Source organism: Salmo salar, chromosome 16, assembly GCF_965601325.2.
Source record: "Salmo salar chromosome 16, fSalSal1, whole genome shotgun sequence".
NCBI lineage: Eukaryota > Metazoa > Chordata > Actinopteri > Salmoniformes > Salmonidae > Salmo > Salmo salar.
Genome location: NC_138306.1, coordinates 7382865 through 7527043, shown reverse-complemented (window position 1 = coordinate 7527043; position 144179 = coordinate 7382865). Strand labels below are relative to the sequence as shown.

General features: G+C 42.9%; 2 protein-coding genes across 2 annotated transcripts; one reads left to right on the top strand and one right to left on the bottom strand.

Annotated features, from left to right (window-relative positions):
- Window positions 1–57268: 57268 nt before the first annotated feature.
- LOC106573154 (carbohydrate sulfotransferase 1) lies at window positions 57269–59977 on the top strand. The gene is made up of 2 exons (XM_014147866.3): window positions 57269–57417; window positions 58558–59977. Exon 2 carries the CDS (start codon window positions 58591–58593, stop codon window positions 59881–59883), a length of 1293 nt encoding a protein of 430 aa, XP_014003341.1. The 5' UTR covers window positions 57269–57417; window positions 58558–58590; the 3' UTR covers window positions 59884–59977.
- A 14723-nt stretch (window positions 59978–74700) lies between these two features.
- zgc:101566 (Transmembrane protein 263-B-like) lies at window positions 74701–125734 on the bottom strand. The gene is made up of 3 exons (XM_014147801.3): window positions 125528–125734; window positions 124680–124791; window positions 74701–78405 (listed from the first exon to the last, which is right to left on the bottom strand). The coding sequence occupies exons 1-3, from the start codon at window positions 125531–125533 to the stop codon at window positions 78125–78127; spliced, it is 399 nt and encodes a 132-aa protein (XP_014003276.1). The 5' UTR covers window positions 125534–125734; the 3' UTR covers window positions 74701–78124.
- Between the last annotated feature and the right edge of the window lie 18445 nt (window positions 125735–144179).

Here is a 144179-nt window from a genome sequence, read left to right as displayed (position 1 = left end):
TGGAGTCATTATAATATCTGCCATATCGACAATCATTGAGGATAGGTAGATAGAGAATAGTATCTACCAATGTGTTGAGTTTCAGATAAAAGGTTCAGATATTTGGTTCTGTGAAGATTTCATCTCCCTCCTCCTCTCTCTCCTCATCGAGTGTAACAGATATCTTTGCTGGGAAGGAAATAAACCTCTATTGCAGATATGAGACTTTGCAGTGCAGATGACCTAGATAGAGAGAGAGAATGTGAAAAGGGGATTGAGAGAGACTAAATAACTACTTTAATGATTGGGGGAATCTGTTTGGTAAAGAGGTAAAAGCTCTGACTATTTTTATTTATTTTATTTCACCTTTATTTAACCAGGTAGGCAAGTTGAGAACAAGTTCTCATTTACAATTGCGACCTGGCCAAGATAAAGCAAGCAGTTTGACAAATACAACAACACAGAGTTACACATGGAGTAAAACAAACCTACAGTCAATAATATAGTAAAAAAATAAGTCTATATACAAAGTGAGCAAATGAGGTGAGATAAGGGAGGTAAAGGCAAAAAAGGCCATGGTGGCGAAGTAAATACAATATAGCAAGTAAAACACTGGAATGGTAGATTTTCAGTGGAAGAAAGTGCAAAGTAGAAATAGAAATAATGGGGTGCAAAGGAGCAAAATAAATAAATACAGTACGGGAAGAGGTAGTTGTTTGGGCTAAATTATAGATGGGCTATGTACAGGTGCAGTAATCTGTGAGCTGCTCTGACAGCTGGTGCTTAAAGCTAGTGAGGGAGATAAGTGTTACCAGTTTTAGAGATTTTTGTAGGTCGTTCCAATCATTGGCAGCAGAGAACTGGAAGGAGAGGCAGCCGAAGAAGGAATTGGCTTTGGGTGTCACTAGAGAGATATACCTGCTGGAGCGCGTGCTGCAGGTGGGTGCTGCTATGGTGACCAGCGAGCTGAGATAAGGGGGAACTTTGCCTAGCAGGGTCTTGTAGATGACCTGGAGCCAGTGGGTTTGGCGACGAGTATGAAGCGAGGGCCAGCCAACGAGAGCGTACAGGTCACAGTGGTGGGTAGTTTAAGGGGCTTTGGTGACAAAACGGATGGCACTGTGATAGACTGCATCCAATTTGCTGAGTAGGGTATTGGAGGCTATTTTGTAAATGATGTTGCCGAAGTCGAGGATCGGTAGGATGGTCAGTTTTACGAGGGTATGTTTGACAGCATGAGTGAAAGATGCTTTGTTGCGAAATAGGAAGCCAATTCTAGATTTAACTTTGGATTGGAGATGTTTGACGTGAGTCTGGAAGGAGAGTTTACAGTCTAACCAGACACCTAGGTATTTGTAGTTGTCCACTTATTCTAAGTCAGAACCGTCCAGAGTAGTGATGCAGGCAGCGATCGGTTAAAGAGCATGCATTTAGTTTTACTTGTATTTAAGAGCGGTTGGAGGCCACGGAAGGAGAGTTGTAAGGCATTGAAGCTCGTCTATCATCATCATCATATTATATTTTAGTTCTATACAGTGGGGGAAAAAAGTATTTAGTCAGCCACCAATTGTGCAAGTTCTCCCACTTAAAAAGATGAGAGAGGCCTGTAATTTTCATCATAGGTTACACTTCAACTATGACAGACAAAATGAGAAAAGAAAATCCAGAAAATCACATTGTAGGATTTTTAATGAATTTATTTGCAAATTATGGTGGAAAATAAGTATTTGGTCAATAACAAAAGTTTATCTCAATACTTTGTTATATACCCTTTGTTGGCAATGACACAGGTCAAACGTTTTCTGTAAGTCTTCACAAGGTTTTCACACACTGTTGCTGGTATTTTGGCCCATTCCTCCATGCAGATCTCCTCTAGAGCAATGATGTTTTGGGGCTGTTGCTGGGCAACACGGACTTTCAACTCCCTCCAAAGATTTTCTATGGGGTTGAGATCTGGAGACTGGCTAGGCCACTCCAGGACCTTGAAATGCTTCTTACGAAGCCACTCCTTCGTTGCCTGGGCGGTGTGTTTGGGATCATTGTCATGCTGAAAGACCCAGCCACGTTTCATCTTCAATGCCCTTGCTGATGGAAGGAGATTTTCACTCAAAATCTCACGATACATGGCCCCATTCATTCTTTCCTTTACACGGATCAGTCGTCCTGGTCCCTTTGCAGAAAAACAGCCCCAAAGCATGATGTTTCCACCCCCATGCTTCACAGTAGGTATGGTGTTTTTTGGATGCAACTCAGCATTCTTTGTCCTCCAAACACGACGAGTTGAGTTTTTACCAAAAAGTTATATTTAGGTTTCATCTGACCATATGACATTCTCCCAATCCTCTTCTGGATCATCCAAATGCTCTCTAGCAAACTTCAGACGGGCCTGGACATGTACTGGCTTAAGCAGGGGGACACGTCTGGCACTGCAGGATTTGAGTCCCTGGCGGCGTAGTGTGTTACTGATGGTAGGCTTTGTTACTTTGGTCCCAGCTCTCTGCAGGTCATTCACTAGGTCCCCCCCGTGTGCTTCTGGGATTTTTGCTCACCGTTCTTGTGATCATTTTGACCCCACGGGGTGAGATCTTGCGTGGAGCCCCAGATCGAGGGAGATTATCAGGGGTCTTGTATGTCTTCCATTTCCTAATAATTGCTCCCACAGTTGATTTCTTCAAACCAAGCTGCTTACCTATTGCAGATTCAGTCTTCCCAGCCTGGTGCAGGTCTACAATTTTGTTTCTGGTGTACTTTGACAGCTCTTTGGTCTTGGCCATAGTGGAGTTTGGAGTGTGACTGTTTGAGGTTGTGGACAGGTGTCTTTTATACTGATAACAAGTTCAAACAGGTGCCATTAATACAGGTAACGAGTGGAGGACAGAGGAGCCTCTTAAAGAAGAAGTTACAGGTCTGTGAGAGCCAGAAATCTTGCTTGTTTGTAGATGACCAAATACTTATTTTCCACCATAATTTGCAAATAAATTCATTAAAAATCCTACAATGTGATTTTCTGGATTATTTTTTCTCATTTTGTCTGTCATAGTTGACGTGTACCTATGATGAAAATTACAGGCCTCTCTCATCTTTTTAAGTGGGAGAACTTGCACAATTGGTGGCTGACTAAATACTTTTTTGCCCCACTGTTGTTGCCATGGCACTCTATTAGCAGCGTAAGCAGAGAGCTCCTATACATATGTAAATATTTTGTTATTTAAAAAAAAAAAAAAATTATCAGCTGTTTATTTTTATTTTTTTATTGAGTTTTAAGGCATATTTGCAGATAGACAGGCAGGTGAACTCTTTTTGGTTTGGCTAGCTAGCTAGCTGGCTGGCCAATTGTTTTTGTTCGAATGATGCATCTGGATAGTGTACCTGTCACGTCCTGACCAGTAAAATAGGTCGTTTGTTATTGTAGTTTGGTCAGGGCGTGGCAGGGGGTGTTTGTTTAGAGTGTTTCGGGGTTTGTTGGGCTATGTTCTTGTTAGTCTATTTCTATGTTGGTTCTAGTATGTCTATTTCTATGTGGTGTTTATTGGGTTGACCTTCAATTGGAAGCAGCTGCTCCTCGTTGCTTCTAATTGAAGGTCCTATTTAAGAGGGGTGTTTTTTCTATGGGATTTGTGGGTAGTTATTTCCTGTTTTGTGTTCGTGCACCTGATGGGACTGTTTAGTGGCGTTTGTTGTTTTTGTATATGCGTTTCTTTTGTTTTCCTTCTTTAATAAAATAAGAAGATGAGTTTACACATTCCTGCTGCGTTTTGGTCCAATCCCTACGACACCCATGACAGTACCAGATTTTTTATTTAACCTAACTGCTGGTTCCAGATCTTTTGAAAACATCAATTGAGGTGTCACTTGAAGCTTGAGAGGAATGGGAGATGCAGTAGAGGAATACAGTGCTGAAGCAGAGGGCTCCTAGTGAGGACGACTGGCTACTACTCTGAACTATGTGTGGTGAGCTTTCTAGAGCCCAGAGCTGTCGAGGCATCACTCAAGTGGGTGACATACATTATGAAGGAGGAGAAGTCCAGTAGCTACATGAATCAGGCTGGTTCCCAGAGCAACCCTCTATAAGATTGTCACTAGACCCTTCTTCATCAACCATCTCCCTGACCACATTCCTCTTCTCAAGCCATGATGAACTGTTCCTCTCTATCTTTGGAGGATGCATGAACTCAAAAGACTTGGCCTATATTGGTTGACCTAACTATAGTTAGGCTACTCATGATGATATATTGCTTGTTTGTTTTTTGCTTTTGAAGCTCTTTGAGATGATGAAAAGCATTATAGAAACGTAATTTATTATTATTATTATATTGATCTGGAAACGCGTCACAGTTGACTTTTCATTATTTATGAGTGATATGAATTTCCTCTGCTCAGATTCCTATAATGGCTATTCATAAATGCTTAGAGATTTTGTTTAGACTCAGCTTTTGAGTGAAGTTCGTTACACACTATTGCATTGGTCTCAAAGACGGAATGTTCAATTGATTGATACAATCAAATGAATACAAATACATGTATATAAGGTATATATCAAAGTTCAGGGATTATGCCAGCCAGGTAAAAGTAAATACATAACACATCAAAGCTTGGTCAAGCTGCCATGTACTGTAGCAGATACAGCACAAGTGGTTAGCTAAACTCATAAACACACAGCAAAATACTCTTCCAACCACGGATATATCAGTCAACTAGTGGAGTGCGAAATGAACGGCATCTGACATGTTTCGTGGGTCGGTTCACTGACAGAGTATTCCTGAACCCTCCACACTCTTTTCATCCCTATCCACACAACACTAGCAGCCTTTCATTCCCAGCTGGGAGGCCATGCTTATTCCTAGAGCATTGATCCCGTTGCTTTGTAGTAAGTGAGTGTGATTTTTGCCCCCCTGCTGTGGCAAGGCAGAGAATTGCTGTGGTGAGGGATGGAGACTGACAGGTCTCGCCTCGTCGTTCTGTGGTGTGGTGTCTCTCTTTCTCTGAGCCGTGTGCGCACGTGTGTGTGAGTGTGTGTGTGTGTGTGCGCGCACGTGTGTGTGCATGTGTGTGTGTTGGCAGCAGAGGCTGAATTAATGCAGCATCAGGTCACACCTGGGACCTCAGACTCATCCAGCCGTGACCGACGGTGACAGGAAATCTTTTTCCATCCCATTGCCACTCTCTCAGCTCTCTCTGCCAGACCTGGGTTCTCCTGGTCTAATGTGGTTTGGGGTCTGTCCTACTCTCGTTACCTCAGTAAACAAAAGCAACAGAGTCCAGGGTCATCTCATCACACAGTGATGTATTATTAAATAGAAGGCTCATCATTTATTCCTAACACTGAGCGATGACCCTTTTCATTCATTAACAAATACAAGAGATGACAGAGACCAGAGAAAAAGGGTAATATCCCTACTGAACATGGGCTTTAAATGAGAAATTCTCTTGTTATAGGGATATTTTCCAACCAAAGGCACCATCACTTATCCTTATGAGAAAAGTAATACATTTCCAGATCAGGAGGTTATAGGAGCAACTAGCAGCTCCAGGTGCAACAAATTAATTCTACCTTCTGTATTTTCTCGACCATAACAAAACATAATACAATGTGTCACATTTAACATTTACATTTAAGTCATTTAGCAGACGCTCTTATCCAGAGCGACTTACAAATTGGTGCATTCACCTTATAATATCCAGTGGAACAACCACTTTACAATAGTGCATCTAAATCTTTTAAGGGGGGGGTTAGAAGGATTACTTTATCCTATCCCAGGTATTCCTTGAAGAGGTGGGGTTTCAGGTGTCTCCGGAAGGTGGTGATTGACTCCGCTGTCCTGGCGTCGTGAGGGAGCTTGTTCCACCATTGGGGTGCCAGAGCAGCGAACAGTTTTGACTGGGCTGAGCGGGAACTGTGCTTCCTCAGAGGTAGGGAGGCGAGCAGGCCAGAGGTGGATGAACGGAGTGCCCTTGTTTGGGTGTAGGGCCTGATCAGAGCCTGAAGGTACGGAGGTGCTGTTCCCCTCACAGCTCGGTAGGCAAGCACCATGGTCTTGTAGCGGATGCGAGCTTCGACTGGAAGCCAGTGGAGAGAGCGGAGGAGCGGGGTGACGTGAGAGAACTTGGGAAGGTTGAACACCAGACGGGCTGCGGCGTTCTGGATGAGTTGTAGGGGTTTAATGGCACAGGCAGGGAGCCCAGCCAACAGCGAGTTGCAATAATCCAGACGGGAGATAACAAGTGCCTGGATTAGGACCTGCGCCGCTTCCTGTGTGAGGCAGGGTCGTACTCTGTGAATGTTGTAGAGCATGAACCTACAGGATCGGGTCACCGCCTTGATGTTGGTGGAGAACGACAGGGTGTTGTCCAGGGTCACGCCAAGGCTCTTAGCACTCTGGGAGGAGGACACAAGGGAGTTGTCAACCGTGATGGCGAGATCATGGAACGGGCAGTCCTTCCCCGGGAGGAAGAGCAGCTCCGTCTTGCCGAGGTTCAGCTTGAGGTGGTGATCCGTCATCCACACTGATATGTCTGCCAGACATGCAGAGATGCGATTCGCCACCTGGTTGTCAGAAGGGGGAAAGGAGAAGATTAATTGTGTGTCATCTGCATAGCAATGATATGAGAGACCATGTGAGGATATGACAGAGCCCAGTGACTTGGTGTATAGCGAGAATAGGAGTGGGCCAAGAACAGAGCCCTGGGGGACGCCAGTGGTGAGAGCACGTGGTGCGGAGACAGATTCTCGCCACGCCACCTGGTAGGAGCGACCTGTCAGGTAGGACGCAATCCAAGCGTGGGCCGCGCCGGAGATGCCCAGCTCGGAGAGGGTGGAGAGGAGGATCTGATGGTTCACGGTATCAAAGGCAGCAGATAGGTCTAGAAGGATGAGAGCAGAGGAGAGAGAGTTAGCTTTAGCAGTGCGGAGAGCCTCCGTGACACAGAGAAGAGCAGTCTCAGTTGAATGCCCAGTCTTGAAACCTGACTGATTAGGATCAAGAAGGTCATTCTGAGAGAGATAGCAAGAGAGCTGGCCAAGGACGGCACGTTCAAGAGTTTTGGAGAGAAAGGAAAGAAGGGATACTGGTCTGTAGTTGTTGACATCGGAGGGATCGAGTGTAGGTTTTTTCAGAAGGGGTGCAACTCTCGCTCTCTTGAAGACGGAAGGGACGTAGCCAGCGGTCAAGGATGAGTTGATGAGCGAGGTGAGGTAGGGGAGAAGGTCTCCGGAAATGGTCTGGAGAAGAGAGGAGGGGATAGGGTCAAGTGGGCAGGTTGTTTGGCGGCCGGCCGTCACAAGACGCGAGATTTCATCTGGAGAGAGAGGGGAGAAAGAGGTCAAAGCACAGGGTAGGGCAGTGTGAGCAGGACCAGCAGTGTCGTTTGACTTAGCAAACGAGGATCGGATGTCGTCAACCTTCTTTTCAAAATGGTTGACGAAGTCATCCGCAGAGAGGGAGGAGGGGGGGGAGGGGGAGGAGGATTCAGGAGGGAGGAGAAGGTAGCAAAGAGCTTCCTAGGGTTAGAGGCAGATGCTTGGAGTTTAGAGTGGTAGAAAGTGGCTTTAGCAGCAGAGACAGAAGAGGAAAATGTAGAGAGGAGGGAGTGAAAGGATGCCAGGTCCGCAGGGAGGCGAGTTTTCCTCCATTTCCGCTCGGCTGCCCGGAGCCCTGTTCTGTGAGCTCGCAGTGAGTCGTCGAGCCACGGAGCAGGAGGGGAGGACCGAGCCGGCCTGGAGGATAGGGGACAGAGGAAATCAAAGGATGCAGAGAGGGAGGAGAGGAGGGTTGAGGAGGCAGAATCAGGAGATAGGTTGGAGAAGGTTTGAGCAGAGGGAAGAGATGATAGGATGGAAGAGGAGAGAGTAGCGGGAGAGAGAGAGCGAAGGTTGGGACGGCGCAATACCATCCGAGTAGGGGCAGAGTGAGAAGTGTTGGATGAGAGCGAGAGGGAAAAGGATACAAGGTAGTGGTCGGAGACTTGGAGGGGAGTTGCAATGAGATTAGTGGAAGAACAGCATCTAGTAAAGATGAGGTCAAGCGTATTGCCTGCCTTGTGAGTAGGGGGGGAAGGTGAGAGGGTGAGGTCGAAAGAGGAGAGGAGTGGAAAGAAGGAGGCAGAGAGGAATGAGTCGAAGGTAGACGTGGGGAGGTTAAAGTCACCCAGAACTGTGAGAGGTGAGCCATCCTCAGGAAAGGAACTTATCAAGGCGTCAAGCTCATTGATGAACTCTCCAAGGGAACCTGGAGGGTGATAAATGATAAGGATGTTAAGCTTGAAAGGGCTGGTAACTGTGACAGCATGGAATTCAAATGAGGAGATAGACAGATGGGTCAGGGGAGAAAGAGAGAATGTCCACTTGGGAGAGATGAGGATTCCAGTGCCACCACCCCGCTGGCTCGATGCTCTAGGGGTATGCGAGAACACGTAGTCAGACGAAGAGAGAGCAGTAGGAGTAGCAGTGTTATCTGTGGTAATCCATGTTTCCGTCAGCGCCAGGAAGTCTAAGGACTGGAGGGTAGCATAGGCTGAGATGAACTCAGCCTTGTTGGCCGCAGTTCCAGAGGCTGCCGGAGACCTGGAACTCCACGTGGGTCGTGCGCGCTGGGACCACCAGGTTAGAGTGGCAGCGGCCACGCGGTGTGGAGCGTTTGTATGGCCTGTGCAGAGGAGAGAGAACAGGGATAGACAGACACAAGTTAAGCTTACGTTGCAAAAATCTTATTGACTAAAATGATACAGTACTGCTGGCTGGTGGAGTAGGCTAGCTAGCAGTTGCTGCGTTGTTGACTTTGAACGTGTAGCTGGCTAGGTAACCTCGATAGTTTCAGTACTACACCTTGTCATGATACAAAGCAACTTTGTAGCTAGCTAGCTAACATAACACTAATCAAGACGTTCCTTGTAATGTATTTAGTTTCTACAATGCTGCTCGTCGGTAATAGTTGGCTGGGTTAGGAAAAATGGCGTCGCGGGGGACGGAAATAGCTGGCTAGCTAACCTCGATGGCTGGCTAGCTAACAATTATCAAGCTATGACAAAGACAACTAAGTAGCTAGCTAGGTAACACTGCACTAGTCAAATCGTTCCGTTGTAAAGTATTAGTATCTACAGCGCTGCTAGTCGGTAACGGTTGGCTAGCTGGCAGTGGGTTAATGATGACTAGGTGTGTTGAGTAAGTCTGGCGCCGCGTCGCGGCTGGCTAGCTCACCTCGATAATACTCAAACTCAAACTACACAATTATCTTAGATACAGAGACAGCAAAGACAACTATGTAGCTGGCTAACTAACACTAACACCACACTAATCAAGTCGTTACGTTGTAATGTAATAGTTTCTGCAGTGCTGCTAGTCGGTAGAAGTTGGCTAGCTAGCAGTGATGACTAGCTAGCTAGCAGCTAGCAGTGTTGACTACGTTAGGAGGACGAAGATAGCTAGCCTCGATAATTACTCAATTACTCTAAACTACACAATTATCTTTAATACAAAGACGGCTATGTAGCTAGCTAAGAAGAATTGCTCAGATCAAACAAATCAAGCCGTTGTAATGTAGTGAAGTGTAATATTACCTGTGGAGCGAAGCGTGGTGCGACTGCTCGCTCCAAACCGGAAGTTAAAAAAAAGCAGCTGATCTATAGAGGTCAGTCTGATCTGGAGTCTGACTCTCTGCTGTTGGTTTACCTGCCATCATACAGACTGTTTGTCTGTCTGGTGGATGATGCTAACCTCTGGCCTTGCAGATACCACAGAGACCTGCATCTTCTATTTGTATCCACTGCTCTAATGTGATGAGTACTGACAGGTCAGCAGTGGGCTCAGCTCTGCTCTAGTTTCTCCGCCACAGAGAGACACACACACACACAGCAGAAGGCAGACAGCTGTGGATGATACGCAGGCATGGGCACTTCCACGACTCACCTGCGCAGGAGGAAGACTCTGGGCTCCCAGCCTGATCCCTCTTCTTAGCGGGATAAGGGGAAGAGGTCGGGGAGGTTTCCACCCTCAGTAGCACTGTTATTGTCTTCAGCATTGTCCGACCATTTAGAGTAGGGGACAGGAGAAAGGCCAGTGGGTGTCTAGTCTGTATTCTAATAATCTGAAGCTGCAAATGCAGGGAGCCTAGCAGTTAAGTAACCCGGAGGTTGCTGGTTCAAATCCCGAGCTGACTTGGTGAAAAGTCTGCTGATATGCCCTTGAGCAAGGCGCTTAACCCTAATTGCTCCTGTGAGTTGCTCTGGATAATGACACAAATATAAATATTTCTACATCACTCCGTCGAATTGAAAGACTATAATGAATGAACTAAGACAACCCCCTTACTCTATACCGCTTTTGGAAATAGATATACACTGCTTTATATTTCACTCACCACCTACATCATGTGTATTGTTTTATTACCGTAGGCTTGTTTTTATAGAGCCCCATTAAAACTCGGCGTGCCAATTAAGACTGAGGTCCACACTACAGCTCAGTTCTGGCTCTCCCAAATCATGATTACAAGGCATTTTCTCCCTGATCAGAGACACTCAGCGATCACTGAAAATCAATGGTGCTCCATTCTCCCACCCGCATCCAACTCTTTTACACACAATTAACTCTCACAGGCTGAAGAAATCCACTGCAGAGGAGAGGTACTTAGCAGTCCATGCAAGCATTGACTTCTTCCCCATAAGAGTCTGTGTTTGCGTCCCAAACGGCACCATATTCCACAGTGCACTACATTTAACTGGGGCCCATGGGGCTCCGGTCAAAAGTAGTGCACTTTAAATGGAATAGGGTGCATTTTGGGATGCAGAATCCTGTATTATGTAACCTGTCTGGTGTTCTTTGGCAAACCACAGGGGGTGAAAGTAGTCCAGTTGAACATCTGCTTGAATTAGAGAAAGCAAGTGTCAAAACTGAAATGCCATTGATCCAGAAAATATTCAGCACATACCCTTCAGACAGGTAGTTGACTTAATAGCAGGGCTCATATAATTGTCTCTAAATAGTCAGAGAGAAATCTATGTGACTCCAGACATAATTGATGGATGGATTTCATAGATCTGCCAACAAGCCTGACACACAGCTAGACAGTGTCCTTTTTTCCTGTGAGGACAATTTGACAAATACTGGTGTGAAACAGGATAAAAAATAAAATGTTGGTGTGTATTTGAATCCCATCCCATCCAGCCTGCCAGTATCCCACACTGTGGAAAACTGCAGTGGAAGCTGAAGGCCCTCTCTGACTGAGCCAGAGCACACATACACACCAGCTAGGTCGCAAGCCTCTGCACAGGCACATGCAAACACACGCAAACACAAACAAACTGCACACATACACATGCACACACACACACACACACACACACTATCCTATATGATTACAATGATCTCATTTAAGCCCCAGTGTTGGGCCACAGACTGCGATTGAATTAGCGCTCTATGAGTCAGTTGATATCAGGCCTGGAGCACAGCTCAAATAAATCCACCCGCTGAAAGGCTGAAAGTCCACAACAAAAAGTAGACTTTCAAAAGTTACAGAGAAACTGAAGATGTTGATAGCTATGGGTACTGTACGTACCGTATGTGACGAGTTTGAATAGAAAATAGTTTGAAAAGAGGATTTGGCGAAGAGAGTAATGTTGTGAAGGAAATGAAAGTGTGTGAGGTCAAGGTGTCAGACGAACAATGTTCTTTGTGAAAGCAAGACATCTCCCAAATGAATGTTTGTCCTTGTACTGTTCACAGAGCAACAGATGGAAAATGGACATGTAGAATCCAGTACATAGTTCTTGTATGGCTGAAAGGTCATAAAGAGTATAGGACACAGACAGACGGATGGATGGAGAGATGAGTTGGCGGGAGGGCGGGCGTGCGGATGTGCAGACAAACAGACTCACGACATCCTCTGCCAAAAGTCTCTCAGACTCAGACAAAGTAATTTGTCCAGGGATGGATCTTCAGACCAAAATGACAAATTAATGTAAAGCTTTTAAATAACAAACTTAATTTAACTAGATATAAACAAGCACAAATCACAGCACTTTCTCTCAGTAATGTGTTTTCTATAGTCTGGCACATCTAGCTACACCTAGATAGGACAGCATTACTGTTTCTCTAGCTTTGCTGATTGAGTTGCTTTTTCTCACTCTCCTGTGTGTGTGTGTGTGTGTGTGTGTGTGTGTGTGTGTGTGTGTGTGTGTGTGTGTGTGTGTGTGTGTGTGTGTGTGTGTGTGTGTGTGTGTGTGTGTGTGTGTGTGTGTGTGTGTGTGTGTGTGTGTGTGTGTGTGCGTGCATGCGGCGTGGGCTTGTGTGTGCGTGTGTGTGTGATAAGTTGCTTTTTCTCAGACTTACACTTCCTCTGTATTTAATTATCCCTGGCAGATGCAAGTGTATCCTATTCCCTTTCTTTGGCACTTAAATGCTTAATGATTTACATTTGTAATCATTTATCCGGTCATTTGGGTAAGTAAATTCTAGCAGCAATTTGCTTTATGCTCCATTGTTCTTGTGTTTATTGCAGCTGTTGTCAGGCGGCCCAGACAATGTGGTCTTGGAAGGATACAACAAGAACTTGCAGTGTGTCTATGATTAATGTACCCTGTTAAAATGTTGAGTAAGGGGAAATTAGACTGTGCTGCATATGGTCACACTACTTCCTCCAGCTGCACCCAAATCTGTCTTCCACCTTTTCATATATTCATCTCAGTATACACTTAACCCCCTAAGGACTAACGGCCCGGGGCTGGGTTTCTACTAAGCTATGTGGAATTGTTTTAAGATGGTCATACCAAGGATCATTTAGCTATTTGATTTAGAATTTTAGGACCCCTGTAAGTATAAAAAATGTATATAGAAACATTATTTGATGAAACATTGAATTTGGCCTTACTGATTTTTGCCCATAGAAATGCATTGAATAACATATTTATACATGGCAAAACAGATCATCTAAAAAGAAATCAAAAGGAAGTATGTTTTGAAGTGTCTGCCCAATATTTACTGCCATAAGTGTTTTAACTGGTACCGGGCTACCTTCAGACAAGTGTTGTGAGGCATGTACACTACCGGTCAGAAGTTTTAGAACACCTACTCATTCAAGGGTTTTTCTTTATTTTTACAATGTTCTGCATTGTAGATTAATAGTGAAGACATCAAAACTATGAAATAAGACATATGGAATCATGTAGTCACAAAAAAAGTGTTAAACAAATCAAAATCTATGTAATATTTGAGATTCTTCAAATAGCCACACTTTGCCTTGATGACAACTTTGCACACTCTTGGCATTCTCTCAAACAGCTTCACATGGAATGCTTTTCCAACAGTCTTGAAGAACTTCCCACATATGCTGAGCAATTGTTGGTTGCTTTTCCTTCACGCTGTGGTCTGACTCATCCCAAACCATCTCAATTTGGTTGAGGTCGGGGGATTGTGGAGGCCAGGTCATCTGATGCAGCACTCCATCACTCTCCTTGGTAAAATAGCCCTTACACAGCCTGGAGGTGTGTTGGGTCATTGTCCTGTTGAAAAACAAATGATAGTCCTACGAAGCCCAAACCAGATGGGATGGCGTATCGCTGCAGAATGCTGAGGTAGCCATGCTGGTTAAGTGTGCCTTGAATTCTAAATAAATCACAGACAGTGTCACCAGCAAAGCACCCCCACACCATAACACTTCCTCCTTCATGCTTTACGGTGGGAAATACACATGCAAATATTATCCGTTCACCCACACCGCGTCTCACAAAGACACGGTGGCTGGAACCAAAAATCTTAAATTTGGACTCCAGACCAAAGGACACATTTCCACCGGGCTAATGTCCATTGCTCGTGTTTCTTGGCCCAAGCAAGTCTCTTCTTCTTATTGATGTCCTTTAGTAGTGGTTTCTTTGCAGCAATTCGACCTTGAAGGCCTGATTCACACAGTCTCTGTTTCAGTATGATATATTGGATAAAGTAATAAAGACAGACACCAATGTCTAGTTCAATAGCCTTGTTCATGCATTGTACAAATCCCTACACGCGGAGTCCGGGGAACAGTCCGGCTAGTCGATTACCTATCAACTAGACTCCGTAACATCATCCTTTTCAATAGAAAGTGCAAACATAACAGCATAACATTAAATTCTTAACAATCAAGTCATAACAATTAAGAACGCATGACATTTTCTTTTTACTTCAGTTGTCATCTTCCTTTCTTTTTATATTTTCTTTTTCTTTTTTTATTTATTAAAAAAATATATATTTTTATAAACAGGAGGACAAGTTAACACAGTCTCTTGCTTACAGAGTAAGCCTGTCCGGTGGCTTGCACAGCCGACCCACCCGTGAGTAAGTATGGGCTCTGACAGGGGTAGGATTAGGGCCACGAGCTGAAGAGCTTGGTGGGGTAGAAGCCTCACCTTCAGTTGGCTCATGTCTCAATTCTGCGCCTCTTACCCTTAGGCCTGGACTGTGATCCAGCTCATCTAGGTGAGTGTATGGCGTGTTCTGGTTTGTCTGCTCTGCTACGCGCAGATCCACCCGATTGCGACGATAGAGGGAGCCACCAACATCCACCAGGTAAGAGCGTGGTGCAACTCTCTGTAGGCACGTGCCCAGCCTCCAAAGTCCTGTGTGGTCTCCCGGCAGCGTTTTCATCCTTATCGTTTCACCCACCTCCAGCTCTGGTAGGTCTCGAGCAGTCCTGTCGTAGAAGCACTTAGCGAGCTGCTTTCTGCGACGCAGTTTGTCCGTGACGCCAACCATGACGCAGGGCTCAAGTAGCTTGTTAGCTACGGGGATGGTAGTCTTCAGACGTCTGGACAGAAGGCGTTGTGCTGGGCTGCTGTCCATGTTTTCGGTGGGTGTGTTCCTCCACTGTAAGATCGCTTTCCATGGGTCGTTGCTGTCGCGCACGGCCCTGCTTAACAGGTTTTTTGCAATCTTGACAGCTGACTCTGCCTTGCCATTTGCTTTTGGGTGTCTTGGAGAGGAGGTCACGTGGTCAAACTCCCATTCTGAGGCGAAACGCTTGAACTGTGCAGTGAATTGTGGGCCATTGTCCGTGATTACCTTGTCAGGCTGACCTTGCCTGGCAAACTGCGCCTTGCAGCGCTTTATGACCGTCTCTGCAGACAAGTCAGGGAGCAGTTCAATTTCCCAAAAGTCAGAGTAGTGATCAACAATGAGAAGATAGTCCTTTTGTCTGTGGCTGAATAAGTCCATGCTGACAATTTGCCAGGCCCTTGTGGGCAGTTCGTGTGACATCATGGTTTCCTTTTGCTGTTCATGAGCGTACTTGTTGCACGTGGTACAGTTGCTGACAAAGTCTTTAATTTCTGCTTGCATGTTTGGCCAGTATAATGTTTCACGAGCCTGGTGGTAGCATGCGTCACCTCCAACGTGACTGGAGTGTATGCGGGTAAGCATCTCTGGACGTAGTGATTTGGGAATAATGACCTCTGACCTCTGAACAAGATGCCATTTTGCACGCTGATCTCATCTCGAAAGGTCCAGTATTCTCTCACTGTGAAAGGTGTCTCCTCATTCAGGTATGGCCAACCTGCGAGAGCCATGGACTTCAGTGATTGTAGGTGTTCGTCCTTGTCAGTGTGTTGCCTGATCTGGGCTAGGCGGTGATCTGTGACGTTTAAGTAGTCTGCCTGATTGATCTGTTGAACATCTTGTTGTTCCTGCTGTAGCAAACAGATGGCCTGCCGCTGATAGGCAGTGCCTCTGCCTGTACATTGTGCCGTTGCCCTGCTCAGTGTGTCGCTGATGTACATCTCTGGTCCTGGCTTGTAAATGACCTTCAGGCTGTAGTTTTGCAGAGTCAGGAGCATGCTTTGAAGCCTCTTGGGTGCATTGAGGAGAGGTTTACTGAATATGGCAATGAGTGGTTTGTGGTCAGTTTCAGCGGTGACCAGCTCTCGACCATATAAGTAGTGATGGAATCGCTGGCAGGAGAAGACAATGCTGAGGCACTCTTTCTCAATTTGTGCATAGTTCTGTTCGGTGGGGGTGAGCGCTCTCGAGGCAAACGCAACAGGTTAGCCTTCCTGCATAAGGCAGCATCCAAGTCCCCTTTGGCTGGAGTCACTCTGGATTGTGACAGGCTTCGTGACGTCGTAGTAGCGCAACACTGGCATGGATGAAGCCAGAGATTTCATCTCCTGCACCGCGGCCTCGTCCTTGGGTAGCCAGTGCCATGGTGTGTCTTTGTCCAGCAACCGGCGCAGAGGTTCACAGACTGCTGATAGGTGTGGCATGAACTTTGCAAGATAGTTTGCAAAACCGATGAGAAGCTGTACTCCTTTTGCATCAGATGGGTTTGGCATGTCGAGGATCGCTCGGACCTTGTCTGGGTCCGGCTTCAGGCCTTTTGCCGAAAGAATGTGGCCATGGAAGTGGATGTCTTTCACCTTGAACTGTAGCTTCTTCAGGCCAAGACGAAGCTTAACTGATCGACAGCGCTCCATCAGTGCCAGGAGCTTCACATCGTGGTCGCGTTCTGCTTCATCGTCTGTGTCACCACAGCCTACGATCAGGACATCATCGGCGATGGGTTCAATGCCCTTGAGCCCAGCCAGTAACTCGTGCTGCTTGCGTTGGTATACCTCAGGTGCCACTGAGACACCAAACGGGAGCTTGAGCCAGCGTTTCCGACCCCAGGGGGTCCAGAAGGTAGTCATGAAGCTGCTTTCTTCGTCCAGCTTGCATTGAAGGAATGCATCTCGGGCATCCACCAAGGTGAAAATCCTGGCCTTGGGAAGCTTGTAGAGGACATCCTCTAGTGTCGGCATGATGTAGTGGGATCGTTTCAGTGCTTGGTTCAGATGCTTTGGGTCGATGCAGACCCTCAGCTTCTCTGTTTTTTTCACTATGACCATATTGCTGATCCAGTCAGTTGGTTCGATCACAGATGTCATGTGGCCATCGGCCTCATACTTGTCCAGCTGGGCCTTCACAGCCACTTTCATTGCAATGGGCACATTGCGAGGAGCACACTGGACTGGAGTGATGCTCTCATCCACTTCAAAGTGTACCTCCCCAGGCACTGATTCAACGGGCATGTTGAATACATCGTCATATCTGCTGAGTAGTTGTTCTTTGGACAGGGGTCCATGCTGGACATGATCCACAACGTGCATGTCATTTGGTACAGTGAACTGCATCAGTCCCAGGCGTTCGCATGTAGAGCCTGAGAGGAGAGGATGTTGACTGGTTTTCACAATCTCAAACTCCAGCTTGTGTTTGCGTCCCCGAATAACACATTCGGTCTCAAAGGTGCCCATAGAGCTCATTAGCTCTCCTGAGTACAGCTTTAGTCTAGTGTCGCTGGGCAAGAGATGTGTGTCAGGTGCCAGATTGATTTTGTCTTTGTAGCTCATTACATTGCATGTAGCATCGGAATCCAGTTGACATTGTTGTTGCTTGTTGTGTAATCGTAGTGTCACAAACCATTTCTTCCCTCTTGAGTGTACAGCCCCAATGGATTCATGCATGTAAATGTCACTTTCACTGTTCAGCTCTGAACATTGAGTGACATCATCAACACAGTGAATCTTGCCCTCACTCACCCTTCTTTTGCTTTTGAGACACACTTTTGCAAAGTGATTATTAGTTCCACAAGCTCTGCATGGTTTTCCATAGGCAGGGCAGTGCTCTTTGCCACGTGTGTGCGTATTCCCACAGTATTTACATGCTACTGGGCTCTCTGTGTTCACCGTTCGTGGTGAATTACTCTGCCTCGATTGATTTTGCCTGAATGTCTGCCTAGCAACAGCGTGAACAGTATCAACGTCGGAGCGTGGGGTTTCGATTTCCATTGCTCTCATTCTCATGTCAGTGACTTCGGCAGTGCGGCACATTTCGATGGCAGTTACTAATGTTAAGCCTCTCTCTCTCAGTAGACGCCGGCGTGTATCCTCATTTGCAATTCCCAGTACTATTTTGTCACGAATCAATTCATCTTTCAATCCCCCGTATTCACAAGTGGCGGATTTTTCTCTCAAACGGGTTACAAAGTTGTGTACTGACTCACCCTCTTCCTGTTTGCAGCTTCCGAAAACGAACCGCTCGTAAATTACGTTTCTGGCGGGTTTGAAGTAATTCTCCAATGCATCCAATATAGCCTTTGCATCACACTGTTGTCGCGCTGTGAGGGTGAGATTGTGCCGGTAGATATGCTGTCATAAAATAAGTTGTACTCATCCTTGAAAATGTCGTACTGGAGAGAAGAGGACCAAGGCGCAGCGAGACTGTGAATACTCATACTTTAATAGACTCCAGTAAGGCATCCACAGGAAAACAATAACACGACAATAACAGTCTGACTAGGCACACAGCTAAGCACAGAACAATTCCCCACAACCCCAAAGACAAACACACACACCTATATAGGACTTCCAATCAAAGGCAACTATACACACCTGCCTTCAATTGGAAGTCCCAATCATCCACCCAACATTTAACCAACACAAACATGCCACGTCCTGACCCCAAAACTAAAACACTAGCTCCATCTGCTGGTCAGGACGTGACAGTACCCCCCCCTCAAGGTGCAGACCCCGGAATGCACCTACCAACAAAAAACCCCAACACAAAACCCATAAACAATAACCCTAAAACAATAAGGGAGGGAAGGGAGGGTGGCTGCCGTCACCGACGGCACTGTGCTACACCCTCCCTCCCCAACCCACCTATCCTGGAGGTGGCTCAGGTGCAGGGCGTGGACCTTGCTCCACCGTCGGCGTAGCCCACTTCGGTGGCGCTGCTAGCTGCGCCGGGCAGATGGGCCACTCGGGCTGACCCTGGCAGACGGACCACTCGTGCTGGGCCGGGGGACAGGAGGGCCCCTCGGGCTGGGCCGGGGGACAGGAGGGTCCCTCGGGCTGGGCCGGGGGACAGGAGGGCCCCTCGGGCTGGGCTGGGGGACAGGAGGGCCCCTCGGGCTGGGCCGGGGGACAGGAGGGCCCCTCGGGCTGGGCAGGGGGACAGGAGGGCCCCTCGGGCTGGGCCGGGGGACAGGAGGGCCCCTCGGGCTGGGCCGGGGGACAGGAGGGCCCCTCGGGCTGGGCCGGGGGACAGGAGGGCCCCTCGTGACGGTCGTGGCAGTCTGTCCACTCCGGGCGGTCAGGGCAGTCTGGCCACTCCGGCCGGTCAGGGCAGTCTGGCCACTCCGGCAGGTCAGGGCAGTCTGGCCACTCCGGCAGGTCAGGGCAGTCTGGCCACTCCGGCAGGTCAGGGCAGTCTGGCCACTCCGGCAGGTCAGGGCAGTCTGGCCACTCCGGCAGGTCAGGGCAGTCTGGCCACTCCGGCAGGTCAGGGCAGTCTGGCCACTCCGGCAGTTCAGCGCAGTCTGGCCACTCCGGCAGTTCAGCGCAGTCTGGCCACTCCGGCAGTTCAGCGCAGTCTGGCCACGCCGGCAGTTCAGGGCAGTCTGGCCACGCCGGCAGTTCAGCGCAGTCTGGCCACTCCGGCAGTTCAGCGCAGTCTGGCCACTCCGGCAGTTCAGCGCAGTCTGGCCACTCCGGCAGTTCAGCGCAGTCTGGCCACTCCGGCAGTTCAGCGCAGTCTGGCCACTCCGGCAGTTCAGCGCAGTCTGGCCACTCCGGCAGTTCAGCGCAGTCTGGCCACTCCGGCAGTTCAGCGCAGTCTGGCCACTCCGGCAGTTCAGCGCAGTCTGGCCACTCCGGCAGTTCAGCGCAGTCTGACCTCTCTGGCGACTGTTGACTGGCGGGCAGCTCTGACGACTGTTGACTGGCGGGCAGCTCTGACGACTGTTGACTGGCGGGCAGCTCTGACGACTGTTGACTGGCGGGCAGCTCTGACGACGACTGTTGACTGGCGGGCAGCTCTGACGACGACTGTTGACTGGCGGGCAGCTCTGACGACGACTGTTGACTGGCGGGCAGCTCTGACGACGACTGTTGACAGGCGGGCAGCTCTGATGACGACTGTTGACTGGCGGGCAGCTCTGATGACGACTGTTGACTGGCGGGCAGCTCTGGCGACTGTTGACTGGCGGGCAGCTCTTGCCCCGTCAAACAGCCCTTGTGCCCCCCCCTAAAAAAATCTTGGGGGTGCCTCTCGGTCTCCCTTACCTCGCCAGCCTTCTTCCGCTGCTTGGTCCTTTGTTGGTGGGGAATTCTGTCATAAAATAAGTTGTACTCATCCTTGAAAATGTCGTACTGGAGAGAAGAGGACCAAGGCGCAGCGAGACTGTGAATACTCATACTTTAATAGACTCCAGTAAGGCATCCACAGGAAAACAATAACACGACAATAACAGTCTGACTAGGCACACAGCTAAGCACAGAACAATTCCCCACAACCCCAAAGACAAACACACACACCTATATAGGACTTCCAATCAAAGGCAACTATACACACCTGCCTTCAATTGGAAGTCCCAATCATCCACCCAACATTTAACCAACACAAACATGCCACGTCCTGACCCCAAAACTAAAACACTAGCTCCATCTGCTGGTCAGGACGTGACATATGCCTGCATTCGCTGCCCATTAAACTCCTCAGAGTTGCCGCTTGTACCTCGTTGGGTTTCTCATGTAGACCGGTCGCCAGCGCATAGTCCTCGAATTCATCCCTGAAATTGTCCCAATTAGTATTCCAGTCCCCTGTGAGAACCATGGGATTTGGTGGCAGAATGTTCGCTGCCATAGCGTTGGAATAGGAGATTTCTTTGCCTTCAGTCCTCGAGGTAGGTAGTGATGCTAGCTAACCAGCTAACAACTAGTTGATCAGTGTTGTGAGTAGGAATCGGCGTGTGTTCGCATATGGAACGTAACCGTGCCTATACTGTACTTAGCTACAAAAATAACAAACGTGTGGTTTTCGAGCCACTTCTGATACCATGTTTCAGTATGATATATTGGATAAAGTAATAAAGACAGACACTAATGTCTAGTTCAATAGCCTTGTTCATGCATTGTACAAATCCCTACACGCGGAGTCCGGGGAAAAGTCCGGCTAGTCGATTACCTATCAACTAGACTCCGTAACAGTCTCCTCTGAACAGTTGATGTTGAGATGTGTCTGTTACTTGAACTCTGTGAAGCATTTATTTGGGCTGCAATTTCTGAGGTTGGTAACTCTTACGAACTTATCCTCTGCAGCAGAGGCGGTCCTCATGAGAGCCAGTTTCATAGTAGCGCTTGATGGTTTTTGCAACTGCACTTGAAGAAACTTTCAAAGTTCTTGAAATGTTCCGTATTGACTGACCTTTGTGTCTTAAAGTAATGATGGACTGTCGTTTCTCTTTGCTTATTTGACCTGTTCTTACCATAACATGGACTTGGTCTTTTGCCAAGTAAGGCTATTTTCTGTATACCCCCCCCCCCCCCCCCACCACCTTGTCACAACACAACTGATTGGCTAAAATGCATTAAGAAAGAAAGAAATTCCACAAATTGACTTTTAACAAGGCACACCTGTTACTTGAAATGCATTCCAGGTGACTACCTCATGAAGCTGGTTGAGAGAATGCCAAGAGTGCAAAGCTGTCATCAAGGCAAAGGGTGGCTATTTGAAGAATCTGAAATAAAAAAACACATTTTGATTTGTTTAACACTTTTTTGGACACTACATGATTCCATATGTCTTATTTCATAGTTTTGATGTATTCACTATTATTATACAATGTAGAAAATCATAAAATAAAGAAAAACCCTTGAATGAGTAGGTGTTCTAAACATTTGGACCGGTAGTGTACGTGAGTGATGGGGTCATATTAGTGTTTGTCCCGTGACGCTTGTGGGGGTTGTGTAGAGCAAAAGGGAGAACACCATCGCAAGCTTCTCATATTAGGCCAAACCGTTACAGATGCTACAGACGTTTTTGTCAGAAGACCGATTTTCAGGATGTCTCCTTGTCTGACAAACACCGCTGTAACTCTGCCACCATGCCACCTGGATTAAAAATTTTTTTATTTCACCTTTATTTAACCAGGTAGGCTAGTTGAGAACAAGTTCTCATTTACAACTGCGACCTGGCCAAGATAAAGCAAAGCAGTGCGACACAAACATCAACACAGAGCTACACATGGAATAAACAAAACATACAGTCAATAACACAATAGAAAAAAAATCCAATATACAGTTTGTGCAAATGAGATAAGATAAGGGAGGTAACGCAATAGGCCGTAGTGGCGAAATATTCGCAATTTAGCAATTAAACACTGGAGTGATAGAGACTGGAGTGATAGATGTGCAGAAGATGAATGTGCAAGTAGAGATACTGGGGTGCAAAGGAGCAAAATAAAAATAAAAATAACAGTATGGGGATGAGGTAGTTGGATGGGCTATTTACAGATGGGCTATGTACAGGTGCAGTGATCTGTGAGCTGTTCTGACAGCTGGTGCTTAAAGTTAGTGAGGGAGATATGAGTCTCCAGCTTGTGATTTTTGCAATTCATTCCAGTCATTCACCACCTTCCGGAGACACCTGAAACCCCACCTCTTTAAGGAATACCTGGGATAGGATAAAGTAATCCTTCTAACCCCCCCTTAAAAGATTTTGATGCACTATTGTAAAGTGGTTGTTCCACTGGATATCATAAGGTGAATGCACCAATTTGTAAGTCGCTCTGGATAAGAGCGTCTGCTAAATGACTTAAATGTAAATGTAAAAATTGGCAGCAGATAACTGGAAGGAAAGGCGGCCAAAGGAGGAATTGGCTTTGGGGGTGACCAGCGAAATATACCTGCTGGAGGGCGTGATATGGGTGGGGGCTGCTATGGTGACCAGTGAGCTGATATAAGACGGGGCTTTATCTAGCAAAGACTTATAGATGACCTGGAGCCAGTGGGTTTGGCGAGGGCCAGCCAACGAGAGCATACAGGTCGCATTAGTGGGTAGTATATGGGGCTTTGGTGACAAAACGGATGGCACTGTGATAGACTGCATCCAATTTGCTGAGTAGAGTGTTGGCTGTTTTGTAAATGACATCGCCGAAGTCAAGGATCAGTAGGATAGTCAGTTTTACGAGGGTATGTTTGGCAGCATGCGTGAAGAATGCTTTGTCACGAAATAGGAAGCCGATTCTATATTTAATTTTGGATTGGAGAAGCTTAATGTGAGTCTAACCAGACAGCTAGGTATTTGTAGATGTCCACATATTCTAAGTCAGAACCGTCCAGAGTAGTGATGCTGGACGGGTGGGCAGGTGCTGGTAGTCATCGGTTGAAGAGCATGCATTTCGTTTTACTTGCATTTAAGAGCAGTTGGAGGCCGCGGAAGGAGAGTTGTATGGCATTGAAGCTCGGCTGGAGGTTAGTTAACACAGTCTCCAAAGTAGGGCAAGAAGTATACACAATGGTGTCGTCTGCGTAGAGGTGGTTCAGAGAATCACCAGCAGCAAGAGCGACATCATTGATGTATACAGAGAAAAGAGTCGGCCTGAGAATTGAACCCTGTGGCACCCCCATAGAGACTGCCAGAGGTCCAGAGAAAAGGCCCTCCGATTTGACACACTGAACTCTGTCTGAGAAGCAGTTGGTGAACCAGGCGAGGCAGTCATTTGAGAAACCAAGGCTGTTGAGGCTGCCGATAAGAATGTGGTGATTGACAGAGTCGAAAGCCTTGGCCAGGTCTATGAATACAGCTGCACAGTATTGTCTCTTATCGATGGATGTTATGATATCGTTTAGGACCTTGAGCGTGGCAGAGGTGCACCCATGACCAGCTCGGAAACCAGATTTCATAGCGGAGAAGGTACGGTGGGATTCGAAATGGTCGGTGATCTGTTTGTTAACTTGGCTTTCGAAGACCTTAGAAAGACAGGGTAGGATAGATATAGGTCTGTAGCAGTTTGGGTCTAGAGTGTCTCTCCCTTTGAAGAGGGGGATGACCGCGGCAGCTTTCCAGTCTTTGGGGATCTCAGACGATACAAAAGAGAGGTTGAACAGGCTAGTAATAGGGGTTGCAAAATTTTGGCTGCTAATTTTAGAAAGAGAGGGTCCAGATTGTCGAGTACTGCTGATTTGTAGGGGTCCAGATTTTGCAGCTCTTTCAGAACATCAGCTATCTGGATTTGGGTGAAGGAGAAATGGGGGAGGCTTGGGCAAGTTGCTATGGAGGTGCAGGCTGTTGAACACGGTAGGGGTGGCCAGGTGGAAAGCATGACCAGCCGTAGAAAAATGCTTATTGAAATCTACAATTATCGTGGATTTATTGGTGGTGACAGTGTTTCCTAGCCTCAGTGCATTCGGCAGCTGGGAGGAGGTGCTCTTATTCTCCATGGACTTTACAGTGTCCTCAAACTTTTGGGAGTTTGTGCTGCAGGATGCAAATTTCTGTTTGAAAAAGCTAGCCTTTGCTTTCCTAACTGCCTGTGTATATTGGTTACTAACTTCCCTGAAAGTTGCATATCACGGGGGCTATTCGATGCTAATGCAGTACGCAACAGGATGTTTTTGTACTGGTCAAGGGCAGTCAGGTCTGGAGTGAGCCACAGGCTATACAGTGGGGCAAAAAAGTATTTAGTCAGCCACCAATTGTGCAAGTTCTCCCACTTAAAAAGATGAGAGAGGCCTGTAATTTTCATCATAGGTACACGTCAACTATGACAGAAAAAATGCGGAAAAGAAATCCAGAAAATCACATTGTAGGATTTTTAATGAATTTATTTGCAAATTATGGTGGAAAATAAGTATTTGGTCATCTACAAACAAGCAAGATTTCTGGCTCTCACAGACCTGTAACTTCTTCTTTAAGAGGCTCCTCTGTCCTCCACTCGTTACCTGTATTAATGGCACCTATTTGAACTTGTTATCAGTATAAAAGACACCTGTCCACAACCTCAAACAGTCCCACTACAAACTCCACTATGGCCAAGACCAAAGAGCTGTCAAAGGACACCAGAAACAAAATTGTAGACCTGCACCAGGCTGGGAAGACTGAATCTGCAATAGGTAAGCAGCTTGGTTTGAAGAAATCAACTGTGGGAGCAATTATTAGGAAATGGAAGACATACAAGACCACTGATAATCTCCCTCGATCTGGGGCTCCACGCAAGATCTCACCCCGTGGGGTCAAAATGATCACAAGAACGGTGAGCAAAAATCCCAGAACCACACGAGGGGACCTAGTGAATGACCTGCAGAGAGCTGGGACCAAAGTAACAAAGCCTACCATCAGTAACACACTATGCCGCCAGGGACTCAAATCCTGCAGTGCCAGATGTGTCCCCCTGCTTAAGCCAGTACATGTCCAGGCCCATCTGAAGTTTGCTAAAGAGCATTTGGATGATCCAGAAGAGGATTGGGAGAATGTCATATGGTCAGATGAAACCAAAATATAACTTTTTGGTAAAAACTCAACTCGTCGTGTTTGGAGGACAAAGAATGCTGAGTTGCATCCAAAGAACACCATACCTACTGTGAAGCATGGGGGTGGAAACATCATGCTTTGGGGCTGTTTTTCTGCAAAGGGACCAGGACGACTGATCCGTGTAAAGGAAAGAATGAATGGGGCCAGGTATTGTGAGATTTTGAGTGAAAATCTCCTTCCATCAGCAAGGGCATTGAAGATGAAACGTGGCTGGGTCTTTCAGCATGACAATGATCCCAAACACACCGCCGGGCAACGAAGGAGTGGCTTCGTAAGAAGCATTTCAAGGTCCTGGAGTGGCCTAGCCAGTCTCCAGATCTCAACCCCATAGAAAATCTTTGGAGGGAGTTGAAAGTCCGTGTTGCCCAGCCCCAAAACATCATTGCTCTAGAGGAGATCTGCATGGAGGAATGGGCCAAAATACCAGCAACAGTGTGTGAAAACCTTGTGAAGACTTACAGAAAACGTTTGACCTGTGTTATTGCCAACAAAGGGTATATAACAAAGTATTGAGATAAACTTTTGTTATTGACCAAATACTTATTTTCCACCATAATTTGCAAATAAATTCATAAAAAATCCTACAATGTGATTTTCTGGATTTTCTTTTCTCATTTTGTCTGTCATAGTTGAAGTGTACCTATGATGAAAATTACAGGCCTCTCTCATCTTTTTAAATGGGAGAACTTGCACAATTGGTGTCTGACTAAATACTTTTTTGCCCCACTGTATCTGTTCCTGGTTCTACATTTTTTTGAATGGGGCATGTTTATTTAAGAATGTGAGGAAAGCACTTTTAAAGAATAACCATGCATCTTCTACTGATGGAATGAGGTCAATATTTTTCCAGGATACCCGGGCCAGGTCGATAAGAAAGGCCTGCTCGCTGAAGTGTTTTAGGGAGCGTTTGACAGTGATGAGGGGTGGTCGTTTGACCACAGACGCATTACGGACGCAAGCAATGAGGCAGTGATCGCTGAGATCCTGGTTGAAGACAGCAGAGGTGTATTTGGAGGGCAGGTTGGTTAGGATGATATCTATGAGGGTGCCTGTGCCTAATGATTTGGGGTTGTACCTGGTGGGTTCATTGATAATTGAGACGCAGCCCATGCAAAAAACCTGATATGTCTAGCTTATGTCTATGTCATGACTGTCTTGTGAGGATCCAAATAAGTCAGATCAGCTTTGCAATAAATAACTTCAACCAGACCCTCTCTCACCTACAGAGGGGAGGAGGAGGGAACTGGTTGGTGTTAATGACTCACACCCTGTTGTAAATCAAGGAGAGAACATTCAGGCATCTCCCTCTCCAAATTAACCCAAGGAATGTGCCTTTGTTTCAACAGACCTCTAACATGTTCTAAATCGAATACTGGAACAATGTTTATAATATTGAACGTGAGGAATGGTCAGAGGCGATCTGTAGAACACTGGTGACATTTTGGGTGGTTTTTTGTGATGTCATTAAAAATGTTAGAAAGGAAATAATGTAACTTGGAAAGCATACCAACTATGTGCGTGAAGTGTCTTTCCGATGCGTTGTGCATGAAATATGAAAAATAATGAAAGTGTTTTTGTTAAGAGAGGGACATGATTTTAGGAGCCATAACAGATAATCGTTTTACGCTTTGCACAATGACAAGTCACGCCCTTGAGTGAGATCAGAGAGCGTTTCAGCCTGACGGAACCGCCCTTTTGATCAAACTGTATAAAATGATGGGTTAAGACTTAACATATTAAACCAGAGAGCTGCAGCTCACGTTTAAAGTGGTTTGAACTCTGAATCTCAACATGAGGTAGAGATGATAAAGTCACCTCCTGGACAATCATTGGTACGGCTGATTAGCGGTCCTAAGTAAAGTATCTTCGAAAGTGAATTTAAGGGGGCCATTCTACTACTCTTCTCAAATCACTATAGTATGCTACTCTCATCTCCCCAGTGGGAACCATCGACACGGCTGGCTAGCCTATGTTAAAAGAAGCATCTTCCAGAGCAAATGGAAGAAGAAGAAACTGTAGTTCTGTTCAGGACTACACGACAAGTCACAGGATATGGGACAATGGCAGAGGAGAACAACAGAAGAAGACAGGTGGGAACCCCTTTTGGACAATCAGAGCGTTAGAAGCGTGCCATGGAAAAGGCCCAACTCCCTTTCCAAGGCGGCCTGGTTCCGACAGAAATACACGGAGAACCAAGACAATTCACGGAAATACAGTCATGATTGCATATTCAAAGAGGGCGGTTCGTGTGCAAGGTATATGACTACTATGAGAGTAGTTTCTAAATGTACCAAAGTATTATGTCTCTGTCCCTCTCTCTCTCGCCCTCTCCATGTCTTTTGTAACAAGCAACCATATTGTTGTTAGTCCGCCAGGGACCTGTTTCTAATGTGTTAGTGTGTATGTTTATCCTGTGTTATCATTTAGTTAGCTAGTAAATAAACAATTAAACCAATTTGTGTTGTACTGAATCATAAGTAAAGCTCAGGTTTTTGCAGATGCAAGGTTGCGACTGTTCAGAAGGATGATATGATACGAGGTTATGATTAATACGTTGACTATTTATAGATGTGATAGGTAAAGACATTTAGAGTTTAATTCGGGAGATGGTAACTCTTTAAAGAACCGCTCTCGTGGTGCCCCAAACCTTAATGAGTTAATTGTTACATGATTAATTTAATCGGGTAACAATTAAACACAGCTAGTTGATGAGATAAATAACAATCATCAGATTAATGAAAGTAAAGTCATGACATCTAGCTAAAACAGACCGGGAAAGGGATAATTAACACAGCCACAGACACTTTTTAAGGACAAATGAATGGAAAGGATAGATGTCACTTCACTGTCATTTACTGTCCTCTACACACCCAGATCACAGGGAGGATGAGATGGTTGGGAAGACAGGGGCTGTGTTCAAAATGGTACCCTATTACCTTTATAGTGCACTACCATTTCGGACACAGACAGGGTTGGAGAGGCAGGGGGCCCGGCCTTCTCCCTGCAGCAGACTAGGAGCCTTCATAGCCAGGGATTGAGGGATTTAAGATTCAGACAGTATCTTCATTAGTTCTCCTAGCCTCGATTAATCATCATTAAGGCTAGCCTTCAGGTAGCAGGATCAGCCAGTCAACCCACCGTCCTCAGGGTCAGTGAGCGAGTCCAACCTCTGTAAAGTTTGTCCCTGGGCTGGGCCACTCACTCAGTTAGTCACTCAGTCCCACATGTCTCCAGCCCTGGACCACCCCCTCACTTAGTCAGTCACTCAGTCTCATGTGTCCACATCCCTCTGCCATACAATCAGTCTTACCTCCCTGCGATTTCTATCTTTCTGTGTGTAGTCCTGGAGTGGCTGCATGTACATCTGTATTGTGTCACCCATCCATGTGAAGCACATAAACCTATTCAAATCTATTTTCTCCATTGGAAATGGCATGCTAAGTCACTCTGTTCCATCCACGTAACTAAAAACATGATTCCATTTTCCATCTGAGCATGACTCACTGGATTCTTCAGAAGACTAACGTCTTAGAAAGCTTAATCTATCTAGGAAAATACAGCCAAATCAAAATAAGGGATTGAATATGAGGGAATATAGAAAAATACATCTGTAGGGGCTAATGTGTCCCAGATGTGTCATGTACACGAAAGTCTGCTATAGTCTACAGCATGTGTCATGATTTTTGGGTTCTTTATGCCTGAGCCCTAAATGTTCAGTAGCAGCTGTCAGCTTCAGATATGTTATACAGCAACAATACAACCATGCTAATCCAGCTCAGGCCTTTGTGTTGCTCCTGTAATCTGTTCCATAGAAAAAAGCTTTGTGCTCATAAATCTGTACTATTGAATTATTTATCCTTATTCATCCTGTGGCTCCAGATTGGTCAAGAAGGAAGGAGGGACGGAGGATGGAGGGATGGATGGCCAGAGGGATGGAGGAAAGGGTATGGATGGATGGACAGAGGGGCGGATGGAGGGAGGAGAGACGGACGGATGGAAGGACGAAAGATGGCGGGACAATGGAACGAAGGAGGACAGACAAACAGATTAACAGAATTAACAAAGGGAGAATAGGACGTAAAGTAGCCCAGTTGAAGTTTAATTTAAGTTTACTCAAGTGCATTATTAATGGAAGGAGGAGGGGAATGTATTGTGCAGCATTGTGATAAAGACTAGCAGTAATTAGAGCAAGGCCATTTATTCCTGCCTCCGTCTACACATTCATCATCCTGGCTGAAGAAAAAAGAGCGAGGAGGAGATGAGACAAAAAAGAGGAGGAAAGAAGAGAAAGGAGAACATCAAATCAAATACATTTTTATTTGTCACGTGCGCTGAATACAACAGGTGTAGACTTTACTGTAAAATGCTTACTTACGAGCCCTTTCACAACAATGCAGAGTTAAAAAGTAAGAACATTAGCAAATAGAAAATAGTAACACAAATAACAATAATGAGGCTACACTGTATATACAAGCAGTACCAGTGCTGAGGCAATGTGCAGGGGTATGAGGTAGTTGAAGTAGAATGCACATGTGGCTAGGGGTAAAAGTGACTAGGCAATAAGGATAGACAATAAAACAGAGTAGCAGCAGCATATGGAGAGAGTGAAAGTATGTGTGTGGCATCAATGGTGCCTTTTGGTCCCAGATTTGGCACTCCGGTATCCCTTGCCATGCGGTAGGAGAGTGAACAGTCTATGGCTTGGGTTGGCTGGGGTCTTTGACAATTTTCCAGGCCTTCCTCTGACACTTCCTTGTATAGAGGTCCTGGATGGCAGAAAGGAGAAACGAGAGAGGAGAGAAATACATGTATGTCTCACTAGCAGACAGTGGATAGTCACATTCAGGCCTTTGACTTGTCTAAATTAGATTTTCTAAACATAAACAATGGATATAAACAGTATTGTCAACTTTTAAAATTCCAATATCTCATTTCTTTGTGTCTAACTTTTGTATCTATTAGGAAGATACTGTATGTAGCCTGCTGTGTCTGGTTCAAAAGTGTTTCCACCTAAATCCTCCACCTAGGGGATTTTCGTTTCCATTAGGGTAACGGCGTAATGAAGAGCAAAAAATAAGTCTGATGGCGTGGAGGATCATCTAAGAGTTTCTCCCCTCTGCTCTGCCGGGAGACTGTCGCTGCCGAGGAGAAATTACACATCAGAGGAGATCATTACCAGGAAGAGGCCTGGGGAATGTAGAGAATGAACAGAGAGAGGGAGGAATGGAACAACGGCATTTCTATGCATTCCAAATGGCACCGTATTCCCTACATAGTGCCCATGGCCCTGGTCAAATGTCGTGCACTATATAAGGAATAGGGTGCCATTTGGAACGCAGACCGTGGCTCCCCAGCCCATGCAGTGTAAATGGAAATCCAATACAGTGTTTGGCTGGCACAATGATTTGATCATTAGCGAAGAGCAGGCTGTGACACCAAATAATATCTTGAGAAAATATGAGCCATATTTCAGGTAAAATAACCAATCCAATTCTGGTGAGAAATGCTTGAAAATGCAAAGTCATAAAGGGCGAGGTATCTGAGAAAGAGAGAATTAATCAATGAGTAAATCTGTGAATACAATACATGTGTGAAATTAATGAGTGATTGAATGATGGTGCTTCTCAGTTCTCACAGATCTGAGCAGAAAGGACTGGTTGTGTTTCCCAAATGGCACCCTATTCCCCATATAGAATAGGGTGCCATTTGGGATGTATCCAGGGCCTGATGCAGACATCCTGCAATAGATTGGGCTTGCACAGGGGGCATTGATTTACTCCCCCCCTTAAAACACCACACTATCCAATTCCCACAAATGAAAAATAATTATCCTAAACGCACCCATGAGGCCACTTAGGATGCAGCCAGTGAGACAACTGGAGATTCTTCTTCTGCGCTGAATAATTTATATCGTATTAATGTTAGAAAACATTGTTCACTTAGATATTCATTTAATAACCATACACAAAGAAAGGGAGGCTGTATAAGCACACTGACAGATACAAAAGCATATCCTCTCATAAAGTACATGAGGCCTTTTGTATTTGGACTACTGTCTGGGAATATCTTTCTGCGACATTTTTGTCTGACTGTTTTGGATAAAAATACCCAGATGGATGGGAACATAATTATTGTTCACTTAGATATTCATTTAATAACCATACACAAACTCTGCCGGATTCAAAAGCAAATCTCATAAAGCACAGTAGGCCTTTTGTACTTGGGGACTACCATCTGTGAATATCTTTATAGGACATTGTTGTCTAACACTGTTTTGGATAAAAAAAATACCCAGATGGCTTGCAGGACATGAAAGGAATAGTTATTGGACTTAGAGAACAGGGGTTTTAAAGTAAAGTACTAAATTATACAACGTATCTTGTTTTTCACTTGCAAAAACTTGAGTTTTTGTTGATTACAACGGTTATGTCCCAAACGACACACTATTTTCTATACATTGCACTACTAAAGGAGTGCACTATAAATGGAATAAGGTGTCAGTGGGGACATACAAACCTTTCAGAATGAGGCTGCTGTTTCATGACCAGTAGTCTGGTCACTGAGGAGCATCAGATCGGGTTTAAAATAGTATTTGAAATATTTTAAATACTTTGAGCTCTTTCTTTATCCTGCTTGTGTATCGATTGGGTAGAGTTTGCACTGCGCTTTTGGGATTTTTCTATTGGTTCACTTGCAACAGGCAAGCTAATTCAAGCACAGCATTTCAAATGATTTCAAATAGTATTTGAACCCAGGTCTGAAGAGCATTCAGTATCAGCCTCATTAATATCATCCATCCTGAATGATGAAAAACACATCAGACCTCAACTTTAACCAGTAACCAGACACTTAACAGTCCAGTAACATTACATGTTTCATGTTGTTGATATATAACTATGGTTATCCTTCATGTTTGAACCCCCACAGAATTGAATGACCCCTACTGACAGCTTGGCTTTAAGTCGACCTATGTCCTCTTCAATAGGCTGTAGAGGGATGGCAAACTCAAAGAAGACTCCGTACGACAGTGATGGGATCTAACTTCGGGGGGTACAACGCCCAGTTAATTTCTTAGATCCACCATTCAAGAGGCTCCAAGACAGACTGGTTTTACAGTGGGACCTCTGAGATACGAACACGTTGGGAATGGAGGTTGTTTCAGAAACACTGTCTGTGTATTTACTCAGTGATCCGTTTATTAGGTACACCCATCTAGTACCGGGTCTCCCCCTTTTGCCTCCAGAACAGGCCAAATTATTTGGGGCATGGACACATTGCTCAATTGGTATCAAGGGACCTAATGTGTGCCAGGAAATCATTCCCCACACTATTACACCACCACCACCAGCCTGTACCATTGACACCAGACAGGAAGGGGCCATAGACTCATGCTGCTTACGCCATCACCATGATGCAACAGGAACCGGAATTTGTCGGACCAGGCGATATTTTTCCACTCCTCAGTTGTCAATTGTTGGTGATCGTGTGACCACTGGAGCCGGTTCTTTTTGTTTTTAGCAGATAGGAGTGGAACCCGGTGTGGTCGTTCACTGCAATAGCCCATTTGTGACAAGGACTGACGAGTTGTGCATTCCGAGATGCCATTCTGCACACTACTGTTGTACTGCACCATTATTTGCCTGTTTGTGGCCCACCTGTTAGCTTGCACGATTCCTGCCATTCTCCTTCGACCTCTCATCAATAAGCTGTTTTCGCCCACAGGTCTGCCGCTGACTGGATGTTTTTTGTTTGTTGCACCTTTCTCGGTAACCCTAGACACTGTCGTGCGTGAAAAGCCCAGGAGGCCGGCCATTTCAGAGATACTGGAATTGGCGCGCCTTGCACCACGCTAAAAGTCACTTACGTCACTCGTTTTGTCCATTCTAACATTCAATTGAACAGTAACTGAATGCCTTGATGCCTGTCTGCCTGGGTTTATATAGCAAGCCAAGGCTAGGTAACTCACTGTCTTTAGGAGCGAACCATTTTCATGAACACGGTGGTGTACCTAATAAACAGTTGTATCTGTCTGTGTATATAACTGCAGACTGGATACCTTTACCTCTCTTTCAAGCGACTGGATCTCACCATATAGAGAGAGACCTTTTGTGATGACTTCTACATCCAAGGTCTCGTTTGGCTTCTCGGAATACCTCAAGCCTGCGTCCTAAATGGCACCCTATGGGCCCTTGTCAAAAGTAGTGCACTACACAGTGATTAGGGTGCTCTTTGGGATGTACATTAAGCCTCCCTCTGTACCTAGCCACCTTTCCAGACATGCCATTGACTCTCAGAGAACCTATTATGCCTCTGTGAAAGGAGATGACTATGGCCTCTCTGAATCCCAGACAGACAGCAGGCTGATAAGAAAAGCTCTGGGATGCTGTCCAGATAGAAATGGATACTTATGTCCCAAATGGCATCCCACTCCCTATATACAGTAGTGCACTACTTTTGACCAAGGCAATAGTCAAAAGTAGTGCAGTACATAGGGAATAGTAGGACATTTAGAACCCACAGCCATTTAATCATTATTTTGACATATCTTACCTTAACTCCAGGAAATTATCTTTATTCACCAGCCAATTAAGATCATATCAAATTTCTTTTTTTTGTTTTCCACTAATTCATTACATTAGAATCAAATGTAAATGCTTAATTTCTTACTGTGACAACAAGTTTTATAAATACACTGACATGGGGCCGTGCATTATCATGCTGAAACATGAGATGATGGCAGTGGATGAACGGCACAATAATGGGTCTCTGGATCTCGTCACAGTATCTCTGTGCATTCCAATTGCCATCGATAAAATGCAATTGTGTTCATTGTCCGCAGCTTATGCCTGGTGAGGACGATGAGCACGCAGATGAGCTTCCCCGTGCAGAAATTCTTTGGTCGTGCAAACCCACAGTTTCATCAGCTGTCCAGGTGAAGAAGCCGGATGTGGAGGTCCTGGGCTGGCGTGGTTACACGTGATCCGCGGTTGAGAGGCCTCTTGGACGTACTGCCAAATTCTCTAAAACTAAGTTGGAGGTCGGCTTATGGTAGAGAAATGAACATTAAATTATCTGGCAACAGGTCTGGAGGACATTCCTGCAGTCAGCGTGCCAATTGCATGTTCCCTCAAACGACATCTGTGACATTTTAGAGGGGTACAAGGTGCACCTGTGTAATGATCATGCTATTTAAATTAATCAGCTTCTTGATATGCCACACCTGTCAAGTGGATGAATTACCTTGGTAAAGGATAAGGAAAAAAGTTCACCGAATATGATGCCCCTCACGCAATACATTTGATGGCTTGATATTACAATAAGAATGTCCAAGAACACAGAATCAACTTAAACGTTCAGAATTGTGTCACATCTCACAAAATGCATCATTGTAGGCAATAAACTCAAGACTACAGTACACACTGTTGCAAAGAGCGATAACAGAGATAACATTTCAAATTTGACTTTAATGCCAAATAAAAAAATGTAAGTATCTGTTTAGCGCCAGAGTTGAGCCTCTTTATGTAATAACACAGCACAGCAGTCACAGTGGTAGAAGCATACACAATAGAGAGTTTAAGGCAGATATACAGAGAATAGGCGGCTTTTCAATGAAACTCAACAGTGTCGAATGTCTGGTATCAAAGAATACTGTGAGGAAGGTAACGGCTGTGTGTAACATGGGACAGAGCTATTGTACCTTGTTTTAATTCCCTGGTCACAGTTATCAGTGAAGCACTGTGGCTGACCATGAGAATCAGGGAATCAGCAGAGTCAATATACTGCTTTGCTTGGCTCTGGTCCAGGGCATCACATGTGAAGCCCTGGACCAGAGCTAAGCAAGGCAGGACAAGCGCTATGACTTACTGTACTTGTTGACTGACATGTAGCCTACTAGGCTAGCCTATACTGTTGAAGGAGGGGATTCATACTGCAGGAAATGTTTTCCAATTCCCCACTAGAGATTCTCTAAGGTATCAAATCAAAGTTTAAATCAAATTTGAATTGTCACATGCTTTGTAAACAAACAGTGAAATGCTTATTCACTGGTAGTGTACCGTCTAAACTGCGCACGGGCACTCAGCTCCCCGGGACTGCTGCACAGAAGAAATATCAGCCCACGCAGAGAAGCATGAGATTGAACTTAACACTATCACTAGCCCAGTTATAGATCATTTGTAGTCAGCAAAGGGGGGAGTAATTGCTATCTACAAGAGCACAAAACATGTACATTTCTAGACATCTTTGAAAAGCAAGTCAGGTAAAGAGCTTTTTTTGTATTAAAGGGATAATGTTGAATTTTGAAACAGGCTTGAATAAGCTAAGTAGCCAATAGGCAGAGGGTAACATAATTTGTCTGATTCTCTGTAATAATGGTATGGTAATAATAATGGATGTTTTTTTGTAAAGTGGTTTCTTGCATCAAACAACACAACAACTTTTCCAGTCACCTCCTTGTCTGAAGAACAAGTGGATAAACAAGTTAATGTTAAGCCCTGCATGTTTTTTTCAAAAGTTTCATGGAATGTAGGTCCTACATTGGCCGCTACTGTAGGCTGAATGATAGAACAGGTTAAAATGTTATGGGATCATTTTCTCCATTATTTCTGATGGTAGGCCACTCTGGTAGGCCTACATTCTGATCAAATACCCACAGCAGCCTACTTGACCACTGTCTGAAACTGTAACTTAAAGCGGGTATAGCCTCAGTGTTCACAGTAAACCCACGCTGGAAGTTGCACAGAATTTACACAACGTTGAAGTTCGCGCTCCGCATACCTGAAATTTGCTCGATGCTGAAATAAATTTGAGGGAACATTGCTCATGGGCCCTTCCCAACAATTCACAATGCAATAATTAAACATATATATTACAGAAGAAAAAAGATATAGTAATTAAATAAATACAAAATTAGCAATGATAGCTTGGGGTACCAATACTGAGTCAAGGTAATTGAGGTAAATATGTACATATAGGTAGGGGTAAAGTGACAGGATAGATAATAGCGTGGAAGTGTGTGGTGAATGTGTGCCTGTGGGTACATGTTATGTGTGAATGAGTGTGTGTGTATGTGTTGGAGGGTTAGTGTAAGTATGTGTGAGTGTGTGGGTAGAGTCCAGTGTGTGTGCATAGAGTCAAAAAGAGTCTGTTCAAAAAGGGTCATCGCAGATAGTCCGTGTAGCTATTTGGTTAGCTATTTAGTTTCATGGCTTGGAGGGAGACGGCTTTTGGTTCAAGACTTAGCGCTCCGGTACCGTTTGCCATGCGGTAGCAGAGAGAACAGTTTATGACTTCGCTGGAGTCTTTGACAGTTTTTAGGGGCCTTCCTCTGACACCGCCTGGTATAGAGGTCCTGCAATGCAGGGAGCTCGGCCCCAGCGATGTACTGGGCCGTACACACTACCCTCTGTAGCACCTTACGGTCGGATGCCAAGCAGTTGCCATAACAAGCGGTGATGCAGCCAGTCAAGATGCTCTCAATGGTGCAGCTGTAGAACTTTTGAAGATCTGAGGGCCCATGCCAAATCTTTTCAGCCCCTTGTGGGGGAAGAGGCATTGTAGTGCCCTCTTCATGACTCTGCTGGTGTGTTTGGACCATGATAGGTCCTTAGCGATGTGGACACAGAAGAACTTGAAGCTCTCGACCCGCTCTACTACAGGCCCTTCGATGTGAATGGGGGCGTGTCCGGCCCTCCATTTTCTGTCATCCACGATTATCTTGCCCACATTGAGGGATATGTTGTCTCGGACCTCCTCCCTATAGGCTGTCTCATCGATGTTGGTGATCAGGCCCACCATACTATATGTTTGTATACTGTATGTTGAGTGTGGCTCATACAGTAGCAGTAGGTCTGTCAGGGATTGGGCTACATTGGGGAATTTCTGTCATCCATCATTAATTCGTTTTAATTAAGGAGCTGTTCATGGTAGTGTACCTGAGGAGCTGAGTGTGTAGCTGGTTATATGAAAGTGTCACGCCCTGACCATAGAGAGCCCTTGGTTCTCTATGGTGTTGTAGGTCAGGGCGTGACTGGGGGTGTTCTAGTCTTTTCATTTCTATGTTGGTGCTCTTAGTATGGTTCCCAATTAGAGGCAACTGATGTTCGTTGTCTCTAATTGGGGATCATACTTAAGGGTTCCCTGTTCCCACCTGCTGTCACGCCCTGGCCATAGAGGGGGTTTTGTTCTCTATTTTGGTTAGGCCAGGGTGTGACTAGGGTGGGCGTTCTATGTTCCTTTTTGTATGTTTTTGTATTTCTTTGTTTTGGGCCGAGTATGGTTCCTAATCAGAGGCAGCTGTCTATCGTTGTCTCTGATTAGGAATCATACTTAGGCAGCCTTTTCCCACCTGTGCTTTGTGGGATCTTGTATTTGTGTAGCTGCATGGCAAGGAAGCCCGAGAGGCAGCCCCCAAAACATTTTTTTGGGGGGGCACACGGGGAGTGTGGCAGAGTCAGGTTGGAGACCTGAGCCAGCTCCCCGTGCTTACCGGAAGCAGAGTGGTACTGGTGAGGCACCGTGTTATGCTGTGAAGCGCACGGTGTCTCCAGTGCGTGCTTATAGCCCGGTGCGCTATAGGCCAGCCCCCCGCAAGTGCCATGCTAGAGTGGGCATCGAGCCAGGACGGGTTGTGCAGGCGTGCGCTCCAGACCTCCAGTGCGTCTCCAGGACCCAGTCTATCCTGTGCCTGCTCCCAGAGCCAGGCCTCCTGCATGTCTCCCCAGCCTGGTGAGTCCTGTACCTGCGCCCAGAGCCAGGCCTCCTGCATGTCTCCCCAGCCTGGTGAGTCCTGTGCCTGTGCCCAGAGCCAGGCCTCCTGCATGTCTCCCCAGCCTGGTGAGTCCTGTGCCTGCGCCCAGAGCCAGGCCTCCTGCAAGTCTCCCCAGCCTGGTGCGTCCTGTGCCTGCTCCCAGAACCAGGACTCCTGCAAGTCTCCCCAGCCTGGTGAGTGCTGTGCCTGCGCCCAGAGCCAGGCCTACGGAAAGTCCCGCCTGTCCGGAGCTGCCAGAGTCGCCCGCCTGTCCGGAGCTGCCAGAGTCGCCTGCCTGTCCGGAGCTGCCAGAGTCGACCGCCTGTCCGGAGCTGCCAGAGTCGCCCGCCTGTCTGGAGCTGCCAGAGTCGCCCGCCTGTCCGGGGTCGGCGGCGAGGGTTCCCACTCCAGAGGCGCCACCTAAGTGGGCCAAGCCAAAGGTGGAGCGGGGTCCACGTCCTGCACCAGAGCCGCCGCCGTAAGGAAGGCCCACCCGGACCCTCCCCTTTAGAGTCAGGTATTGAGGCTGGAGTCTGCCCCTTTGGGGGGGGGGGGGGGGGGGGGGGGGGGGTACTGTCACGCCCTGGCCATAGAGGGGGTTTTGTTCTCTATTTTGGTTAGGCCAGGGTGTGACTAGGGTGGGCGTTCTATGTTCCTTTTTCTATGTTTTTGTATTTCTTTGTTTTGGGCCGAGTATGGTTCCTAATCAAAGGCAGCTGTCTATCGTTGTCTCTGATTAGGAATCATACTTAGGCAGCCTTTTCCCACCTGTGCTTTGTGGGATCTTGTGTTTGTGTAGCTGCATGTGAGCAGCCCAGAACGTCACGCTTCGTTTTCGTCTGTATTGTTTTGGTGAGTTTCATATTTATTAAACATGTGGAACTCTAAGTACGCTGCGCCTTGGTCTACTCCTTTAGACAATTGTGACACCTGCTTTGTGGGATATTGTTTTTGTGTGTGTGCATGTTGCACCCCGGCTATCACGTTCGTTTTCTGTTTATTGTTTTTTTTATGTTTAAATAAAATATGTGGAACTCAACTCACACTGCGCCTTGGTCCGTCCATTACGATGACCGTGACAGAAACACTTGGGGTGAAGAGTACTGTTTGAACAGATATATGGTGGGCACCACTTCCATTCCACTTCAGGGATAGATCTGGGATAACAAGAGATGTCCCCGTCTATTCAGTTCAGGTGATTAGAACCAAAGTTAGGCTAGGCCTCAGTCATAAACTGTTCATCTGTTGGAAAACTTTTCAAAAGACGTGCGTTCTTTAATACTTCAGAACTTTTAAAAGGCATATTTTCCTTTCTAGAGAGACTGTAGACGTATTGTCCAGCTTGACTAGTCTACAATATTCATATTCAAACTGTCTGCAAATTACATTTTTTTTACATAACATTTAGGTAATTTAGCACACGCTGTTATCCAGACCAATTCACAGCCAGGCCTCATGTTACAATAGGCCTTATGCGGTGCATAGTGCAAGACCAAAAACCTATCCTAGTTCCACTCAACATAAAATCCACCATAAAGATGAAGATCTATTATGTTCATTGGTCTATTATTTGAGGTAATAACAATGATATAATATTCGTAAATGCCACCCATTCAATTAGAAAAAGCACAACAGCAGTGAACTATGAAGGCATTTAGCGCTCACTAGAAAGAGATTTGAGCAGCATACATCACTGTTAGTGGCCATTAAGCCCTTCCTCTCACATTACTAGCCCTGGTCACGTTTGGGTTGAAATAATATTTCCCTCTGTAATTTACAGTGAGGACTGAGTGGCTCAGTGGTTCGGCAAGATTAATTAGCAACAGGAATGAATTGTCGTTTTAATTCCACCAAGATTATAATTTTACTTCTCCACAAAGCGCTAATGTCAATGTAATCTCTTTACAAATACTGGTGTTACCGCTTGTGTATCAAGTGATCATCCCCCTCTAACAAACCCTCATATAAAGCGTGAGAAATTATGAAATCTTAAATCTACTGTGTACGAAGAATAAATTAATTATACAGAATCCAATTATTACCTCACACCTCTACTACATATTAGATGGGTGCTGCGTGTAAGTTTCATCAAAGACTGGGGAAGTATCAGATATTTATAAAAAGCCATATACTTCATACCACAAATTGGATTCATATAGCTTTCCTTCATACAGGAGAAAAATGATAATAATCCACATCAAAATGTCAAACAAAGTATATTACTGTGCAATAACAACACCAAAATGGGTCCCCACACAAAATATATTACTAAGGTATAATTACTAAGAGTCAGTGGTCTCTTTGCAAGGGCCTGTGCACTGTAAAAAAAAAGAAGACGATTCAACGTACAATTGTAAGGCAACCAGCTGCAATAAAATTGTGAGTTTGCTCAACAACAATTTTATTGAGCAAACTCATAACAAAAAGTTTGTGTGTGAACATTTTATTGAGCAAACTGTTTGCCTGTTGTATGTTTAATCAACATCTTTATTTTGTGTGTTTGTTTAAAACTTTCAGAGATCACAAGAAAAGCCATGCAATTGTAGGTAATGGGCTTCTATTTAACATCGATCTAAAGGAAGATAACAGAATTTGCCTTAAAGCATAAAGTACATTTCATAGCTGTACTGTTCAAAAATATATGTTACACTTCCACACTAGATAGGAAAATGTAGCCTTAACCTCTGACTCTAGAGCGTTTTGATCAGCTTACTACGGAGTAAAACTCGGAGCTGTTCCCTGAAACTAAAAGCTGGTGCCATAAAGCTAATTCCCTCCCTAGCTAATCTAATAGAGGTGGCCTCTGTCAACATACAGCTTCTCTGAATAATGGAAAACACACAGATTGAGTCCCAAATTATACCCTATTCCCTACATAGTGCGCTACTTTTGACCCGAGGCCTAAGGGCCCTGGTCAAAAGTAGTGCACTATATAGGGAATAGGATGCCATTTGAGACCTAACCCCAGACTGCCGTGCGCTGTGCATGTCTTAATTACAATTGAACCTGACAGCAGACTGTTTTCCAAGCACTGCTCTCTTCTCTCCTCTACACCAAATCATTTCAATTATTCCAAATCAAGACAGCTGTCCCATCTGGAGGGAGGGACCTGGAAACGGACTGGCATAGGGCAGTTAGGGCAAATGCAAAGAATTATAATTTCTTTGGCTAATAATGGGAGCCTGAAGAAAAAAATGGGCCTGTGTGGGGGCCTTGAGGAGAATAAATGGGCCAGTGTGTTAAAAATGCCCAGGCTAATTTCTGGTCCCAGTTCGTCCCTGGAAGCATCCGCAGACGGCGAGGGAACAACCTTGACCAACTGTGGCATGTTCTTGGCTCCTTTTTCATTCAAATGATCAGCTATGGGAGGCACACGCACCCACACACACACAGTACACACACATGTTGGGCTATTCATATCTCACTTATTCATATCTCACTCTCACAATGTCTGTGGGAGGTGTGGAACTGTAGAGGTGTAAGCCATTTGCAAAGTTGATTATTACACCATATCACAGTAATTCACAGTCATTTCCCACAGAGTTTGTCTTAATCTTATTCCAACTGTAAACTCTCTGGCCTGTGTGACTTAACGACTATACAAACACAGATGTTGATGTTTTTCCCTCCATATTGTAGCTAGTGATTGTGTTTAGATCAAATGATGAACAGATAGAGGGAATGTGGCCGTATAGGGAAACGATTTAACGATTCAGTTCTTCATTGGCGTGCTAGCACAGACGGAAAATGTTCATTCTTATAGATAATGTCATATCTCAGGCAATCAGCGAGTTTCCCCTCTCAACCTGGCTGGAGTTATTATCGGCCTTTAGCCTTGGTCTGCGTGCCAAATGGCACCCTATTCCCTATATAGCACACTACTATGAGCCCTGGTCAAAAGTAGTGTGCTCTATAAGGAATAGGGTGCCATTTGGAATGCAGTCTTGTTTATTTTTTTATTTTTTTTTATGTGTCTCTCCTTAATGATTAGTACTCCTTGCATGCACTACACCAAGGTACCACTCAGGTTCTAAGACTTAGCTGGCCATTTTCATAAATAGTTATTTGTGGAGTCACTTTGCTTTACTGAAGATAAAGAGCGATGTGGCATGGAGAAGACTGGACAGGCCTGTATGTGAGGCTGCTTGACACATATGGAAAGCTTATTACAAACGTTCACCAATGTGGAGCACAGGCTCATCTCCGCTCCACCACCAACTTCTCACCCTGCCGTGCCACACCGCGCTGCACCACACTGAGCCTGCCAAATATGCAGGCAGACATTTTCAAATGCCTGAGCACACATGCTGATTGAAATTGAAGTTGTGTTGAACACACAAAGATAAAAGTGATTTAGCTAAAGCCAACCATAATCTCACTTTTGGCAGTCTGGGGGTTTGGTTGAAATTGCTTGGAGGGGGTGGGTGAGAGAAAATCATATTTCAAATGCAGGCTGGCATTTGCTTCAAGCAAATGGAGCAGTAGGAGAAGAAAAACAGAAGTGTTGAGGCCGGGGACTACAGATGAGAGGTGGATGAGGGGAGAGGAGAGAAGAGAGGGGGAGGAGAGATGAGAGGGGGATGAGAGGAGAGACGAGGCGGAGAGGTAAAGGTAGAGAGGCCACGAGAGACCATGTGTGAAGGTTCTCTCGCTTTGTTTTCAGATTTAATACTTTATAATAGGAAGCTACTAGAAAAGGTACATTTTCTGAAGAAAATATGTGTGTTTGCTTCAGCTATTAGTCATCTTAGATCTACAGCCAAGTTAGATGTGTAGTTAGTATTGGTCTAGATATACAATCTAGTTGGTCTTGATCTACAGTCTTATAGTTGGCCACAATCTTTAGTCTTGATCTATAGTCCTGTATGTAGAGGTCAAGTTGGGCAAGTCTGTGGATCCAAAGTAGCATACTGTATTATGCCAACACCTTGACCAGCTAGATACCTTGCCTTCAGCAAGTACACTAATAATTAGTATGTTGGATTACAGTGCTCTTTCCTGCTTTCAGCAAGCACACTTGTTAGCTATTGGCACCAATAAATGCTATTCATGTTCCCTTCCAACAACCTGACTTGGTGTTCTGCACGGTCTGTTTTGGCCTGCAGCCATCACATCTCCAGCTGCACTAAGGGACTGGGCCTGCATCCCAAATGGCACCCTATTCCCTGTGTAGTGCACTACTTTTGACCAGAGTCTTAGGGAATAGGGTGCCATTTGGGATGTCGTTGAGCTCTGAGATCAGATCCAACCTGAAGTGTTGGGACAAATTTAGACTTTTCTCCTTTTTTTAAATGCAGCTAGACTGACAGAGTGGTGCTGAGAATATCTCTTCTCATTCAAGCTGCATTAGCTCAATGATGTTGCCAGCCAAGCCATGCCAGTCTTACCTAATACTTACTACGTTTTAGGTTGTTGTCTTTTATGTGTGACTCTCTGGAGATTTGATATGATTTGATACATTTTCACTGAAAACCTTTTGGAGCAACCGCACCTAAAAAACAACTTCTTATTTTAAAAAATGTGCCATTGATTTGAGTAAGAAACATTTATTCTACTGTCAAAATGTACTAAAAAGTGTAAATAAGGTATTTTTGGTCATAAAGTCTAGACTGCTGTTGTATAGACTAAAAAAGTTTGGTTTAAGTGTTGGTGCATTGGATTGATTCCAAAACTACCTTTCTGACAGTAGCTCAGTAGGGTATGAAATCTGAGTTTCGAAGGCTTACAAAAGGAGTTCCCCAGGGCTCAATTTTAGGTCCGATCCTTTTCACACTGTATATAAATGATATAGGGAAGACTGTTGACTCTGCAAATCTCCATCTGTATGTTGATGACACAATTATTTATTCTAGCACGTCTAATATTGAGAAGGCTTTTCAGGACTTACAGTTGGCCTTTTCCAATTGAAACTCACGCTTAACCTCTCTAGGGTCGGCGGGACGAAATCGTCCCACCTACGTAACAGACAGTGGAATCCTGTGGCGCGTTATTCAAATACCTTAGAAATGCTATTACTTCAATTTCTCAAACATATGACTATTTTACACCATTTTAAAGACAAGACTCTCGTTAATCTAACCACACTGTCCGATTTCAAAAAGGCTTTACAACGAAAGCAAAACATTAGATTATGTCAGCAGAGTACCCAGACAGATTAATCAGACACCCATTTTTCAAGCTAGCATATAATGTCACATAAACCCAGAAGACAGCTAAATGCAGCACTAACCTTTGATGATCTTCATCAGATGACAACCCTAGGACATTATGTTATACAATACATGCATGTTTTGTTCAATCAAGTTCATATTTATATCAAAAAACAGCTTTTTATATTAGCATGTGACGTTCAGAACTAGCATACCCCCCGCAAACTTCCGGTGAATTTACTAAACATTTACTAAATTACTCACGATAAACGTTCACAAAAAGCATAACAATTATTTTAAGAATTATAGATACAGAACTCCTCTATGCACTCGATATGTCCGATTTTAAAATAGCTTTTCGGTGAAAGCACATTTTGCAATATTCTCAGTAGATAGCCCGGCATCACAGGGCTAGCTATTTAGACACCCAGCAAGTTTAGCACTCACCAAAGTCCGATTTGCTGTCTTCGTCAGAATGCACTCCAGGACTTCTACTTCAATAACAAATGTTGGTTTGGTTCAAAATAATCCATAGTTATATCCAAATAGCGGCGTTTTGTTCGTGCGTTCAAGACACTATCCGAATGGTAAAGAAGGGTGACGAGCACGATGCATTTCGTGACAAAAAAATTCTAAATATTCCATTACCGTACTTCGAAGCATGTCAACCGCTGTTTAAAATCAATTTTTATGCCATTTTTCTTGTAAAAAAGTGATAATATTCCGACCGGGAATCTGCGTTTAGGTAAAAAGACGAAAGAAAATAAAGCATGGGGTCGACTCGTGCACGCGCCTAAGCCCATTGTCCTCTGATCGGCCACTTGCCAAAGGCGATAATGTGTTTCAGCCTGGGGCTGCCTCGATATCATTCAGCTTTTTCCCGGGTTCTGAGAGCCTATGGGAGCCGTAGGAAGTGTCACGTTACAGCAAAGATCCTCAGTCTTCAATAAAAAGAGCCAAGATGAACAAGAACTTGTCAGACAGGCCACTTCCTGTTCAGAATCTTCTCAGGTTTTTGCCTGCCATATGAGTTCTCTTATACTCACAGACACCATTCAAACAGTTTTAGAAACTTTAGGGTGTTTTCTATCCAAAGCCAATAATTATATGCATATTCTAGTTTCTGGGCAGTAGTAATAACCAGATTAAATCGGGTATGTTTTTTATCCGGCCGTGTAAATACTGCCCCCTACCCCCAACAGGTTAACAAAAGGAAAACAAAGTTTATGGTTTTCTCTTCCCTGAAAGTTAACAGATGGAGCCACTTGCAGATTTTAACTATAACAGGCCAGCAAATTGATAGGGTTACCTCCTATAAGTATCTTTTGGATTTGGTTAGACGAAAAGTTGAATTTTAAACGGCACATTGATACCTTGACCAAGAAACTGAATTTGATATTGGGTTTCTATTACAGGAACAAATCTTGCTTTTCAATGTTAGTCAGAAAAGATCTTGTTCAAAGCACTTTTTTCAGTGCTGGAATATGGTGATATTGTTTGTATGCAGCCCTCAGCAAGTACCTTGAAAACTCTGGACACAGTGTATCATGGTGCTTTAAGATTCATTACAAACGCTAGATCATTTACCCATCACAGTGATCTGTATGCTATGGTGCAACGGACCTCTCTCTCCACTAGGAGGCTAAAGCACTTGTACACTTCTGTGTACAAAGCATGGATGGGACAACTCCCTTTGTATCGCTGTTCTTTACTGACCAGTTTAGTCACTCAATATAGTCTTCGTTCACAGTCGCTGCTGTCCTCGTCTGTCCCTAAGGCTAAAAAATATTTTTCCCATAATGCCCCTTCATCCTGGAACATGCTTCAGAAGATTTTAAAGAGTTAGTGTCTTTGCCTGTTTTTAAGACTCTGATCGACAACACGGTTTGTGATAACTGCAGTTGTTTCTAATCTTCAATTGTATCTTTAACTTGTGACACTGTCATTTGTGTGTATTCTGTATTTTTCTGTAAAGTTTTATGGACACGCTGCTATTTCCCTGTTATGCCTTCTTGCCAGGTCACCCTCACAAAATAGGTTTTTAACCTCAAAGGTTAAATAAATAAATAAAAAATAATTGCATCAAAATGTAAATGAAGGCTGAGTTTGTTTCAATCCTGCCCACATGCCCACAGCTGGCAAAACACAAGTAACTATCAATTCGGAGTCCAGCTGCAAGTGACCCAATTTTAATGCCCGTGGTAAATTTGGGTTGGCTTTTAGGGACCATCGGTAAATTACACAACATAATTACTTTAATGTTTTTTTTATTTGACTTGTATTTATTCAAGGGAGCCCAATTGAGACCAGGGTCTAATTCACAATGGTGCCCTGAGTACAAACATGTTCACAATCAAGAAAATGAACATTCCGAATAAAAAAAGAATACAAAAAACTACAAGGTACAATTACAATACTACAATTTCAACACAAAATCATTAGAATCAATTAAAAACAACTGCAATCCTCAATGAATTAATTTAACACCAGTCCTAAACTGCGGTAGCGGCACCAAGGAATCAAGATGCAAGGAATTTTGCAGGTTATTACAACAATGTGGGGGACTAAAACTAAAGGAGGATTTACCTAAAATGGTCGAGAGCAGAGGGAGCTCCAGAGTTAACCAACCCTGCGGGTTTCGTAGCTCGTTCTTTTATACTTTAGCAACAAAGTTAGGTAAGTTGGAAGCGTGTGTAGTAAAACAAAAAGAGAGTAATGAAGTGATCTACAGGACTTCAATTAGGACCAGCCAACCTTTTGACAGAGGATTCAGTGGTGAGTATTAAAACTGTCACCTGTGAGAAAGCGAAGGGTGCTATTGTAGTCGGCATCCAAAAGTTTTAAGACTAGTGGCTGCTGCAATCTGGTAAATGATGTCACCTTAGTCAGGAACTGGCAGGAAAGTTGACTGTAGAATCTGCTTCCTGCTATTTAGGGAGAGGAAAGTTCTAATTCTAAAAAAGAAGCCCACCTTAAATTGTAGCTTTTTAACTAGCTCATCCGTATATTTTTTTAAACATTACATCTTGTCAATTCAAATATCCAGATACACTACTGTTCAAAAGCTTGGGGTCACTTAGAAATGTCCTTGTTTTTGAAAGAAAAGCACATTTTTTGTCCATTAAAATAACATCAAATTGATCATAAATACAATGTATTTTATTAGGCAAGTCAGTTAAGAACAAATTCTTATTTACAATGACGGCCTAAGAACAGTGGGTTAACTGCCTTGTTCAGGGGCGGAACAACAGATTTTTTTACCTTGTTAGGTCAGAGATTTGATCTAGCAACCTTGTGGTTACTGGCCCAACACTCTAACCACTAGGCTACCTGCCGTGTAGACATTGTTAATGTTGTAAATGACTATTGTAGATGGATGTTTTTTAATGGAATATCTACATAGGCGTACATAGGCCCATTATCAGCAACCATCACTCCTGTGTTCCAATGGCACGTTGTGTTAGCTAATCCAAGTTTATCATTTTAAAAGACTAATTGATCAATAGAAAACCCTTTTGCAATTATGTTAACACAGCTAAAAACTGTTGTGCTGATTAAAGAAGCACTACAACTGGTCTTCGTTAGACTAGTTGAGTATCTGGAGCATTAGCATTTGTGGGTTCGATTACAGGCTCAAAATGGCCAGAAACAAAGAACTGTATTCTGAAACTCATTTGTCTATTCTTGTCATGAGAAACGAAGGCTATTCCATGCGAGAAATTGCCAAGAAACTGAAGATCTCGAACAACGCTGTGTACTATTCCCTTCACAGAACAGTGCAAACTGTCTCTAACCAGAATCGAAAGAGGAGTGGGAGGCCCCGGTGCACAACTGAGCATGAGGACAAGAGAGTGTCTAGTTTGAGAAACAGACACCTCACAAGTCCTCAACTGGCAGTTTCATTAAGTAGTACCCACAAAACACCAGTCTCAACGTCAACAGTGAAGAGGCGACTCCGGAATGCTGGCCTTCTAGGCAGAGTTGCAAAGAAAAAGCCATATCTCAGACTGGCCAATAAAAATAAAAGATTAATATGGGCAAAAGAACACAGAAACTGGACAGAGGAACTCTGCTTAGAAGGCCAGCATCCCGGAGTCGCCTCTTCACTGTTGACGTTGACACAGGTGTTTTGAAGCTGCCTGTTGAGGACATGCAAGAAGCCTGATCCAGGCCTATTTCAATCAATCTTTCAATGACAATGTGATGGTCATCAGTGTCAAAGGCCTTTGAAAGGTCTATAGTTAAGGCAGCACAATGATTTTATGAACTAAACAATCGAATACATTATCTAAAGCAAGCATAGCAGCTGAAATGGTGCAATGTTCAGGTCTAAAACTGGATTGGTGCACATTAAAAATGGAGTGAGAAGCTAAAAATGTTTTTATCTGAGAGTTCTAAAACTTTGGAAAGGCAAGATCATTTGGAAATTGGACGGTAGTTATCTAAGTCAGAAGGATCTTCTCCTTTATGTAGGGGGAGGACATGTGCCGCTTTCCAGATCTTAGGGATAACACCGGAAACAATTGTCAAGTAAAAAGTATAAAGTGCTTTCAGACAGTATTTACAATCCTTGACTTTTTCCACATTTTGTTGTGATTACAAAGTGGGATTAAAATGTATTTAATTGTAATTTTTGGTCAACGAACTACACAAAATACTTGAATGTCAAGGTGGAAGTAAAATAAAACAGTAATATATCTTGATTGCATACTGTAAGTATTCAAACCCCTGAGTCAATACAAGTTAGAATCACTTTTGGCAGCGGTTAAAGCTGTGGGTCTTTCTGGGTAAGTTCTCTAAGAGCTTTCCACACTAGAATTGTGCAACACTTGTCCATTATTCCTATCAAAATTCTTCAAGCTCTATCAAATTGGTTGTTGATCATTGCTAGACAACCATTTTCAGGTCTTGCCAAAGATTTTCAAGCAGATTTAAGTAAAACACTGTATCTCGGAACATTAACAGTCTTCTTGTGTTTCAGGTTATTGTCCTGCTGAAAGGTGAATTCATCGCCCAGTGTCTGGTGGAAAGCAAGCAGATGGAATCAGGTTTACCTCTAGGATTTTTCCTGTGCTTAGCTTAATTCCATTTCATTTTTATCCTGAAAAACTAATTATGGGAAATTGTAACAGAGACATTTTTAAAAAGCATCCCACTTCGTAACACAACAAAATGTGTAAAAAGACAGCCCCTCCTCTGCCAAATCTAAAACCATTATAACCTGTCAGAGACACATCAGAGTCCGGCATAGACTTCTTTAACCAAGATTCAGTCATAGCCAAAATGTCTGCGTTGGTTTGAGAAGCCAGAGTTACAATAAATTCTAACTTTGAAATCAAACTGCTGGCATTTACATGAATCAGCCCAAGGCTACAGCTGTGGGTATTCAGATCAGACGGAGTCTCTAATACGAACATGCCATGATTAGCAGGTAATCCCCTATAAGAAAATACCATGGGGTTGGCTTGAACTGGAACAGATACAAGATTGCCTAGAACTGAACCATTAGGCCGATGCCTCGAAACAGGACGTGGATTAAAACAAGATTCAATGAGGGTTGTGTACAATACCGGTCAAAAGTTTTAGAACACCTACTCATTCAAGGGTTTTTCTTTATTTTTACTATTTTCTACATTGTATAATAATTGTGAAGACATCAAAACTATGAAATAGCACATATGTAATCATGTAGTCATCAAAAAAGTGTTAAACAAATCAAAATACATTTAATATTTGAGATTCTTCAAATAGCCACCCTTTGACTTGATGATAGCTTTGCACACTCTTGGCATTCTCTCAACCAGCTTCCAACTGGAATGCTTTTCCAACAGTCTTGAAGGAGTTCCCACGTATGCTGAGCACTTGTTGGCTGCTTTTCCTTCACTCTGCTATCCGACTCATCCCAAACCATCTCAACTTGAGGTCTGGGGATTGTGGAGGCCAGGTCATCTGATGCAGCACTCCATCACTCTCCTTCTTGGGAAAATAGCCCTTACACAGCCTGGAGGTGTGTTGGGTCATTGTCCTGTTGAAAAACAAATGATATTCCCACGAAGCCCACACCAGATGGGATGGCGTATTGCTGCAGAATGCTATGGTAGCCATGCTGGTTAAGTGTGCCTGGAATTCAAAATAAATCACAGACAGTGTCACCAGCAAAGTACCCCCACACCATAACACCTCCTCCTCCAAGCTTTACGGTGGGAAATACACACGCAGAGAGTATCCGTTCACCCACACCACGTCTCACAAAGACACGGTGGTTGGAACCAAAAATCTCAATTTTGGACTCCAGACCAAATGACAAATTTCCACAGGTCTAATGTCCATTGCTCGTGTTTCATGGCCCAAGCAAGTCTCTTCTTATTATTAGTGTTCTTTAGTAGTGGTTTCTTGCAGCAATTCGACCATGAAGGCCTGATTCACACAGTCTCCTCTGAACAGTTGATGTTGAGACGTGTCTGTTACTTGAACTCTGTGAAGCATTTATTTGGGCCGCAATATCTGAGGCTGGTAACTCTAATGAACTTATCCTCTGCAGCCGAGGTAACTCTGGGTCTTCCATTCCTGTGGCGGTCCTGATGAGAGCCAGTTTCATCATAGCGCTTAATGGTTTTTGCGACTGCACTTGAAGAAACTTTCAAAGTTCTTGAAATGTTCTGCATTAACTGACCTTTATGTCTTGAAGTCATGATGGACTATCATTTATTTTTGCCTCTGAATTGTTCTTTCCATAATTATGACTTGGTCTTTTACTAAATAGGGCTATCTTCTGAATACCTTGTCACAACACAACTGACATTCCACATACTAACTTTAAGAAGGCACAACTGTTAATTGAAATGCATTCCAAGTGACTACCTCATGAAGCTGGTTGAGAAAATGTAAAATGTGTGCAAAGCTGTCATCAAGGCAAAAGGTGGTTATTTGAAGAATCTCAAATATAAAATATATTTTGATTTGTTTAACACTTGTTTGGTTACTACATGATTCCATATGTGTTGTTTCATAGTTATTAATGTCTTCACTATTATTGTACAATGTAGAAAACATTAAAAATAAAGAAAACCCCTTGAATGAGCAGGTGTTCTAAAACCTTTGACTGGTAGTGTAGCTCCAAACTTTTCAAAATGTCAATAACTTAAAAACCTCAAACCAACGTAAATTGCAGGAATTCATATTTAAATATTGCAAACATTTTAATGAGAACACTAAAAGTTGTGCAACATGAAAGTATTGTCTCATTTATATTGTGTACTTTATTGACGGTCCATAACTAGCACCGGAGATAGGCTATCCAAAGTCAAACCAATTTTACCACGGTCGCAAACCAGCCGATGAAGCTAATTGGCGAAATACACTGAAAAAAAATCTAAACGCAACATGTAAAGTGTTGATCCCATGTTTCATGAGCTGAAATAAAATATCTGTTAATGTTCAATACGCACAAAAATATTACTTCTCTAAAATGTTGCGCACAAATTTGTTTACATCCCTGTTAGTGAGCATTTCTCCTTTGCCAAGATAATCCATCCACCTGGCATGTGTGGCATAACAAGAAGCTGATTAAACAGCATGATCATTACACAGATGTACCTTTGGCTGGGGAAAATGTAAGGCCACTCTAAAATGTGCAGTTTTGTCACACAACACAATGTCACAGATGTCTTAAGTTTTGAGGGAGCATGCAATTGGCATGCCGACAAGGAATACCCACCAGAGCTGTTGCCAGATAACTGAATGTTAATTTCTCTACCGTAAGCCGCATTCAACGTCGTTTTAAATAATTGGGCAGTACGTCCAACCGTAGACTCCGTGCATGGCGTCGTGTGGGCGAGTGGTTTGCTGATGTAAACGTTGTACATGGAGTGACCCATGGTGACGGTGAGGTTATGGTATGGGTAGGCATAAAAATACAGACAACAAACACAATTGCATTTTGTTGATGGCAATTTGAAAGCACAGAGATACCGTGGCGCGATCCTGAGGCCCATTGTCGTGCCATTCATCCTCCACCATCACCTCATGATTCAGCATGATAATGCACGGCCCCATGTCTTAAGGTTCTGTACACAATTCCTGGAAGCTGAAAATGTCCCAGTTCATCCATGGCCTGCATACTTACCAGACATGTCACCAATTGAGCATGTTTGGGATGCTCTGGGTTGACGTGTACAACAGCTTGTTCCAGGTCCCGTCAATATCCAGCAACTTTGCACAGCCATTGAAGAGGAGTTGGTCAACATGCCGCAGTCCAAAATGAACAGCCTGACCTACTCTACGCGAAGGAGAAAACATCTCACATTTGAATTCAGCCATGGCCGCTAGCATTTCTTAATGAACTAAATCTAAAACGAGTCCAAATCAGGAAGTGCGGTCTCCCTTTATGAAGCCCACACAACACAGATTAAAGTCAGTGCTTCTAAAGGTTTGAGAGTTAAACATGTAAAGGGAAATTTTCTTTCTATTTCTCTCATGGAGAGATGCCTACCTTGTCCTTAAACATGAAAGCTAGTTTTTCCTTTATCTCTTCCCTCCCTTGTCCTTCACAGGCTGATGACATTACCACTTCAGACTGCTCTATTACATGCACCCTTCACAGTCCTTCCAGCAATCCTGGAATCAAAAGATCAGGCTTAGATTGTTTTCATTAGACAAACCTTAACACACACGCACGCTCGTAGACACACACACACTCTGACTGAGTGAGAAAGTGAATATTGAGAGGGTAGAAATGTGTATAAACCTTTCTGTCTATCTCTCCAACATTTGCAACATTGTTTCAATATTCAAATTTGATCTCCAGCTGTCCAATAGTAATGGACGTGTCGGGAGTCGGACGAGACAGACAGACAGAGAGGAAGCATTTCAAAATCAATTCAAATCAAATGTATTTGTCACATACACATGGTTCTCAGCGAATTGAAATCATGAATCACCTGGCATAATTTTTAGGGATATATACAAAGAAAAGTAAATTGAAAAAAGGTCAAATGAAACAAATTGCAGCTAGTTTGCAGTTTTTCCAGGTTCATTTTGAAGTTATTGTGTTAGCTATGTTGTTGGCTAGCTCCTCTGAACAACAGTGTCGTGACGAGAGGGAACATTTTCTATGCCAGGCGAAATAGCGCCTCATTAGCTCATTGTTACGGATGTATTTGTCAGGGATTTCTTCGTCTTCTGACGATATAACGAAATCATCGTCGGAAAAGGTAGACCAATACGCAGCAGGTATGTGATTGTTCATTTTGAACATTTATTCACTTCAAAACGAATACAAAACAACAAACAAGAAAACGAACGATTCACTGACAGTCTGGTAAGGCACTAGGCTAAACACAGAACAATCACCCACAAAAGCAAACACAAACACACCCTACTATATGGGACTCTCAATCAAAGGCAGATAGACAACACCTGCCTTCAACTGAGAGTCCCAACCCCAATTAATCAAACATAGACATACACTCACTAGACTCCACATAGAAATACTTAACATAAACCAAAACCCAGAATTACTAAATCAAACACCCTTTTTACAAAACACACCACCCTGAACCACATAAAACAAATACCCTCTGCCACGTCCTGACCAAACTACAATACTAATTAACCTTTATACTGGCCAGGACGTGACAGTATTCAAATAAATGTCACTAGTAAACAGCTTAAACAAATGCAAATGCAGCTAATTTGCTGTTATTTTGGCTGCATTTTTTTGACGTGAATGTAAATTAGCCATAGTTGGCTAGCTAGCAAGCAAGAATGTTGCCAGCCAGTATGGCAATGGAACATCTAGAACGAACGACTGGGTCGAGTCCATAGATACAGAACAAAAAGACGGAACAACTGGGTCGAGTCTCTGGCAAACGAACTGATAGAACGAATGACCAGTCAGCTTGGGGAGCCACGCTAGATTTGTGTTCGGGACTATATCTTGCGGTAGGATGAAATAGTATGAACAAATTCATCAAAATAAAGTTTTAATGAAAATATGTCTGTCATTATTTGAATATGTTGGTAACCCGCTGGATAAAAGTGATAATGCCCTCGAAGCCGGTGTTTGGAGAATATATTGCCACAGTATGCCGGACCTCGACTTTGTCTCGGTCCTAATAACCCTTGCCAATATATCCACCAAACACCGGCTTCTCTGGCATTATTACTTAAATATACAGTGCATTCGGAAAGTATTCAGACTCCGTCACTTTTTCCACATTTTGTTATGTTACAGCCTTATTCTAAAACTGATCAAATGTCTTTTTTTCTCATCAATCTACACACAATACCCCATAATGACAAAGCGAACACACGTTTTTAGATTTTTTTGCAAATATATTAAAATTTAAAACAGAAATACCTGACTTACTTAATTATTCAGACTCTTTGAGACTCGTTTTTGAGCTCAGGTGCATTCCTGTTTCCATTGATCATCCTTGAGATGTTTCTACAAGTTGATTGGAGTCCACCTGTGGTAAATTCAAGTGATTGGACATGATTTGAAAAGGCACACACCTGTCTAAATAAGGTCTCACAGTTGACGGTGCACGTCAGAGGCAAAACCAAGCCAGGATGTTATGACTCCCGCCGAAGTTGGCCCCTCTCCTTGTTCGGGCGGCGTTCGGCGGTCGACGTCACCGGCTTACTAGTTGCCACCGATCGATGTTTCACTGTTTGTTTGGTTTTGTCTTTATTGTGTACACCTGTTTTTGATTTTCCTTAATTATGTTCATTATTTAAACCTCTGCATTTCCTGTTTGTCTTGTCGGTGAATGTTTCCTGTTTTGTGTCGTTGGAGGTGTTTCTCCGCACTATGTATTTTCCTATGAGAAGATTTATTGATTTTTCAAGTAAACACGTTTGTTTACATTGATCCCTGTGTCCTGCGCCTGACTCCTCTACTTCTCTAAAAGAAAACCATTACACAGGAGGTCGAAGGAATTGTCCGTAGAACTCCGAGACAGGATTGTGTCGAGTCACAGATCTGGGGAAGGGTAGCAAAAAATGTCTGCAGCATTGAAGGTCCCCAAGAACACAGTGGCCTCCATCTTTCTTAAATGTAAGAACTTTGGAAGCATCAAGACTCTACCTAGAGCTGGCCGCCTGGCCAAACTGAGCAATCGGGGAAAAAGGGCGTTGGTCAGGGAGGTGACCAAGTACCCGATGGTCACTCTGAAAGAGTTCCAGAGTTCCTCTGTGGAAATGGGAGAACCTTCCAGAAGGACAACCATCTCTCCAGCACTCCACCAATCAGGCCTTTATGGTAGAGGGGCCAGACGGAAGACACTCCTCGGTAAAAGGCACATGACAGCCTGCTTGGACTTTGCTAAAAGACACCTTAAGGACTCTGATCATGAGAAACAAGATTATCTGGTCTGATGATTGAACTCTTGGGCCTGAATACCAAGCGTAACGTCTGGAGGAATCCTGGCACCATCCCTACGGTGAAGCATGGTGGTGGCAGCATCATGCTGTGGGGATGTTTTCCAGCAGCAGGGCCTAGGAGACTAGTCAGGATCGAGGCAAAGAGGAATGGAGCAAAGTACAGAGAGATTGATGAAAACCTGCTCCAGAGCGCTCAGGACCTCAGAATAGGGTGAAGGTTTATCTTCCAACAGGACCATGACCCTAAGCACACAGCCAAGACAACGCAGGAGTGGCTTTGGGACAAGTATCTGAATGTCCTTGAGTATACCAGCCAAAGCCTGGACTTGAACCTGATCAAACATCTCTGGAGAGACCTGAAAATAGCTGTGCAGCGATGCTCCCCATCCAACCTGACAGAGCTTGAGATGATCTGCAGAGAAGAATGGGAGAAACTCCCCAACTACAGGTGTGCCAAGCTTGTAGCGTCATACCCAAGAAGACTCAAGGCTGTAAATGCTGCCAACGGTGCTTCAACAAAGTACTGTGTAAAGGGTCTGAATACTTATGTAAATGTGATATTTCTGGGGGGGGGTTCTTAGAATAAATTTGCTAAAATGTATGAAAACCTGTTTTTGCTTTGTAATTACGGGGCATTGTGTGTAGATTGATGAGGGGAAAAAAGGATGTAATCAATTTTTGAATAAGGCTGTAATTTAACAAAATGTGGAAAAAAATCTGAATACTTTCTGAATGCACTGTATACCTTGAGATTGTCATTCAGTTGCCACTAAAGCAAAGGCCATTGTTTGCTGAGCTAATATCAGAGCAGTATGGTACATAATCAGATGCTCATATTTTGTAAGACACAAGGGCAACTAGAAGAACAGAATATTCATTAATATCCAGCTGACTTGCGATTTAGATGGAAACAGGATTCTTCTTCTCTCCATTTTATACTGCTGCGTCATCCCCAAAATCCCCAGCGTGACAATGGACATTGAAAATGTAATATTCAGTCCCTGCTATAAAAGACATCATTTACTTTCTCTTTCTCTCTCTCACGCATTCTCTCTCTCTCTTATACTAGACCTAATCAATGCCTTGCATATGCTCTGTCTTCATACTGATTGTAAATCTCAGTATTTAACAAATATAGTACAACATACTTTCAAATAACCAAGTGTTTATAGGAAATTATTTAAATATAACTCTAAATACTTAAAGTATTTGAAAATAGTACTCAAATACATATAAAATAAGTATTTAAAATACAAATATGTATGCATTTGAAGCCAGATCTGCTGACCTCCAACTCCTCCATGTGTATGTGTCTAAATCATAATTTAGGCTATATTCTGTATATTTAAAAAATATATATATTATTCGTGACCAAGTCGTGTGCTTTGCCAGTGGCAGTGGGTAGGAGGGGAGATGTAGGGGAGGTTTGGGGTGGTCCAGAACGGGCTCTGGTTGGCACACCTCACACAAAGCCACACCACCAAGCCATAGCCTAGGCTACAACACGCACATTAGTCAAGGCAATCTGGAATATACGGCGGCGGGTTTTCCTTCTCTAATCTATTCTACCCTGTTGGAGTTTAATTTTCTTATTCTGCCTGGCGCTTCGTCTAATTTCTCTTATCATGATATTTTCCATATTTAACACTGACTGATTGTGACTCTTCTATCTGTGAGAACAGTTTTTCTCGATGTGCTATTCAGATGTACGGGGGAAGAAGACAGGGCAGCTGCCCTTCAAGAATGTTTAGTCCTAAAATACCAGATTTTTGTGACGACATTTGAAACCGTTGCATTGCTTTTCCATGGTGTTTTTCACGAGCACCTGCCTTCGCCCACTATGAATTTATGAGGTAAGAAAGTAGTTTATTGGATGCTTTGAGGTTGATCTCTTTTATTTATGTTTAAAATGTGTTTTGTGTGTAGGCTCTTAAGAATAACATGACCGTTATTTGGTTATTTAAAAACAGAAAAAGTATTATTGAGGCCATGCCTAGACGTCTAGCCCATTTGTGTAGGCTAATCATCTTTGAATGAAAGCGTATTCTGTTGCACTGCGGTAAATCACATCTCGGCGCTGTCGTCAATTGTTCGCTGTCACATCTATCCTGTGACTTGGCGTTGCGCGAGAAATTACTTTTCCACAGGTGCCGCCAGTCTTTTATCACGGTGTATTTGCATTAGACTGCATGAGATCACTGAATTCCTACACCTACATAATAGGCATATAGCTTTTAATTCTAAGGGAAAATAAAACACTAAACATTTACAGAGTAAAAATAAATGTTTATCTTGGACACGTTTAGACTTATGGGTTGTGTGCCACCAGTATTGACGAACAACTTCTTAGCTACGTTAATTTGTAATTTAGATCAATACATTTTTAAGATAAAAACCATCGTTCTTATCTGTGGAGTATAGGGATTAGAGATAGTAGTCGACTTTAGAAGACCTTACAGTATAAATAGCACATGATTGTATTAGGCCTACTGCCGTTCGAGACCTGAAGATGGCGAAGTTCTTTCAGATGGAATCTACATCAAATATGACCATTATGTAAATTAGAATCTACATTATGGAATCTTAGACCCTAGGAATCCTCGAGTCTTTGAAGTTGTACGCTATCTGAATGCATAAACTGTAATTTGGGGTTGCCTGCTGCCTAAAATACAGAAAGGCTATGGAACTTAACAATAACAACAAAACATCCAACTTGGGTTTGATTTATGTATTTGACAGTATTATATGAAGGTCACCCCTTTATTATAGTTCTACAAAATAACAATTATAATTCGTTTTGTAAGGTCACCACAGTAACTGTCTAGGAAGAACATCTATGGGATTCAAAACACAAACTTTTTTATGTTGTAGTGAGCCTGCATAAATGTAAGCTGTTTTGTTGCTCCTTTCTGTCTATGTGTGGGTATTCTATACAGCATGGATAATCGTTCTAAAAGTGTTATCCTAATCATTTTTTATGTTTGCTCCGCCAGGATTTGAACAGACTGTATCATCTATCTAAATGAATGAATTCAGCCATGCAATGTTCCTGGAAGGCTGTGATTCTGCTAGCCTTACTGTCCATAGCGATCCAGTACACAGCCATCAGGACGTTCACAGCCAAGCCATTCCAAATGTGTCCAGTGACAGTCTCAAACCCTCTGAACTGCGGCATGCTGTGGCAGGATGCGGTGGACTCGTCCTTTGACCAGCGGATCTGTGACGACTTCCTTTACTTCACCTCCAACGTCTCCAGGAAGAGCCACGTTCTCATTCTGGCCACGACCCGCAGCGGCAGCTCCTTCGTGGGTCAGCTGTTCAACCAGCACCAGGATGTGTTTTATCTGTTTGAGCCCCTCTACCATGTCCAGACCACCTTGCTCCCCCGCCTGTCCCACAGCAGGACGGCAGGCGACACTAGGGTGATGCTGGGGGCCAGCAGGGACTTACTCCGGAGTCTCTACGACTGTGACCTTTACTTCCTGGAGAGCTACATCAAACCCCAGCCGGCCAATCACAGCACAGATAAGCTGTTCCGGAGGGGAGCAAGCAAGGCTCTGTGCTCCCTGCCCGTCTGCGACGCCTTTAGTCCTGGAGAGTTGAACACTGATGAAGGAGAGTGTGTCAGGAGGTGTGGTGGTCTCAACATGACGCTGGCGTCGGACGCCTGCCGTGAGCGGCACCATGTGGCCATCAAGACGGTGAGGATACCGGAGGTGAGTGACCTCAGGGCTCTGGTGGAGGACCCTAGGCTCAACCTCAAGGTGATCCAGCTGGTCAGGGACCCCCGAGGGATTCTGGCCTCTCGCATCGAGACCTTCAGGGACACCTATAGACTCTGGAGGATCTGGAGGGCCACTGGGAGGAGGCCCTACAACCTGGACCTCACCCAGCTCACCATGGTCTGTGAGGACTTCCTGGGCTCTGTGACCACGGGCCTCAGAAGGCCCCCCTGGCTCAAAGGGAGGTACATGTTGGTCAGGTATGAGGACCTGGCCAGGAACCCTCTCCAGAAGACCAAGGAGATCTATGAATACCTGGGTCTGATCATGGATAAGAACGTAGGCGACTGGATCCAGAACAACACCAGGGGAAGCAACGATCTGTCCGCCAAGCATAAATACGGCACTGTTCGGGACTCAGCTGCCAATGCGGAAAGCTGGAGGCTCAAATTGTCTTATGACATGGTTGATTACACACAGACTGTGTGTCAGCAAGTTCTACAGGAGCTTGGTTATAAGACTGTCAGTTCCCCTGAGGAGCTGAAAAATCTGTCTCTGACTCTCATCGAGGACAAAACTTTTTTACCCTTTTTGTAGTAAAGCAAGGTCTATCACGACAACTATTTTTGATATATTTATATTGTTGCCTTAATTTCTTCTCAGATTTGCACTAAACCTCAGAAACCTTGAAGACTCCTGTGGTAAGATTCAAGTCAAGACATTCAGAAGAGCACAAGAAACATCATTTAGGAATGCTCTTTGGAGATATCAGTATCAATGTTTTAGCGATATCAAACAGACAGTAAGTAATGTTAGGTTAATTGACATGAACAAACTTAGAGTAAAGCACCATCCTACTTAAGATCCCTGAATGCTGGCTGTTGCATTGACAAAAGCGAATGTTGATATTTGTACATCAAGTAAACTGGACCTACCTTACAACAAAGTTAGGGAATGTACCTAATCATACCTTACTGATAAATGCTGATGTGTGTGTAGGCATATGATAACAACCATGCAATAAAAATGTGAATGTTGAGGTCAACCTTAATTGTGTTGTTTACGTTTTATTGAGGGTTAGGGTAAGAATTAGGGAGTGGCCCTTTAACCATGTTATTATAGTTTAACTGAGGGTTGTCAACACACAATAAACAAAGATCACCAAAGTGCAGGACACCAATGATTTGACAATGAATGCATCCCACATGGCATCCTATTCCCTATATAGTACACTACTTTTGACCAGAGCAAATCAAGTGCACTATAGGCCTACCGCTGGCTAATCGGATGGTTCAGATTACCGTGTCTGCAGTACCGTAGCAGGCGTAAAAGAAAGCTATAGCAACGTTGATACTGTGATATTTGAAAACGTTTAAAACCATGACTAGAGAGAGACTGTCAACCAATACAGCAAAGAGCTGCTGTTTTTATGAGTGAGTTCATGTTTATGTTCTTACTCAGCTCTGTCAACACTTTTTATTCAACACTTTTATAAGCCATAAAATGTGCTTTTTCCTACTTTCACTCAGCACTACAACAAGCACTGCAGCAGTAATGAATGAGTAGGAAAGGGTATCGCTAGGCTTGCGTTGTTATTATTGTTGAGTATTTTTTAATATCAAGGAATATTTCACTTTCTCTGTTCATAGGAGTAACAACATGAATTTGTCCACGAGGTAGAAATAATGCGTGTGCGTCTCGAGTTTTCGCCATCAGCTGGAAGACGGTGTCCCTTTTTGGTCAGTGTCAGTGGAGGAAAGGGAGAGCGGATGGATGTTGAGAGGCGGACCCTCAGTCTGCTGCTCTCTCCCTTTGCTGAGACTGACCATCAGATGCAGGCACCATCAGCCCAGTAAAATTAAAATAAAAAGAAGATTATAGCTCACTCAGCTGTGCCTCACAAGTAATACAACAACGGATCTATTACGGGTGTGATCATATAAATATAATATAATTTAAATATAATTTAAAAAATGTCCTGAACAACAATGCATTGGCAGGGCAATTCAAGCAAACCTAATATGCTGTGATAATGTAATGGGCCTATCTATAGCTTACTGCACGAACCTAATTGCTACAGGTCTGTTTTTAATTGATTAATGTTGCATAGGCGTACGTTTTTTTAAGTCATGTTAAAAAAAATTCTGAGCAGTAGATATCATCTTGCATTTTCCCTTTACTGGGGCAAGTGTGATCGAATCAACACAATATTAGCCACTTTCAATGCAACATAACAACAACAAAATGAACTAGAGATTTTGTTGTAGGCAGAATGCATCGGAGTACGATTCTGTGCCATTTACAATGAACTGGACTGTGTTTACAGCATGAGCGGTCGTGAGTAGATGATTTGAGATCAAAGTGAGAGCTGTATTTAGCCACTTGTGCAACTTTTGTTCATATCTTTTGCTTGTTAGTGAGTTATAAGCCCAGTTATAGATCATTTGTAGTAGTCAGCAATAGGGGAGTGATTGCTTTCTACAAGAGCACAAGATGAGTACATTTCTAAACATCTTTGAAAAGCTAGTCAGGAACAGAGCTTTTTTTTGTCTTAAAGGGGCAGTGTTGTATTTTGAGACAGGTTTGAATAAGCTATGTAGCCAACAGGCAGAAGTTGGCATAATTTGTCTGATTCTCTGTAATAATGGTATGGTAATAATACTGGATGTTTTTTTGTAAAGTGTTTTCTTGCATCAAACAACATTACAACATTTTCAGTCACCATGTCTGAAGCACAAGTGGATAAACATGTTGATGTCAAGCCCTGCATTATTTTTTATTTTTTTAACTCTCATGGATTGTAGGCCTTCATTGAACACCATACATTGGCTGCTACTGTAGGCTGAATGATAAAACAGCTATTAACATGTTATGGGATGCATTTTCACCATTGTTTTTTTTTACTGGTAGGCCACTCTAGTAGGCCCACATAATGATCAAATAGCCACAGTAGCCTACTTGGCCACTGTTAAAACTGTAAGTTAAAGTGGGTACACATGCTGACCAGACCGTTTGTGCGCGTGCGTCCGCATGCACCTTCGCACACGGGGACATGCGGGTTGAAATATTAAAACGAACTCTGAAACAACTATATTAATTTGGGGACAGGTCGAAAAGCATTTATGGCAACAGCTAGCTAGCTTCCTGTTGCTAGATCATTTGTCCTGGGATATAAACATTGGGTTGTTATTTTACCTGAAATGCACAAGGTCCTCTCTCTTTAAACTGAGTTTGTAATCTCTCCTCCTTCAGGCTTCTTCTGCTTCCCAAATGTCTATATCCCAAATTAATACAACCTTGACGTAACAAAAAGTAAAGCAATGAGGCTGATGCAACAGATCAGAATGTTTATCTTAAAATGTTGACAAACTATTAGGCAATTTCTTCACATTATAAACGCAGCAATGCGCACAGGGCAGAAGGCAATGAACACGAATGTTCCAAAATGCAATTGGGGGAAAATGTAATTAGCGAAAAACAACATTCTCAAAAGTGCACATGAAATGCAAGCGGGTTCATATGACAGAGATGAAAAAATCCTTCAGAAATTTAGAAAGAGGGATGATCAAAAGACGCATCAACAAGCATGGGTTGTTAATATGAGGATTGTGTCTTTCGCTAAATAATTAGAGGGAACATTGCTTACATGGCTCTCTCAGCTCCAAAGTAGGCTACAGTTGAGACAGACACATCGGGGATGCAACGGCGTGCATCCTCCTGATCGAATTCCAAGGCGCATATTGAAGATGTTAGAAGAACTGTCCACATGTACTTTCTTCAGCCAACAAGATGAGTAGGCCTAACGAACAGCAAGGGCACTAGCCTATGTCAATCTACTATCCCCCAAAGTACAAATGTTGACCTATTCTATTGGTCAGCGTGTCCTTCTGTGCAGGAAATAAATATTACAAACATACTCTGGGATGCGATAGATCCCAAATGAATACAACCTCGACATAGCGGGAAAACACCATTCTCAAAAGCGCACCGGAAATACAAGCGGTTTCATATGACAGAGATGAAAATATCCTTCAGAAATGTAGAAAGAGGGAAGATCAAAAGACGCACCAACAAGTATGGGATTGTGTCTTTCGCTGCTGGAGAAGAAACTTGAGAACGTGAGAGAAATACTGGTTTCAATGGCAAGTGTTTATAAAATATTCCCTTAACATTTCTATGTTCGGAACATGGTAAGATAACAAAAAAGACGTTTATGGTTAGTTTCAAAATGTTGACTGCTTCCGCTCAGATTGCAAGGTGGTCGATGTTGCAGTGCGTGACAGACACTGGTCTTTCTCTCCCGTTGGAATGAACAGTGACACAAGTATGTCGACAGAATCAAGCCTTTAGATATTAATAACGATCCTACGTTATATTTGTCAAAAATGACTGGCGTTTAGACTATATATATATATATATATGTAATTAAAAGTCTCATTAAAGTTTGGCTACATTTCCAGTCGCCTCCCTCATGTCAGCATCGGTCTGAACATGACATGCAGTAGCCAATACGCATAGGCTATCACCTACACTCATGTACATTTATGGATATTTACATATACATGTGTTTTTCTTAACAGAATAGCTACTGTTTTTCGGGTTTTAAATAAATGTAATTGGCTATTTAATGTATTTGAATTGGCCTTGGTTCCCTAGCAGATGACATTGGTGCCCAGGCAGATTGGTTATTTGGTATTTTATTAGGATCCCCATTAACTGTTGCAAAAGCAGCAGCTACTCTTCCTGGGGTCCACACAAAACATGAAACATAATACAGAATGACATAATACAGAACATCATTAGACAAGAACAGAACTACATACATTTTTTAAAAGGCACACGTAGCCTACAATATCAATGCATACACACAAACTATCTAGGTCAAATAGGGGAACGGCGTTGTGCCGTGAGGTGTTGCTTTATCTGTTTTTTGAAACCAGGTTTGCTGTTTATTTGAGCAATATGAAATGGAAGGAAGTTCCATGCAATCTGGGCTCTATATAATACTGTACATTTTTTTGAATTTGTTCTGGATTTGGGGACTATGAAAATACCCCTGGTGGCATAAGTGTGTGTCTGGTGGGATATGTGTGTGTGTGTGTGTGTGTCAGAGCTGTGTGTAAGTTGACTATGCAAACATTTTGGGATTTTCAACACATGAATGTTTCTTATAAAAAGAAGAAGTGATGCAGTCAGTCTCTCCTCAACTCTTAGCCAAGAGAGACTGGCATGCATATTATTTATATCAGCCCTTTGATTACAATTAAGAGCAAAACATTCCGCTCTGTTCTGGGCCAGCTGCAGATCAACTAGGTCTTTCCTTGCAGCACTGGACCACACGACTGGGCAATAATCAAGATTAGACAAAAACTAGAGCCCGCAGAACTTGCTTTTTTGAGTGTGGTGTCAAAAAAGCAGAGCATCTCTTTATTACGGCTAGACCTTTCCCCATCTTTGCAATCATTGAATCTATATGTTTTGACCATGACAGTTTACAATCTAAGGTAACGCCAAGTAATTTAGTCTCCTCAACTTGTTCAACATCCACACCATTCATTACCAGATTCAGCTGAGGTCTAGCACTTAAGGAATAATTTGTACCAAATACAATGCTCTTAGTTTTAGAGATGTTCAGGACCAGTTTATTACTGGCCACCCATTCCAAAACAGACTGCAACTCTTTGTTAAGGGTTTCAGTGACTTCATTAGCTGTGGTTGCTGATGCGTATATGGTTGAATCATCAACATACATGGACACACATGCGTTGTTTAATGCAAGTGGCAGGTCATGGATAAAAATAGAAAAGAGTAGAGGGCCTAGAGAGCTACCCTGCGGTACTCCACACTTCACATGCTTGACATTAGAGAAGCTTCCATTAAAGAAAACCCTTTGAGTTCTATTAGATAGATAGCTCTGAATCCACAATATGGCAGAGGTTGAAAAGCTATAGCACTTAAGTTTCAACAACAGGTTATGGTCAATAATATCAAAGGCTGCACTGAAATCTAACAGTACAGCTCCCACAATTTTCTTATTTTCAATTTATTTCAACCAATCATCAGTCATTTGTGTCAGTGCGGTACATGTTGAGTGCCCTTCTCTATAAGCATGCTGAAAGTCTGTTGTTAATTTGTTTATAGAGAAATAGCATTGTATTTGGTCAAACACAATTTTTTCCAACAGTTTGCTAAGAGCTGGCAGCAAGCTGATAGGTCTGTTAGAACCAGTAAAGGCCGCTTTACCACTCTTGGGTAACGGAATTACTTTGGCTTCCCTCCAGGTCTGAGGACAAAGACTTTCCTCTAGGCTCAGATTAAAAATATGACAGATAGGTGTGGCTATAGAGTCAGCCACCATCCTCAGTAGCTTTCCATCTAAGTCGTCAATGCCAGGTTTGTCATTATTGATCGTTAACAATCATTTTTCACTAACTTTTCAAAATTCAAACTTGCACTGCTTTTCTTTCATTATTATAATTTTTTTATAGATGAATATAATTGCTCACTGTTTGTCATGGGCATTTCCTGCCTAAGTTTGCCCACTTTGCCAATTAAATAATCATTAAAATAATTGCCAACATCAAATGGTTTTGTGATGAATAAGCCATCTGATTCGATGGGCACGGCAGATTGGGCACCTCTTGAAGGCCAATGGCCTTGCCCCTAAAATCACAAAATTCCAGGCCTGGCCCATAGGGTTCTGGTCAAAAGTAGTGTGCTATGTAGGGAATAGTGTGCCATTAAGGACAGAGACTGGAGTTTTCCTGGATTGACCAAATGTCAGCGAGGTGTTGGAATTGTTCAATTAGACTTCCAGGTCATCTATTGGCGTTGTGGAGCAGGCAGGCAATAGGAGACAGCTGCTGTTGCTGATTAGTCTCAGGAAGCACTACGAATTAAACTAGCTGCTGTCTTCACAACATTGTCAGGCTAGTGGGTGTTATGGTCTCTGGAAGGAATAGAATAGAAATAGAATAGATATTTTAAGTAAAAAAAAAAATCTACAGAAATATATAATTTTGCTGTCACAATAACGTGAGGAAGGCCTTTGTTATTGCTTTGCATAAAACAGTGACAGTGATAAGGACAGGCAGGGAACTGACCTTTCCCAACCTGAATATTCTGAACCTGAATATTCTCAGAAATATTAAGGGGGTGTCATTCATATAGTTGAGTTCTTTACTCCTCAAAGAAACTGTTAACAAGGTTGTTGGTCTGGGAACAGATTATGTCTGTGCACAGTGCCTCAATTCGAAAGACCACTTCTACTGTGAAATGAACACACATTATCAGACCACTCCAACATGTATTGCTTTTTCATCAATAAACAAGTGTGCTGAGGCAGCGATCCACAGCCCTGTGGTCACTCTATCATTCTATCAAGACAATATACTGTATGGCGCGAGTTCAGATATATTTATGCTGGTTATTTACTGATATGTTGTGTGCAATACAACAGACAGAGGTAATGTTCCAATATCCATACTAGCATACTAGTTACAAATACATTTACATTTGAGTCATTTAGCAGATGCTCTTATTCAGAGCCACTTACAGTTAGTGCATTCATCTTAAGGTAGATAGGTAAGACAACTACATATCACAGTCATAAGTACAACTTTTCCTCAATAAAGCAGTCAGCGCTAGTAAAAAATGACAAGTGCAAGTGTTAGTGCAAGAAAGGCAACGGTAGGGTGTTAGTTTGTTTTTATTTTTTCTTCTTAGAATGCAAAGCAAATACACTGCCTTATTCTCAGTAGTATGCTTTTGTGGGTTTAAATCATTGATTGAGAAGTATTATTTGAACAAATCTTATTGATATCGGATAGTGACTCAATTCCTTTCAATTTTGCTGTAATAACTCAGAATTGTCAACATCCCAATCTTGCCAATACTAAAGTAATTACTTTGGGACTGTCGTGATGAGCACGCACATGGCAAATCAGATTACCATTCTGCCACAGTGAAAAGCCCTCAGGATCCCATCCATCCATTCTCTCTAACCTTTTTTGTTGTTGTTGAAATGTCTCTAATCATCTGTGTATATTCCTGCCAAACCACCAAGATAGGTTGAGAACGAGAGTTAAAAAGAAAGAGAGAGGATGAGAATGAGAAAGAGCGAGAGAAAGAGAGGGTGAGAGAGAATGAGCTAGAGGGAGAGCGAGAGGAAGAGAGAGAGAGAGAAAGAGCTGTACTACAGTATGAATGGAGGAGAACAATCTGTACTCACAATGATTGCATTACAGTTATTTGCAGGTTGACAGAGATACAGTTCTGTTCTCTTCTTAGTTTAGTACCTCTATTCAACTCTGCAAGTAAATGAGATGCCCAAAAAGAGCATAGCCTACCCTAGCTGGCTGGTACAGTAGTCATGGGCAAAGATTGCTGATACTTTAACAAAAGCTTCTGTATTAAGTAACTCTGGGCTTTTATACTGTGAAAACTGTAAAGGGATCTCAAACCAAGGTTTACTTACACTTCCCTAAACTGTAAAGGGATCTCAAACCAAGGTATACTTTAAAGTAATACTTAAGTAGTTTTTGGGGGTATCTGTACTTAACTTTTTATAACTTTTACTTCACTACATTCCTAAAGAAAAGAATGCACTTTTTACTCCATAGATGTTTCCTGACACCCAAAAGGGGGGCCTAATAATAAAGACATAATTTAACAGTAAAAACGAATGACCTTTTAATGTGACATGAACACAATCAGTCATGATGCTTTCATTTTATTGTCAAACAAATCACTTCAAAAAGTAGGCTACCTGTGTATGTTGTCCACTCTAAAATAATCCAAACAGTGCAATGCATGTACAATCACACCATTTGATGAATGGAAAAAGACATCCGTTACAAAACACCAAAAAGTGTGCCTAATGACATTCGACGATTGCCATTGATTAGGCCTACATTAATTGAAGTGTCTTACTGACAAATTTACCTTTTTTGTAGCCTAAAAAAGTTGGGACACCTGAAATGGGACTGAAACTGGGGGATGGTCACCCTAACACACACAGTCAATTTACTACACTAGGCTACAGTCACGGGGAAAAAAGTAATGCTCCCTATACTTTCAGTGCATTTTTCTGAAAAAGGTGGGTAAACTGCGTTTAGTTGCGTTTACCCTCCACTAGGTCTACACCACTGCCAGTAGCCTACCCTCTCAGCTGAGGCAATTTTACACACATGAACAAACACAGAACAGGTAGACTACATTCAATATAATACACGAGTTGAACCAAAACATGTTTACACCCTAGTTCATGAGTTGTCCATAACTCATGAGTTGAATGCTTGGAGTCTTCACAGATCATGTGACATCAAACACTACCTTTCTTTCCTTACATTAATTACATTTATGACAGTGTTATTTGTAATTACTAAGCATTCAACAATTGAATTAGAACATTGAACTTAAACCCTGAACGATTCCTAGATCTTGGAGATCTCGGAAAATGCACTGTATGTCACACCTTGATCTGTTTCACCTGTCTTGTGATTGTCTACCACCCCCACCAGGTGTCTCCCATTACCTCATGTGTATTTCTACCTGCGTATTCTGTTTGTCTGTTGCCAGTTCGTCTTGTCCCGTCAAGTCTTACCAGCGTGTTCCTGTGCTCTAGTTTTTGCTTTTCCTAGTCTCCCCATTTCTGACCTTTCTGCCTGTCCTGATACTGATCCTGCCTGCAGTCCTGTACCTGCCTGACTCTGATTTGGATTACAAGTATTTGCCTGCCTTGACCTACCGATTGCCTACCCCTTGTACTGTAATATACTCTGAGACTTATACTATCCACCTCCTGTGTCTGCATCTGGGTCATAGCCTGAGTTGTGACAGTACGAACTGGCCATGACTAATCCAGCAGACTCGGACCAGCTCTGCAATGCTGTCTCCTCCCAAGGAGTCACCATTGGAAGACACAAGGAGTTACTGCAAAGCCTTATGGAGGGACTCAATACCCTGGCAGAATGCCAAGACTATGCGTTCAATACATTGCTGGAGCAATTCCGCAGGTTCCCAACTAGGCAGTAAGCCACAACAGTGATCCCCCAGACTCTTAGCAACCCCACCACCAGCGGTGCTTCTTCCCAGCCTACCCCGGTGTCCCGAGAACCTTGCTTACCTCCTCCGGAGCGCTACGCTGGAGATTCTGGAACCTGCAGGGCATTTCTCTCCCAGTGCTCCCTCATCTTTGAGCTGCAGCCTTCTTCGTTCCCCTCGGACTGCTCAAAGATAGCGTACCTGATAACGCGTACCTGATAACGCTCTCAGCGGTCATCTTCTCCAAGTTGGACCTTCGGAACACCTACCATCTGGTTCGGATACGGGAAGAAGACCGCCTTTAAAACGGCTAGAGGGCATGACGAGTATCTGGTGATGCCGTTTGGACTGACCAATGCTCCCACAGTGTTCCAGGCCCTGGTCAATGATGTGCTCCATGACATGTTGAACCAATTTGTGTTTGTCAACCTCAAGCGACATCCTCATTTATTCTCGGTCAGCTCAAAAGCACGTCCTCCGTGTCCGACAGGTCCTCCAGCATCTCCTGGAGAACCAGCTTATCGTGAAGGCGGAGAAATGTGAGTTTCATCACTCCACCATCTCCTTCCTTGGATACGTCATCACTGCAGGTCATATTCAGATGGACCCTGACAAGGTGAGTGCGGTGGTGGATTGACCTCAACCCACATCCAGAGTGCAGCTGCAACGTATCCTAGGGTTGGCTAATTTCTACCGTCATTTTCACCCAGGGTTACAGCACCCTTGCTTCCCCCCTCTCTGCACTCACCTCTCCCAAGGTTTCGTTCATATGGTCTCTCGCAATTAAGATGGCGTTGGAGTGGAGGCATTGGTTAGAAGGGGCGGAACATCAATTCTTGGTGTGGATGGACCATAAGAACCTGGAATATCTCCGCACTGCCCAGCGCCTCAACTCCAGCGCCTCAACTCAACTCCAGGCAGGTGAGATGGGCCCTGTTATTCACTCGTTTCCATTTCACTATCTCCTACCGCCCGGGGTACAAGAATGTGAAGCCTGACGCACTCTCATGTCTGTACAGCCCCGCTACTACACCATCAGACCCCGAGACCATCTTCCCTACTTCCTGTCTAGCGGCTGATATCATCTGGGGAATAGACAGTCTGGTCCACAAGGCACAGTGTTCTCAGCCGGACGCCAGGGGGAGAGCCCGGCTAACCGGATGTTTGTCCTGGACTCTGCCCATTCTCCAGTCCTGGAATGGGCACATTCCTCGAGACTCACCTGTCATCCTGGCTCCCGTCGAACCTTGGCTTTCGTACAACAACAAAAATGTGTGGCCCACCATGGCTACTGACGTCTCCGCATTTGTTGTTGTCTGCTCTGTGTGTGCGCAAATCAAGACTCCACGGCAGGCTCCGGCTGACCTCCTTCAACCACTCCCTGTTCTTCACCGCCCCTGGTCCCATATATCCTTGGACTTCGTCACGGGTCTCCCTCCATCAGATGGCAACATCACCATGGATAGGTTTTCCAAAGCCACCCATTTTACTCCTCTTTCTAAGTTGCCCACAGCTAAGGAGACGGCCCAGCTCATGGTGCAGCACGTCTTCCGGATCCATGGACTTCCGGTCGACATGGTGTCCGATCACGGTCCTCAGTTCTCATCCCGGTTCTGGAATGTGTTTTGCACCATCATTGGGTCGTCGGCCAGCCTATCCTCTGGTTTTCATCCCCAGTCTACCAGCCAATCAGGACCTGGAGACGACTCTTCATTGTGTCATCTCCCCCAATCCCACCACCTGGAGCCAGCAACTCGTGTGGGTGGAATAAGCCTGCAACACCTTTCCCTGTTCTGCTACTGGTCTCTCGCCTTTTCAACCCCCACTCTTCCCGGCGCAAGTGGTTAGCATACCTTCTTTCCAGATGTTCGTCCGTCGCTGTACCTGGAAGAGAGCCTGGGTTGTTCTTCTCAAGACCACCTCCAGGTATCGGCGATAGGCGAACCGCCACCGGACCCCTGCCCCCCGCTTCCGTCTTGGGCAGAGGGTTTGACTTTCCACTCGGGATCTGCCCCTCCGGGTGGAGTCCTGCAAACTTTCCGCCCCATTTTATCAGCCCTTTCCCCATCTCTAAGGTTCTTAGTCCCTCTGCTGTTCACCTTCTGTTGCTCCGCACCCTCCGTATACTTTCCACTCTCCATGTATCTAGAGTTAAACCTTTGTCTCACAGCCCTTTGTCTCCTGTTTCCTGATGCTGCCTGCCGTCCTTTACCTGCCTGACTCTGATTTGGATAACGAATATTTGCCTGCCTTGCCCAACGATTGCCTGCCCCTTGTACTGCAATAAACTCTGAGAGTCGTACTCTCCGCCTCCTGTGTCTGCATCTGGGTCTTAGCCTGAGCCGTGATACTGTAAGTGTAGCTTTGCCTACTTAACATTTCATTATGTTTTGCCGTGAACAGTTCTCATGGGCACACAAATCCTTAATAATGTAAGCCTATGCCATTGCAAAATCAAATCCTTCTAACCGAAAGAGTCAGCTATAGGCCTACTGTCATTAATGTTGGATGGATTAGATGCGCATTGATGTCTAGCTATTGGCTAGTTGTCTGCTGATACCATCACCAGTTGACCCAGCAAAGAAAACAAATATTGATAGAAAATAAAAGCAAAATAAATGGTCTACATCTTTTAGCTATGGACGGCACAGAGAACACCAATACCCGAGCACAGCTGAAAAACAAAGCAAATAGCGCTCTAAACAGCTGACTGACAACAGCAAACAATGGATAAATCTATTGCATTGGAATAAAGACATAGGCTATGTTTTAAAAATAACTTAGGGCTAGGACCCTTTTTTCTCCACTTCCTGCCTGAATGACATGCCCAAAGTAAACTGCCTGTAGCTCAGGCACTGAAGCCAGTATATGCATATAATTGGTACCATTGGAAAGAAAACACTTTGAAGTTTGTATAAATGTTAAAATAATGTAGGAGAATATAACACAATAGATATGGTAGGAGAAACCAACCAGAATTTATTTTGAGAGCAAGACCATCCTCTTAGAAATTCAAGAGATAGGTCATATTGAAAATGAGCTCCCTGGATGCAATTCCTATGGCTTCCACAGGTTGTCAGCAGTCAATGATCAAGGGTTCAGGCTTGTAACTTCAAAAACGAATAAGAAATAACAGTTTTAGTAGAGGGACACAGTCTTGGAAATTCGTGGTTGCGCTTGCCATGAAGACATTACGCACCTGCTAAAATCGGTTTCCTATTGAACATACTTCTTCCCTAAATAAATATTATAGTTTGATTACATTTTAGGGTATCTGAGGAGTAAATAGAAACATATTTTGACTTGTTGAAACAAAGTTTAAAGGTAGATTTTCGGATTCCTTTCTCTGCAAGTTAAACAAGTGGACTACTGAAATCAATGGCGCCAACTAAACTGACTTTTTGGGATATAAAGAAGGATTTTATATAACAAAATGTTATAGCTGGGACCCTTTGGATGACAAATCAGAGGAAGATTTTCAAAAAGTAAGTGAATATTTTATCGTTATATGTGAATGTATAAAAAATATACAAATGTTTTGATGTGGGGCGCTGTCCTCAAACAATTGCATGGCATATTTTCACTGTAATAGCTAATGTAAATCGGACAGTGCAGTTAGATTAACAAGAATTTACATTTTCAGCCAATATAAGACACATATGTACATAAATGTTTAATATCCATAATATTTATGATTATTTATTGCGCGCCCTCCAGTTTCACCGGAAGTTGTCCCGCTAGCGGGACACCGATCCTTAAGAAGGGTGTATGGCAAACAAATGGGTGAAAATGAGCAAGTACAAAATAAAATCTATATTTTTTTTTCTTGAGGGGCTGGTCAAGGGGCCTAAACATAATTACGAATAATTTGTAGACTGCAAATTAGACCGCAAGAAGCCCAAACAGAATTGTTTGACTAAAACATAATAATTTCAAACCTTTCTTACATTTCTATATGATCACTTGCCTCTATTATATGTGGGGATACCTGGGAACAGAGTTCTTAAATTAAAATCACTTGGAGCTGATTTCCTGGTGTTTTTACAGTTTATTACGTCCAACAATGAAAACGTATAAACTTGTACAAAATAAAACCACCCGCGTGCCAAATTCAACCCGAGGGCTGCCAGTTGGGGAACCGGTGGTTTAAACCATGAGAGGTGGGGGTGTTCGTTTCATTTGGAAGCTCTTATTTTCATATTTACCGCTGTAAAACATATTTACCAATAGGAGAACGGTTAATAAGTTAGCATTATTGAGAGGCCACACCCAAAGTTTGACTTTTGTTGCATTTAGGGGAACTCATGTCTCATTCAGGGGCGCTGAGCTTGTGTAAAGGGATCTCAAACCAAGGTTTACTTGAACTTCCCTTTGTTTAAATGGGCATAAATTATACCAATAGGGAGACAGTTTAACCGTATTCAATGCTTGAGCACTGATATGACCTAACAAGTCGACATGATCTGCTCTGAGGGGGTGATAGCAAGCATTGAATACTGTGGCTCTGTATGTATCCCTGTAGGATCCAATTATGCCCATTTAATATTGGCAATTATGGGTAATAACCAGTACTTCCTACCCCCTCCATCACCCTGGACAGGAGCGGAGACCATGTCAGTAAGAGGCACAGCTGCTAGACGAGGGCTGACAGTAACATCAGAGATAGATCCAACTCCTCCCCTTGCCTAGGTGATTTGGTGATTTGGTACAGTGCACAGCACAGGGGAGAGATGATGAAGCACAGCTTGAGCCACTTCCCATATGCTCAGCCCGAGTCCCAAATGACACCCTATTCCCTTTATAGTGCCCTACCTTTGACCAGGGCCCATAGGGGCTTGTAATAGGTGTAGTGCTGACTGTTGCCATGTGTCACTGAACAGATTATAGAGGCATGACCGAAGCCGAAATCAACCGCACATCCACATACGGATGAAATAGAAACTGGAAAGTACATTATTTCGCACCTTTGGAGTGGTTGAAAACAACCCAACCTGAACGTCTATCCTCATCTCCTATCACTGCTCCTTGTACACAGCAAACGACCACTACAGTATAAGGCGAGTAGAGGGAGAGAATAGTCAGCAACACCAGCAGAAGTAGAAAACAGCAACACCAGTAGAAGCAGAAAGTCAAGCTTACTGAGATATGAGTCAAGGAAATGTATACTATGTAATACAAAAGCAGACTTTGGTATATTCTGACAAATTTCTCTGCTTTTCCAATACATGTTATTGATTTCCTTGCTATCAGCTGGACCTATAACTGGACCCATAACTTCCTCTGAGGGTGGGGTAGAGAGAGGGCATGTCATACATACAGACATAAAGCAGTACCCTCATTTAGCGACCGAATAAAATGCAACAATCTGAATTAAAATACAGAGTAGCTTTATTTATAGAATACAGCATCAGTTTTTGCAAAAATAGTTATATCATAGACAAAAATCTACTTGGTCTTAAAAGTCCAGGTATGCGTCCCAAATTGCACCCTATTCCCCATATAGTGCACTACTTTTGACCAAAGCCCCTATGGGCCCTGTTCAAAAGTGCTGCACTAAATAGGGAATAGGGTGTCATTTGGAACACATATCAGGTTATAGTAACAGAGTCTCCAATACAGTGAGGGAAAAAAGTATTTGATCCCCTGCTGATTTTGTATGTTTGCCCACTGATAAAGAAAGGATCAGTCTATAATTTTAATGGTAGGTTTATTTGAACAGTGAGAGACAGAATAACAACAAAAATATCCAGAAAAACACATGTCAAAAATGTTATAAATTGATTTGCATTTTAATGAGGGAAATAAGTATTTGACCCCCTCTCAATCAGAAAGATTTCTGGCTCCCAGGTGTCTTTTATACAGGTAACAAGCTGAGATTAGGAGCACACTCTTAAAGGCAGTGCTCCTAACCGCAGCTTGTTACCTGTAAAAAAGACACATGTCCACAGAAGCAATCAATCAATCAAATTCCAAACTCTCCACCATGGCCAAGACCAAAGAGCTCTCCAATGATGTCAGGGACAAGATTGTAGACCTACACAAGGCTGGAATGTGCTACAAGACCGTCACCAAGCAGCTTGGTGAGAAGGTGACAACATTTGGTGCGATTATTCGCAAATGGAAGAAACACAAAAGAACTGTCAATATCCCTCGGCCTGGGGCTCCATGCAAGATCTCACCTCGTGGGGTTGCAATGATCATGAGAACGATGAGGAATCAGCCCAGAACTACACGGGAGGATCTTGTCAATGATCTCAAGGCAGCTGGGACCATTGTCACCAAGAAAACAATTGGTAACACACTACGCCGTGAAGGACTGAAATCCTGCAGCGCCCGCAAGGTCCCACTGCTCAAGAATACATATACATGCCCGTCTGAAGTTTGCCAATGAACATCTGAATGATTCAGAGGACAACTGGTGAAAGTGTTGTGGTCAGATGAGACCAAAATGGAGCTCTTTGGCATCAACTCAACTCGCCGTGTTTGGAGGAGGAGGAATGCTGCCTATGACCCCAAGAAAACCATATCCACCGTCAAACATGGAGGTGGAAACATTATGCTTTGGGGGTGTTTTTCTGCTAAGGGGACAGGACAACTTCACCGCATCATTTGACAGGGCCATGTACTGTCAAATCTTGGGTGAGAACCTCCTTCCCTCAGCCAGGGCATTGAAAATGGGTTGTGGATGGGTATTCCAGCATGACAATGACCCAAAACACACGGCCAAGGCAACAAAGGAGTAGCTCAAGAAGAAGCACATTAAGGTCCTGGAGTGGCCTGGCCAGTCTCCAGACCTTAATCCCATAGAAAATCTGTGGAGGGAGCTGAACGTTCGAGTTGCCAAACGTCAGCCTCGAAACCTTAATGACTTGGAGAAGATCTGCAAAGAGGAGTGGGACAAAATCCCTCCTGAGATGTGTGCAAACCTGGTGGCCAACTACAAGAAACGTCTGACCTCTGTGATTGCCAACAAGGGTTTTGCCACCAAGTACTAAGTCATGTTTTGCAGAGGGGTTAAATACTTATTTCCCTCATTAAAATGGAAATAATTTTATAACATTTTTGACATGCGTTTTTCTTTTTTTTCTTTTTTATTCTGTCTCTCACTGTTCATATAAACCTACCATTAAAATGATAGACTGATAATTTCTTTGTACGTGGGCAAACGTACAAAATCAGCAGGGGATCAAATACTTTTCCCCCCCACTGTACATATATTAACTAGCAGAAGTAAGAGCAGAGGAAAACAGTAAATAGACAGAACAAGAGGAAAAAGCATAAAATGAAATAGGCGAGACTTGTCCTAATAATAAACAGCATATTGTGTACAGGAAGAAGGAAAATCGACTACTTGAAGCATGCGATGCATAACGTAAGGGCGTGGAAATACCATGCCAAGAGTGTTCTCTTTCTAGTGAATATTCAAATATAAACAAAAACAAAAACAAAAAATGGATTGGTGTACACCTAATGTCTCATCAGAATGGACAGTAATTCAATACTATGGTAATAATGTAAACAATGTGGAAATGAATTTGCCTGTACCCAGATCTGTTTGTGGCATCTTGTTAACTCATGTTCATGCCAAACATATTGGCACCCAGAAGTGAATGGGATTCATGGAAAGAAAAAGCAGGTTCGTTTTCAACTGGCCCTCATACTCCGGGAATGTCAGTGTGAACTATCAACTATCAGTACTTATCTATCTAATGTGTGTACATTGTACAGGTAGGCACATACATATAGATTTGAGGAAAGTCCATACAAGTGAATGACATAGGATGAGTCCCACATGGCACCCTATTCCCTATATAGCGCACTACTTTTAAACAAGAGTGCCCTGGTAAAAAGTAATGCACTATAAAGGGAATAGGGTGACATTTGCCTTGCAGGCATGAACTATGACACTTGACCTTACGTACGTGTGTTTTGTTGGTGGTGAAATGGTGCTTCATTTATTTAAACAGCCCAGGACCTCTGCTGATATATGTAACATGTATACAAAAAGGTATTTTTCAGGATTGTTTAGATCCGTTTCAATGCAATAACACGCTTTATTTAACAGGTCTCCAACTCATGAAGCAACAAAAAAAATCCCCTCACCTGTTGTACAATAAAAAATCCAAGTTGCAATGGAGTTTCAAGACTGCAAAGTCCCTCTCCATCTGCATCAATAGGATTCACGTACCTATTATTCACATATCTATTATAACACATACTCTGTACATATTCACATACACACATCGTTTGGTGTGTATTCTCCAATCACCGATGTCAAACTGATGAAATTAAGTTGTGTAAAGTACCTTTCACTTTGTTTTAATACTAATGTAAAGATAATAAAACTGGAAGAATTGAAATAAACTCAAGTCTTTGAGAAATGTGTAGATTTGTCCTTGCTGAATCGCTACCAAATTGTTCTTATGCATGACAAATGTGCGTGGTCATCATATTATTATGCCCTTCCCTTCCCACACCGAGATCAATCACAAAAACATGAGATCCCTCTCAGAAGTACATCGGCAGTAAGTCCAACGTTCCTATATCATCACAAATCCCATAAAATTCCCTCTGTAATGCTGCCCTAGGGTAGTATTCTGACTTGAGATCTGCAAGCTTAACTCGGCTTTTCACGCAAGTTTCCCATTGATGTCATTGAATGATTTACGTGGAAATCCAAGTTACTTGGGCTTATCTCAACTCTGAATCGTTACCATTAGTAACCAGATGTATCCTATGCACAGCAGACATATAATGAAGGACGCATACATTGGGGTGGTAGTTGGGTCTAGGCTTAATCAGACTTATCCTTTTTCTTTGGTGTAACTTTACTGGCTACTGCGGACCCTACCGCTCCAACTCCTCCCGTCACCACGGAAACGCCGCCTTTGACTAATCCCACGCCGGCGGCCGGCACGCTGGTCACCACCGTCTTGGTGATGTCATAGCTCTTACAGCCCACCCAGGCCACGCCTCCCCATGTCGCGCCGACCGCCCCTCTGGTCATGTTGAAGAGACCGCCGGTCACCCTCCAGATGACCCCCGCCTCGGTCTTAGGGTGGTCCTTCTCTCCATCTGCAGGGGGGAGGGTTGGGAGAGAGGGGGGAGAGAGAAAGAGAGAAAAAAAATTACATTATTTATAGATTCCTAGTTTGTGTCTAGGTGCCTGAAAGAAAGTACCAGGTGAAACCTTTCCATTAGTCTTCTTCAGGGGTGTTCTATGGCTGTAGATGTTAGAGGAAAACAAAGCAGGTGACCTTTCCAGTCCCTCAGAGGAACAACAAGGACCACCATACGCCAATCCATCATCCTACATTTCCCACGTCACCCTATTATACATAGTCGACTACTTTTGACCAGGCCCCAAAAAGGATCTGGTCAAAAGGAAAGCACTCGGAAAGCACCACTTACTTACATAAGGAGAATGTTGAATTGGTGTTTGACTGTATCACTCATTATTGTAAATAGTTATTGTCTGACCTAAAGCCTCAGGTCCGCAAATAAGGTCTATTACATGGCCTGACTGATACAAAGCTGATGATGGGGACTTGTGTGGACTAAGAGTTCACTTTAAAATCGCTCATATTGTATTCATTTCCTAATTCACATACAGTTGAAGTCGGAAGTTTACATACACCTTAGCCAAATACATTTAAATTCAGTTTTTCACAATTTAATCATAGTAAAAATTCCCTGTCTTAGGTCAATTAGGATCACCACTTAATTTTAAGAATGTGAAATGTCAGAATAATAATAGAGAGAATGATTTATTTCAGCTTTTATTTATTTCATCACATTCCCTGTGGGTCAGAAGTTTACATACACTCAATTAGTATTTGTTAGCATTTCCTTTAAATTGTTTAACTTGGGTCAAACATTTCAGGTAGCCTTCCACAATAAGTTGGGGGAATTTTGGCCCATTCCTCCTGACAGAGCTGGTGTAACTGAGTCAGGTTTGTAGGCCTCCTTGCTCGCACACGCGTTTTCAGTTCTGCCCACAAATGTTCTATGTGATTGAGGTCAGGGCTTTGTCATGGCCACTCCAATACCTTGACTTTGTTGTCCTTAAGCCATTTTGCCACAACTTTGGAAGTATGCTTGGGGTCATTGTCCATCTGGAAGACCCATTTGCGACCAAGCTTTAACTTCCTGACTGATGTCTTGAGATGTTGCTTCAATATATCCACATCATTTTCCTACCTCATGATGCCATCTATTTTGTGAAGTGCACCAGTCTGTCCTGCAGCAAAGCACACCCACAACATGATGCTGCCTCCCCCGTGCTTCACGGTTGGGATGATGTTCTTCGGCTTGCAAACATCCCCCTTTTTCCTCCAAACATAACGATGGCCAAACAGTTCTATTTTTATTTCATCAGACCAGAGGACATTTCTCCAAAAAGTACGATCTTTGTCCCCATGTGCAGTTGCAAATCGTAGTCTGGCTTTTTTTATGCCGGTTTTGGAGAAGTGGCTTCTTCCTTGCTGAGCGGCCTTTCAGGTTATGTCGATATAGGACTCGTTTTGCTGTGGATATAGATACTTTTGTACCTGTTTCCTCCAGCATCTTCACAAGGTCCTTTGCTGTTGTTCTGGGATTGATTTGCCCTTTTCGCACCAAAGTATGTTCATCTCTAGGAGACAGAAGGCATCTCCTTCCTGAGCGGTATGACGGCTGCATGGTCCCATGGTGTTTATACTTTTGTGCTATTGTTTGTACAGATGAACGTGGTACCTTCAGGCGTTTGGAAATTGCTCCCAAGTATGAACCAGACTTGTGGAGGTCTACAATTTTATTTCTCAGATAGGTAGGCCCTGAAATACATCCACAGGTACACCTCCAATTGACTCAAATGATGTCAATTAGCCTAATCAGAAGCTTCTAAAGCCATGACATAATTTTATGGAATTTTCCAAGCTGTTTAAAGGCACAGTCAACTTAGTGTATGTAAACTTCTGACCGACTAGAATTGTAATGCAGTGAATTATAAGTGAAATAATCTGTCTGTCAACAATTGTTGGAAAAATGACTTGTGTCATGCACAAAGTAGATGTCCTAACCGACTTGCCAAAACTATAGTTTGTTAACAAGAAATTTGTGGAGTGGTTGAAAAAACGTCCGACTTCAACTGTACACTAAAAGTATGTGGACACATCTTTAAATAAAACTGCCTCCGGAAGCAACGTTAGCACAATAACTGTTCGTCGGGAGCTTCATGAAATCAGTTTCCATGGCCGAGCAGCCGCACACATGCCTAAGATCACCATGCGCAATGCCAAGCGTCAGCTGCAGTGGTGTAAAGCTCGCTGCCATTTGACTCTGGAGCAGTGGAAACGTGTTCTCTGAAGTGATGAATCACACTTCATTTACATTTACATTTTAGTCATTTAGCAGACGCTCTTATCCAGAGCGACTTACAGTAGTGAATGCATACATTTCATACATTTTTTTTCTTCCTGTGCTGGCCCCCCGTGGGAATCGAACCCACAACCCTGGTGTTGCAAACACCATGCTCTACCAACTGAGCGACAGGGAAGGCTTCACCATCTGGCAGCCTGACGGACGAATCTGGGTTTAGCAGATGCCAGGAGAACGCTATCTGCTCCAATGCATAGTGCCAACTGTAAAGTTTGGAGGAGGAGGAATAATGGTCTGCGGCTGTTTTTCATGGTTCAGGCTAGGCCCCTTAGTTCCAGTGAAGGGAAATCTTAACGCTAAAGCATACAATGACATTCTAGACGATTCTGTGCTTCCAACTTTGTGGCAACAGTTTGGAGAAGGCCCTTTCCTGTTTCAGCATGACAATGCTCCCATGCACAAAGCGAGGTCCATAAAGAAATGGTGTGGAAGAACTTGACTGGCCTGCAGAAAGCACTGACCTGAATTGGAACGCCGACTGCGAGCCAGGCCTAATCGCCCAACATCAGTGCCCGACCTCACTAATGCTCGTGGCTGAATGGAAGGAAGTCCCTGCAGCAATGCTCCAACATCTAGTGGAAAGTCTTCCCAGAAGAGTGGAGGCTGTAATAGCAGCAAAGGGGGGACCAACTCCATATTAATGCCCATGATTTTGGAATGAGACATTCGACGAGCAGGTGTCCACATACTTTTGGCTTATGTAGTGTACATTACAATATACAGGTAACTGCCAAAATAAAGGAAACACCAACATAAAGTCTCTTAAAAAGGATTTGGGCCACCACGAGCTCCCAGAACAACTTAATTGTGCCTTGGCATAGATTCTACAAGTGTCTGGAGGGATGTGACATCATTCTTTCCAAGAAATTCCATAATTTGGTGTTTTGTTGATGGTGGTGGAAAACGCTGTCTCCGGCGCCACTACTGCATCTCCCATAAGTGTTCAATTGGGTTAAGATCTTGTTGCACGCACACACACACACAGAGAACAAAAATATAAACGCAACATGTAAAGTGTTGGTCCAATGTTTCATTATCCCAGAAATGTTCCATACGCTCAAAAAACGTATTTCTCTCAAATGTTGTGCACAAATGTTTTAACATCCCTGTGAGCATTTCTCCTTTGCCAAGACAATTAATCCACCTGAACGGTGTGGCATGTCAAGAAGCTGATTAAACAGCATGATCATTAGACAGGTGCACCTTGTGCTGGCTCCCCAGTGGGTGGGCCAATGCCCTCCCACTGCGCCCCTTCCCAGTCATGTGAAATCCATAGATTAGGGCCTAATGAATTTCAATTGACTGATTTCCTTATATCATCTGTAACTTACTAAAATTGTTGAAATTGTTGCATGTTGCGTATACATTTTTGTTCAGTATATATAAAAAAGACAAGTCCTGAACACTTGTACTTGACTCCCCCCCTTTTAGCTCTGACTTTTCTGATAGCTACTTTACTTCGGAAAAGTGTACTCACTATGCCTGTGATATGTGGTCGTCCCACCTAGCTATCTTAAGATAAATGCACTAACTGTCATTCTGGATAAGAGCATCTGCTAAAATGTAAAATGTAAAACATGTACGTATCGTGACAATCGTATTGTGAGGTCCCTAAATACAACTATATAAACTTTATTGAAGCTGTCACGCACACAAGCCTGTTGGTATAAAAAAGCTTATTAGTGGAAACTTGGCTTTACAGCTTGGGGAAAATAAAGGCACCTATAAAATGGGTAATGGTGTTTATGGTCTATGTAAGGTCTGTGGCTGTAGTGAATCACAATGCATGTCCATGGTTGTTGCCACTGCTTACAGACGACTGAGTCATAGGCTAAGGCTTTAAAATGTGCCATAAAATATGGACAGAAAAAGGTTTTAAAAGTAACTTCATAGGAGAGAGAGAGAGAGAAAATATGCTTTGGCAATATGTACATTTTAACGTCATGCCAATAATCAATTTAAATTGGGGGAAAAGTGTACCATGCTAATTAATGTCTCCAGTGTTTAGTGAAGTCACATTAATTTGCTGATTAATACGTCTCCATTTTTGGGTAAATCCAGCCCATTGACTTCATTGTACAGTAAAAAAGGCCTTTGCAGCCCATCACCTACTTCCTAGCACAGATATAATGTACCACTTCACCCTGGGTGATAAAGTACCCGCTATCACGTCCTTGCATGATTTGACACAGTGATGTATATTCTCCCGTCTCAATCCAAGCATAACATTGAGGTGACAGCACTGTATGTCTTTCAGCCCCCTTTCCCCTCCCACACCCTTTGGCTTGACAAACATGAATTCCCTAATGTCGTAGCTAGCGAGGAGTGAGTGGTGAGCTTTTCATGTCATCCTTTTTACACTGACAACATGTCTTTATAGAAGGATTAGCCATCCTGCTCCTCAAGGGCCACCACTAGGCTATCAGACCCACCACTATCTAACTGAGAACATGTACATTATACATGCAGGAGCCTTCACTTTTCTGCTAAAAAGCTGTATAGGCCAAACAGGCCCCTGTTAAACTGTTGTAACAGTAAAATAAAGAAAGTGAAGTAGCCTAATAGTAATCTCCAATTGGCTTACTGTTCAATAGCTACCTGGAATACTATTCAACAGTTAATAAACCACATTTCCAGAAGCTTCCCATCTGCATTAGGTACAGATATAAAACCAACTGCGTATTAATATGTAGGCACGCCAACAAATTCTGTCTCTTTCCCAGGCTGTGCCAAGTGTGTTGGCAGAGCCGTTACCCTGTGCTATTTATAGACATCTTCATCTGTGGCTGAAAGAAGCATATCCATGCACCCCCTCCTATACACACTGTCATTATCTTCACCACGTCAACCTGCACCTCTGAATAGTGGAAGGTCTGTAATATCCCTTCATTCACATGGCCCTAGTCAAAAGTTGTGCACTACTATATAGGGAACAGAGTGTCATTTGGAATGTGTGCCCTAGATCTCTGTATGCTGTCTATCCTCAAACATAGAGGCTTCTCATTAACAATAATGGAGGCCAAGACACACTAACACCAACTGTCACTAACGCTCGGTGTTATCACATCCCTGAGGGGTGAGCTATAGTAGAATGTCACAACCTTACACTTCCTAAGCAACACCCTAACGTTCTACATCATTAAGAGTAGGCCTACCAGGAATTCTGCCTGGGTATGAACTCTCTGGAGATGTGCAGTGCCTTCAGAAAATATTCAGGACCTCTACATCTTTTGTCACACATTTTGTTACGTTACAGCCTTATTCAAAAATGGATTAAATACACACAATACACCAGAATGACAAAGCGAAAATAGTAAAAAAACAAAACAAAAAAAAAAACATCCTAATTTACACAGAAAAACAGAAAAACCTTATTTACATAAGTATTCAGACCCTTTGCGATGAGACTCGAAATTGAGCTCAGGTGAATACTGTTTCCATTAATCATCCTTGAGATGTTTCTACAACTTGGAGTCCACCTGTGGTAAATTCAATTGATTGGACATGATTTGGAAAGGCACACATTTGTCGATAAAAGGTCCCACAGTTGACAGTGCATGTCAGAGCAAAAACCAAGCCATGACGTCGAAGGAATTGTCCGTAGAGCTTATTTTTTTAATACTTTTGCAAAAATGTCTAAAAACCTGTTTTTGCTTTGTCATTATGGGGTATTGTGTGTAGATTGATGAGGGAAAACTTTACAGTACACTGCTATAAAAATTATAAAACAATTTTGTTTTTTTATGATGTTTTGATAAAATAAAGGTTTAAGGAAATACAGGAAGACACCACATTACTACAAGACAAAACAGCTCAATCAAGCCTGATGGTCTTGTAAGTATAAAAGCAAAGCTTGCTTTCATTTAATTAAAAAAAGCATGAAAAGGTAGCGTAATGGTCTTACTGTAGTGTGTGAAGAATCCAATACTTTACCTTGCATGCGGTACAAATCACATTATTGTGGAAGCACCACTTCTAAGAGTATAAATTATAACCTGTTTGAGACGGCAAACAGTCGAAGCAACCTGCCTACACATAGTCTAAAATACAATACCAACATAGCTACTGTAGTAGTTCAAAGCTGTGTGCTGGAAAACCTTGGAAGAGCATGGGTGGAATAGGTATTGCTGTGCTCATGTGAATTTCCTTTATTTTACGGCTTCAGACCAATGCATAGTTTCCCTTAACACTGTGTTTTGTTTTTAATAATAATAGTATACATTTTTCTGGAAGTATTTCAAATGTAATTAGAGGTAATCACAATAAGCTTATCCTTTCCCAGAAGTCACTTTAAGCAAGGCTCACACACAATTATTGTACAGTATTGTACAGTAAACCCTTAAATCAGACAAAAAAGTCAAAAGCAGTGTTGATTTTTTATTCCAAAATTGTGCAAGTATTGTGGACTGCATACTGTGACTTTTAAGAAATATGCTAAGGCACAGAGACACATGTTAGAACTAAGAATATCCATTCCTTTGAACCTCTGAGCTTTTGAAGAACAGTTGTGGTACTGCTCCCTGAGGAACCCAATAAGCCGCATCCTTGTGTTCAACTGGGAAGAAGGCAAGGAACTTTAAAGTGTCTGAAATGGCACCCTATTCCTGTGCATGCTTGCAACTTCACGATCAAAGGAGAATCAGGCCAGTGAGGGTTTGAAGGTCTTTCTATGAGGCGGCTGAGGCAGTGCTCTGGCCCCTATGGATAGCCTTGCTCAATACAACCTGATTATGCGCCACAGCAATAGGCGATCTCTTCTTATTTACTTTTATTTACTCAAGGGAGCCCAATTTAGACCAGTGTCTTATTTGCAATGATGCCCAGAGGGAAAGAAAAATCCATCAACACAACAAAAAATATAAAAACTACAAGACAGTTATAAATACATTACATCATGCTATTACAATAAGTTACTGTATAATAGTCAATTGAAACAATTGCACAAACTCATTTTACAACAGAGTTTTAAACTACCTGATCGGCACCAGGGAATTTGTAATTTGTTTTGCAAGGTATTCCATAACTGAGGTGTGTTAAAACTAAAGGTGGAGTTACCAAACTTTGTGGAGACGAGCGGGACCTCAAGAGTTAACCAACCCTGCAAACAAGTTTGGTATCTCATATTTTTATATTTCAACAGGGAAGTGAGGTATGTTGGAAGTTTGTGGAGCAGAGCTTTGTAAACAAGAAGCGAGTAATGAAGTGATCTACGGGACTTTAGTGAGGTCCAGCCAACCTGATACAGGATGCAGTGATGAGAATTAAAACTGTCACCTGTAATAAAGCGAAGGGCGCTACGGTAGATGGTAACCAATGGTTTAAGAGTAGTAGCTACTATATGTGTCTCGTTTCAGGAAACTAGGCATATGTCAAGCATCACTACATCACAGGAGAGCCATTTGAACGTAAACTTTTTACAATCAAAACGCGTTTTTTGGCAGAAATCCCTTCTGGAAAATGTGAACTTTCATGTACCTTAATAACAAACTTGTATGCTATCTGTAAATACGAATAAAATTGTTAAATTATGAGACAGGTTGGTTTAGCCACCAAAAAAGGCAGGAACCTTCCCGCTAGCCATGATTGGCTGAGAATTGCTCCACTTTCTGGAGTTTTGAAATCAGTGGAATGCCCGATGGAATTAGAGTATGATAGCTAAGGAGATGGAGAAAATTATGGCGTTTGATTACAAATATGCAGAGGGAGTCAAAAAGTGTGCCACAAAACACCTGTCTCCGGATTACATCTTCAAACTAAGTGCAACCATGGCATCCGTGACAGAAAGGGAGAAGCGTTCATCCATGTATATGGGTAAAATAGTCTAGCTAGCTCCATTTTCAGATATCACACCTTTCTAATTATGTCAGAAAGTTATTTTTTCAAGTTAAAGCGTTCTTTAAGCTAGCTAGCTAATGTTTCCTGGCTGGCTCGCTAGCCAACGTTGAGTGTATGATCTGTGTAGTAATATTATTTGTATCTCAGAGCCATTTGCATTGCTAGTTATAGCCTAATATTAGCGAGCTAGCTAACATTGAACATGGTTGGTTAGCTACCTGCAGATTCATGCAGGATTCTAACGTTATGAGTTGGGATTATGGTTCATTGTTTAGCTAGCTAGCTAGCTACATGTCTAAACAAAAGACCCCACTATGCAAGTAACCATTTCAGTAGAATGTTCATGATGGGGGCCTCCCGAGTGGCGCAGCAGTCTAAGGCACTGCGTCACAGTGTTGCAGCGTCACTAAAGTCTGGGATCAAACCCAGGCTGTCTCACAACCGGCCGTGTTCGGGAGTCCCATAAGGACTCCATTTGGCTGGGGGGGCTTTACTTGGCTTGTTGTGGCGTACCGGGCGCCTGCAGGCTGACTTCGGTTGTCAGATTAACAGTGTTTCCTTCGACACATTGTTGCAGCTGGCTTCTGGCTTACGCGGGCGGGTGTTAACCTTTTCACACTTACCAACAAACGGGTGTGATCATTCTACAGTGGTCCCTGCAGCGTATGCTCAAACCGGTGTGATTAGAACGCTTGATTAGAACGTCCAGTTTCGATTGACGCAACAATCAGCATTTGAGCTGGCTACACTGTTTTCTTCACAGAAACATTTTGCACAAACCAGTCCTTAAAAAGTTATGTCCAGAATGTGACCAGTTTATTTTTGGATGCAATGTTCAGACATTCACAGAAGTAGCTACAGCATAACACAATCATCCAAACCGGAAAATGTAGGCTACATTTGTCCTATCGCTAACTGAGGAAAAATTGACGTAACACAAAGCAGTCATATTTTTATAACTCTCGGCTGACAGAAACTACAATATTAATTAGCTAATAGCAATTACTCTTTATAATTCATCACGTGTGAGCTCACCTAAATGACCTCATCTAAATAATTTAGTAAAACACTTTCTAGAAATCGTAAGTAATCCGACAATGGGTAGTTCGTGTGCACCGCCATGTTTGTTTTTTCACATCAACCAAAGATAATAAGAGAAGATAAGATGAGTTTGGTATATTTATAGTATACATGTTGACGGGGGTGTGTCGTCTACAATCATTCACTTCCCTTCATTCACTTAGGGAAGTTTACCCGAAAGATGAGTGAACCATTCCCTCACCTCATTATACCTTCTTTGGTCTGACAGACATTTACATGATACCCAGAATGCATTGTATAATGTCAACAAACATAGGTGTCCATTACAATCTATGCAATAATCAGAATGCATTATTTGTCACCAAGTACTGGAAAATGTGAATAAAACTGTAAATACATTATGCTCCATACATAAATAGATACATAGATACGGGGCGGCAGGTAGCCTAGTGGTTAGAGCATTGGACTAGCAACCAAAAGGTTGCGAGATTGAATCCCCGAGCTGACAAGGTAAAAATATTTTGTTCTGCCCCTGAACAAGGCAGTTAACCCACTGTTCCTAGGCCATCATTGAAAATAAGAATTTGTTCTAAACTGACTTGCGTAGTTAAATAAAGAGAAAAAATACATACATACATACTGTATGCGCCTACAGTATTAATGACAACACGATACAGAAAATTAGCAGGCAGCGCGTGTTAACTGTCCTGTTGTGTAATAATCACATTTTGGGCGGGCCTCCCGGGCAGTGCTAGCTGTGCCACCAGAGATTCTGGGTTCGAGCCCAGGCTCTGTCGCAGCCGGCCACGCCCGGGAGGCCCATGGGGCGGCACACAATTGGCCCAGCGTCGTCCGGGTTAGGGAGGGTTTGGCCGGCAGGGATATCCTTGTCTCATCGCGCACTAGCGACTCCTGTGGTGGGCCGGGCGCAGTGCACGCTGACCAGGTCGCCAGGTGAACAGTGTTTCCTCTGACACATTGGTGCGGCTGGCTTCCGGGTTGGATGTGCATTGTGTCAAGAAGCAGTGCGGATTGGTTGGTTTGTGTTTCAGAGGACGCATGGCTCTCGACCTTCGCCTCTCCCGAGTCCGTACGGGAGTTGCAGCGATGAGACAAGACTTTAACTACTACCAAATGGATACCACGAAATTGGGGAGAAAAAAACATTTAAAATAATAATCACATTTTGGAACAGTGAGTGCATTCTGACATCAATTTCTTTCCCATTGTTCCTCAACTGCATTTTCTAGCTCTGAGTCTCTACTTTTATCCAATGTAAAAAACAACATTTCAAATTTTGCAATATAAGACTGAATCAAGCCGATCGGTCACATATAACCTACACAGTGTTTCAACTCGGAACCAACCCACTAATTCTACACAGCATCCTTTCCATCCTCTGCAGTGAGAATGTGAGATACATCAAATCTAGGCCTATATACCATCCATAGAACCGAATTTCACTGACCGATAATAAACCAAGCTGCTGATGGAGCCAAATATTCCCTCACTGCCTGTGTGCTGGAACAACCTCTAAAACGATCCACTGACTGTGTTCTAAATGGCACCCTATTCCCTGCATAGTGCACTACTTTTGACCAGAGCCCTATGGTAGTGTAGTGTACTATATAGGGCAGGGTTATTAAACTCTTACCCTATGAGGTCTGAAACCTGCTGGTTTTCTGTTCTGCCTGATAATTAATTGCACCCACCTGGTGTCCCAGGTCTAAATCAGTCCCTGGATAGAGGGGAACCATTTTTTTTAAAGCAGTGGAACTGGCTTTGAGGTCCAGAGTTGAATTTGAGGGATATAGGGAATAGGGTGCCATTTAGGACACATCATTGTCTCTTCTTAGTGAGGAGCTCCTCTCAGGGGGCCAGTATATTGCAGAGGTAAGGTATGCCTACCATAATGCTTGCCATAAATAATAACCCCATAAAACAAAAAGACAATGGCTCCCTCTCAAATTGCAACCTCTTCCCTATGTAGTGAACTTCCTTTGACCAGGGCTCCAATCAAAAGTAGTGCACTATATAGGGTAAAGGGTGCTATTTAGGACATTGACAATAAACCTGTTGAGGGTATAATATCTGCATGGTAGTTAAACTCTAACAGAGGAGGGAGCTATAGCAGCCTGCAGGCTAATTCAGCCTCTGCTGAGTCTCAGGGAATAGGGTAGCGTGCCAAACGGCACCCTATAATAGCATTCCCTATATAGCCCCACAGTTTCTGGTGAAAAAAATAGGTTCCCATTTGGGATGAGGAGGAAGAGGATCTAGACTGCAGCATGTAGATACTGCAGTATGGAGACTACCAAGTCTCAGATGGACCATTACAGGCACGCACACACACACTAGACCATTAGAGACTAGCTTTAATGTGCACTGATAAGCATACAGAGAGCTGGGAGCTGCTGCTTGTGGCATGGCATCATCTCTCTCCTTTGTGTGTGTGTGTGTGTGTGTGTGTGTGTGTGTGTGTGTGTGTGTGTGTGTGTGTGTGTGAGAATGTTACATGGGACCCTGGTGGATAAGAAGCCCAGGAATCCTCTACTGTACAGTATATAGATCCTCACTCAGCCTCTACCTTGGCCTCCACCCTAGTAATAGACTGTTCTCTCTGCTACCGGACGGCAAGCGATACCGGAGCACCAAGTCTAGGTCCAAGAGGCTTCTAAACAGATTCTACCCCCAAGCCATAAGACTCCTGAACATCTAATCAAATGGCTACCCAGAATATTTGCGTTGTTACCCCCCCCCCCCCCCCCCCCTTTACACCGCTGCTACTCTCTGTTATTATCTATACATAATCACTTTAATAACTCTACCTAGATGTACATATTACCTCAATTACCTCGACTAACCGGTGCCCCCGCACATTGACTCTGTACCGATACCCCCCCGTGTATAGTCTCGCTATTGTTATTTTACTGCTGCTCTTTAACTACTTGTTACTTTTATTTCTTATTCTTACTCATATTTTTTAAACTGCATTGTTGGTTAGGGGCTTGTATTAAGCATTTCACTGTTGTATTCGGCACATGTGACTAATACAATTTGATTTGATTAAGCACCTCATAACATCTTAATGGGAATCCCAGGCCTGTTCCTAAGTGATTACACAACCAAGAGCTCCATGCATGCTGCTATAACAGACACAATCTATCTACCTGGTCCCAGATATTTTTGGGCTGTTTTGACAACAGTGTTTTGGGTGACAATGACAATAGGAGACAAGGTTATATACTGAGTAGGGCTGGGAATTGCCAGGGACCTCACAATACAATATTATCACGATACTTAGGTGCTGATATGATATGATGTCCCAAACGTATTGCTCGCCCTAGCCTGCTGCAGTGGGACAAGACAGAGCCATAATAATGAGTTTTGATCAGTCATGGAAATATAGGGACAAAGGACAAATACTGGAGTTTTGGTGCAGGTACAGCCAACAAGTGCAAAAACAATACTGCGATATTGTCAAAATGATACTATATATCATCAAGAATAATATTCCGATATGTATCAATCAATGTTTTCCCCCATCACTAACATAGCAGATGCAATTCATCATGGGCCTGCATTGCAGCTTAAAAAGCTAACCAGGACTTTTCTGTGTTTATTTATTTGAGAGCTTTGTGAGAAATACAGCTAGCCTCTCTGATCCTTTAATATCCTTATGTGTTTAAGTAAGTATGACTTTACACTTGACTGGTCCATAACAAATCACCAAAAGAACAGCTGGATTCCTCTGCATGCACACAGACACACACACACATGCACACACACAGACACACTCGCTCTATGCTCTCAGATAAGGCTATAGTGTTTAGCTTTCACAACACACACAGCTTTGCGTTTAGTGTGTGCCTGGACCTTGGATTCGTCAAACCATTTCACAATCACAGTCTTTTGTTGGATTAGATTTGTCCTATTTTTCGAACACGGCTTAGTGCTAAAACAATTCTATACACAAGGATGTGAAACAGAGAACGATATCAATACCATACTGCTCTCTCAATCAATAGATAGCTCTGAGTATTTGGGACAAGGGGCGAAGAGGAAAGGCAGGAAGCCTCAAGGTAAATACAAACACTAGTCTATGTGAACAAGGAGAGCAGTCGGAACTCAGGAGATCTACAGTGGAGACTACCACCTCACCTCAGTGTCTCATTGAGGAAGATAACAGGAGAAAAAGATAAACATCGCATCTGATATAGGCTGTTAGTGTCCCCAGCAACCTGGAAATAGTTGGTAACTACACAACAAACACAATAATTTAGATTTTTCCAGATTGAATGTAATATAATAACTGTTACGTCTACTTTAAGGAATAATAGACTGGTTCTGTGTCTTAGGCTGAGTTTACACAGGCAGCCTAATTCTGATATTTAAAAAACATTTTTTTTTAACTAATTGCGCTTTGGACCTATCAGATCAGCTCTGAAAAATATATGATGTGAATGGTCAAAAGATCAATTAGTGGAAAAAAGATCAGAATTGGGCTGCCTGTGTAAACACAGCCTAATTGTTTCGATTATCAACCTCAACTAAAAGGCAATGGGGGTAGAAATTGACAATAAATAGACCTGTTATTTCAATATAAGACCGAGTTTGGACATTTTAGAACCAAAATAGACCCCAAATAACACATTTGTCCACAATTTGTTAGACAAATTTCTAAACCCAGATGCCCAAACATTGCCATACTTCCGGGAACACCTTGTGAAGAAGACTCGACAGACCAGACAGGGGTTTGGGGATTCAATGGGAGAATTGACATTTTTTTCTTTAGTTGTTCATTTTCTCCTAATCTAAAGCCAAAACCTAGTTTCGAGCCAATGTCTGAAGTAGCTGAACATGTTATTACTCCAACCTCGTGAAAATGATACGTATTAATTTGAGTCAAAAACAACTTTATATCGAAGGAGTGCCTTTGATTGGACGGCCTGCACATGCATGTCGGCGCGAGACGACCGTTAGACCTGATGACGTGTGTCTGCACATGATCAAGGATTTCTACTGGAGAGGGCAGTTTCTAGATATCCTAGTTTGTAGTATCTTTGCTAATTCCACACTGTTTCTCAATTACCTGAAAATAAAATGACTGTTCACCGACTGTTTTTGTCACCATACAGCCTCCTCCACATCACCCCAGAGTGAGCCGAGCATCTCTCTCAGCTTCTCTCTCAGTGCTTCTTAATTAGTGTTGTCTCAAGGAAGACAAAGTAATGCGGAGCTGAGCAGTGCTGACTGAGGTGATGACTGTAGTCTCAGTGAACTCGAACCTTCTCCACGGCACAGCACACCTCATATATGCAATGCAATTAAAAGCTAGCTGCAAGCATCTCGACCTAGCAACTGAAATTATGCGTTTCTCACTCAAATGCCTTGGAGCGGTGCTACACTAACACTTTAAGGCACCTTTAAGGCACTCTGTTGACCAGAGCAAAAGTAGTGCACTACAAAGGGAATAGGGTGCCAATTGGGACGCAGACCAACACTTTAGAAACTCACTCTGTTTTGCTTAGCTTCAAGTTCCTCGGCATACACATCATGGTGTACACATCACGGCGTACACATCGCAGACCATCTGAAATGGTTCACCCACACAGACAGTGTGGTGAAGAAGGTGCAACAGCTCTTCTTTAACATCAGACGACTGAAGAAAGTTGTCTTGGCCCCTAACAAACTTTTACAGATGCACCATTGAGAGCATCCTGTCGGGCTGTATCATTGCCTGGTACGGCAACTGCACCGCCCGCAACCGCAGGGCTCTCCAGAGGGTGGTGCGGTCTGCCCAACGCATCACCGATCACACTGCCTGCCCTTCAGGACACCTACAGCACCCGATGTCAAAGGAAGGCCAAAAAGATCTTCAAGGACGTCAACCACCCGAGCCACTGCCTGTTCACCCCGCTATCATCCAGAAGGCGAGGTCAGTACAGGTGCATCAAAGCTGGGACCGAGAGACTGAAAAACAGCTTTTATCTCAAGGCCATCAGACTGTTAAATAGCCATCACTAGCCGGCTACCACCCGGTTACTCAACCCTGCACCTTAGATGCTGCTGCCCTATGTACATAGTCATCGAATCAGTGGTTACTTTAATAATGGAACACTCGTCACTTTAATAATGTTTCCATACTGGTTTACTAATTTCATATGTATATACTGTAATCTACTGTATTCTATTCAATGCCACGCTGACATTGCTTGTCCTAATATTTATATATTTCTTAATTCCATTCTTTTACTTTGAGTTTTGTGTGTATTATTGTGAATTGTTATATACTACTGCACCGTTGGAGCTACGAACACAAGCATTTCGCAACACCCGCAATAACATCTGCTAAATACAGTATGGGAACGTGACCAATACAATTTGATTTGACATAGGAATTATTTGATTTGACCTACCTACAGCGGCTTCAAATAGGACACTTACTCGGCTAGACTCTCTTGTTCGCAGCAAGGCCAGATCAGTTCTAGACCTGACAGGGTTGATACCAGACTGCATTCTTTCTAAAAATGTGACTTGCTACTTGCACACTCAGTAATATAGAAACAAACTCTACACATAGGCTGAGCAATAGGCTTGAGTTCGTAAGCGCCTTATAATATAGGATACTGAAATAGCATGGATAGGGCTAAATTGAAAATGTTTCTTTCAGAAGAAATATGAAAAGCGTATCCATAACCATGGTAGCAATTGAAAGGGAACGGTTTGGAGATAATGGGAAATTGTGAGTACGCAACCAAAGGTGAGGACACAACAGTTCACCTGACACAAGACTGAATCCAAACATTACACTGTTGATTTTATGTTAATTTTACATTTACTGTACTTTCCGCAGCATTTGTTGATAACGAAATCTGAAAATACTCTGGATACATTCAATAACATGATATTCCTGGAAAATGTGGGACAGGTGCAACATAAGACAAAACAATTACAAGGATTTGAGTGAGAGGAATAACTGGTGTCTCCAAGTGGCCACAAAGCGTGCACAGTTCCTAAGCAATTTCAATGCACTTTTATGACTCAAAGAAGAGTCTTCAACTATAAGATACTTTTTTGAGCTCTCCTAGCTATTCCGTTGAGGAATTTGAGCAAGCACACTTGTGGTTGTTCCGTTTGGAACAATCACACAATTACTGTTGTTGCTTCGGCAATCCAAAAACGGTGCATTATTAATCACAATCTGGGTCAGGTGGGAATGATTTCAAAACTTGTTCTATTGCCAACATGACTAGCTAAGTTATAAAATACAATCTTACAGTGTTACCTGTCAAAAGGCAATAATTATTATTATTTTTTAAACATTTTGGTGTGCATAGAAAGGAGTCATGATTGCATTCAGGTGCATGTGCGCCGGCTAATTTTCTTCACAATAAACAAGCATAGGCTTATTCTATTCAGAACAGCCCAGGGTATGACGCCATGTCACCTTGTAACTGTACATCAAATAAAGTGATCATAAATGTTGACACTGTGTGAGCTTTCTGATTTGGAGATGTGAAGTGCACATTTGCACGGGTGTTTGGCTCACTTGTACATCAAAGAGGTATTTTATTATAAATCCTCAACGTCTTATCTTTCAAAATACATAGAGTCCTTTTACTTCACAGCATTTCCCTCACTCAGACAACCAAAATGTGCTAAAGAGTTGCCTAATTACCAGAAGGGATAGGGGCATCTTCTCATTGCGCGTGTTGCTCAAGTTCAGCTCGGTTGTCAGTCAAAACCCATAGGGCACTGTAAAGCGCAGAGCTCTGACGTCATGTATAGCATGATACTGTACAGTCATTACGTTATAATTTAGGAGCTTATTACTGCCCAAATCTGCCATTTTCAACCCGTATACAGTATGAGTGTAAAGGGTTACCAACACCCCCCAGCCCCCACCCTTCCCAATTTGCCAGTTACCCACTGATATGTATAAAAGGGGTATACCTGCAAGAAAGTGGTAAATAAAAGGCTGTTTGAAAGTGGGTGATAGAAATATTGCCTTTGTTTTTTTAACATCTTCTGTCTGAAATGGGTAATACAGTCAGTCACACAGACACGCACAAGCTTTGCTGACAGCCAGTGTACGTGCCTAGCTTGCTAAATGAACATGGTCCCCACAGACAGCAGGGCTAGTCAGGGCCAGTCAGCCCTAAGGATAACCAGGGCAGGGTGATGGAGACGTGTACAAACATCAGACAAACCGATTGTGTCACCTTATATTTGCCCTCATGACTCTGCATTCGACCCCACACTCCTCTCCTCAAGGCTGCATAACTCACTGTAACTCCCAACAAAACAACCTTCTAGGGCTGGGAATTGCCAGGGACGATATTATCACGATACTTATTGCGATTCTCATGATTCTATATGTATTGCAATTCATTACTGTGATTTCATTGTGATTCCATGGTCCAAACATATTGCTCACCATATTGTCTGCTGCAGAAGGACAAGCGAGAGCCATGAGAAAACGAGTCCCTCCCTGCCTACCCCCACTCTCCCTCTTTCACTCCCACCTCCCACCTGTCAGACTGTCTTCTAGTAAACAGCCATTACATTGTTAATGAGTAGATAAGGGTAGAAGTAGATAAGTGTCTGAGACGGATCACTGTTCAACAATTATCAATCTACAGCAGTGGGGAAACCAAGCAGGCAGTCAAATAATAGATCAGTCTGTCACCAAATGCCTGTGGTAAATTACATCTGAAGCTGGAGACTCATATCTCCCTCACTAGCTTTAACCACCAGCTGTCAGAGCAGCTCACAGATCACTGCACCTGTACATAGCCCATCTGTAAACAGCCCATCTATCTATCTAACTACCTCATCCCCATACTGTATTTATTTATTTATCTTGCTCCTTTGCACCCCAGTCTCTCTTTCTTGCACATTCATCTTCTGCACATCTACCATTCCAGTGTTTAATTGCTATATTGTAATTACTTCGCCACCATGGCCTATTTATTGCCTTAACTCCCTTATCTTACCTCATTTGCACTCACTGTGTATATATATATATATATATATATATATATATATATATATATATATATATATATATATATATACACACACTTTTTGTTTTCTTTTGTTCTACTGTATTATTGACTGTATGTTTTGTTTATTCCATGTGTAACTCTGTGTTGTTGTATGTGTCGAATTGCTATGCTTTATCTTGCCCAGGTCGCAGTTGCAAATGAGAACTTGTTCTCAACTTGCCTACCTGGTTAAATAAAGGTGAAATAAAAATAAATAAATAAACCTCATGAATCTGGGTAGAAGTTTGTGTGTGTGTGTGTGTGTGTGTGTGTGTGTGTGTGTGTGTTAGTGTTCCAGCCAGCATCACTCACTCGTTACAGAATTTCAATTAATGTTTTCGAAGATTCTAGAATTAAAGATGCACTCTCAAACTTGTGTACAATTTCAGACAGTAGTTTTGAAAGTGGTGCTCACGAGCCAAGACGGGTCCCCGTTTTTTGTGTACTACGTCATCCAAATGTGTACTACGTTATTCATTTTGTGTGATATATCATACACATTTTGCAATTCGTGTGATATTTTACGAATCGGATTTGTGCAATATATGTTACCAATTTGTTGTGCTTAAGATCCCGGACTGCATCTTTAAAACTCTGTGGTCTTTCCCTGCTATTCAGCCTAAAAGCGTAAAGTCCTAATGTTACACCTCACAGAGCTTCTAAATAATTTATTCTCTTCAGCACAAACCTCAAAGAATCCTCTTGTTTGTCATCTTCTGAAGCAAGTCACAAAAGAATAACACTTTACCTCTCTCCAGACTCCTTATGGGGAAATAGCACTTTGCTCTTTCCAACAAAAGCATTAAAGATCAAGCCAATTCCACAGTCATGAATAAAATGTCACTTTGTCTTTTGATATATGCCACAGAACTATGACATTTCAAGGGTTTGATGAAAAGGTTAAGATATTCTTAAAGATATTGCTCTTTGTATAGGGACTTAACAAGGAGGGAGGTTCTTCCAATGAGGTGTAAGAAGCTCTCACTCACTGATACAAAGTGTACCGAAGTTCTGCTCATATTTGCATTTTTTTAAATCTCTCTGCACCTTAGCAGCCTGGTTGACTCCAACAAATCTACAGCAGGTCTCACCCCACCCAAGAGGGGCTGAGGAAACATGCAGCCTAATGACTGGTGAAATTACAAAAGCCCGAACGAGAAAGTAAGCTACAGTATACTGTCAATATCCATAGAGTCAATGGTGTTGAAAGTAAGCTCTGCTGTACCTATTAAGTCAAACTATTTTCCTGTGGGCATCCAACATTCACCCAGAAAAACATCCCATATCATCACTGTCGCCAAAGTAAAATTCTGAAAATGATTTGAAAATTAAAGTGACACCCCAGGCTGCATATCAAAAGGGCACTCACTACCTATGGTGATAAGTGGTTTGTGAAGTGCGTGGGATGCATCCCAAATTGCACCCTATTCCTTACATCAGGTATGGGCAACTTTGATGGGAGTGGGGGCCACAAAACATCTGAACTCATCATGAGAGGCCACAGTTACTTGCGGGTTCAAAATTCTTCAAGCTCTGTCAAATTGGCAGTTGATAATTGCTAGAGAAGCATTTTCAGGTCTTACCATAGATTTTCCAGTAGATTTAAAGTCAAAGCTGTAACTCTGCCACTGAGGAACATTCACTGTTTTCTTGGTAAGCAACTCTAGTGTATATTTGGCATTGTGCTTTAGGTTATTGTCCTTCATCCTTCATAAGTAATTTGTAAAAACAAATTTAAAAAATATCCACTTTGACATTATGGGAAGGCCAGTGACAAAAAAAATCTCAATTTAATAAATTTAAAATTCAGGCTGTAACACAACACAATGTGGAAAAAGCCAAGGGTTGTGAATACTATCTGAAGGCTTTGTATATGGGCATACTTTACTTCCATCGGTAATACCCACAATTCTATATGTACTGTGATCTGATAATGTGCACTGATAAGCATACAGGGAGCTGGGAGCTGCTGCTGGTGGCATGGCATTATCTCTCTCCTTTGTGTGTGTGTGTGTGTGTGTGTGTGTGTGTGTGTGTGTGTGTGTGTGTGTGTGAGTGTGAGAGAATGTTACATGGGACCTTGGTGGATAAGAAGCCCAGGAGTCCTCTACTGTACAGTATATAGATCCTCACTCAGCCCCTACCTTGGCCTGCACCCTAGTAATAGACTGTTCTCTCTGCTACCGGACGGCAAGCGGTACCGGAGCGCCAAGTCTAGGTCCAAGAGGCTTCTAAACAGCTTCTACGCTCAAGCCATAAGACTCCTGAACATCTAATGAAATGGCCCTTCCAGACTATTTGCATTGCCCCCCCCCCCCTCACTATTGTTATTTTACTGCTGCTCTTTAATTACTTGTTACTTTTATTTCTTAATCATATTTTTCTAAACTTGTTGGTTAGGGGCTCGTAAGTAAGCATTTCACTCTAAGGTCTACACCTGTTGTATTTGGCGCATGTGACAAATAAAATTTGATTTGAAGTACAGCCCTACTATTGCTAGCTAACGCTACGTATGGAATATACAGTCAAAAGATTGGTTACACCTACTCATTCAAGAGTTTTTCTTTCATTTTACCATTTTCTACATGATAGAATAATAGTGAAGACGTCAAAACTATGAAATAACACATATGGAATCATGTAGAAACCAAAAAAGGGTTAAACAAATCAAAATATATTTTAGATTTTAGATTCTTCAAAGTAACCACCCTCATGTGGCTGGGTGAGAGAACGCCAAGAGTGTTGCAAAGCTGTCATCAAGGCAAAGTGTAGCTACTTTGAAGAATCTCAAACATATTTTGATTTGTTAAAAATGTTTTGGTTACTACATGATTCCATATGTATTATGTCATAGTTTTGATGTCTTTACTATTATTCTACAATGTAGAAAATTGTACAAATAAAGAAAAACCCTGGATTGAGTAGGTGTGTGAGGATCGACGCTGGAAACGAGAAGCAGGTACAGGGAGTGAACATTTAATAAGCTACGGACATGAAACACAACAGGAACAGCGTCTGGACAGGGGAAAAATAACAACATCAATGCTGAGACAGGGAACAAAGTGAGGAACAGACAGATATAGATGGGGTAATCAACAAAGCAATGGAGTCCAGGTGAGTCCAATATGCGCAGTTGCGCGAGATGATGGTGACAGGTGTGCTTAATGAAGGGCATCCGGAGAGCAGGAGCAGGCGTGACAAGGTGTGTCCAACTTTTGAGTGGGACTGTATATATTTTTACAAATTGATACTTGGGGTCAAAGTATCATTATATCGTCCAAAATAATATTGCGATACAGTTACGTATCATCATCCCCCCCCACTAATCAGTAGATCCAACAGTGTCTTCTCTTTCTGCCCTGATGGAATATTTCCACATAATTCCTGCCAGCCAGATGCGCCAGCAGCTCAGACTCCGGGCTATATCATCAGCAAAGCTGCGTACTCAAATTAAAAAGGAGCAAAAAAAAAAAAAGAAGCTGAATTTTAAAAAAAAGTTCAAAAAGATGAGAGATTTTTAGCTCTAACAATCCATTCTTGCGCCATATCAGGCTCTGGAACGCTTCATTGATGACGTATTCCTTCTGTTCCAGGGCACAGCAGAGGAACTTCATCGATTCCACTCCTTCATCAATACAAAGAGTGAACATTTGAAATTCATCCTCACTTTTGATGCACATGAAACAAGTTTTCTTGACACGATGATTAAGAGGGAGGGGGATGGCTTTAGCACAGACCTATACAGGAAGCCGACGGACAGCTTCCACACTACACCCCGAAAAAAAGAGCCTCCCCATCAGCCAATACAGTCGCATACGCAGGATTTGTAGTACAGAGTGACTATGACAAACAAGCCTGCTATATGGATGAGTGTTTCAGACAGCGGAGTTACCCAGAGGAATGGCTACATGACGCAAGGGATCGTTACAAAAATATGACCCAGGATGACAGCCTCATGCCCAAACTACCTCGCCCTCCTGACCAACGCGTTCAATGCTTCAGTACTCTCCACATTGGTAAACAGTTTGACCACATCATCAATAAAACACTGGCACATCTTGAGCACTGATCCACAACTGGAAAATACGTTTAAAGAACCTCCATAGGTAGTCTTCAGACGCGGTCCCTACATCAGTCAAATGGTGGTGAGGTCTGATCTTCCACCAGTGCCATGTAGTATCCTCCTAGACAATGTGCCCAGACGGTATTTATAGATGTGGCCGATGTACCCTGTGTAACTTTATGAACAAATGCCCAATGTTCAATCACTCTACTACAGGCAGGGCCATTAAGATTAAGGGCATCATTACATGTTCCACAAAAAATGTGATATACCTGATCAAGTGTATTTGTGGTCTATGCTATGTAGGAAAAAACGAAACAAGCTTTGAAAACAAGGATAGCAGAACACAGGAGTAATATCAGGAACCTTGACCAGAGAAACCCTGTGGCTGCGCATTTCATGGAGGCTCGTCACAACATTAGCTCTCTTAGATACATTGGTGTCGAACATGTTAAGACTCCTGGGGGGGGGATACTGATAATCTATTACTGAGAAGATAATTGTATTGGATTCACCGTTTGTGTACCATGTCTCCTAAAGGTCTGAACCAAGAGTTTGATATCATACCATTTCCTACATGGCCCCGAAGGAGATGGCTGCCGTCTTACAATCCCGTAACCAATTGTGCTATTGTGTATGTTTTTTCAAGTTTTTTGTAACTTATTTTGTACATAATGTTTCTGCCACAGTGTATTATGACCTACAAGAGCTTCTAGATATCAGGACAGTGATTAACCACCTCGAACTCGAGTAATAGTTTTTCTTCAACGACTAGGACGGGAAGGATTTACTTCAGACGCCTGACAAGGCCCTCATCTCCGTCATTCGCAAGAAACGGAGGCATCGAGGGCGAAGGTCTGGGTGCCTTGGGAGGGAAATCTACCTTTACCATCGGTCCTGTTAACCAATGTACAATAAATCGATAATAAAATAGACGAACTACGATCACGTATATCCTACCAACGGGACATTAAAAACTGTAATATCTTACGTTTCACCAAGTCATAGCTGAACGACAACATGAATAACATACAGCTGGCGGATTTTAAGCTTTTTCAGCGGGATAGAACAGCGGCCTCTGGTATATTTGTAAACAAAAGCTGGTGCACGAAATCTAAGGAAGTCTCAAGATTTTGCTCGCCTGAGGTAGAGTACTTCAGGATAAGCTGGAGACCACACTATTTACCAAGAGAGATTTCATCTGTATTTCTCGTAGCTGTCTATATACCACCACAAACAGATGCTGGCACTAAGACCCCACTCAATGAGCTTCATACGGCCAGAAGCAAATAGGACAATTCTCATCCAGAGGCAGCGCTCCTAGTGGCCGGGGACTTTAATGCAGGGAAACTCAAATCCGTTTTACCGAATTTCTACCAGCATGTTAAATGTGCAACCATAGGGGGAAAAAAAAACTCTAGACCACCTTTACTCCACACACAGAGGCAAATCTGACCATAATTATATCCTCCTGATTCCTGCTTACAAGCAAAAACTAAAGCAGGATGCACCAGTGACTTGGTCAATAAGAAAGTGATCAGATGAAGCAGATGCTAAGCTACAGGACTGTTTTGCAAGGCACAGACTGGAAAATGTTCCGGGACTCTTCCGATGGCATTGAGGAGGAGTACACCACATCAGTCACTGGCTTCATCAATAAGTGCATCGATGACGTCGTCCCCACAGTGACCGTACGTACATACCCCAACCAGACAGAAGCCATGGATTACAGGCAACATCTGCACTGAGCTGCTGCTTTCAAGGAGCAGGACTCTAACCTGGAAGCTTCTAAGAAATCCCGCTATGCCCTCCGACGAACCATCAAACAGGCAAAGCGTCAATACAGGACTAAAACTGAATCGTACTACACCGGCTCCAACGCTCGTTGGATGTGGCAGGGCTTGCAAAGTATTACAGACTACAAAGGGAAGCACAGGCGTGAGCTGCCCGGTGACACGAGCCGACCAGACGAGCTAAATTACTTCTATGCTCGCTTCGAGGCAAGTAACACTGAAGCATGCATGAGAGCATCAGCTGTTCCAAACGACTGTGTGATCACGCTCTCCATAGCTGATATGAGTAAGACCTTTAAACAGGTCAACATACATAAGGCCGCAGGCCAGACGGATTACCAGGACGTGTACTCCGAGCATGCGCTGACCAACTGGAAAGTGTCTTCACTGACATTTTCAACCTGTCCCTGACTGAGTCTGTAATTCCACCATATTTCAAGCAGACCACCATAGTCCCTGTGCCCAAGAAGGTACCCTGCCTAAATGACTACCGCCCAGTAGCACTCACGTCTGTAGCCATGAAAGGCTGGTCATGGCTTACATCAACACCATTATCCCAGAAACCCTACCCACTCCAATTTGCATACCGCCACAACAGATCCACAGATGATGCAATCTCTATTGCACTCAACACTGCCCTTTCCCACCTGGACAAAAGGAACACCTATGTGAGAATGCTATTCATTGACTACAGCTCAGCGTTCAACACCATAGTGCCCTCAAAGCTTATCACTAAGCAAAGGACCGTGGGACTAAACACCTCCCTCTGAAACTGGATCCTGGACTTCCTGACGGTGCGCCCCCAGGTGGTAAGGGTAGGTAACAACACATCCGCCACGCTGATCCTCAACATGGGGGCCCCTCAGGGGTGCGTGCTCAGTCCCCTCCTGTACTCCCTGTTCACTCATGACTGCATGGACAGGCCCGACTCCAACACCATCATCAAGTTTGCCGATGAGACAACAGTGGTAAGCCTGATCACCAACAACAATGAGACAGGCTATAGGGAGGAGGTCAGAGAACTGGCCGTGTGGTGCCAGGACAACAACCTCTCCCTCAACATGATCAGGACAAAGGAGATGATTTTGGACTACAGGAAAAGGAGGACCGAGCACGTACCCATTCTCTTCCACGGGGCTGCAGTGGAGCAGGTTGAGAGCTTCAAGTTCCTTGGTGTCCACATCACCAACAAACTATCATGGTCCAAACACACCAAGACAGTTGTGAAGAAGGCACGACAAAGCCTAATCCCCCTTAGGAGACTGAAAAGATTTGGCATGGGTTCTCAGATCCTCAAAAGGTTCTACAGCTGCACCATCGAGAGCATCCTGACTGGTTGCATCACTGCCTGGTTCTCTCTGCTACCGCACGGCAAGCAGTACCAGAGCACCAAGTCTAGGTCCAAACAGCTAATCAAATAGCTACTCAGACCCAGACCCTTTTACGCTGCTGCTACTCTCTGTTTATTATCTATGCATAGTCACTTCAACTCTACCTACATGTACATATTACCTCGACTAACCGGTGCCCCCGTACATTGACTCTGTACCGGTAACCCCTGTATTAGCCTCGCTATTGTTATTTTACTGCTGCTGTTTAATTAGTTGTTACATTTATTTTCTATCTTTTATTTATCTATTTTTTACTTAACACTTTTCACTATGTATTCAGTGCATGTGACAAATACAATTTGATGTCACTTTGATTTGTCTTGCCTTCCAGGTCTCCTACTTGGTCAATTTTGTAAATATACAGTACATTATTTTCTGTAACTACTACATGTGCCCATCTCACTGATATCAAATTATCAGACATACACAAATTGTTTTTGCTCCCACCATGGGTCATGTGCGTAATGGTCATGTCTTGTATATTTTTAGGAGGTGAGCACTCAGTTTGTTTGATTGACCTGACGAAGATCTGTTTCGGATCTAAACTTTGTCAATAAAGTGGGAGCTTTAACAGTGTGCGGGCCTTCTTGTTCCTTACAAGTATTCTTTACTAGCCCAGCATCTATGTTTTTAAGGATGTGAGTATGACCACAAACTTTTCTATGGAAGCCAGAAATAAACCATTGTTCTCAGAGTGCTCATATACTGTAGAATGCCTAGTTATGCTGAAACCAAACATGAAAACTAGCCTCTATGTATTAGAGAGAATATAATATACTGTAGTACAAAGCCTGTTCTGCAGTGAGACAATAGGAATCATGTTCCTTATGGTGAATTGTTGTATGCTACTGTAAAGAAACAGAAGGATAATGCATCCAAGTACAGCTTGACAAACAATCACCATATTCTGAGTCAGATAGTAGTCAAATAAAACCGTTTCCCATCCAAGCACACAACTTCTACTTTAGAGGCTAAGACTGCTGTAAGGCTACAGTTTGCTGGAAAAATGATTCCTACAGTGCCTTCAGAAAGTATTCACATCCCTTGACTTTTTCCACATTTTGTTGTGCTACAGCCTGAATTTAAAATGGATTAAACTGAGATTTGTCATTAGACTACACACAATACCCCATAATGTCAAAGTGGAATTTTATTTTCTTAAAATTACTTTAAAATTAACAACTGAAATCAATAAGTACTCAACCCCTTGGTTAAGCAAGCCTAAATAAATTCATGAGTATACATTTGCTTAACAAGTCACATAATAATTTGCATGGACTCACTCTGTGTGCAATAATAGTGTTGAACATGATTTTTTTTATGACTACCTCATCTCTGTATCCCACAAATCTGTACACTCTTAGAAAAAAGGGTTCTTCGGCTGTCACTTTATTCCCAGTTAAATGTACATACTGAATCTACCTCAATTACTTCGTACACCTGCAAATTGACTCTGTACTGGTACTCCTTGTTCATAGCGAAGTTATCATTACTCATCGAGTATCTATTATTCATTTTACTATTACGTGTTTAACTTTTATATTATTTCTCTATTTTCTTTGTCTCTGCATTGTTCGGAAGGGCCCGTAATTAAGCATTTCACTGTTAGTCCACACCTGTTTACGAAGCATGTGACTAATACAATTTCATGTAATTGTATTTGATTCCTCTGTTTACATGGTTGAAACTAGAATCTAGCCTTCGAAAGCAAAACAATAGAGGTAGATCAAATGTCTTGTCAACCAGCAACCTTCAACCACAATACAGAATCTTATTGATTCATCAACTGTGTGATTCATCCTGTTTTCTTTTTTTATCACTGGTAGGCTGTGGACTTTGTGTCATTTCATTTCCCCTGGCTCGTCGTCAACATAAAGCCTGGTTTAAAGCTACAGTCTGTGATTCAAAAAACAACAAATAGGGAACCTGCCACTTGTTTTGGTACATAATTGAGGAATGTGGCTATAGTAACGAAACCTTATATTTTGGGTTATGATAAAGACAGACAGTGGTACTCCAAAGGTATTGAAATTATACAATGACTATGAGGTTAAAATGCAGACTGTCAGCTTTAATTTGAGGGCATTTTCAATCATATCGGGTGAACTGTTAAGAAATTACAGCACTGGTGACACATAGGCCCCCGATTTTAGGGCACAAAAAGTATTGGGAAAATTCACTTATACAGTATGTGTATTAAAGTAGTACAAAGTTAAAGGTGCAATAATGCAGAAATAGCCATTTCCTGGTTGCTAAAATTATAATAGTTTGCTAATTTAAGTTTGTGGCAAAACAAGCAAGTAGAGAATTATTGTACCATCTAAACCTCTGTGAAATATTACCAAAAATATTGTATTTTCAGCTGTTTGAAGCTGGTGTACAAAACAGAGTAAAAGATGCAAAATTGAAACTTAAGAACGGGAAGCATTCAAATAGCGCACACAGAATAGATCTACTGCTTCATAGACTTCCTGTCAATGTGAATTACATCTCTGTAACTCACATTTCTATGTGAATTTGGTCCGCTTGCCCAAAAAGTGACATATTACAGCTTTTAGTATTTGGTCACATATTCATAGCACACAATGACTCCATCAAGCGTGTGACTCAACACATTTGTTGGATGCATTTGCTGTTTGTTTTGCTTGTGTTTCAGATTATTTTGTGCCCAATAGAAATGAATGGTAAATTATGTATTATGTCATTCTGGAGTCACTTTTATTGTGAATAAGAACAGAATATGATTTCTAAACCCGCCTACATTAATGTGGATAGTCCTGAATGAATCCTGAATGAATCGTGAATGATGAGTGAAACAGCTACAGACGCACAAATATCATACCCCCAAGACCTCTCACCATTACAAATAACAAGAGAGGTTATCATACCCCCAAAAATATATATCATACCCCCCAAAAATTCTAACCTCTCCATAATCATGGTAGCATTCACATTAATGTAGGCGTGTTTAGAAATATACAATAAAAGTGACTCCAGAATTACATAATGCATTATGTACCATTAATTTCTATTGGGCACAAAATAATCTGAAACACAACCAAAACAAACAGCAAATGCATCCAACAAGTTTGTAGAGTCACAAGCTTGATGTAATAATTTCATGCTAGGAATATGGAACCAAATACTACATTTTTGACTACTTTAATACACATAAGTTAATTTGTACCAATACTTATGATCCCCTAAAAAATGGGGGGACTATGTACAAAAACTGCTGTAATTTCTAAACGGTTCACCCGATATGGATGAAAATACCCTCAAATTAAAGCTGACAGTCTGCACTAACATGTATTGTACCATTTCAAATCCAAAGTGCTGGAGTACAGAGCCAAAACAACAAAAACCATGTCACTGTCCCAATTCTTTTGGAGCTCACTGTAGGTTAAATTCTCCAAGAATCAATTGGTCTACATCAATAATTGAAATAACCATTGAACAGCTTCCCAAATCCCAGACTGCCTGCTCTAAGTCCAGCTCTCCCCTCCCTGAGCCTCTCCCCTCAGCCCACTCTTGACACTGACTGACAGACAAGATGAGAAATAAGGCTGAGTTTCTGCTGGCCCTGACAGGACCCAATCCCTCTTCCTCATCTGCTGGGATTTATGGAAGAAAATCTAAGTTGTTCTGCTCCTTCCTCCAGCCTGCATAACACACGCACACACACACACACACACACACACACACACACACACACACACACACACACACACACAATCTTGTGTCAGTGTTTGTGCTTCGGGGAGATCTAACAGAGACATCCATCCATACTCCGAACCATTTCCACAGCAGCCAGACAGGGTATTACTGCTTACCTCTGGGATGTATGGCTACATTTGGATGGGTAGCAGGGTGCATGTAACACACACATGACAGAGTGAGTGGGGGGGACAGAGAGACAGAGAGAATGAGTGAGAGAGAGAGAGACCGAGAGAGAGAAAGACAGAGACCAAGACAGAGAGCGAGAGAGTGAGACAGAGAGCGAGAGAAAGAGGGAAAAATAAGACATTTAAGATTAGATCTGACAGAGTGGATGTGGATATGTTGATGGGCCAGCCTGCCAGTGTTCAGGAGGTAGCAGCATGCTCCAGCATGTTCTCTCACCAGGAGCAGACTGGTTGACTATCTGTCTGTCTATAGCATCTAATAGTAGGCAGACCGTTTCCGTTGATCAAGCCAGAGTTGAAAGCTGACCTGGGAATTTCAGATACTTAATATTTCATTTTCAGCAAAAGATACACTATATACACTGCTCTAAAAAAATAAAGGGAACACTAAAATAACACATCCTAGATCTGAATGAATGAAATAATCTTATTAAATACTTTTTTCTTTACATAGTTGAATGTGCTGACAACAAAATCACACAAAAAGAATCAATGGAAATCCAATTTATCAACCCATGGAGGTCTGGATTTGGAGTCACACTCAAAATTCAAGTGGAAAACCACAATACAGGCTGATCCAACTTTGATGTAATGTCCTTAAAACAAGTCAAAATGAGGCTCAGTAGTGTGTGTGGCCTCCACGTGCCTGTATGACCTCCCTACAATGCCTGGGCATGCTCCTGATGAGGTGGCGGATGGTCTCCTGAGGGATCTCCTTCCAGACCTGGACTAAAGCATCCGCCAACTCCTGGACAGTCTGTGATGCAACGTGGCGTTGGTGGATGGAGCGAGACATGATGTCCCAGATGTGCTCAATTGGATTCAGGTCTGGGGAACGGGCGGGCCAGTCCATAGCATCAATGCCTTCCTCTTGCAGGAACTGCCGACACACTCCAGCCACGAGGTCTAGCATTGTCTTGCATTAGGAGGAACCCAGGGCCAACCGCACCAGCATATGGTCTCACAAGGGGTCTGAGGATCTCATCTCGGTACCTAATGGCAGTCAGGCTACCTTTGGCGAGCACTTCGAGGGCTGTGCGGCCCCCCAAAGAAATGCCACCCCACACCATGACTGACCCACCGCCAAACCGGTCATGCTGGAGGATGTTGCAGGCAGCAGAACGTTCTCCACGGCGTCTCCAGACTCTGTCACATGTGCTCAGTGTGACAGAGTCTGGAGGGCGCCAGTGGCGAATTTGCCAATCTTGGTGTTCTCTGGCAAATGCCAAACGTCCTGCACGGTGTTGGGCTGTAAGCACAACCCCCACCTGTGGACGTCGGGCCCTCATACCACCCTCATGGAGTCTGTTTCTGACCGTTTGAGCAGACACATGCACATTTGTGGCCTGCTGGAGGTCATTTTGCAGGGCTCTGGCAGTGCTCCTCCTGCTCCTCCTTGCACAAAGGTGGAGGTAGCGGTCCTGCTGCTGGGTTGTTGCCCTCCTACGGCCTCCTCCACGTCTCCTGATGTACTGGCCTGTCTCCTGGTAGCGCCTCCATGCTCTGGACACTACGCTGACAGACACAGCAAACCTTCTTGCCACAGCTCGCATTGATGTGCCATCCTGGATGAGCCGCACTACCTGAGCCACTTGTGTGGGTTGTAGACTCCGTCTCATGCTACCACTAGAGTGAAAGCACCGCCAGCATTCAAAAGTGACCAAAACATCAGCCAGGAAGCATAGGAACTGAGAAGTGGTCTGTGGTCACCACCTGCAGAACCACTCCTTTATTGGGGGTGTCTTGCTAATTGCCTATAATTTCCACCTGTTGTCTATTCCATTTGCACAACAGCATGTGAAATGTATTGTCAATCAGTGTTGCTTCCTAAGTGGACAGTTTGATTTCACAGAAGTGTGATTGACTTGGAGTTACATTGTGTTGTTTAAGTGTTCCCTTTATTTTTTTTGAGCAGTGTATATAAAAGTATGTGGACACCAGTGGAGGCTAATGAGAGGAGGACAGCTCATAATAATGGCTGGAATGGGAGTGCAATGGCTGGAATGGGAGTGTAATGGCTGGAATGGAGTAAATGGAATGGTATCAAACACATGAAAACAAAACAAAAACGTGTTTGATACCATTCCATTCACTCCATTCCGGCCATTATTATGAGACGTCCTCCCTTCGGCAGCCTCCACTGGTGGACAACCCTTTAAATTAGTGGATTCAGCTATTTCAGCCACACCTGTTGCTGACAGGTGTTTCAAATTGAGCACACAGCCATGCAATCTCCATAGACAAACACTGGCAGTAGAATGGCCTTACTGAGGAGCTCAATGACTTTCAACGTGGCATCGTTATAGGTTGCCACCTTTCCAAAAAGTCAGTTTTTATACATTTCTGCCCTGCTAGAGCTTCCCCAGTCAACTGTAAGTGCTGTTATTGTGAAGTGAAACGTCTAGGAGCAACAACGGCTCAGCCCCGAAGTGGTAGGCCACACAAGCTCACAGAACGGGACCCCAGAGTGCTGAAGTGTGTACCGCCAAAAAAATTGTCTGTCCTCGGTTGCAACACTCACTACCGAGTTCCAAACCGCCTCTGGAAGCAAAGTCAGCACAAGAACTGTTCGTCGGGAGCTTCATGAAATTTGTTTTCATGGCAGAGCAGCCGCACACCAGCCTAAGTTTACCATGCACAATGCCAAGCGTCAGCTGGAGTGGTGTAAAGTTCGCAACTACTAGACTCTGGAGCAGAGGAAACTAGTTCTCTGTGATGAATGATGTGATGAATCACGCTTCACCATCTGGCAGTCCGACAGACACATTTGGGTTTGGCGAATGCCATCTGCCCCAATGCATAGTGCCAAATGTAAAGTTTGGTAGAGGAGGAATAATGGTCTGAGGCTGTTTTTCATGGTTTGGGCTAGGTCCCCTAGTTCCAGTGAAGGGAAACCTTAACACCACAGCATACAATGACATTATAGACAATTCTGTGCTTCCAACTTTGTGGCAGCAGTTCGGGGAAGGCCCTTTCCTGTTTCAGCATGACAATGCCCTGTTCACAAAGCGAGGTCCATAGAGAAATGGTTTGTCGAGATCGGTGTGGAAGAACTTGACTGGCCTGCACAGAGCCCTGACCTCAACCCTATCGAACACCTTTGGAATGAATTAGAACACCGACTTGATTTTGAAATGAGATGTTCAACGAGCAGGTGTCCACATACGTTTAGTCATGTTGTGTAGCTCGTTAAATGGGCTCATTTTATAAGAGCAAGAAAAAGGCGTCAGGTAGCCTAGTGGTTAAGAGCATTGGGCCAGTAACTAAAAGGTCGCTGGTTTGAATCCCAGAGTCAACTAGGTGAACAATCTGTCGATGTGCCCGTGAGCAAGGCACTTAACCCCTAAATCAGAGGATAAAAGTGTCTGCTAAATGACTAAAATGCCCCCAAAAATGTAATATATAAAAAAGTAAAGTACTACCGATCGACATCTAGTCTAGTTGACTGAAAATGAAGCCCAATGAAATGTTTTCAACAAATGCAAAAATATTAACTAGTCGACATATTAAGACGACGTTTCTTTTCCATTTCCATGTACAATATTTGGTTTCTTGTCTATGATCACTATCACAAAGGCATGTGGTGTTGGCTTGTAGATATGGAAGCTTACATTGTAAGCCATGCTCTCATCTGAGCCAAGGTTCTCTAACCTACTGTATCTACTTGTAATACAGCCATATGGCAGAACAGAAGATACAGGCAGTGTTGAAAAGTGAAGGGGTTTAGACAGGCTGGTAGATTATCATGTTTGTAGCATGTCTCCCTGACCAATCCCTTGTGTCCCTGGAAGCAAAAAGAGGACCAAAGTGAAAGCAGTACTCTGCTCTCATCTCAGCCAAGGCTATCTCGCCTACAAAGGTTGTCCTTGTGATCTGGCCATAACTTCTAACCGGTTGGTTGGTGGTAATGTTTGTACCATCTCTGACGGCTTGCATCCCCTTGTGGTCCTGAAAACCAAAGAGGGCCAAACATTTTCCTCTGAAACCACATATGTATTTATTTGATATCCAGGCACCTGGGGCAGACTAGAAATGTGACTTACACTAGAAATGTGAGTAGCTGAGCCAGTTTAGGACTAGACAGAGGAGCTTGGCTAAAAGCACACTCCTCATTTCTCTCTGCTGACCTCCACCTCCACATAACAACACAGGCTAAGTTACACTGGCCTCTGTCCTCCTGTCCCACCATTGTGGGTACTTGACAGTTTAGGCTATTTCTCCACCCAACACATAGGAGACTCACAGCTGCTTGTAGCATTACCAAACATGGTGGTAGAGCAGAAACAGAGGGAAATATTACCTCTAAATGTGGCTAGATTAACCCCTTCTCTTTCGGACTTGATTCTTTATCGTGCGCTCCCTGATTCCTTACACCACAAAAGGTAGGCTATATACTATAAGTGTCAGGGAGAGATAGGGGTAGAGAGAAAGAGACAGAAGAGAGAGAGGAGGGAGAGTGACAGAGAAAAAACGAGAAAGGGAACGAGGATGAAAAAGACAAAGAGAGAGAGAAAGAGAGATGGGCCAATAAAGTCATGAAGTGTCATAATTTGCCTGTACAGATGGCAGGCTGGCGCCTTGCTGAATTTCATTGTTCCTGCAGAAAGTGTGCTACAGACAGTCTGCCAGTCACTTGAACACAGCAGCAGTGAGGAAGGAGAGTTATTCTCACAACCTGTCAGCCCCACCACATTCTGAATGTATGCCTTATGACAAAAAGGAGCTGATAAGAGAATAACACAGTGTGGAATATAATTAGATGTGAACATCCACAACACAAACTTCAACACAAACAGCTTGCTTTTCTTAAAGGCCCAATGCAGTAGTTTTTATATTAATATCAAATCATTTCTCTGTAACAATTAAGTACTGTTTCCATTAAAATGGGGAGACATTGCCTTTTTTGGGGCAAAAAAACTATTTCTCAGGCAATAATTTTGCTAGGACTGTCTAGGAGTGATCTGAGTGGGGAGGGGAAAACTGAAACAAGCTGTTTGGCAGAGAGGTTTGGAACTCTTTCTTATTGGTCTATTAACCAATTTGCCGCATGGTGATGTCACCATGGAAAGCCGAAACTACCGCCCATGCAAACTTGATGATTAGAAGGTCCTGTTTAGATTGTATTTTTAACCAACAACTATCAGGAAATAACACTGATCAAATGTTTTCACACTTTTATAGTGTTAGTTTCATCAGATGTTGTACAATATGATAAAACACAGGGAAAACAGAATTTTGACTGCACTGGGCCTTTAATCGAAATTGTTCATATTTGCCAAGTAGACATTTCCATCCTCTCTCCAAGAGAAAGCAAATGTTGTTTTCATCATTTTGTTAAAATGTCTCACTTGCTCCTAAAAGCATGTAGCATCTGACAAGAATCCCAGGGGAGGAATGAGTTAACAGCAATACAGAGATATGAAAAACCATTAAGGAAATACCTCTTTGCAGTCAAATGGGATACAAATAAGGGTTGAGGGGTATCCAGATATTCATACCGTCATACCGGGATATATGGTATTACTGGAAGTGCACACAAAAGGCGCTATTTATTTTGATGCACAAAACTATTTAGGCAACAGGGATCTTGATCCAGGGAGGGGATTGATTTTCTCTCCTGTAAAAAAAAAGAAGCTTGATCTTACCATCTAGCAAGTTAGCAAACCAAATGCATAAGTGGAGCCCTGAACTGGACATCATTTATTTGGCACATCATGGGGGGGGGGGGTATTTCTGGATGATAAACCATAATGCAGTTGTGTTCTATTTGTTCCTTCCCTGGGATAATACTCAACTAGCTCTCGCAGTCTCATGTCAGAATTAGACGTTGATCCATGTTTCAAACGTTCAAAAAATGGCGAAGTTGTTGCAAATGTCAAATTTCAAAGTGTTTAGGCATTAACTCAGAATGGTTAAGGTAAGGGTTAAGGTTTGGGATAGGCTTACAACATAAATCTCAAAATCAACTTTCTATCACTGGATTCAAACTTGCAACCTTTGGAATCCGAGGCAGATGCTTACGCACTTTCACCATCCCTGTCCACAACACCGGAGCAAAACCAAACCTACTTACAGCGATCACTGCTTCCCTGTCATCTCCCGACGGCCTCAGACACGGATGGACGTCGAATACTGACTTGTATCACGGGTGACCTGGCTGTAATACTGTATTCACAAATGTTAATGTAAGCCACTCTTGTATGCCAATGGTGTGTTCCATACTTGAATGGGGGAGATGAGTGATATTGTTATAATGTAGGGCAGATGTCCAAACAGAATGCTGACTCTCTCGGTCTCCTTCACTCTCTTCACACACACACACACACACACACACACACACACACCACCACACACACACCACACACACACACACACACACACACACACACACACACACACACACTGCTCCCAACTTTAGGCACCAAATAGAATGTAAGGAGCACACATACGCTCCTTCCCTTTCTCAAACTCTCTTGGTCTCCTTCTCTCCCATAAACACACACCACTCTCTAATCTCCCACAAACACACACACTGCTCCCAACTTTAAAAACGTTTGGCACCAAACACAATGTAAGGAGCACCAGAAAGAGATCGATTTTTGATATAGTTAGGCCTATATGAATCCTACCTTTGAAGCACATTTCATGAGTAGCAGACCCTTTTCCTTTCTTCCTGTGCGAATCAAATTTGACTAAACCTACTGTCAAGTTGCCAGGTTGTTAGCTAGGTAAATCAAATGTATTGGTTACATACATGCGTTTAGCAGATGTTATTGCGGGTGTAGCTAAATGCTTGTGCTTCTAGTTCCGACAGTCCAGAAATATCTAACATGTAATATCTAACAATTTCACAACATATACCCAATACAAACAAATCTAAGTAAGAAATGGAATTAAGAATAAATATATGGACGAGCAATGTCAGAGCGGCATAGACTAAGATACAGTGTCACACCCTGATCTGTTTCATCTGTCTCTGTGCTTATCTCCACCCCCTCCAGGTGTCGCCCATCTTCCCCATTATCCCCAGTGTACTTATACCTGTGTTCTCTGTTTGTCTGTTGCCAGTTCATTTTGTTTCGTCAAGCCTATCAGCGTTTTTTCCCGTGCTCCTGTCTGTCTCTAGTTCCTGTTTTCTATCTTTCCTGGTTTTTGACCATTCTGCCTGCCCTGACCCTGCCTGTCATTCTGTACCTTCTTATACGGCCCTGGATTACTGACCTTTGCCTGCCCTAACCCTGAGCCTGCCTGCCTGCCATTCTGTACCCTTCGGACGTTGCTCTGGACTATTGACCTCTGCCTGCCCTTGACCTGTCGTTTGCCTGCCCCCATTTTTGGAATAAACTTTTGTTACTTTGAAACTGTATGCATCTGGGTCTTCTCCTGAGCCTTGACATACATTAGAATAGTATGGAATACAGTACATACAGTTGAAGTTGGAAGTTTACATACACTTAGGTTGGAGTCATTAAAACTCGTTTTACAACCATTCCACAAATTCCTTGTTAAGTCGGTTAGGCATGACACAAGTCATTTTTCTAATAATTGTTTACAGACAGATTATTTCACTTATAATTCACTTTATCACAATTCCAGTGGGTCAGAAGTTGACATACACTAAGTTGACTGTGCCTTTAAACAGCTTGAAAAATTCAGAAAAAATATGCCATGGCTTTAGAAGCTTCTGATAGGCTAATTGACATAATTTGAGTCAATTGGAGGTGTACCTGTGGATGTATTTCAAGGCCTACCTTCAAACTCAGTGCCTCTCTTCTTGACATCATGGGAAAATCAAAAGAAATCAGCCAGTCTGGTTCATCCTTGGGAGCAATTTCCAAACTGAAGGTACCACGCTCATCTGTACAAACAATAGTATGCAAGTAAAAACACCATGAGACCACGCAGCCGTCATACCGCTCAGGAAGGAGACGCGTTCTGTCTCCTAGAGATGAACGTACTTTGGTGCGAAAAGTGCAAATCAATCCCAGAACAACAGCACAGGACCTTGTGAAGATGCTGGAGGAAACAGGTACAAAAGTATCTATACCCACAGTAAAACGAGTCCTATATCGACATAACCTGAAAGGCCGCTCAGCAAGGAAGAAGCCACTGCTCCAAAACCGCCATAAAAAAGCCAGACTACGGTTTGCAACTGCACATGGGGACAAAAGATCGTACTTTTTGGAGAAATGTCCACTGGTCTGATGAAATAAAAATAGAACTGTTTGGCCATATTGACCACCGTTATGTTTGGAGGAAAAAGGTGGAGGCTTGCAAGCTGAAGAACACCATCCCAACCGTGAAGCACGGGGGTGGCAGCATCATGTTGTGGGGGTGCTTTGCTGTAGGAGGGACTGGTGCACTTCACAAAATAGATGGCATCATGAGGAGGAAAATTATGTGGATATATTGAATAGAGGTCGCCCGATTATGATTTTTCAATGCCGATACGATACCGATTATTGGAGGACCAAAAAACATTTGATGCCAATTAATCGGCCGATTTTTATATATATATTTGTAATAATGACAATTACAACAATACTGAATGAACAATGAACACTTTTATTTTAACTTAAAATACATTAATAAAATGAATTTAGTCTCAAATAAATAATGAAACATGTTCAATTTGGTTTAAATAATGCAAAAACAGTGTTGGAGAAGAAAGTAAAAGTGCAATATGTGCCATGTAAAAAAGCTAACGTTTAAGTTCCTTGCTCAGAACATGAGAACATATGAAAGCTGGTGGTTCCTTTTAACATGAGTCTTCAATATTCACAGGTAAGAAGTTTTAGGTTGTAGTTATTATAGGACTATTTCTCTCTATACCATTTGTATTTCATATACCTTTGACTATTGGATGTTCTATTAGGTACTTTAGTATTGCAAGCCTAATCTCGGGAGTTGATAGGCTTGAAGTCATAAACAGCACAATGCTTTTACGCATTGTGAAGAGCTGCTGGCAAACGCAGTAAAGTGCTGTTTGAATGAATGCTTACGAGCCTGTTGCTGCCTACCACCGCTCAGTCAGACTGCTCTATCAAATCATAGACTTAATTATAATATAATAACACACAGAAATATGAGCCTTAGGTCATTAATATGGTCAAATCCGGAAACTATCATTTCGAAAACAAAACATTTATTCTTTCAGTGAAATACGGAACTGTTCCGTATTTTATCTAATGGGTGGCATCCAGAAGTCTAAATTACATTGCACAACCTTCAATGTTATGTCATGATTACGTAAAGTTCTGGCAAATTAGTTCGCAACGGGCCAGGCAGCCCCAACTGTTGCATATACCCTGACTCTGCTTGCAATGAACGCAAGAGAAGTGACAAAATTTCCCTAGTTTAATATTGCCTGCTAACATGAATTTCTTTTAACTAAATATGCAGGTTTAAAAAAATATACTTCTGTGTATTGATTTTAAGAAAGGCATTGATGTTTATGGTTAGGTACATTGGTGCATCGATTGTGCTTTTTTCGCAAATGCGCTTTTGATAAATCATCCCCCATTTGGCGAAATTGTCTGTCTGTGTTAGGAAGAAATAGTCTTCACACAGTTCACAACGAGCCAGGCAGCCCAAACTGCTGCATTTACCCTGACTCTGTTGCACAGAACGCAAGATAAGTGACACAATTTCCCTAGTTAAAAGAAATTCATGTTAGCAGGTAAATATGCAGGTTTAAAAATATATACTTGTGTATTGATTTTAAGAAAGGCATTGATGTTTATGGTTCGGTACACATTGGTGCAACAACAGTTGTGAAAAACTGAGTTGAAAATGTATTTGGCTAAGGTGTATGTAAACTTCCGACTTCAACTGTACATATGACACGAGTAATGCGATACGTAAACATTATGTAAGCATTATTAAAGTGACATTATTAAAGTGACTAGCGTTCCATTTATTAAAGTGGCCAATGATTTCAAGTCTGTGTATATACAGTGGGGGAAAAAAGTATTTGATTCCCTGCTGATTTTGTACGTTTGCCCACTGATAAAGAAAGGATCAGTCTATCATTTTAATGGTAGGTTTATTTGAACAGTGAGAGACAGAATAACAACAAAAATATCCAGAAAAACGCATGACAAAAATGTAATAAATTGATTTGCATTTTAATGAGGGAAATAAGTATTTGACCCCTCTGCAAAACATGACTTAGTACTTGGTGGACGGCATGCTGCACGGCCAGTGATATGGCCTCTGCAGAAGTTGGGCATTCATACTTATTGCGCTTCACGGAGCAGCGCAGAGCTGCCCCCCCCCCCCACCCCACCGTCAACCTATCATGTCAATGGGGAGCCATACGGAGCACTCTGCATTGTTACAATATTTGGGAGGCGCACAGCAATGAGGTACAGAGCTCAATTTTGTCTCTGCATGCCACCAGAGGCTCGGCAATTGCGTCACACCCTCCCGAGTTTGGGCTCCCGAGTGGTGCAGCGGTCTAAGGCACTGCATCTCAGTGCAAGAGGCGTCACTACAGTCCCTGGTTCGAATCCAGGCTGTATCACATCCGGATGTGATTGGGAGTCCCATAGGGCGGTGCACAATTGGCCCAGCGTCGTCCGGGTTTGGCCGGGGTAGGCCGTCATTGTAAATAAGAATTTGCTCTTAACTGACTTGCCTAGTTAAATAAAGAAAAATATGAAAAATATGGAGCATACAACCAGATTTTCGAATCACGCATAAATTAGCTTTGAGGGCTGGTAGGCGATGCAGCTGGCTGATTACAGCTGTGGATATTATTGGACCTACACAAAATTCAACTGAATTTATAAACAAAACGGACTTAATAAATAATAATAATAATAAATAATAAATAAAAGATCAGTAGGGCTGAAAAAGTCGGTAGTATCATTTGAAACAGTACTACGGTACTCCAAAATGTTGGTATCATAAGTATCATGACATTTTGGCAACGTGATATTACTGTGGTACAGGTCTACAGTGCAACACTACTCAGGCCAGTCGGTAAACCAACTAGCAGTCAGACGAGAGATGTCGATAGTGAGTGATGGACTGAGGAGCTTTCTCCTCACCCAACAGTATGGCACTTCAGAATGACAGTGCATTTTATGGCCAGATAACCATTTCCAATGAGCTGACAACACATAGAGGTGACACAAATTGGAAGTGAGGTTTTCCTGGAAGCAGGAAGACACGGGCTGAGTCTGAAATGGCACCCTATCCCCTATGTCGTGCACTACATTTGACAAGAACCCTATGGCTATATACAGTCCAGTGTAGGGAATATGGGTGCCATTTTGGATACAGACACATTGTGGATGGAGACAGTTCCAGATGGCATCCACGCAGAACTTTCACACAATCACAGGATTTGACAATAACAGATCTATGGAGTATAGCCTTAGGAACTAGAAATAATCTATCTGTGAGCACTATGTTTGCTTTGAGTTGTGTGTGTGTGTGTTTCCTGCTCATTAAACACAGAAAGGTTTAGTCTTCCCCCCGACTCCTCCTGTGTTAGAGATGGATACGCGCGCACACACACACACACTTCAGTGTTGGATATGGATACACTCACAGTCGCTCAGTTGGTAGAGCATGGTGTTTGCAACGCCAGGGTTGTGGGTTCGATTCCCGCGGGGGACCAGTATGAAGAAAAAATGTATGAAATGTATGCATTCACTAGTGTAAGTCGCTCTGGATAAGAGCGTCTGCTAAATGACTAAAATGTAAAATGCAAGCAGCATGAAGGCTGTAAAGTATGAGCAACAACAACAACATAACCCATAGCCCCTCCATTACAAGACAAAGTGATCAACTTCTGCTTGATTATATTATTATGAAAATGTTAACGGCTCTATAATTTCAAATAAATACTGATGATAATCACAGCAAGCATCAAACCCTTATTTAAAGCAACCCGATTGTCACGCTGTAACCTTTCAGAGCCACGTGAGTGTGTCTATGAATATTGCCTATGCCACTGCCACAGTATTACTGGGATAAGATCAAGCCTGTGAACCTGTGATGCCTGGGAGTGAGTCATACAGAAGGCTGGAGCTTGGAGGTGTTCTACTAATCAGAAGCGGAGCAGAGACACAGGTGGACAGGCTGTTGGGATAGGACTTTGGGGGAGTAGTACACCCACACACACACACACACACACACACACCACACACACACACACACACACACACACGCACACAGTGTCGCTGAGAGCTCAGCTGTGTGACAGTTCATCCATCACAGTTACACAGCACATCACCGTCCTCCCCTGATGTGTACTGGATCTGTCAGCATGATGGAGCAGCCTAGACTGCACCAGCAAACAGGACAGGAGAAACAGGGACAAAAAGTCAATAAAACTTCATTTGGTCCTATTAATAACTCGTAACAGATGGAATTCTAGCCGATACCCTTCAGGAGCAACTTTGGTGAGAAGTTATGACAAGGAACAAACAAGCACTGTGATTTTGGCTTTTCTGATGTGCAGGTTGTGTTGTGGTGGTTTCTACTGGCGATACAGTACGTGACTATCAATCATGAGAAGGACTGACTCAAGTTGCTTTGTAAATAATTGATTTTCAAAGGGTATTGTACTCATACTGTAGAAGAACATCAAACGTCCATGGACATCTCCTAACTTCACATTCCACAATATCTGTAGGATGGAGTCCTTGAGCTGCAGTGAACTATATAATTGGCCAATAAGATTCATTTCATGCCTGTCATGGTTACTGTTCAAAATTGCATAAAAAAAAATAATAATAATAATAATAATAATAATAATAATATATATATATATATATAAAAACAAGGCCTATTCAATCTGGTATGCATTATAATGGAAACCACTGTAAATAATCAAGCCTAATGTATAGTCTAGGCCTTTCTATGACTGAAACGATATCATTGATATCACTATACCTAGTCAGTTGCACAACTGAATGCATTCAACCAAAATGTGTCTTCCGCATTTAACCCAACCCCTTTGAATCAGGGAGGTGAGGAGGGCTGCCTTAATCAACATCCACGTCATTGGCGCCCGGGGAGCAGTTGTTGTTGGGGTTTAACTGCCTTGTTCATGGGCAGAACAGTAGATTTGTTCACCTTGCATGGTCAGGGATTCGAACGAGTGACTTTTTGGTTGCTGGCCCAATGCTCTTAACCGCTAGGCTACCTTCCGCCCCATTCCACAGATGAGTTCTTAGGGTAGGCCTACTCTGTTTACACTGACTGCTTCTGATTGTGTTTTATCATGGCACAGCATATCCTGTTGGGCATTTTCTCTTTTAATCCTGTTTGTTTGGGTCCAGAGAATACAGATTTGTACCGGGTCTTAGACTAGCTCTCAACTGCAGCAGGGTAGAATGGAAAACTGGTAAAGTAGAAAATCACATTAAGTCCCTCTCCTCCCAAGAAAGACTTACATTTACCTCACAGGCTTTTTCTGAAATTACAGCAGAAAAGACCTTGAAAGAAATATTCATTTCAACTCTTGTAGACTGAACGATGAGCGATACATGACTCCTTGCTGGGAGATTGTGAAGCACTGAAATTAATAGGATGTAGAAACACTTAATATTCACATAGGCTATTCACAAGGTAACTATAGGGATATAAAGTAGCCTAGTTAACGTACCAGGCATGTACAGGAACTTGCAATTAAAATACCCATAACGAGCTCATAACAACTGGCATGCAACGCACTACTTTCAACATAGGATTAAAGCCAAAAGCAATATTATAAACTGGGTGGTTCGAGCCCTGAATTGTGATTGGCTGAAAGCCGTGATACTGTATATCAGATCGTATACCATGGGTATGACAAAATATAAATTTTTACTGTTCTAATTACGTTTGTAACCAGTTTATAATAGCAATAAGACACCCAACAACTCCACGTTGTGTCGTGTGCATAAAAACAGTCCTTAGCTGTGGTATATTGGCCATATACCACACCCCCTTGGGTCTTATTACTTAATTATGCCCTAATACCGACTGATCACCATATACAATGCATTCGGAAAGTACTCAGGTGACGCAACAATAAAATACACATTTACAATAGGCCTATATCTAAAAATACATACAGCCAAATGATATACAGTGCATTCGGAAAGTATTCAGACCCCTTGACTTTTCCATAATTTTGTTACGTTACAGCCTTATTCTAAAATGTATTAAATATGTTCCTTCCCCTCTTCAATCTAAACACAATACCCCAGAACGACAAAGCAAAAACAGGTTTTTAGAAATGTTTGCAAGTCTACAAAAAAACTAAACTGGAAATATCACATTTACATAATAAGTATTCAGACCCTTTACTCAGTACTTTGTTGAAGCACCTTTGGCAGCGATTACAGCCTCAAGTCTTCTTGGGTATGATGCTACAAGCTTGGCACACCTGTATTTCTGGAGATTCTCCCATTCTTCTCTGCAAATCATCTAAAGCTCTGTCAGGTTGGATGGCGAGCATCACCGCACAGCTATTTTCAGGTCTCTCCAGAGATGTTTGATCGGGTTCAGGTCCAGGCTCTGGCTGGGCCCCTCAAGGACCTTCAGAGACTTGTCCCAAAGCCACTCCTGCGTTATGTTGGCTGTGTGCTTAGGGTCATTGTCCTGTTGGAAGGTAAACCTTCTCCCCAGTCTGAGGTCCTGAGCGCTCTGGAGCAGGTTTTCATCAAGGATCTCTCTGTACTTTGCTCCGTTCATCTTTGTCTCGATCCTAACTAGTATCCCAGTCCCTGCCTCTGAAAAACATCCCCACAGCATGATGCTGCCAACACCATGCTTCACCGTAGGGATGGTGCAAGGTTTCCTCCAGACATGACGCTTGGCATTCAGGCCCAAGAGTTCAAGCTTGGTTTCATCAGACCAGAGAATCTTGTTTCTCATGCTCTGAGTCTTTTGGTGCCTTTTGGCAAACTCCAAGCGGGCTGTCATGTGCCTTTTACTGAGGAGTGGCTTCCGTCTGTCCACTCTACCATAAAGGCCTGATTGCTGGAGTGCTGCAGAGATGATTGTCCTTCTGGAAGGTTCTCCCATCTCTACAGAGGAACTCTGGAGGTTTATCAGAGTGACCATTGGGTTCTTGGTAACCTCCCTAACCATTGCCCTTCTCCCATGATTGCTCAGTTTAGCCGGGTAGCCAGCTCTAGGAAGAGTCTTGGTGGTTCCAAACTTTTTCCACTCAAGAATGATGGAGGCCATAGTGTTCTTGGGAACCTTTAATGCTGCAGACATTTTTTGGTACCCTTCCTCAGATCTGTGCCTCGAAACAATCCTGTCTCAGAGCACTAAGGACAATTCCTTTGTTCTCATGGCTTGGTTTTTGCTCTGACATGGACTGTTAACTGTGGGACCTTATATAGACAGGTGTGTGCCTTTCCAAATCATGTCCAACCAATTGAATTTACCACAGGTGGACTCCAATCAAGTTGGATCTCAAGGATGATCAATGGAAACAGGATGCACCTGAGCTCAATTTCGAGTCTCATAGCAAAGGGTCTGAATACTTCTGTAAATAAGGTATTTCTGTTTTTATTTTTAATACATTTGCAACAAAAAATGTTTTTGCTTGTCATTATAGGGTATTGTGTGTAGATTTATGAATAATTTGTATTTTATTTAATCAATTTTAGAATAAGGCTGTAACGTAACAAAATGTGGAAAGTCAAGCGGTCTGAATATTTTCCGAATGCAGTGTATAATAGTCTCCCATTCTGGCAATGCCTCTGTAAATTACAGCAACATATTGTTCCAAATATGCCGTTGTAAATGCTTTGGTGAGTCAGATTGCAGTTATTTACAGTCCTTGGCCAAAATAGTGTTGTTTTCTTTTCCAGGGAGAAAATTAACATAATCTAGGTGTTGTGTAGTGTCCATAAATTAAAGACAGGCATAATACTTTTCTCAAAAACAAGATGAAGGCAGAGTTAATATTCATAATCCATTTTATGTTTCATAAAATGTACTAACAGATACAAGCTTTTTTGCACTAGGACCAATACACTTTTCACCTCAATGAGGTGAATAAGGACCACATTTCTTTCCATTGAAGTTGAATATTAACAGGCACAATTAGGCTAGATATGATTGATGCAATGTGTCGGGACGAGACTGTGGAAGGCATCAGTGTGAAAGAAAGATGCATGTCTTCATCTTAACAGCAGACCTTGGTTCAAATACCTCATACTGTGCGCTTAGGAACACATGGTTCTAGTGCAGAAAAATTGGTTGAATTAGGGGGTAAATTTGAAATGTGAAGTAATGACTAATAACCTTACACGTGTAGCCTGTATAAGCACCACACATCACAGATAGAGCCTAGATCTTTAGGATATGGTTTCACTGCCACCTACTGTTTTATGTTCTAACAATAAATGATGTTCAAAACTTTCTGTTGGCCAATATGCCACTCTACAGGCCACTAGGCCACACTACATCATCAGATAGTGTATGATCAGATTAATACCCATGACCACCAGCTGAATGACAGAGCTGATGACTTGACTCTTTCCAAACGACTGATGGACGCCCTCTCTGAGAAAATACAAACTGTTGTTACAACCGTTCAAGATTGGACATTCATTCATGTAAGCCAGGGCTCTCCAACTCTGTTCCTGGAAAGCTACTGTCCTCCAACCCTAATCTAGCGCACCGGATTCTAATAATTAGCTAGTTGGTAAGCTGAATCAGGTTATATCTAAGCTATATCTCTATAAAACATCAGTGTCAGAGATTGAATATAAATAATATGCCATGTTTCCAATGTTCACCAAGACAAAAACACACAATAATCTTTTTCGATATTTCAATAGTAAACTTAAACTTAAACTTGGATATGAACAAGAAGACCATGATACTACCTTCAGGAGGTTCTTCGCGTAGATAAGGTGGAATTTCCTCGTTGTTGGAGTTGTCTACTGGTGTTGAACTGCTACTGCCTTCCTCCACCACCTCATTTTCATCGCTAGGGACCTACAGGACAAGACAGTGTGAGAATTGCATCCACATAGGCCTAACTGAATACAGAATATTATATTGGACTGTTATATATCATATCAATGTATTTACCAGTTCAGATGAGGCCATAATTCATACAACATAAACAATAGTATGCAGTATGTCTATGAAATAAATAAATGTAGTATAAGAAAGCTAAAAAAAAAAGCTTAATATGAAGACGTAATGTTTGATATAAGAATATAAAACAATATAAAATAATAGAATAAAGAATGATGAGGTGGCTCTAGGCAAAAAATAATCCTATTACACTGACACACATCATTGGCCAGACAATAGAGGCAGCTGGAATACTGTGACAGCATCATGTCAAAGTGGCTACTGAGTATCATGTTTCTGTAACCAACATGAACACAAAGTAACCAGCAACATGTTCTGAAGCAGTGAAGTCACTACATACGTAGCAAACAGGTTCTTGTTTTTCACTGAAAGAGCATCACTACTAGCTACTGTAGTAGGCTATGCAGGGGGAGGGACTCTAGTGATGTCGTAGCTACACGATGTGCATTTTCTTCTGTGTATGACGCCAACATTCGTACAATTATGTGATACGTCTGCAATACAATTGCAATAAAAACAATGTTTTATTGATCTTTAATGCGAACAGCACAGATTCCCACACAATACGTACATTTCAAAACCATTAACGTTAGCTTACGATTTCAACAAAAACAAAATCACCCCTACTCACCTTCATCTTCTGCTAGCTAGAACCAGAAGACTGATCTTTTTCCGAATATTGCCAATTCCACCACACAAGTAAATTGAGCTAATAAATGTGAAGCAAAAAACACAAAAGGTGTTAAAATACCCATATAATGGGGACCAGAGATTAGTATTGCAAAATGTTGCAGTGTTTTGCTGTCAAAATAATAACCGGAAGTGACGTTTGGGATGTTTACTGAATTCTTCATCTTTAACTTGTAATGATGATTTTCAGTCGCAAGGGGATAGCATCGAGTCAAATAATTCCACGAGCTGCGTAACAGTCCATTATTAAATCAAATCAAAGTTTACTTGTCGCGTACACACTTTAGCAAATGTTATAACGGAGAAATGCTTATCTTACTACCTTCTAACAGTGCAGTAAAATGTCAAACAAGTACACAAATAATCCAAAACTACAAACACGAAATCAAGAAATGTTAGAACGAATCCAATTAACAATCCCAAGTAACTGTGTATCAGTAGTACAAATACAGTATATGCATACATACACTGAAAATATATACTAAGAATTATATATACAGTAGTATATATATTAGAATGAGCTATGTCAAGAATCCAGTATATAAATACACAGTTTGTATAAACAGTGTATCAAACATGCAATGTACAGTAGAAGATATATAAAAAGCTATGTTGAGAAATCAGCATAAAGGAAAAAGGGGATACCTAGTCAGTTGTACAACTGAATGCATTTAACTGAAATGTGTCTTCCGCATTTAACCCAACCCCTCTGAATCAGAGAGTTGCGGGGGGCTGCCATAATCGACATCCACGTCTTCGGATATAAACACACAGTGTGAAAATCAGAATTAAAGAAACAGGAAGTGTCCAGTGTGAATGTTTCTATATACATGGGACAGCAGCATTGGCTGTGTGGGTGTGGGTGTGAGTGTGTGCATATGTTGCGAGTATGGGCATATATGTGTGTGTTAATGTACAGAAGCAGTCAAAAGTTTGAAAACACCTACTCATTCAAGGGTTTTCTTTATTTTGACTATTTTCTACATTGTAGAAGACATTTTAACTATGAAATAACACATATGAAATCATGTAGTAACCAAAAAAGTGTTAAACAAATCAAAATATATTTTATATTTGCGATTCTTCAAAGTAGCCATCCTTCGCCTTGATGACAGCTTTGCACACTCTTGGCATTCTCACAATTAGCTTCATGAGGTAGTCACCTGGAATGCATTTCAATTAACAGGTGTGTCTTGTTAAAAGTCAATTTGTGGAATTTCTTTCCTTCTTAATGCATTTGAGTCAATCAGTTGTGTGGTGACAAGGTAGGGGTGGTATACAGAAGATAGCCCTATTTGGCACATGCCCATTCATCAGATGGACACACTTCCTCTCCCAGACCACCACATGCATGTGTGCTTGAGCACACACACCTCACCCCCCTTCTTGGCTTCCATGGCAACCCCCACGGGAACCTATCCCCAGTAGAATCTTTCCCCCACGGGAACCACACCTGTTGGCATTCTTGCAAACAATCGCAACAATAATATATAGAACTTTTCTCGCAGCTCTGGTATATAAAGCTTTTTGAGGCCTTGCTCACAATTCATTCTGTGGCAGCACAATGACCAAACGATATACTGTACTGCATGTGAGGCTCTTGATCATATCTTTGATCATGACACTGGTGAGGAGGAGAGAGGCCAGGAAACTGACAGTGAAGATGCATTAGACGAGGAAGTGTCAGAAGTTGAAGACAACACAGAATATGATCCAGACCAAGAGACAACCGATGTGGAACAATCCGGTGATGAGGAAGAGGGCCCTGCTGAGGTTGTTGTTACATTCCAGTCAAAGAATGTGAATTTATCCTGGTCTTCATCCCCACCTGAGAGGAGAGGTCGGCTGTCGGCTGAAAATGTTATCAGGATGACCCAGGCCCAACGAGATACGCCATATCCCGGGTTGATGACATAAAATTCTGCCACTATTTTAAAATTTGAAATGGTTTCAAAGCAAATGTCCTTGTTAAACTTTGACACAAAGTAGTCTGTGATAAATAGCACAATATGTTTCATCTGAGTATTTGTTATAGTCAAAATAATTCATACATTATTAGCTCAGGTCAATGAGTCCTACAGGCCATAAATATCAAATAGAAGTTCAAAACTTGTAATGTTCACAATAAAAAAGTTTTTAAAAAGATCTAACACAACATTAGGTGATAATATATGTATTATTATGGATTTATAATCAGCTGTAATGGGGTGGTCATTTTGAACCGGGAACACAGAATTAATTAACATGAAACGAACACAACAGGAGGGTTAAGACAAACCGGAAAGTCAATAACTTCATCAAGCACTATGATGAAACTGGCTCTCATGAGGACCGCCACAGATAGAAAGACCCAGAGTTACCTCTGCTGCACAGGATAAGTTCATTAGAGTTACCAGCCTCAGATTACAGCTCAAATAATTGTTTCACAGAGTTCAAGTAACAGACACATCTCAACATCAACAGTTCAGAGTAGACTGCGTGAATCAGGCCTTCATGGTCAAATTGCTGCAAAGAAACTTGTTGGTGTTCACGACGCAGCCGGTTTTCCCTTTATGATCTGTGATTGTATGAAGTCCCTGCAACATGCATCTCATGTCTGTGCCGTTGAATTATGACTCCACTTTATCCCTGTCATGCCTTTTGCCTCTTTGATTGACTTTCTGAGGTTTGTACTCGTCCATATATCCAAGTCACCTCACAATGTAGGGCTCCTGAGTGGCACAGCGGTCTAATGCACTGCATCTCAGTGCTTTAGGCATCACTACAGACACCCTGGTTCGATTCCAGGCTATATCACAACTGGCTGTGATTGGGAGTCCCATAGGGTGGTGCACAATTGGCCCAGCGTCATCTGGATTTGGCTGGTGTAGGCCGTCATTGTAAATAAGAATTTGTTCTTAAGTGACTTGCCTAGTTAAATAAAGGTTCAATTTAAAAATATATATATACAGTGGTTCCTCCTTTAAAAGTTGTGTCATACTGCGGCACACCTTGTGGGCTGCCGCAGCATTCTGTGGCACGTCATTTAATTGTCAGCCATTTTTTCTGTTACTGCAAGTTAGTGCTAGTTTGACCACCAGAGGGCATCTTTGAGAAACATTTGATAGTCTTCCATATTGGCATTGCCAGAGATGGGGAGGGCATGCGGGAGACTGTAGTTCAATTCCCCGACCGGGATGAATGAGTAGGCTGTCCTTGTAAATAAGAATTTGTCCTTAACTGATTCCATATGTGTTATTTCATAGTTGTGATGTCTTCACTATTATTCTACAATGTAGAAAATAGTACAAATAAAGAAAAATCCTGGAATGAGTAGGTGTGTCTAAACTTTTGACTGGTACTTGCTTAATTCATTTGATTAATATTATGGTGTTTCTATTCCATACAAATGAAAAACCCTCTGGGTTTCTGTTAGGATGGAACGTAAAATATGGCGTGCACAACGTGACGGTTGGCAGTACAGTACTGGGCTATTTAGCTAAAGACTCCCTGTGTCGTGCGGACAGGATGATAATCATTTGTAAATAAAAATGTGTTCTTAACTGATTCCATGTGTTATTTCATAGCGTTGATGTCTTCACTATTATTCTACAATGTAGAAAATAGTCCAAATAAGAATTACAAATCAGCCTTTACTTAAATCATGTTTCTAGTCTATTGCATAGTTACAATGTGTAATCATTGATGTCCCAGGAGCAGGAGTGGTAAACACTGTTGAAGTGTATAATTGTAATACATACATGCAGAAACAGCATGATTCAAAGAATGGAGTTTGATACACCTGGTATTGGATATGACTGAAAAAGTATGTCTCACAGAGATTCATACCTGAACCATATCTTTATTCGCCAAGGAAGAGTGAATATATTCAATGTACAGGCTACAATGTGGGGATCTCATGCGTGGTAATAACTACAGTACATGTATATAGGACTTGCATTCTTGGCACAATAAATGTATTATATTCTACTCAATCCATAGGCTTCCTTAATGCCATTCAGACTTGAAGTTGATACAACAACTATGATAGCTGAGGTTCATAGATAGGTTCTGAACTAATATTCATACCAAACGTTTTAGGGTCCATACACAGATCGGCTACATACTGTAGCTAGCTACATATCCATAGGCATACAGTTATTTTTATCCTCCACTACACAATAAGCAAGTAAATAGTTAGCTAGCTATGTTACTTCAGCTGCATTGCAAGGCAAGCAAGTAAATAGTTAGCTAGCTATGTTACTTCAGCTGCATTGCACGGCAAGGCAAGCTTACACAATTGTACATTCAATGTGCAGTAAATGCTTTAGCTAGCTAGATTCTTTACATCCACTGTTTTCCAAGACGACAGCCTGGTTTGCTGGTTTTCTCAGGAGTCCCTAAAACATTAAACAACACGAATTACAATGTCATACTCATGTCATTACACCAGCTAGCTTGCTGGCTAATGTTAGCTACTCAGCTAACTTGCTAAATAGCGATTTTCATAAATTAACTTTATGACAAAAAATATGCACAATCGTTTGTCTCTACATTAACTAACATATTCCTCTCAATTGTACATTTTTTGCTTGACTCGTTATGACGTTATAATTACTTACATTTGCTTCCCCCGTACTGTTTTGTCAGCCATCTTTGCTGAAGAAAGTCACCAGGGACGGGTGGCTCGCGTCAAATTCGTCATTGGAACCACTCGATATGATTGGTCATATAAAAACCTTGGGACCCAAATGCATAATGAGTGCTCTAACTCCCCCTTGTGGTGGTCTGTATCAATGAAGTCGTGACGCTGGGTACTTTAAGTCCTGCGGTGTAAGCTCACAACTTTTAAAGGAGGAACCACTGTATATCATTTTGGTGACTAGAAAAGGGAAAGGAATAGAATGAGGGGCCCGGCAGACTGTTTAGCTGATCAGGTGCAAAATACGTGGTATTTATTTACAGTGCAGGTGATATAGAACACTGGATCCAAACAAGTGGTGAGGAAGGCCAAATCCATCATGTCTGACTGTGCCGACTCCCTACCAGGGCACCCAAACCTGTTCCTGGAGAATACAGTGAAGATGAGGAAGTTGGCTAGTCTGTCCTAATGACCAGGGGATGATCATGATGATGTTGATGATGATGATGACATGCGTGTGATATTTTTTGGGGTCAGCATATTCTTGATGACAATGTTGATGGGATGATTTTAGGATGTGCAAAGAGCACGTACTTTGTAGGCCTACTATTGTTTTTTGTGCTGCTGTAAATGCTAATGTTGATTTTTAGTATTGTTTACATCTATATTGATGGCTGTCAGCCCATGACTGATGAACTGGGTGATTGTATTCAGTATTATTGTGTTGTTGTCATTGTCTATCATTGTGATCCATGTGGATTTTATATGTTTTTATGTCTCACCTGCTCCAAAACCAATTGCCCTCTGGGACAAATAAAGTTGAAACTTGAAATGTAATATAGAAATGGCAAAAAATGAAATACTTGACTTGAAAAGCGAACGTAGCTTAGGCCTACTTGGCCAAAATACCAATACTCCGCTGGCGCACAAAAGGCAAATGCCTACTGGCCTTGTTTTTGAACACTATAATTTGTTTACAAGCATGATAGCGGTACTTCTAGTTTGGTTTACGAAGATTGTTGGCCATTAGCCAATCAGCGTTTCTCAACAAGTCCAAAGCATGTGAATGTATCAAACTGGTATTTACGACTTCACAACTGGTAAATTACACTTCCCACTTGATCACGAACGAAGAATAAGGTAGGCCTGGACATCCCTAAATGAGCTACCGTCAGCTGGCATAAACCATATCAAGGTAAATTCAATATAGGCTCGTGCTATCACACTTTAAATGTAACATTGTTGCACACTATACATTTGAATGACCAATACTTCTCATGTTTGTAAAAACAAACACAGAATTTGCATAAACATAGTGTTTCTATTCCAATGAACTGAAATTATCCATAAGTAGGAATAACCAAATACAGAGCAGCAGAGAAGGGTCCAGCTACATACCTCATCTATCTGGCCCCTCATCTCTCAGACCCTTCTCTATACTTTCAGGTCTCTTGATTGGAATAATTATGTTCAAAGATTCATCCACCCAGGACTCATCCATTAACCTTAAGGAATATACAGTGCATTAGGAAAGTATTCAGACCCCTTGACTTTTTCCAAATTTTGTTAAGTTACAGCCTTATTCTAAAATTGATCAAATTGATTTTTTTTAATCCTCATCAATCTACACACAAAAACCCATAATTACGAACCAAAAACTGTTTTTTAGAAATATTTGCAAATGTATAAAAAAAAAAAAAAAATGAAATATCACATTTACATTAGTATTCAGACCCTTTATTCAGTACTTCTTGTTTCTCGTGGTCTGAGAGTCTTTAGTTGCCTTTTGGCAAACTCCAAGCGGGCTGTCATGTGCCTTTTACTGAGGAGTGACTTCCATCTGGGCATGCTACCATAAAGGCCTGATTGGTGGAGTGCTGCAGAGATGGTTGTCCTTCTGGAAGGTTCCCTCATCTCCACAGAGGAACTCTAGAGCTCTGTCAGAGTGACCATCGGTTGCTCAGTTTGGCCGGGTGGCCAGCTCTAGGAAGAGCCTTGGTGGTTCTAAACTTCTTCCATTTAAGAATGATGGAAGCAACTGTGTTCTTGGGGACCTTCAATGCTGCAGAATTTGTTTGGTACCCTTCCTCAGATCTACGGACAATTCCTTCGACATCATGGCTTGGTTTTTACTCTGACATGCACTGTCAACTGTGGGACCTTATATAGACAGGTGTGTGCCTTTCCAAATCATGTCCAATCGATTGAATTTACCACAGGTGGACTCCAATCAAGTTGTAGAAACATCTCAAGGATGATCAATGGAAACAGGATGCACCTGAGGTCAATTTTGGGTATCATAGCAAAGGGTCTGAATACTTATGTAAATAAGGTATTTCTGTTTTTATTTTTATACATTTGCAAACATTTCTAAAAACCTGTTTTCGCTTTGTCATTATGGGGTATTGCGTGTAGATTACTGAGAAAAAAACATGTATTTAATCCATTTTAGAATAAAGCTGTAACGTAACAAAAGTCAAGGGGTCTGAATACTTTCCGAAGGCACTGTACATCGTCAGTAACAGCCTTCATTAGGATGAATGTTGTACCCATAACAACAATCCGGACATAGGTATTTGTATTTATTATGGATCCCCATTAGCTGCTGTAAAACATTGCAATACATTCATAACAGATTTCACAACATATTAAGTGTGTATGAACTTTAAGTGTGTACGAGCTACGCAAATCCATTAGGAACCCAAAAAGACAATACAGACTCATACTTGAATTGATGTTAGACAAATCCGACTTGCGACGCATGTGGCAAGGACTACAGACTATCACGGACTACAAAGGTAAATCCAGCTGTGTGGTGCCCACTGAAGCCTCCCTCCCAGACGAGTTTAACACATTCTATGCTTGCTCCGAGGCAGACAATACCGAGCCATCCAGGAAGAGTCAGACTGCTCCGGACAACGAGGTCCTTTCGCTCGCTGAGGCTGATGTCCCACCAGCTGCTGGGCGTGAGACTGGTCATGGCCCACATCAAGGCCAGCACACCAGGCACACTGGACCCACTCCAATTTGCCTACTGCGCCAACAGATCCACAGAAGATGCCATTTCCTTCACTATTCATACGGCCGTAACAGATCTGGACAAGAGGAACACCTACAGTATGTGAGAATGCTGTTCATTGACTACAGTTCAACATTCAACACTATTGTTCCCTCTAAAGCTTGACACCAAGCTCAGAGCCCTGGGTCTGGACACCACCCTCTGCAACTGGATTCTGGAATACCTGACAGGTGTGTCCTCACCCCTCTGCTGATTTTACGCACCTTAGCACACATGCGCTCACTCACGCACACACCCACGCAGACATCCACACACGCATACATATACATTCATGACACACACACACACACACACACACACACACCAGAAAACTGCTGTTACCAAATTCTTATTATGATTGCTAAATACTACACAATATAAACACTTCCCTCTCCAATCCCCCCTTCCCCAAGCACGTTTAAATATTGGACTATAAATTGTGCCTTCCTGTGTTATACTTATGCTAAAAAGTTTATTCTATTCTACTGAGCCATTTACTTCACGTTCGTATTCTTATCTTTTATTACTTCTTATTGCTGTTACATTGTCGAGAAGGAACCTGCAAGTACGCATTTCGTTGGAAGGTGTATACCATGCGTATTCCGTACATACGACTAATAGAACTTTAAACTTAAAACTTAACCTGGTGTGAATGATATCGCTCAAATTTAAACAATGCCGAAATTTGAATACAAAATCATTTGTTACGTTTCTTTCTATCAATGGCTGCAATAAATAGAAAACATAACACGAATTCTGCGATTATATTTGTTTACTCAGCCGGCACGTGGGCTCCCACGCCTCAGCGGAATCGTCGGGTACTCACGCGTCAGCGGAATCGTCGGGTACTCACGCGTCAGCCAGCTCACACGACTCCCATGTCTCAGCCGGCCCACCAGGCTTGCCCAGGTGGGATGCCAGGTGGCGCCCATAGACCAGGGGGTACTGTTACGCTTGCTCCCGCTCCTAATCATTGCTCCCGCTCCCCACCATCACCTGTCATCATCATTACGCGCACCAGCGCTTCTTGGACTCACCTGGACTCCATGACTTTGTTGATTGCCCCTCCTATATCTGTCTGTTCCTTGGTTTGATCCCTGTGTCAGCATTATTGTCGTTATGTTTCCCCTGTCCAGATGCTGTTCTTGTTTGTTTCATTGTCGGTTATTTATTCAAATGTCCACTCCCTGTACTTGCTTCTCGTCTCCCAGTGTCTGTCCTTACGATGAACACATTTTATGAGCAAATATTGATATATTACACAATATAAAGGTTGGGTCTAATCCTGGACGATGATTGGTTAAAACCACCTTCCAGCCGGTGTCTATTCCACAAGTCACTGCCGGCTAAAGCTATGACGTTGAAGTGCCTATTTACTCTGTTCTATTTCACTGCGCAATCCACTGTCTCATCATCCCAGCCAGACAATTTATACACTTGATCTCCACTGTAAAAAGCATCAAGACATTATATCCAATTTCTTTTAGACTAGCAATTGGTTTTCAATAGTTTTCTCTGAAATTTACAACATTGTTTCAACATTGAAATTCGATCTCCAGCTGTTCGACGGTAATGAACGTGTGGGGCCGGGATAAGACAGACAGGCAGGCAGGCAGGCAGCTTTACGCAGCCAGTTGAAATCATGAATCAGCATCATTTTTATGGATATATACAAAGAAATGTCAATAGAAAAAAGGTGAAACGAAACAAAATGCAGCAACTTTGCAGTCTTTTCAGCTTCAGTTTGAAGTGATTGTGTTTGCTGTGTTGTTGGCTAGTGCCACTGAACAACAGTGTCCCGACGAGAGGGAACATTTTCTATGCCAGTTGAAATCGCGCATCATTTGCTCATTGTTACGGATGTATCCAAATAAACTTTACTAGAAAACAGCTTAAACAAATGAAATTAAGCTATTTTGCTGTTATTCTGGCTGCCAAAGCTGCTTAGCTAGCAAGCAAGATATAAGCATATTTTATACAGGAGTCCTTTCTTCCCCCAGTCTTTCCCCTGTGTGCTGCCCTTCTGGCAGCTTTATGTGACTCATACAGCTGGTGAGCAATCAGCCCTTGATTACTCACCAACCCCAATCAGCCCCAATTAGTCCTGGCCGGAGAGCCCGTCGAGACCTGGCACGTCCAGCAGAGGGAGCCATCGTTTCGTGATGTATACTCCGTCTGTCACCAGGCCTCGACGAGTCTCCCCCTGGTGGCTGACCTGCTGTACGCCACAGTTGGTAACCCGTTGTATAAAAGTGATAATGCTCATGTTTGTGGGATATATTGGCATGGTTTGCCCGCCCTCAACTTCCTCTCGGGCATAACATCACCAGTATCAATATATCCTCCAAACACTTGCTTCTCAGGCATTATCACTTAAATAATTATCAGATCGACGTAAAGTCACACGATGATATGGTGTGTGGTTCTCCCACTACGACTCGGAAAACCATGCAGTTTACTAGGCTTCAAATGAAATAAGTTATTGAACTTCACAGGGTGGTGAGAGTGCACGGTGATGAGCTTGATGCTCCTTTCTAATAAATATTGAGGTCTTCTTCAGCCATATACCAATGTGCACCAATTAAAACGTTTTAATTTTATCATTTGAACTACTCCTTACCACTTTAAAAATATATATCACAATCATGCAATTTGCCAAACTCGAGAAGAGCTCCAGATTAAAACAGACAAGCCAGAGCATTGTGCTATGTCAGAAAATGTTCACATATCAAGATGGCTGCTTTCCTAGCCTTATCTGTCTTGATTTTCCAACCCAAACTCCAACCATCCCCTGACTGACCATTCATGTCCCACCATTCCATTCTTTCTCCATTTTGGAGCAAGTGTTTTTAGAATGTTTGGATAACAAGCAACTTTGTTCCACCTTGCCAAAAGGAGAGAACATCAAACGGGTGAAATGGGAGAGAAACCTTTATGAACTATAACAATTTGACTTTGCATACTGTACCAGTCAAATGTTTGGACACAGCTACTAGTTCCAGGGTTTTTCTTTGTTTTTACTATTTTCTACATTGCAGAATAATAGTGAAGATATCAAACTATTAAATAACACATATGGAATCATGTAGTAACAAAAAAATTGATGTGTTCACTATTATTCTACAATGCAGAAAAATGCAGAAAATTGTAAAAATAAAAAATTAAAACATAAAAAAAAAAAAAAAAACCTGGAACTAGTCGGAGTGTTCAAACTTTTGACTAGTCATCAAAACTATTAAATAACACATATGAAATCATGTAGTAACCAAAAAAGTGTTAAACAAATGAAAATATATGTTATATTTGAGATTCTTCAAAGTAGCTACACTTTGCCTTGAACACTCTTGGCATTCTCTCAACCAGCTTCACCAGGAATGCTTTTCCAACAGTCTTGAAGGTGTTCCCACATATGCTGAGCATTTGTAGGTTTGTCCAATCTTTTGACTGGTACTGTATATGTTTATCCTATCATGACACAAGGCGAGACCCAGGAGGCAGATGGTTGGAGTCTTACAATGTTTATTAATCCAAAATGAGTAGGCAAGAGAATAGTCGTGGACAGGCAAAAGGTCAAAACCAGATCACAGTCCAGGAGGTACAGAGTGGCAGACAGGCTCGTGTTCAAGGCAGGCAGAAAGGTCAGACAGGCAGGTACAAAGTCCGGAAACAGGCAAGGGTCAAAACCGGGAGGACTAGAAAAAAGGAGAAATGCAAAAAGCAGGAGAACGGGAAACCGCTGGTTGACTTGGAAACATACAAAACGAACTGGCACAGAGAGACAGAAAACACAGGGATAAAGACACTGGGACAATCAGCGACACCGGGGGGGGGGGGGGTGGAGACAGGTGAAACAAATCAGGGCGTGACATATCCCCCAAATTTTTTTTGGCCAAACACCTCTTGCAGACAACTATGTTGTGTCAGAGCCTTCTACAGCAGGGGTTCCCTAAACCTTTTTTGGCCCGCAACCCCATTTTGTTCTAAAAAATGTTTTGCCAGCCCACCATGTAAAATAAAGTTATGCAATAAACGGCCAACGTTTTCTTTTTAAATTGAGTCTACGACAGTCTATTACAAATCAGTCAGAAAGTACTTTTGACAGTATTTGAATCTGAAGTAAGTATGGTTTGAAGTGACTGAAATGCCAAGGTATTGGGAAGTTCAGAAGATAATCAGGCAATAATTTTGTATCATCACTGATTATGTTATTTTTCCCCCACTCTGATCTAATGAGTCCTACTCTGTTTGTGGGCATCTTGGAGGGAAATAGACACATACGTGTTCTTATCTTTAAATGTTGGTGTCATAATATTTTGTAGCTTAAACACCGGTTCTAAGAGCAAAGCGCAGTTTTAGATTTTTTATTTCAGTTTCTCTCGCGACCCCAAGTTTGGGAAACGCTGCTCTACAGTATGGGGTAGGGAAATATAATCTCTTGGAATGCCTTAGGCACTGTAGTATGAAAGACACCTCTGTACTCTCAGTAACACAGTGGTTTATGTCCAGATGAACAGTTACATTTCAATATAAATGTTGGTCCCGCTTAAATGACGTGCAGCTTATAAAAGCTTCATAAAGCCTTCAAAAGCCTTCAGAAACACTACACAAATGTGTTACAAATCATCTATAACCATATGTCATGCTTTATGAAGGGTTCATAAATGTAGCATAACTGTGTGACATAACCACCAATGTAAAATGTTACATAAATCACTATATCAAATATGACATAAACCTGTGCTTTATAATGGGTGGCATAAGCATCGCTTAATAAAGTCCTTATAAATCATATAAAATTGAGGCATCACAAAGCCTTTACAACCCTGTCATGAGTCTTGGTAGAGCATTGTAAAGCCAGGATATTGGGTTCAATTCCCGGGACCACCCATAAGTAAAAAGTCGCTTTGGATAAAAGTGTCTACAAAATTGTACATATATATATCTGCTGCATTCAAAACAGCTGGAAACTCGGAACTGGGAAAACCAGACTTCAATTAGTTGAAGACAACTGGGAACTCGGAAAAAACAAGCGCCGACTGGGAAAATCCGCTTTGAACGAACGGTCATCCAACTCAGAATTCCAAGTCGGGAACTCAGGCCTTTTTCTAGAGCTCCTACCTAAAGATCACTGACATCATGACTCAACCTTGTTTTATTCAGAGTTCCCAGTTTTCTTGAAAGCATCATAAATCCAGAGAATGCCAGACTTTGATGACAAAGTTTGATGACAAATTTTGCCCACGAACGACCGCAGCGTCCTGTTCGAGTGAGCACAGCACAACAAAGTGAGTCCAAAAATGTCTTGTATGCTGCTGCATAAATGATGTCATATGCCAGGGATATATATATACTGGTGCTAAGAAAGTAACACTAAGTGTATGTTGTGTAGTAAGCGGTTAGTAGCCCATGTTCTTCACCCCAATAATTTGGTCACTTTCCCCCTCATAACTTACCCTAATGTTCTGACTTGGTGCTGCACATGTAGCCAATAGCCTGTTTTAGAGAAATGTAATCATTGAATATTGTAAGAGCTTTCATTGTCTGCTTATATGCCCCCTTTATTTATCCAACATTCTGACTTGGTGTACTGGGAGAGTACTGTAAGAATGGCCCATGTTCTGAATTCTGTCACTGTACATTTCAAAAGTCAATGTTAGCGCGCTCATTAACCTGTCTGGGCTAGGGGGCAGTATTTTCACGTCCGGATGAAAAACGTACCAATTTAAACAGGTTACTACTCTGGCCCAGAAACGAGAATATGCATATTATTAGTAGATTTGGATAGAAAACACTCAGACGTTTCTAAAACTGTTTGAATGGTGTCTGGGAGTATAACAGAACTCATATGGCAGGCAAAAACCTGAGAAAAATCCAAGCAGGAAGTGAAAAGTCTGAGAATTGTAGTTCTTCTTTTGATTCTCTATCGAAGCTCCAGTGTCTGTGGGGTGACGTTGCACTTCCTAAGGCTTCCATTGGCTGTCTAAGAAAGCCTTCAGAAAGTGGTTTGAGCATTTTCCTGTCACTGGGCAGATAATAGGAGCTCAGTTACTGCGTGGTCTGCCTGGCAACAAAGGGATTGGATATGCTCGGTCCCGCGAGCGTGCCCCTCCTTCTTTTTCTTCTTGAATGAATATGCTATTGTCCGGTTGGAATATTATCGCAATTTTACTTCCTAAAAGTCACGTGTATCCTCTGTCGCAGGAGGAGACAGTGCTATGGAGACATACGTCACTGAGTCCTTGAGACAGGGATACATTCGGCCATCTAAATCACCCGTCTCCTCGAGTTTCTTTTTTGTGAAGAAGAAGGGAGGAGGCCTGTGCCCGTGCATTGACTATAGAGGTCTAAATTCTATCACAGTGGGGTTCAGTTACCCACTACCTCTCATTGCTACGGCCGTGGAGTCATTTCACGGGGCGCGCTTCTTCACCAAACTAGATCTCAGGAGTGCGTATAACCTGGTGCGTATCCGAGATGGAGACGAGTGGAAAACCGCATTTAGTACCACATCTGGCCATTATGAGTACCTCGTCATGCCGTATGGGTTAAAAAATGCTCCCGCCGTCTTCCAATCCTTTGTGGACGAGGTTCTCAGAGACATGCTCGGACAGGGTGTGGTGGTGTACATCGATGACATCTTGATCTACTCCGCCACACGCGCCGCACATGTAGCTCTGGTGCGTAAAGTGCTTGGGCGGCTGCTGGAGCATAACCTATACGTCAAGGCTGAGAAATGTGAGTTCTCCAAACAAGCCATCTCTTTTCTGGGATATCGCATTTCCATCACAGGGGTGGTGATGGAAGATGACCACGTTACGGCGGTGCGTAATTGGCCGACCCCTACCACGGTGAAGGAGGTGCAGCGGTTCTTGGGGTTCGCCAACTATTACCGGAGGTTTATCCGGGGTTTTGGTCAGGTGGCAGCTCCCATTACCTCACTGATGAAGGGGGGTCCGGTGCGATTGCGGTGGTCGGCAGAGGCGGACAGAGCCTTCCGTCGTCTGAAGGTTCTGTTTACCGACGCTCCGGTGCTGGCACATCCGGATCCCTCTTTGCCATTCATAGTGGAGGTGGACGCGTCCGAGGCTGGGGTAGGAGCTGTTCTTTCGCAGCGTTCGGGCGTTCCTCCGAAGCTCCGCCCCTGTGCATTCTTTTTTAAGAAGCTGAGCTCGGCGGAGCACAACTATGATGTGGGGGACAGGGAGTTGTTAGCCATGGTCAAGGCTTTGACAGTGTGGAGACATTGGCTTGAGGGGGCACGTCACCCTTTTCTCATCTGGACCGACCACCGTAACCTGGAGTACATCCGGGCAGCGAGGAGACTTAATCCTCGTCAAGCCAGGTGGGCCATGTTCTTTATGAGGTTTCAGTTTACCCTTTCGTACATTCCGGGTTCTCGGAACCGGAAGGCCGACGCACTGTCGCGTCTCTACGACACCGAGGAGCGGACCACTCCCATACTCCCTGCTTCCTGTCTGGTGGCACCGGTGGTATGGGAGGTGGATGCGGACATCGAGCGGGCGAGTCGGTCAGAACCCACTCCACCTCAATGTCCCGCGGGTCTGAAGTTCGTTCCGCTGGGTGTTCGCGATCGCTTGATCCGATGGGCCCACACTCTACCCTCCTCGGGTCACCCTGGGGTGGAACGGACAGTGCGAGGCCTGAAGGGGAAGTACTGGTGGCCCACCTTGGTTGAGGATGTAAGACACTATGTCTCTTCCTGTTCGGTGTGCGCCCAGTGCAAGGCTCCTAGGCACCTGCCTCGAGGGAAATTACAGCCCCTCCCCGTTCCACAGCGGCCTTGGTCTCACCTCTCGGTGGATTTCCTAACGGATCTCCCGCCATCTCAGGGGAACACGACGATCCTGGTTGTTGTGGATCGGTTCTCAAAGTCCTGCCGTCTGCTTCCATTGCCCGGTCTTCCTACGGCCCTACAGACCGCGGAGGCCCTATTCACCCACGTCTTCCGGCACTACGGGGTGCCCGAGGACATCGTATCTGATCGGGGTCCCCAGTTTACGTCCAGGGTATGGAGGTTGTTTATGGAGAGGCTGGGGGTCTCGGTCAGCCTGACCTCGGGTTTCCACCCCGAGAGTAATGGGCAGGTAGAGCGCATTAACCAGGATGTAGGCAGGTTTCTGCGGTCGTATTGCCAGGACCGGCCAGGGGAGTGGGCGCGGTTCGTGCCCTGGGCCGAGATGGCCCAGAACGCTCAGCGCCACTCCTCTACTAACCTGTCACACTTGCAGGTCGTGTTGGGTTATCAGCCGGTCCTGGTGCCATGGCAACAGAGCCAGACAGAGGCTTCTGCGGTGGAGGAATGGGTCCAGCGCTCTAGGGAGACCTGGAATGCTGTCCAGGAGTGTATAAAGAGGGCTGGAGAATGACACAAGGAGAGCGCTGACCGCAGTGAGGCCCCTGTGTTTAACCCAGGGATAGAGTCTGGCTCTCGACCCGGAACCTGCCCCTCCGCCTGCCCTGCCGGAAGCTGGGTCCGCGATTTGTGGGGCCATTCAAAGTCCTGAGGAGAATAAACGAGGTGTGTTATAGGTTACAACTTCATACATATTACCGTATTAACCCCTCGTTTCATGTGTCTCTCCTCATGCCGGTGGTAGCTGGTCCGTTGCAGGACGCTGAGGTGCGGGAGGCCCCCCCCGCCCCCGCTGGACATCGGAGGGTCCCCGGCGTATACAGTCCGGGCCATCTTGGACTCCCGACGTCGGGTGAGGGGCCTGCAGTACCTCGTGGACTGGGAGGGGTACGGTCCGGAGGAGAGGTGCTGGGTCCCGGCGAGGGACATTCTGGATCCAGCCATGTTGCGGAATTTCCACAGCCTCCGCCCGGATCGCCCGGCGTCCCCGAGGCCGGAGTCGGCGCGCTGCGGGACCCGCGCGTCAGGGGAGGGGTACTGTCACAACGTCCACAGAAGGTGGCGCCTCTCCTCAGTCGGGCGGCGCTTGGCGTTCGTCGTCTACGGCCTACTAGCTGCCACCGATCTGTGTTTCAGTGTCTGTTAGTTATGTCTGTTTTTTGATTGCACCTGTTTCGTGTTTGTCATTAGTGGGGGGGTATTTAGTCTGTCTGTGTTTAGTTAGGATTCGTGCGGGATTGTTCTGTGTTACGTGTGGTGTTATATTGTCTGGGTTATATTGCCGGGCTGCGCCCCGTCTGCCCTTTTGAGCGGAGCTTCTTTTAGTCTTTTTGACTGTTGTGCTCCCAGCTGTATATGGATTTTGCCTTTGGATTTATTAAATCAAGTTTGTTCCAACGGACCTCAGTCTCCTGCGCTTGACTCACCCTAAAACAGTTCTACCCGCTCGTGACAAGTAGATTTGGATAGAAAACACTCTGAAGTTTCTAAAACTGTTTGAATGATGTCTGTGAGTATAACAGAACTCATATGGCAGGCAAAAATCTGAGAAAAATCCAACCAGGAAGTTGAAAATCTGAGGCTGTAGTTTTTTAAAATTAATTCCCTTTCCAAACTACAGTGATTTAGGGGTCATTTTGCACTTTCTAAGGCTTCGACTAGATGTCAACAGTCTTTAGAAAGTTGTTTGAGGCTTCTATGGTGAATTTTGAGGGAATAACAGTCGGTTCAAGCAGTGGACTGTCTGAGGTCAAGTAGTTACTTCATGCGCGTTCACACATGGCTAGCATTTTTTATTTCTCTTCTGTAATGAATACGCTATTGTCCGGTTGGAATATTATCGATTATTTATGTTAAAAGTACCCTAAGGATTGATTGTAAACATCGTTTGACATGTTTCTACAAACGGTAATGGAACTTTTGAGCTTTTCGTCTATTGATTTGCGTCCCCGCCTCGTGCCTTTGGAATAGTGTTCTGGACGCGCCAACAAAACGGAGGTATTTGGACATAAATGATGGACTTTATCGAACAAATGAACATTTCTTGTGGAAGTGGGAGTCCTGCGAATGCATTCCGCCGAGCATCAGCAAAGGTAAGGAAAGATTTATAACACTAATTTAGAGTTTTGTTGATGCCAGAACTTGGCGGGTAACTGTATAGCTTGCATTGATGGCTGAGTTCTGTACTCAGAATATTGAACAATGTGCTTTCTCCGTAAAGTTATTTTGAAATCTGACACAGCGGTTGCATTAAGAAGTAGTATATCTATAATTCTTTAAATAATTGTTATATATTTTGTCAACGTTTATAATGAGTATTTTTGTAAATGAATGTGTACATTCACCGGAAGTTTTGGGAGGCAAACATTTTCTGAACATCACGCGCCAATGTAAAATGCTGTTTTTGGATATAAATATGAACTTGATCGAACAAAACATACATGTATTGTGTAACATGATGTCCTATGAGTGTCATCTGATGAAGATCGTCAAAGGTTAGTGCTTAATTTTAGCTGTATTTCTGGATTATGTGACGCCTTTCCATGCTAGGAAAATGGCTGTGTGGCTTTTCTTGTTTAGGTGGTGTCCTAACATAATCTAATGTTTTGCTTTCACTGTAAAGCCTTTTTGAAATCAGACAATGTGGTTGCATTAAGGAGAAGTGAATTTTTGAAATGGTGTAAAATAGTTGTATGTTTGAGAAATTAGAATTATGAGATTTTGGTCGTTTTGAATTTGCCGCCCTGCTATTTCACTGGCTGTTCGGAGTGTGTCCCGCAGGTGGGACGTCACATCCCACATCCCCAAGAGAGGTTGGAACCAACATGGACTACGTCCAGCAGGAAGAGAAGCAAGAACCATTCGTCCGCCAGCTCAGGGACAAGCTACACTATTCACGGCCCAGTGTAATGTTCAATGTAATTGCATTTCTGGACTTTTTGAAACTTCATGTATTTGTATTGATTTAAAAATGTACAAATAAAAGGATATGTATGGTTTAAACATGTCTTGAATGAACTTTATGGATGTGTTATGAATGA

Excerpts from the sequence above, each read along its gene's own strand:
- LOC106573154 (XM_014147866.3), top strand. The coding sequence starts at position 58,591 with ATGAATTCAGCCATGCAATGTTCCTGGAAGGCTGTGATTCTGCTAGCC.
- zgc:101566 (XM_014147801.3), bottom strand. Across the intron at positions 78,406-124,679 it reads ACGCGAAGAACCTCCTGAAG|ATGGAGAGAAGGACCACCCT; the intron begins GTAGTATCATGG and ends TCCCCCCTGCAG.